This window comes from Delphinus delphis, chromosome 9 (assembly GCF_949987515.2).
Source record: "Delphinus delphis chromosome 9, mDelDel1.2, whole genome shotgun sequence".
NCBI lineage: Eukaryota > Metazoa > Chordata > Mammalia > Artiodactyla > Delphinidae > Delphinus > Delphinus delphis.
In genome coordinates, this window is record NC_082691.1 from 42,082,994 (window position 1) to 42,204,889 (window position 121,896).

Below are 121,896 nucleotides of genomic sequence, written 5' to 3' on the forward strand. Positions count from 1 at the left end.
ATCTATCTTAGAAAGATATATACTGCATATATACATATCAGGATATACATGACAGGATAGCCTAGCAGGTAGCAAATATATTATAAAAGCAATATATGATGGCACTCTACTGAACCCCCAAATTGGAAGAGTATAAAATACTTCCACAGCCACATTTGACCTGCCTAGCACTATTCATGTCCAATCGAAAATAAAAGTAAATATGACTGTATTTTTCAGTGTCTTCAGCACCCTGTTTATTAACATGAGCAAGGAGTGCCCTCTACTGTGCTGTTTGGATGTATACATCTCTGAAGGTACATATATTTTTTAATTTCTTAATTTTTGCTTTAATCAGGCAGAACACTGTTTTAATGTACTTGAAGAGGTTTACACGTAGATCATTTTCACCCTTAATGCTACTCCTATTTTTAGAGTAAACAGAAAGTAAATCTTATGCTGCTGGGGTTTAGATTATTCTTTAAAAGAGTATTCACTACCTCAAATTTGATTTGAGGCAAGAGTAGAACATGAACAGCGTTTTTAAGTCAAAGGGATGTTTTGCTGGTTATCAAATACTGTGAAGGATAAATAGTTACAGTTTTGGCTGTTCCTATAACTGAAAACAATCGAAGAAGTCTCCCTGAATAGTGAGGCCAGGCCTAGAGTCAGAGCGAGCTGTATTTGATTTGCAGAAGACTCTAGTAGGTATTTATCCTGGCTGCATATTATATTCACCTGGGAGCAGTTAAAGATTATTAACACCCAGGTGACTTTCACCAAGAGTACTCACATCTCCCTTTCCAATCTATAAACCTTTTAGTTCTTTCTCTTGCCTCATTGAAGTGGTTCTCCGTTGGGAGCAATTTTGCTTCCCTCTCCCCCCAAGGACATTTGTAATGTCTGGAGACAGTTTTGATTGGTACACTGGAAGTAGGGGTGGGAGAGATGGGGGTTACGGTTTTCTGTTAAGCAGAGGCCAGAGATGATCCTAGTCATCCTCTAATGCCCGGACAGCTCAAAGAGCAAAGAATTATCAAAATATCAGTAGTACCAAGACTGAGAAACCTTGCCTTCTGTGCCTGGCTAGGACCTCCAGTAAAACACAAAAGAGATGAAAACAAACTTCTGTATCATGTTCCAGATCTTAGTGGGAAAAATTTGGTCTTCTGCTCTTAAATATGTCAGCTGTACATTTTTTCATATATACCCGTTTTAAGATTGAGGAACTTCCATTTTATACCTCATCTGCTGAGAGTTTTCATTATCAGTGGTTGCTGAATTTTATCAAATGCTTTTCTGTACCTATTCAGACGTTCATATGTTTTTTCCCTTTTAGTCTATTAATATGGAGAATTCTTAATTTTTAAATGTTAAAATGGATTCCTGGAATAAAACCCATTGAATTTGGATTCAATTTGATAAACTTTAAAGTTTTACCTCTATGTATTGAGGAATACTGGCATAGAGTATTCCTTTCTTATAATCACTTTGTTTAGTTCGGATATCAGGGTAATACTGGCCTCATCTTCTATTATTGGGAACAGTTTGTATAGAATTGGTTGAATTGCTTTTTCAAATGTTGACAGAAGTCACCAGTGAAGCCTAATTAGGCCTAGGCTTTTCTCTGCCAGAGGGGTTTACCTATGAATTCAATTTGTTTAATGTGTGTGTATGTGTTGCTACTTAAGTTCTGTTTCTTCCTGAGTTAACTTTAGTAGTTTGTGTCTCCCAAAGAATTTGCCCATTTCATCAATGTCAGATTTATAAGCATACAATTATGTTTCTTATTTTCTCTTCAGTGTCCATAGGTTCTGTGGTGATACCCCTCTTTTATTCCTGATTTTAGTAATTTATATTTTCCCCCATTTTCTGTATTAGTCATTTTCTTCTCTCTGCTTTCTTTAGGTTTAATTTACTCTTCTTTTAGTTTCTTAAGGTGGAAGCTTACAACATTGATTTGAGGCCTTTCTATTCATCTAATGTTAGCATTTAATGCTATAAAATTTCTTTTAAGCCCTGAGTTAGCTGTATCCCACACATTTTAATAGGCTGTATTTCAATTTCATTGAAATAAAAATATTTTCTTATTTCCCTTGTGATTTTTCCACTTATCCAAATATGTACAAATTAGCAAGATATCTGCCTGTTATGAATTTCTACTTTAATTCCATTGTAGTTAGAGAACATAGTTTGTATGATTTCAATACTTCACGTTTGTTGAAATTTGTTTTATGGCCCAGAATATTTTCTCTCTTGGCAAATAATTTAAGTGCCCTTAAAAAACCACTATGCTAAAAAAAAAAAAAAAACAGCTATGCTGCCATTATTGGTGGAGTGTTCAGTACACATCGATTGGGTTAAACTGGTTGAGAATGCTGTTCGAGACCTCTGGGTCCTTACTGATTTTCTTCTTCTGTCAGTTCTTGAGAGATGATTTCCCCACTACAGTGGAATTCCATGTTTTCATCTATTATTTTCACATTCAAATTTTTGAACCACATGGAATTTATCCAGGCATATACAATAAAATGTAGATCCAATCTTTAAAATATTTCATCATTAATATTTTAGGTAGCACAATAAGGATGGTTTTAAGAGACAGAACTATTTTAGAGAATATATAAAATACATAACATACTTTTAAAATACCTAACATAGCTCTTTAAAACTAAAAGGGGAGAAATCATAATGGAGAAAAAAATCTGAAGGTACAGCAAGAAAAAACGTTTTGAAAATACATTTTTTTCAACAACAACATACCCATCCTGTATATATAATGAATACTAATATTCTTTTATTTTGACTAAAATTTAATCTCTGTGAGGAATCTGTCCAATATAAGTTATTTTGAAGTCAATTCTCCGATGGTCTCGCAAAACAAACAAACAATGCTAAGACGACAAAACAATAGTTCACTTTACCCAGGTTCCTTGTTTCCTGTTCTTTTGCTCAAAGTTAATGCCATAATCTAACCTTATTTGAAATTCCTGAAATATGCTACTTCTGACTAGAATACTGATTTCTGATTAGCACTTGGTCTTCCTAGATTCACTAATTTTTTTTCCTGTCACAAATTTCACAGAAAAACCAGTGTGCTATATTATTTGAAGCAAAGAAAGGTCTGTAAAGCACTAGTAGCTGAGGGCTAAATTTGTTATGGTTTTTCATCCCAAAAATCTTTCAGGAAAATCAGAAGCAAGAAAGCTATCTAATGTTTCATGTTAAAAATTAGCAAGCAATAGTTCTATTCAAGAAAAATAGAAAATAAATTATGAAACTTTTATACTTATTGATTAGGCTATATAAAACTGCTTTTCAAATCCAAGAGACTGACTTCTATGTGGGTTTACATATAACTGGAGGTTTTCTTTGGTTTGTTTTTTAACATCTTTATTGGAGTATAATCGCTTTACAATCGTGTGTTAGTTTCTGCTTTATAACAAAGTGAATCAGCTATACATATACATATACCCCCATATCCCCTCCCTCTTGTGTCTCCCTCCCACCCTCTCTATCCCACCCCTCTAGGTGGTCTCCCTGTGCTATGCAGCTGCTTCCCACTAGCTATCTATTTTACATTTGGTAGTAAATATATGTCAATGCCACTCTCTCACTTTGTCCCAGCTTACCCTTCCCCATCCCTGTGTCCTCAAGTCCATTCTCTGCATCTGTGTCTTTATTCCTCTCCTGCCCCTAGGTTCATCAGAACCATTTTTTTTTTTTTTAGATTCCATATGTATGTGTTAGCATATGGTATTTGTTTACCTCTTTCTGACTTACTTCACTCTGTATGACAGACTCTAGTTCCATCCACCTCACTACAAATAACTCAATTTCATTTCTTTTTATGGCTGAGTAATACTCCATTGTATATATGTGCCACATCTTCTTTATCCACTCATCTGTCAATGGACACGTAGGCAGCTTCCATATCCTAGCTATTGTAAATAGAGCTGCAATGAACATTGTGGTACATGACTCTTTTTGAATTATGGTTTTCTCAGGGTATATGCCCTGCAGTGGGATTGCTGGGTCATATGGCAGTTCTATTTTTATAACTGGAGTTTTAAGACTACATAATACCATAGAACAACGGCCCTTCTATAATCCACCAAATTTGCCTTTTTAGAAGAGATTGGTTCCCCTCCCCGAGACTGACTTCACACGTATTGTGTTTGTGTTTTTTCCAGCCACATCAGTTTTAGGTGTGAAATGAAAACAGCAACTCCCTAGCTCACCCTTTCCAGCTAATTTTTACAAATGCTCTTCATCCCCTCTCTTCACCAGCAGCCCTTCAGTTCACTAACACAGGAGTCATGAGCCTCCCTGATACAGCAGCTGTTGTTGCTGGTAATTTCTGTGAACACCCCCCATGGCTACATTCTCCCCACACTGCTTGTGCTGATGCCGCGCCTGTCTCGTCGGGCATCACCATCCCTGCCTCTGAGTACTTGGGTTTCGGATTTGGGAAAGCAACCTTTTCACAACTCAGGCTTAAACAGCAGGTCTGCTGAAGATGAATGTTTTGTAGCCCAGTGGTGACAGGAGAGAACCCCAAGGAATCTCCCTGCTTCTTGAGACTTCAGCCCCATTATATAGGGCTTGCTTCCACCTCCAGGCCTTAGTACTTGGCATTCCTTCTGCTCAGGTGTGATCACAAGGTTTGCTCCTGCCTAAGCACCCTATGAAATCTGTACCCCACCTCACTCTTATCCAAGTATTTCCTATCCTCCTTCTTTATCTTTTTCCCTCCACAGGACTTATCTGCTAATATATTTTTATAATATATCACTTACTGATTTTGTTTTTATTAGCCTCTTCCCTGGAATATAAACTCCATGACCTTTGGGATTTTGTCAGTTTCATTCACGTTGGACCCTAGAGCGCCTGACACCAAGCAGATGCCTAATAAATATTTATTAAATGAATGAACAGTCCCTGGAAGTACAGCTTCTCACTGCTTCCCTACCACCCACCTAAGCCCCAGGTCCCCACAAGACCATCCACCTTCAGGCCGTAATGGACGCGGGTCCACGTTCTCATGCCAGGACCCAGGCCAGGACCAAATCTGAAACACACAGCCCTTCATTTCCCCAGCGAGAGGGTGAGAATTCCTCAGATTCCATCTCTGTTTGATTCCCCTTCCCATTGAAGTATGGCTTCCCCTCCTCACCCTGCCACCCCGTAGCTTACCACCAAAGCCGTTTTCTGCTTTCCTGAGCGCCGTCTTCGGCCCCAAAGCCTGTTTTCTGTTTAGTTAAGCGAGGAGGCATTAGACTGAGGCGGCTCCAGCGCCGTGGCAGCCGACGTAAGCAAACCGAAACCTAAACCTGTAAATGCCTCTCGGTTACGAAATCCAAACCTACGGGCAACCAATCAGAGTCAACTAGACTTCAAGCTGTAGCCAATCAGTAGTAATTTCCTTGCTTTGTTTCCACCTTTTCTCCATTATAGTCCCCTTGGAGTGCTCGCTTTGGCACTGCCCAATCCAAATCGATTTTTGCTCACAAAAACTCTTAAAACTGTTAATATGCTTCTGTGTAGTTTTTAACAGGACCCCGCTTTCATTTGCAGTATGGTATTTAAAGTTGAAAATTATATAACCATGGAAAAGTTTAATTTTGACTATGTAATGAGAATGAATTTTTAAAAATTAAACTCATATTTATTTATGCATAAAAGTATTTGTAACCTTAAGGTTAACTGTGTAATTAACTGATACATCACACTTGAATAAAATGTCACAACAACCTTTTTAAAAAGATGTATTTTAATGAGGAAAGACAGGATTAGTGAAACCTTTTTGTACATATCTTTTGAGATATTAAACATTACTGTCAAATATATAGATATATATAAAAGTGGATACGAATACAAATTATTTTGTCATGAAGAGCTGTGCTTTCAAACGCAATTTTTTTTTTTTTTTTTTTTTGGTACGCGGGCCTCTCACTGTTGCGGCCTCTCCTGTTGCAGAGCACAGGATCCAGACGCGCAGGCTCAGTGGCTATGGCTCACGGGCCCGGCCGCTCCACGGCATGTGGGATCTTCCCGGACCGGGGCACGAACCCGTGTCCCCTGCATTGGCAGGCAGACTCTCAACCACTGCGCCACCAGGGAAGCCCCTCAAAGGCTTTTTAAAAGGCCAAAAAGGTAAAGTTTCTCCTAGAAAATTACATTTGGGACTTCCCTGGCGGTCCAGTGGTTAAGACTCTGCCTTCCAATGCAGGAGGCGTGGGTTCAATCCCTGGTTGGGGAACTAAGATCCCACATGCCGTGGGGTGTGGCCAAAAACTTTTAAAAATAAAAGAAAATGACACTTAAGAGTTAATGGTATCAAAGTCACATTGGCTAAAGAAGGAAAACAGCAAACTTTTAAACCTATTTTTAATGGAAACCTTACTGCAAGCATGTGATTCTTTTGAACATAACACACAGAAAGGAGAATAACCTCAAAGGCATTTATAACTTTCTTCTCTGATATATTAAAGTACAAGTTTGGCTAATCACTCCTGAATTGTAAAATTTCCTGACAAACTCCCCTAGACTGAGCATAGCTTTTCTCCTTTAAAAGGTCATATAAAAGATATAAGCCAGGATCCAGCAGAGCTAATACTGGTCCGTAACAAAAGTTTACTTTAAGTTATTTAAAAATACTAACATAAGAAAATTCCAGTTTAAAAGAAATTTCAAACCAGTACTAAGCATTAAAAAACAGCCACATGGCTGAGGTTAATTTTCTAAAGTCAAACAAACAAACAAGCTCCCCCTTTCTCCCCACCAAACAGCAATGGGTCAGCTGCCCCATAATGCTTACTTGTTTGTTTGCTTTTTCCTACAAAACTCAGTTTACCACCTGCTGGAATCCCAGCCCAGGAACCAGCCTGTGAATGTAGATGGCTCATGGCCCTGTTTTATGATGACAATTGGCGTCCTCTTGTCTCTTCCAGAAGGGTCTGTCTCAAGGTATATTTTGGCTAAAAAGAGTTTAAAAGACAAATAAAGTGAGTTAGTTTCAATTAAAGTAAAATAACTATAGAATGAAAAGCTTGCCAATAAAAGTAATAAATCAAATTTTCATTGCCCTAAAGTAGCCAGTGCTACTCCATATGAACAATTCCTTGTTGTCTTCTCTCATCTGCCGTGGAATGTGCATGAGAGTCTCATTATTGCCTAAAAATATTCCAAATTTTATGGAATTATTCTTACAGCATAATTATTCTTTACTTTGCAATAATACAAAAACAAACAAACAAACAAACAAAAAACTGTGCCAGAAAGAACAGCATTCCTCAAAAGGAATTTATAAAAATCTAAGTTGTCGGAGCTTCAAGATGGTGGAAGAGTAAGATGCGGAGATCAACTTCCTCTCCACAAATACACCAGAAATACATCTACGTGTGGAACAACTCCTACAGAACACCTGCTGAACGCTGGCAGAAGACCTCAGACCTCTCAGAAGGCAAGAAACCCACCACGTACCTGGGTAGGGCAAAAGAAAAAAGAAAAAACAGAGACAGAAGAATAGGGACGAGACCCACACCAGTGGGAGGGAGCTGTGAAGGAGGAAAGGTTTCCACACACTAGGAAGCCCCTTCGCGGGCGGAGACTGCGGGTGGCGGAGGGGGAAAGCTTCGCAGCCGCGGAGGAGAGCACAGCAACAGGGGCGCGGAGGGCAAAACGGAGAGATTCCCGCACAGAGGATCGGTGCCAACCGGCACTCACCAGCCCGAGAGGCTTGTCTGCTCACCCGCCGGGGCGGGCGGGGGCTGGGAGCTGAGGCTCGGACTTCGGAGGTCGGATCCCAGGGAGAGGACTGGGGCTGTCTGTGTGAACACAGCCTGAAGGGGGCTAGTGAGCCACAGCTAGCCGGGAAGGAGTCCGAGAAAAGGTCTGGAGCTGCCGAAGAGGCAAGAGACTTTTTCTTGCCTCTGCTTCCTGGTGCGCGAGGAGAGGGGATTAAGAGCGCTGCTTAAAGGAGCTCCAGAGACGGGCGCGAGCCGCGGCTATCAGCGCGGACCCCAGAGACGGGCATGAGACGCTAAGGCGGCTGCTGCTGCCGCCACCAAGAAGCCTGTGTGCGAGCACAGGTCACTCTCCACACCTCCCCTCCCGGGAGCCTGTGCAGCCCGCCACACCAGGGTCCCGTGATCCGGGGACAACTTCCCCGGGAGAACACACGGCGCGCCTCAGGCTGGTGCAACGTCATGTTGGCCTCTACCGCCGCAGGCTTGCCCCACATTCTGTACCCCTACCGGCCCCCCCCTCCCCGCCCCAAGTGAGCAGAGCCCACGAAGCAGCTGCTCCTTTAACCCTGTCCTGTCTGAGCGAAGAACAGACGCACTCAGGCGACCTACACGCAGAGGCGGGTCCAAATCCAAAGCTGAACCCCGGGAGCTGTGTGAACAAAGAAGAGAAAGGGAAATCTCTCCCAGAAGCCTGAGGAGGAGCTGATTAAATCTCCACAATCAACTTGATGGACCTGCATCTATGGAATACGTGAATAGGCAACGAGTCATCTCAGATTGAGGAGGTAGATTTTGGGAGCAAAGTTATATATATATATTTTTTTTTTTTCCCTTTTTCTCCTTTTGTGAGTGTGTATGTGTGTGCTTCTGTGTGTGATTTTGTCTGTATAGCTTTGCTTTTACCATTTGTCCTAGGGTTCTGTACGTCCATTTTTTAAATTTTTTTTTAACTTTTTAAAATTTTTTTCTTAGTAATTATATTTTATTTTAATACCTATTTTATTTTATTTTATCTTCCTTCCTTCTTTCTTCCTTTCTTCTTTCCTTCCTTTCTTTCTTTCTATCCATTTTTTCTCCCTTTTATTCTGAGCCATGTGGATGAAAGGCTCTTGGTGCTCCAGCCAGGCATCAGGGCTGTGCCTCTGAGGTGGGAGAACCAAGTGCAGGACACTGGTCCACAAGAGACGTCCCAGCTACACGTAATATCAAATTGCAAAAATCTCCCAGAGATCTCCATCTCAACGCCAAGACCCAGCTTCACTCAACAACCAGGAAGCTACACTGCTGGACACCCTATGCCAAACAATTAGCAAGACAGGAACACAGCCCCATCCATTAGCAGAGAGGCTGCCTAAAATCATAATAAGGCCACAAACACCCCAAAACACACCACCAGACGTGGACCTGCCCACCAGAAAGACAAGATCCAGCCTCACACACCAGAACACAGGCACTAGTCCCCTCCACCAGGAAGCCTACACAACCCACTGAACCAACTTAGTCACTGGGGACAGACACCAAATACAACGGGAACTACGAACCTGCAGCCTGCGAAAAGGAGACCCCAAACATAGTAAGTTAAGCAAAATGAGAAGACAGAAAGACACACAGCAGATGAAGCAGCAAGGCAAAAACCCATCACCTAACAAATGAAGAGGAAATAGGCAGTCTAACTGAAAAAGAATTCAGAATAATGATAGTAAAGATGATCCAAAATCTTGCAAATAGAAGAGAGAAAATACAAGAAACGTTTAACAAGGACCTAGAAGAACTAAAGAGCAAACAAACGATGAACAACACAATAAATGAAATTAAAAATGCTGTAGAAGGGATCAATAGCAGAGTAACAGAGGCAGAAGAATGGATAAGTAACCTGGAAGATAAAATAGTGGAAATAACTACTGCAGAACAGAAAAAAGACAAAAGAATGAAAAGAACTGAGGAAAGCCTCAGAGACCTCTGGGACAAAATTAAATGCACCAACATTCGAATGATAGGGGTCCCAGAAGAAGAAGAGAAAGAGAAAGGGACGGAGAAAATATTTGAAGAGATTATAGTTGAAAACTTACCTAATATGGGAAAGGAAACAGTTAATCAAGTCCAGGAAGCACAGAGAGTCCCATACAGGATAAATCCAAGGAGAAACACACCAAGACACATATTAATCAAAGTATCAAAAATTAAATACAAAGAAAACATATTAAAAGCAGCAAGGGAAAAACAACAAACAACACACAAGGGAATCCCCATAAGGTTAACAGCTGATCTTTCAGCAGAAACTCTGCAAGCCAGAAGGGAGTGGCAGGACATATTTAAAGTGATGAAGGAGAAATACCTACAACCAAGATTACCCAGCAAGGATCTCATTCAGATTTGATGGAGAAATTAAAACCTTTACAAACAAGCAAAAGCTAAGAGAATTCAGCACCACCAAACCAGCTTTACAACAAATGCTAAAGGAACTTCTCTAGGCAGGAAACACAAGAGAAGGAAAAGACCTACAATAACAAACCCTAAACAATTAAGAAAATGGTAATAGGAACATACATATCGATAATTACCTTAAATGTAAATGGATTAAATGCTCCAACCAAAAGACATAGACTGGCTGAATGGATACAAAAACAAGACCCGTATATACGCTGTCTACAAGAGACCCACTTCAGACCTAGGGACACATACAGACTGAAAGTGAGGGGATGGAAAAAGATATTCTATGCAAATGGAAATCAAAAGAAAGCTGGAGTAGCAATTCTCATGTAAGACAAAATAGACTTTAAAATAAAGACTATTACAAGAGACAAAGAAGGACACTACATAATAATCAAGGGATTGATCCAAGAAGAATATATAACAATTGTACATATTTATGCACCCAACATAGGAGCACCTCAACACATAAGGCAAATACTAACAGCCAGGGCTTTCCTGGTGGCGCAGTGGTTGAGAGTCCGCCTACTCATGCAGGGGACACGGGTTCATGCCCCGGTCCGGGAAGATCCTACATGCCATGGTGTGGCTCGGCCTGTGAGCCATGGCTGGTGAGCCTGCACATCTGGAGCCTGTGCTCCACAATGGGAGAGGCCACAACCGTGAGAGGCCTGCGTACCACAAAAAGAAAAGAAAAAATACTAACAGCCCTTATAGAGGAAATTGACAGTAACACAATCACAGTAGGGGACTTTAACACCCCACTTTCACCAATGGACAGATCACCCAAAATGAAAATAAATAAGGAAACACAAGCTTTAAATGATACATTAAACAAGATGGACTTAATTGATATTTATAGGACATTCCATTGAAAAACAACAGAATACACACTCTTCTCAAGTGCTCATGGAACATTCTCCAGGATAGATCATATCCTGGGTCACAAATCAAGCCTTGGTAAATTTAAGAAAATTGAAATTGTATCAAGTATCTTTTCCGACCACAACGCTATGAGACTAGATATGAATTACAGGAAACAATCTGTAAAAAATACAAACACATGGAGGCTAAACAATACACTACTTAATAACCAAGAGATCACTGAAGATATCAAAGAGGGAATCAAAAAATACCTAGAAACAAAAGACACTGAAAACACGTTGACCCAAAACCTATGGGATGCAGCAAAAGCAGTTCTAAGAGGGAAGTTTATAGCAATACAATCCTACCTTAAGAAACAAGAAACATCTCAAATAATCAACCTAACCTTACACCTAAAGCAATTAGAGAAAGAAGAACAAAATAACCCCAAAGTTAGCAGAAGGAAAGAAATCATAACGATCAGATCAGAAATAAATCAAAAAGAAATGAAGGAACTGATAATTAACTTAATTGTGATTAAAAAGATCAATAAAACTAAAAGCTGGTTCTTTGAGAAGATAAACAAAATTGATAAACCATTAGCCAGACTCATCAAGAAAAAAGGGAGAAGGCTTAAGTCAATAGAATTAGAAATGAAAAAGGAGAAGTAACAACTGACACTGCAGAAATACAAAGGATCATGAGAGATTACTACAAGCAACTCTATGCCAATAAAATGGACCACCTGGAAGAGATGGACAAATTCTTAGACATGCACAACCTTCTAAGACTGAATCAGGAAGAAATAGAAAATATGAACTGACCAATCACAAGCACTGAATTTGAAACTGTGATTAAAAATCTTCCAACAAACAAAAGCCCAGGACCAGATGGCTTCACAGGCGAATTCTATCAAACATTTAGAGAAGAGCTAACACCCATCTTTCTCAAACTCTTCCAAAATATAGCAGAGGGAGGAACACTCCCAAACTCATTCTGTGAGGCCACCATCACCCTGATACCAAAACCAGACAAAAATGTCACAAAGAAAGAAAACTACAGGCCAATATCACTGATGAACATAGAAGCAAAAATCCTCAACAAAATACTAGCAAACAGAATCCAACAGCACATTAAAAGGATCATACACCATGATCAAGTGGGGTTTATCCCAGGAATACAAGGATTCTTCAATATACCCAAATCAATCAATGTGATACACCATATTAACAAGTTGAAGGAGAAAAACCATATGATCATTTCAATAGATGCAGAGAAAGCTTTCGACAAAATTCAACAGCCATCTATGATAAAAAACCCTGCAAAAGTAGGCATAGAGGGAACTTTCCTCAGCATAATAAAGCCAAATATGACAAACCCACACCCAACATCATCCTCAATGGTGAAAAACTGAAACCATTTCCACTAAGATCAGGAACAAGACAAGGTTGCCCACTCTCACCACTCTTATTCAACATAGTTGTGGAAGTTTTAGCCACAGCAATCGGAGAAGAAAAGGAAATAAAAGGAATCCAAATCGGAAAAGAAGAAGTAAAGCTGTCACTATTTGCAGATGACATGATACTATACATAGAGAATCCTAAAGATGCTACCAGAAAACTACTAGAGCTAATCAATGAATTTGGTAAAGTAGCAGGATACAAAATTAATGCACAGAAATCTCTGGCATTCCTATACACTAATGATGAAAAATCTGAAAGTGAAATTAAGAAAACACTCCCATTTACCACTGCAACAAAAAGGATAAAATATCTAGGAATAAACCTACCTAAGGAGACAAAAGACCTGTATGCAGAAAATTATAAGACATTGATGAAAGAAATTAAAGATGGTACAAATAGATGGAGAGATATACCATGTTCTTGGATTGGAAGAATCAACATTGTGAAAACGACTCTACTACCCAAAGCAATCTACAGATTCAATGCAATCCCTATCAAACTACCACTGGCATTTTTCCCAGAACTAGAACAAAAAGTTTCACAATTTGTATGGAAACACAAAAGACCCCGAATAGCCACAGCAATCTTGAGAAAGAAAAACGGAACTGGAGGAATCAGGCTCCCTGACTTCAGACTATACTGCAAAGCTACTGTAATCAAGCCAGTATGGTCCTGGCACAAAAACAGAAATATAGATCCATGGAACAGGATAGAAAGCCCAAAGATAAACCCATGCACATATGGTCACCTTATCTTTGATAAAGAGGGCAAGAATATACAGCAGAGAAAAGACAGCCTCTTCAATAAGTGGTGCTGGGAAAACTGGACAGGTGCATGTAAAAGAATGAAATTAGAACACTCTCTAACACCATATACAAAAATAAACTCACAATGGATTAAATACCTAAATGTAAGGCCAGACACTATAAAACTCTTAGAGGAAAACATAGGCAGAACACTCTTTGACATAAATCACAGCAAATTCCTTTTTGACCCTCCTCCTAGAGAAATGGCCATAAAAACGAAAATAAACAAGTGGGACCTAATGAAACTTAAAAGCTTTTGCAAAGCAAAGGAAACCATAAACAAAATGAAAAGACAGACTTCAGAATGGGAGAAAATATTTGCAAATGAAGCAACTGACAAAGGATTAATCTCCAAAATTTATAAGCATCTCATGCAGCTCAATATCAAAAAAACAACCCAATCCAAAAATGGGCAGAAGACCTAAATAGACATTTCTCCAAAGAAGATATGCAGATTGCGAACAAACACATGAAAGAATGCTCAACATCATTAATCTTTAGAGAAATGTAATTCAAAACTACAATGCAATATCATCTCACACTGGTCAGAATGGCCATCATTAAAAAATCTACAAACAGTAAATGCTGGAGAGGGTGTGGAGAAAAGGGAACCCTCTTGCACTGTTGGTGGGAATGTAAATTGATACAGCCACTATGGAGAATAGTATGGAGGTTCCTTAAAAAACTAAAAATAGAACTACCATATAACCCAGCAATCCCACTACTGGGCATATACCCTGAGAAAACCATAATTCAAAAAGAGTCATGTACCAAAATGTTCATTGCAGCTCTATTTACAATAGCCAGGACATGAAAGCAACCTAAGTATCCATCAACAGATGAATGGATAAAGAAGATGTGGCACATATATACAATGGAATATTACTCAGCCATAAAAAGAAATGAAATTGAGTTATTTGTAGTGAGGTGGATGGACCTAGAGTCTGTCATACAGAGTGAAGTAAGTCAGAAAGAGAAAAACAAATACCGTTTGCTAACATATATATATAGAATCTAAGAAAGAAAAAGGTCATGAAGAACCTAGGGGCAAGTCGGGAATAAAGACACAGACCTACTACAGAATAGACTTGAGGATATGGGGAGGGGGAATGGTAAGCTGTGACAAAATGAGAGAGTGGCATGGACATATATACACTACCAAATGTAAAATAGATAGCTAGTGGGAAGCAGCCGCATAGCACAGGGTGATCAGCTCAGTGCTTTTTGACCACCTAGAGGGGTGGGATAGGGATGGTGGGAGGGAGGGAGACACAAGAGGGAAGAGATATGGTAACATATGTATATGTATAACTGATTCACTTTGTCATAAAGCAGAAACTAACACACCATTGTAAAGCAATTATATTCCAATAATGATGTTAAAAAAAATCTAAGTTATCACAGATATGGAGGTTTTACTATTTCCATAATAAAAAAGTGTTTAAGTGAATTAGAAATTTTCAGAATAAATTGATATAATTACATCCTAAATTAGATAACAAAATATGTTTTTCTTGTTCCTTTTCTGAAATTCTTCATTTAAAAAAAAATTCCATTACTCTTTAGTTCTAAAGATGAAAGCTAAGATTCTTCTTGGTTTTGATATGTGGTTTTGGAGGATGTGGTGAAAAGAGAAGTCAGGAACTTGGTAACACCTGTTCAGAATTACTGTCATAATTCCCCACGGGATCTAGCTTACCCGACTTCAGAGATTCTGATTTCTCAACTTCATTGGCATCTTTTCCAATCCAAATAAAAATCTGAAAAATGAAGCAATAATCATACGCATTGTTTTGGGAGTGTAGATGTGGTGCAAGCCTTATGCAAAGTGCTTCTCATACAATCCCACTTAATCTTCACAGCAACCCCAAAGTCAGGGGTGTGGAGATGGAGGTGCAGAGAGGTTCAATCACTTTCCTAATGTATACACTTACTAAGAGACCCTAAATTTATATCCAGCCAGTTTGACTCCAGATTTCACATTCTGGTATTTTAAGTTTATATAGTGTTTTCTAGTTATTAAGTGAGCTTTCCTTAAAACCACACATTGGCTGGTTTTTTGCACCCAACCCTGGGGTGTGTAAGGCAGTCAGTATCCCCATACTATTATCCTGGGGGAACCATATGTAGCTTGTTTGTGGGCACCGCAGACTCCCTTTAGGATCCCCTAACTTAGTCCTAGGGTTCTTGTCCTATTGTATTGTATTGTATTGTATTGTATTGTATTGTATTGTATTGTATTGACAGGTACTGTATCCTGTCACACTTTGGTAAAAGTGCTATAATGTTTAATATTTAAATACTGATTCTTAAAAACAGATATATGTTCTGTATGTATCCTTCTTGTCAAATGTGTAGGTTTTCTGCTTCAATGATGAAAAATTCTCCTGAATTCCCTTATATTTAAATCACTTTAAAATCACTTGTTGGCAGAGAAATTTTGGTCAAATTAGTTTTGATTACATTCTAATGCATACTGAAAGTGCTAGAATATTTGCTTGCAGGCACAGAACAAACCATGACAGCATGGCCATGTAAATGAAAAGTATGATTGAAAAACAATTGAAATGTAGTACAGGAAATATTCTGAAGTATCCATGATTATGGAAGCAACAGAGCTCACTACAAATGGAAAAGATTAAATTCTTCTGAATAAGGAAACATTCTTATAATTCTTAAATACACAAAGGTGTTTTATTGACATAAGGTTTTAAATTTCATATCTAGAAATAAGTGATCCATTCACTTAGGGAGAATCTGTGACTAGACCCCAAACTCAAATATGGTAATTCTAGACCAAGAAGCTAAGTTGTAATATAACTGAATGACTTAGCAAGTAAGAACAAACCTAAAAGTAACAAGTCTCTGTGGTTGACTCTAAGACTAGGCCTAATTCAGATAAGTGTTTTATAATTGTTCTATATGATTTAGCTCCTAATATATTTATTTTTCCCTTTCACAGGAGAAAACAACTAACAGATGTGACATATAAAATCGCCATTAATTTTCTATCAAATAAAGATATATACATAACAGTAATATATTTTACTGTGTAGATTCAAAACTATTCTGTGTCTATTCCTTCCCCAGGGAAGGGGTCTCCTAGGACTTTTTGTCAAATTTCAAGAGAAATTCTGAATACTTTGGTCTTCTTGAGGCATCGTACCCACATGCACTGCAACCAACTAATGCATTTATTACTTAAATGAGTGGATGAATGAATGTATGAATAAATTAGGAACAAGTGAACTTTACAAATAAATGAAAAGTAGGGTTTTTTTTGGCCAAAACTATAGAGCCAAAGATGGTAGCTGTGGAATTATTTCCATATTCAGAAACCAACTTGCCACACTGGTTTTATTTTTTGCCAAACTGTGGAGAGTTTCTTTTAAATACAGCCTAAATCCATGGGTCCGTTTATTATTAGACTTGCTATTTCTCAAAGCAGGTTGTGTCAGGTCCCAACTATAAGTACACTCTCTTCCTGTTCCACTCTCTTACCTGTTCCCAAGCATCTAGTAACATGACATCATCTTCTGCTAAATCATCCTGGGTGAACTCTCCTGGAACCTCTTCAACCTGAAATGTATAAAAAAGCTTTATGACCAAGCAGTTAAGCAGTGATTTTTCTAATATACGGGATATAAACCCCTTGCATTATTTGGAGCACAGCAAAAAAAAGTTTGGTAGCCATTTTTTTCTTCCTTTTGGGCAGTTAAAGATTTAAATAATTGTTTATCTGTTTAATCAGGTATCACAAACTCAGGGTGTCTTATTTGGGGAGGACAGTGCTTAACATAAACATTGCATATGGACTTAGAGAGACCATGTACAGTCAATCTGGCCACAGTTGTCTCTAATTCCACTTCCTTATGACAAGTTGCTTCACAGATTTCTGTTGCCTTCCTAGTTCCTAAAGATATTTAAGTTTATGATCTGGGTATTAAATCATCTTTCATTTTGTAGGTCAAGATTATTTTAATAAAATCAGTAAGTCTGGTCATTTTTATGAATCAATCATTTTCCATAAGATGATATTATAACAATATTCCATATGCAAAGCTTCATTATTTTTATTTTAAATGGGTTAAATTGTGTTCTCCGTAGTTAACATTAAAGGGTAATGGGGAGGGTTAGTTTAATGCACCCATTACCAGCAGGCATGCATTAATCTAAAGTTCAAATTTTTAAAAGAATTCTGGATGAAACCCCCCCTGATCATTAGGAAGGTATGGTAGATTGGATTATGGTTTGCTCCTTCCCTCTACTGTGTGACTCTGCAGGTGAAGTTGACTGTGGCCTTGCCCTTGTCATACTAGCAAATGCGACTCAGGGCCCCTCTTGTGCTCCTGGGCTCTGTCCTGGGAAGAAGAGGCATGACCCCAACCTGAAGCCCCCTGAGCATGACAATACCTGTTTGTTATAATCTGATTACATTTTGAGATTGTTACACAAAAAACAAACAAACACTAACCATTTACAGAGGGCAAATTTGTTTATATTTTATTTTTACAGAATAATTACCAATTACATAATGCTTAAAAAAAGCAAAAACCTTAAATATCACTTACTCCATGCCTGGCACTGTTGTATATATGCAACAACTAATTTAATATTCACAACAACCCTATGAAGTAGGTACTAGGATTATCCCCATTTTTCAGATGAGAAAATTATAGCACAGAGCGGGTAAGTAACCAGCCTAGGGTCACACAGCCAGTAAATAATATCGCCAAATAAGTGATATCAAATAGGCAGAATAGTTCTAAAAGCTGTACTTTTAACCAATAGACTCTGTCTTGTATGAATCTACATGTCTAAAGCCTGCTTTCTGATGATGAGATCAAACACTTGTTAGTAACACTCCTTTTCCTTAAAATGTGAAGGGATTAGCGTTCCAAATATCAAACAAGAAAATGAGTAGGTGTAAAGGAAAAGTATATTTCTCTTAAATATGTGAATGACAAAACCCCAAAACTAATAGATTTTTGTAACCTAAGAACAAAGCCTAGGTGTTATTTTTTTAACATATAGCTCCATTGGAAACAAACATGTTATTTACAGCATTATTAGTAGATAATACTAATAAGAAATTATAGGAGCATATGCTGAAAAAGCCATTGTTTGGATGCAATATAAAATCAGCAGTCAAAAGAGTAAAACAGGGCTTCCCTGGTGGCGCAGTGGTTGAGAGTCCGCCTGCCTTTGCAGGGGACACGGGTTCGTGCCCTGGTCCGGGAAGATCCCACATGCCGTGGAGCGCCTGGGCCCATGAGCCATGGCCGCTGAACCTGCGCCTCCGGAGCCTGTGCTCCACAATGGGAGAGACCACAGCAGTGAGAGGCCCGTGTACCGCAAAAAAAAAAAAAAAAAAAGAGTAAAACAACAGATTTTTCTGACAGCAAGTTTATAAAATATATGGATTTCCAAAGTGGGTGAACAACTGTGGTGCCCAACCACCTAATATTTATCACAATCCACCATTTAAATCTTTAATTTTTAGGTCAAATCACATGTAAGCTTCAAGTGTGGTTCACACATGAGCAGTTTCTTCTTCAAAGCATTTTATCTCAAGCATGCAATGTACCTGGGAAAATACTTACTAAATTGTCATGTGTGCATTGAAAAGTAAAGCTTGTATTTACTAAGACTTGGTGACCAAATCTTTAGTTCAGATTTTATAGGCAAGGAATTTGTTCTTTAAATGAAAGATTTACACAAAAACTTAGTATGTCAAACAGAGAAAGCAGAATTTTTGATTAAACTGAGATGAGGGGCCACAGCCCAGGATATTTTAGAGACCCATAGACAATCACTCTTGTACACAAATACTTTGAATTGCCTAGAATTCAAAGCTTGTGAATGGGACTATGACATAAAATATTCCTGCTGATTTCAGTTAATTTGCAGGTGTGTATATAGCTTTCTGTGATTCTTGCCCAAGGATCATATTTCCATAATATTTTTTATTCCGTCAACATGGTGAAACTTTTTATTCCCGTGGGAAACTGCAGTGTAAAATTGACATAGTTTGATCAGAGAAACCACTATTGTTGCGTACAGAAAGCATCAAACCATTAAATAAGCAAATCCAACCACACGCATATTCGTACCGAAATGACCACATGCTGACACTGGTGCAAAGTAGCTGATATATTTAAGAGCAGCTTGATTAATACAGTACATTACAATATTCCGATGCTTTCACGTCCAGTACGTCACTGGCTCTTAAACCAACCCTGCGTGGAGCAAAGATTGTCACCTGTGGTTTGCAGGTAAACTAAAACTGAGAATCAGGGCAGGAACGCGTTAGAGCAACACAAGAATGCTTCTCTCTCCCACTGCTGCTGATTCTACCCCAGGGTTTCACGGGACACTTACAATGAATCTTCCAGTTTTGTTGGAGCAGGCGTAAAGCCGAGGTGGATGGTCTTCAGCCTGGGTTTCTAGCAGGGGAGAGGTCTGGTAGTCTTTTTTCCCTCCAAGGGAATTCCAAAACTCCTCTGTGGAAAACACAAGTTAGCCAGTGCATTTTCAGAAGCATATGGTCGGTACTGCTTTACCTTAACAAATAATCGTATCTCACCTCAACTTCACTGTTAAGAAGTTACTGAAATAGAGCAGGAGAAGTTACTTAAATATAGTTGGCACCATCACTCACTTTTGCAACTAGTGAATGGGTTCTTAATGCCCTACAACCGTTACAAAGTTCCTATTTATGACAAAAATAAATAAATTACATGATTAGCAAGTATGCCAAATATAAGTTCTGGCTAGTGTCCTTGGCCTCACCTATACACACCTGGTTCCTCGCCTTCCTGAATCCTCGTGGTTTTACATTTGAGGACACTTGCCACATACGCTGCTCCCTTCTCCTCCTCCTGGCTGGCCCCTTTTCCTCTCCAGATGTAGCCATTATTTTGTCGTAGTTTCAGGACAAAAACATCATTGGAATTCAATGACTTTGCATCAACATCTACCTAGAGTATGAAGAAAAAGAACACAATGATGTAAATTCATTGCTGCTCCCTCAATAAACATGTCCAAGAAGCTGCGACAGTGCCAAACCACCTACAGACTTCTGTCCTGACCCAGGATATTAATGCAGGGGGCACCAGGACACGCCTAGGGGGTTAGAAACAGTAGGAGCACGTTGCGCTGCGTCACTTTAACGCTCACCCGCCCGACGACAGTAGCACAGGCTCTGAGAATAAAATAAGGCAAACTTAAGTGATACATAACAAGGATAATATTCAAAGAGACCGCAAGAAGGAGGATGGGCTATAATTGATGTTTGGAAAGAGGTTGAAAAGAAATATACGTTTATATTCACAAATGATAAACGTAAAGCACAGTGTTCAGTTTTTCTCTCCCTCCACTAAAGAGGTTTGTCAAATAATCCAAGGGACACAGAAAAATCATAAAACAGGGACCGGGATCTAATACAGACAAAGAGATAATAACATAGATTCACTGAAAGGTTCTCCAGGCTCAGACAAATTATAGCTCAAATTATAAGAGACTGATTATAGGGGGTTAAAAATACAGCACTGACATACCCTCTTCCTTTCAACTGAGAAGCTGTGGACACCGTCTGGGATGAGCCAGATGAGCACAGCTCCAGTCAGTGTGGCTGCAGAGTGAGTGAGAGGCGCCTGGCTGAGACCAGACTCCAGCCTGAGGGTGAGGCTGACAGTGGAGCATTGGGGCAGAGACAAGGCATGTGCGGAGCCTCAGGCTTGGGAGTGAGTCTGAGCTCCTACGATGGGCTTGTGCCTTTGACTGCGTCTATGACCTTGTCATTTTGTGTCTCTGCACTGGCCTCTTTGAGACCCTCTGTCTGACTATAGGATTGTATGATTGTGACAGTATGCATATGACTTTCTGTGGGACTCCATGTGAGGTGTGCTAACAGGGAGATGAAGAAGAACCAGGAAACAAGACTGAGATAGAGCAGCCATGAGAGAGGAAGAAATCAAGAGTGTGGTGTCCTGAGGGCAAGTGAAGAGAGCACCTCAAGAAGGAGCTGGCGATCGGCTGTCCAAATGATGCCGTTTGACCAACTGTGGCGAGCTGCCAGAGGAAGGCATCAACCATGAGGAGAGTTGGGTTTCACCAGGTTCGTCAGGACCCTGTCCCCAGAGAAAGCACTAGAGGAGCAACGAACAGCTGCTGGAAATTTTAAAGATGTGTCCCAGGTGTTGGGAACACTCAGAGAAGTGCTTATCATCCTCTTTCAGTAGGAAGGAGGCTCCATGGACCAAGCTCAAAGGAATCTATCAGATGTGATGATGGAGATTTACAGGAACTATGACTTCCAATTTCTAATCCAAATGTCTCCTTACTGGTTCAGAGGAAAGAGCTTGGACGATGGAGAGACAGGTGACAAGAGGTCCATGCCCAGACTGGTGTGGGATCCTGGCGGTAGTTCCAAAATAGAACATAAGAAAGCTTTAGCCTCCCAGGAGATGAAAACAGAAAGCCTTATAAACAATGTTTCGACTAGCGCATTTCAGAGAGGCTAGGAATGCAAAGGCTGGTTTGGGAGGCTGCAAGAAAATAAAGAATCTGCATCGCAAGCAGCTCACGATGCCCCCTGAAGAAGTACCCACTGGGAAGAGACCAGGACCATAACGATTCTCCTTGACTCTTGCATCTGAAATCAACTGAGAGGGCCTGTAGATGAAGGCGTCACCGTCCATTTGACAGATTAGAAAAAGTAGTCATAATTGAACACATGAGAATCCATGCACAGAATGTTCTGGATGAGATCACTACCTAATGGCGTTTAAATTATATGACTGAATGAGATCATTCTGAAGAGGGCCAGGACTGAGCCTCGGAGGGTTCAGGAGCTTAAAGGACGAGCAGAGGAGGAGAATGCAGCAAAGCTGGTTGGGAGTGCGAATACTCTTCAGAAGAGTGGCCCTCAAGTGTGGAAGAAATCCTGCTAAGTGAGGGGTTCCAGAAGCCTCGTAAAAAGATAGCGTTCTGGGAAGACAGAAAAGGGTGGCTCTAGCAAATGCTGGCAGGAGGCTGAGAAAAGCGCGGTCAGACATGAGGCTTTTGACGGCGAAAGGCAGGGCTTTGGCAAACTAGATAAAGCCCATCCGGCTGGAGGGGCAGGAGGGGACGACGGAGTGGAGTCCAGTACAGGACCACAAGTGTGAGATGAAGTGGAGTCAAGACACAACTGTTGGATGAGAGGAGCCAAAGTGACGGAGACGGTGAGACAACAACTGAAGCCACCAAACAATAAGAGGGGAAGGACTGGACCGGGAGCTCAGCAGAGGACAGCACAGGGGGATGGGGGAAGGAGACGGATAAGAAGAAGTCAAAACGGCAAGGGTGGAGCAAGGAGGGGACCCCACCACCGGTCCTTGGTCAGCGGGCACTGGGGGAAAATACAACTTCCACTTGAGAAGGCTGTATGGGAATCTGCGTCCTCAGAACACAGCCACGGAGCAAGAAGGCGGGGTGGCTTAGAGAACAGGTTAAGGGGGGAGGGATGCTGTGACCCACCTGGTTTTAAGGGCTCAGCTGAACAACTTGGCAAATGGTCCAGGTTTGGGGACATACAGAGAGTGCAGGGCAGTTAGGGGTGACTTGGGAGACTTGGGTTTCAATGGTGACTAAGGTGACCGGGTTATGAAATGTCATGAATCCTCCCTGAAGTCAAAGCACTCAGCCATTTAAAAACTTGGGCCCGCTGGCCTTGCCCATACCTGATGGTCTTGTGGTCTGACACTGTGATCTGGGGTTTGACTTCTTTCACAGCTGCTGTCAGAGACAGCTTGTGTGGCCTTAACAGCTGAGTTATGGTTCCGGCCCAGTGTGGCGAAGCTTGCTTTCCATGGTCCTCACACTTGTACAAATGAGGGCCCTCCCTCTTGAATTTTCCTAGTGTGGTCACCTGACCATCACCCTCAATCCATCTTCCCCCAGGCCTTTCAAGACAGAGCTTAAGCTGCCTCACGCCTTTGACCGCTTGATTTGTTACATTATTCTTAAAATTCATTTGTTTTGTTATAAGCTGGTTGAAAAATATGAGAGGCCTGGTATCTGAAGTTAACTTTTTACTTGATTCTCCTGCTTTTAATATTTTTTATGGTGAACGCTGGATTAATTATAGAAATGAAGGGGGTTTACTTGCCAATTTTTTTAAAGACTAGTATTTGTTGATGGCTCAGGTCCACTGGGAAGCCCATGAGCAGGGCAGGTTTTACTGAATGCATGATGTTACCTCCACAATTCTGGTGATCGACGCCAGGTTTCTTCGGACTTGAAAGAGGCGTGTAGGGGGGGCCGGCACCTGACCTCCTTTCTTTGATGTTCCGTTCTTGTAAATAATGAGCGGTTTGTCTTTGAACAAACTCAGCAGGTGAGCAGGTTCTTTGCCTTGGGAGACTCGGATCTGGGGGCAGCGGGGATAAAAGAAATTAATAAAGAGTGCAGTGAAAGAAGGCCGTATTTCCAAAGGTGTCCTTATTTTTCTCTTTGAAAACAAAATTAAAAATATATAAAAAGTCAAAAATATATATATAAAAAGTCAAGAGCAGGAGGAACGATGAATCAACAGAAAATATAGGTTAATGATAATCAAACAGAGCTTCCTCACTGACTTAGGAACCAGTCGTTACTCCAGACACAGCACCTTCTCGGGGGACACAGCACCACACTGCACCACTTTCTGCTTCCAGAAAGCACAAAGTTTCAAGTCTGTTCATCTACATCTCCAAAAGGGGGAAAACAACGAAGTGCTGATGTATGCCGTCTTTTATGAAAATTACTCTTTTTTTACAAGGGCACCAAGCTTTCCAGATGTTTAGGGGTATACCTGTCTCTCACGTGTTTTGGATCTCATTCAGTAGGTTAGGAGATGTGCATTCATTCAAATTCTTCCAAAAATAAGACAACACGAAAGTATACTCATTCTTTTTACATCCCTACCACTGTAAGATGAAAAAAATCATCGTAATCTGGGGATGAATAAAGATTTCAATCCAAACATCAAAAACTGACAAAAATAAACAGAATAGACTTTATACTTTTTAGCTTACCTATGGAAATGGTACTAGTAGATTTGCTTAATATAAGCTCTTTTTAAAATACAATATCAGGACTTTTCAGGATAAGGAAATGGAAGAAAATAAATGGCAAGTTATTTAATTTCACCTATTAGTTTAACAACAGATACTGGATCAGATCCAAATTTCCTATCCCTTGCATAATCTATCGATGCATGTATTTACATAAAGAGTTCAAATTTTGTGTCACTCTCCTGTTTTTTTAAATTATTTGCCCTATGCTAAAGTTGAAATATCTCTCCTACCCTGGTCTGTCTTTTTCTAGAAGCCAAGTGAATGGGAATGTTGATGCACATACCATCATAGGGAAGCCTAGGGAGCACTGAAAGTAACTAACTCCACAAATATCTTTCAACTAGTAGACATTCAAATAAGCGAGTAACAAGTTAAAACGTCTTTTGAGTCACACCCCAAAGCATGGGGTGAGGTTAGCTAAGAGCTCCTAAAACTGCCGTTGGCTTAGCATTTCCCATAACACTGAGAAAACATCAAGCGCCAACATGAAAGAAAGAGGGCTACTGATTAAGGCCCATTCTCCACTGCGAAATGAAAATAAGAGATAGAAAGGTAAACTGAAAATTTTTCAGTACTGTTAATACAGTCTACGAAGGAATGTTTAAAACAGCAATTCAGGACTTTATTTATGCATTGTTGTAAACCACCGCCATCTTGTGGTGAAACTAAGCATTACCATTTCATTGCCATTTTAGGATTCAATTGGCTGACACTGGAAATTCATTCATTGGGTATATCAAATATTTAACTGTGAAATATAGAATTTATAAGGCACAGGGCCTTATCCTCAAAGTTTTTGCATGATTTGGTAATCACTACTTGAAAGATCAACTAAATGACATCGATGATGTCAGTTCTTAGAAATATTTCATTCAAGAAATGAATATAAACTCTATGCCAATAAAATGGACAACCTGGAAGAAATGGACAAATTCTTAGAAAGGTATAACCCTCCAAGACTGAACCAGGAAGAAACAGAAAATATGAATGGACCAATCACAAGTAATGAAATTGAAACTGCGATCAAAAATCTTCCAACAAACAAAAGTCCAGGACCAGATGGCTTCACAGGTGAATTCTATCAAACATTTAGAGAAGAGCTAACACCTAACTTTCTCAAACTCTTCCAAAATATAGCAGAGGGAGGAACACTCCCAAACTCATTCTACGAGGCTTCCATCACCCTGATACCAAAACCAGACAAACATGTCACAAAGAAAGAAAACTACAGGCCAGTATCACTGATGAACATAGATGCAAAAATCCTCAACAAAATACTAGCAAACAGAATCTAACAACACATTAAAAGGATCGTACACCATGATCAAGTGGGATTTATCCCAGGAATGCAAGGATTCTTCAATACATGCAAATCAATCAATGTGAAACACCACATTAACAAATTGAAGAATAAAAACCATATGATCATCTCAATAGATGCACAGAACGCTTTTGACAAAAATGAACACCCATTTATGATAAAAACTCTCCGGAAAGTAGGCATAGAGGGAACTTACCTCAACATAATAAAGGTCATATATGACAAACCCACAGTAAATCATTCTCAATGGTGAAAAACTGAAAGCTTTTCTGCTAATATCAGGAACAAGACAAGGATGTCCACTCTCACCACTATTATTCAACATAGCTTTGGGAGTCCTAGTCACAGCAATCAGAGAAGAAAAAGAAATAAAAGGAATACAAATTAGAAAAGAAAAAGTAAAACTGTCACTGTTTGCAGATGACATGATACTATACATAGAGAATCCTAAAGATGCCACCAGAAAACTACTAGAGCTAATCAATGAATTTGGTGAAGTAGCAGGACACAAAATTAATGCACAGAAATCTCTTGCATTCCTATACACTAATGATGAAAAATCTGAAAGTGAAATTAAGAAAACACTCCCATTTACCACTGCAACAAAAAGAATAAAATACCTAGGAATAAACCTACCAAGGGAGACAAAAGACCTGTATGCAGAAAACTATAAGACACTGATGAAAGAAATTAAAGATGATACAAACAGATGGAGAGATATACCATGTTCTTGGATTGGTAGAATCAATATTGTGAAAATGACTATACTACCCAAAGCAATCTACAGATTCAATGCAATCCCTACAAATTACCAATGGCATTTTCTACAGAACTAGAACAAAACATTCTTAAAATTTGTATGGAGACACAAAAGACCCCGAATAGCCAAAGCAATCTTGAGGGAAAAAAACGGAGCTGGAGGAATCAGACTCCCTGACTTCAGACTATACTACAAAGTGACAGTAATCAAGACAATATGCTTCTGGCACAAATACAGAAATATAGATCAACGGAACAGGATAGAAAGCCCAAAGATAAACCCAAGCACCTATGGTCAACTAATCTATGACAAAGGAGGCAAGGATATACAATGGAGAAAAGACAGCCTCTTCAATAAGTGGTGCTGGGAAAACTGGACAGCTACATGTTAAAGAATGTAATTAGAACACTCCCTAACATCATACACAAAAATAAGCTCAAAATGGATTAAAGACCTAAATGTCAGACCGGACACTATAAAACTCTTAGAGGAAAACATAGGCAGAACACCCTTTGACATAAATCACAGCAAGATCTTTTTTGACCCACCTTCTATAGTAATGGAAATCAAACCAAAAATAAACAAATGGGACCTAATGAAACTTAAAAGCTTTTGCACAGCAAAGGAAACTATAAACAAGACAAAAAGACAACCCTCAGAATGGGAGAAAATATTTGCAAATGAATCAATGGACAAAGGATTAATCTCTAAAATATATAAACAGCGCATGCAATTCAATATTAAAAAAAAAACAACGCAATCAAAAAATAGGCAGAAGACCTAAATAGACATTTCTCCAAAGAAGACATACAGATGGCCAAGAGGCACATGAAAAGCTGCTCAACATCACTAAGCATTAGAGAAATGCAAATCAAAACTACAATGAGGTATCACCTCACACTGGTTAGAATGGCCATCATCAGAAAATCTACAAACAACAAATGCTGGAGAGGATGTGGAGAAAAGGGAACCCTCTTGCACTGCTGGTGGGAATGTAAATTGATATAGCCACTATGGAGAATAGTATGGAGGTTCCTTAAAAAACTAAAAATAGAATTACCATATGACCCAGCAATCCCACTACTGGGCATATACCCAGAGAAAACCATAATTCAAAAAGACACATGCACCCCACTGTTCACTGCAGCACTATTTACAATAGCCAGGTCATGGAAGCAACCTAAATGCCCATCGAGAGACGAATGGATAAAGAAGATGTGGTACATATATACAATGGAACATTACTCAGCCATAAAAAGGAATGAAATTGGGTCATTTGTAGAGACATGGATGGACCTAGAGACTATCATACAGAGTGAAATAAGTCAGAAAGAGATAAAAAAAATCATATGTTAACACATGTATGTGGAATCTAGAAAAATGGTGCAGACAAACTGGTTTGCAGGGCAGAAATAGAGACACAGATGTAGTGAACAAACGTATGGACACCAAGGGGTGAAAGCAGGGGTGGTGGTGGTGGTGGGATGAATTGGGAGATTGGGATTGACATGTATACACTAATATATATAAAATAGATAAGTAATAAGAACATGCTGTATAAAAAATAAATAAAATTCAAAAATAAGAAATGAATGTAATAGTTCATGGGGAACTTCATGGGGAGTTAGTGCATTTACAGAATTCAATCATGTTGTTAATTTGTTAATTAACAATTTAAAAAGTTAGTTTATTTTTTTTTTTTTCAGTCCGCGGGCCTCTCCCGTTGCGGAGCACAGGCTCCGGACGCGCAGGCTCAGCGGCCGTGGCTCACGGGCCTAGCCACTCTGCGGCATGTGGGATCTTCCCGGACCGGGGCATGAACCCGTGTCCCCTGCATCGGCAGGCGGACTCTCAACCACTGCGCCACCAGGGAAGCCCAGTTAGTTTATTTTTAAAAAGTTAATATGCACCTTCAAATTTAGGTCTAACTTGCTTTCATTAGGAACTAAAATCCAAGATGGAAAGAAAAACAGCTGGAAGACCAAATTCACTCTCCACATCTCAGTTTTTATGTACTAAAGTATTGGACTTACTTTTCTAATTACTTTCTACCTTTGAAGAAGCCATTACACATTTATAAAGATTTGAAAACTTGAAAGTGATCACCTGGGAGTGATAACTCAGGTAGAACAGTTTTAATACCAAGTGGCTATCATTGATCTGATATGATTCTAAAGGAATGATTCTTTGGGGCTCTTAAATCTGTTAATAGTTTATTTTTGTTTCTGTTTTTTAAATTTTGTTTGCTCCCTCTTTTCCAGAATCTGAGAGAACGAGTATGGCATGAGAATAGGAATATTTAAATTCTAAAATGAAAAAAATATAATATTTAGAAAGGGTCAAATTCCCATCCCAACTTGGGAAAAGGGTTTTAACTAGACACTGGGCTAAGAAAACTTTAACTTGTATAAGTTTTGGGGTAAAAATATCCCAACCTGCACAGCCTGTCCTCCAAGGGATCTATCCAACTGAACGGTCAGGAATGCGGAAGTCGTCAGCTCATCCCTCGTGGCATTTGCTCCCTGCCTGGTGGAACCGAAGTAAAATAAATTAGTTTGTATTTAAGTTTTAAGATCTTCTAATGTAGGCATTTCAAGCAGAAACTTAAGTTATTATGAAAGATCAAGAAGAAACCAGCTGTTTTGACATGATAAAGCCATAGAAGTTATTGTTTTTTTAAAGTACTTAACTAACATTGAGCCATGAACTATCCCATGTATTGTTTAGAACTACATATGATAAGTATCTTTAATCTCCATTTTATAGGTCCATTTTTAGTTCCATAATTACTCCGCTAAGTAGTCGATTCTGTCTGATTTCAAGTTGGAGGTGCCTATTTTGGGAAACCATCTTCACAGTGAAAATAATCCATTTGAGTAGAATACGAGCCAAATCTATTAGGCTGGATATTAGAAGTACTTTATCTTTCCATGAATATTTGGTGATCATAGTAACAAATGTGTGGACCCAGAAAAATCAAGAAAATAATCATCAGAAGTAGGCAATGGTGAAGCCCCATTTTGTCATTCTAGCAATTCTTTAAAGGAATTTTTAATAAAACCATAAAAGAAGCTAAACTACCAGTGACCCAGATAAGGATCAATGAATCGGGTCTTCCCTGGTGGTCCAGTGGTAAAGAATCCGCTTTCCAGTGCAGGGGACACAGGTGCAATCCCTGGTCGGGGAAGTGGGATCCCACATGCCACAGGGCCACTAAGCCCGTGCGCTACAACTACTGAGCTCACGCCTCAACGAGAGAGCCCGCATGCCACAATCTACAGAGCTCATGCGCCCTGGAGCTGGTGCGCCACAACTAGAGAGAGAAATCCTGCACACCGCAACTAGAGAGAAGCCCACGTACTGCAACGAAGACCCAACACAGCCAAAAAAAAAAAGAGTCAGTGAATCAATTCATCCAGTTCATTTGCAACTTCTCTTTCTAGGGTAGCTTGTGGCTATAACTCCAATCACTGGCTTAACTTATATAGCAACCTCTGGGAGATCTGCTTGTTTGATGACTTTGTGGGAGGGAAAAGCCACTGAAAGCACTGATCATTGATTGGAGCCACTCCTCCTATCTTTGTGTGACTAGAAGAACACTAATCCTGGAACTGGATTTTGAAAATTAATTATATCCTTTCTTCTGAAGGTTTGAGAGTGAGCTACCTGTTCCATACCCAGAACAGGTTAACGATAGCCTCCCAACCTGGGCAACACACACAGACACACCCCCCAAAACACAGAATTCAGGGAGTACGTCTCATTTATCTCAGAATATTTCATTGAGCCAACAGAGTCAAGTGATTGATATAAAAATGTCCTACAGTGGGGTGCAAAAAAACGGAAAGATATGCTCATGTCAGGCATACGTTTAAAAAAATAAAAAATGCTTTTCATAACAAAGGCACCCATAAAGATACAGTCTTTTAAGGCTAATAGCCTAAATTTTCCATGAGCTTATCATGCTAGCAAACACTTCCGGGAGCCACTGGGAGCACCGACTGGGGTGTAACACAGAGCTGAGGAAACACCAGGGTCTGTTATCGCCTGTCCTTCCTTCCTCACGTCTGCAACTTCTTGGATGTTTCTTCATTTCCTTTTTTTTCTGCAGGAAAAAAATTCAACTAACTAATAGACTACATCACCAAACTTTTGTCACCATTTTACTGTTTTTTTTCCTGGAGTATTTCAACCAGCAAAACTGAAAACCCTCACCAAACTTTTGCCATCTGACACTCTTAATAAATATTTCACTGTTCATCTCGAGCCCTTCTTCCTCTTCATGCCAAAGTGACTCATGCTTCCATCCACACAGATTCAAACCAATTTGCTTTATTGATCTATGACCCAGGAGGTCAAGGACTCCTCTAATTTTGAAATCCTGTGCCTAAGGGGAAAAAAAGCAATCTACTTTGATATGATTTCTTCTTTATACATCTGTGGTGCTTGTTACTCATTAAAAATAAATGCTGCATGAAAATGGAATTTACTGCTTCAAGTGACTCATCATTGTCATTGTTCAAAGTTTGTTCACTTTCAACTACTTGACATTTCAGAGAAAGATCACTGCTGAAATTATTTTTCTCCTATCATTTTAGAATATAAGTGGTTTCAGAAATAAAGAGACAAAGTGATTTAATTCTAGTTTGTCACCTTCAACTCTGCTTCTTGGATTTAACCTATTTACGTCCTGCATTGAAATTATCACATAAACTGGAAAGCTGTTTAATTTGAAAGCTAGTCTTCAAGAGGCATTTTCTAAATGCCTCTTTGCTACCTTTTCGGAAGTTTTCGAAGTTCTGCAAACCATACAATATTAACAAACTGACATATTTAACATCCATGATATTAAATGACAAAAACTCACAAGAGGACTCAAGCATCTAACTTATATTCTTGATATCTCAAAAAGTCATACATTCTCATCACAGAAACCTTGAACACATCAAACTGAAAGAAGAAAACTAAATGACCCCCTCCCCCAGCCCCAGTCCTAGCCCAAAGGTCATGACTATTAAAAATGTGACATATTTTCGTCTTGTTTTTCTCTTTGATTTCTTTACAGTGAGGACCAAACTTGTCCTCCTCCTAAGTTCCTTATCTCAGCGAATAAAACACTACCCGCCTGTGCACATACCAGAAATCTGGGGCCACCCTTGACTCAGTCATCTTCTCCGTTCTCTGTAACCAGTCATTCAGATGTCAACTCGTTAATACTTTGCACACTTGCTCATCCTTTCCCTCCCTTACACTGAACTCTGGCCATATCATCATTCAGTTGGATCATTGCAACAAATTCCAAATGGCCTCTCTGCCATCAATCTCCCACCAGTCCATTCTTCAGATGTTAACCAGAATAATTTCTCTAAGATGGAAACCAATCATGTCACTCCCCTGTGCGAACTCTTTGACTGGCTCCCAATGCCCTGAAAATAAAGTTCATCTTCCCCAGGATAGTCACAAGGCCATTCACTATTTAGCTCCTTCTAATTTCTCTGGTTTTATCTTTTGCTCCTTAACTTTGCTCTAGCCATATATCATTACTAACCGAGTAGAGCACGATTTTCCCTGCATTGCTAGGAAAAACTTCCCTATTTGCTTGCTTTCATCGCTCCCATTTTTGCTCCCACTTAGATGTCGCTTCTAAGAGCCCTTCACCAATAGCCTAGGAGTTAGCTTGAGTGTCTGTCCCTAATTCCCCAAAGATCACTCAGCTTGGTTTTATCTTTTTTTTTTTTTTTTTTTTTTTACGGTGTGCGGGCCTCCCACTGTTGTGGCCTCTCCCGTTGCGGAGCACAGGCTCCAGACGCGCAGGCCCAGCGTCCATGGCGCACGGGCCAAGCCGCTCCGTGGCACGTGGGATCCTCCCGGACCGGGGCACGAACCCATGTCCCCTGCATCGGCAGGCGGACTCCCAACCACTGCGCCACCAGGGAAGCCCTTGGTTTTATCTTAAACCCTTCATATGTCATTGAAATGCCTGATAACCATCTTTCTCTCTTTAAAGTATAAATTCTTGGGCAACGTTTTGGCTTTTTTTTCCCACCACTGTATCTTTAGTATCTAGCTCAGTGCTTGGCACATAGAAAGCGCTCTATGAATACTTTCGTATGATTGAAGGAATAGCTACTGCGTTTAAAATTTACGACCTGATTTAATCTGCTTTAGTTATATCCACATAGCTATTGATATGGATTACAAATTGCTAATTCCTCAAAACATTCTCTTGAATTACTTATTTAGTCTTTCTTCTTTGATCTGAGTGCTACAATTAATTATATTTTTTACATACCAAAAAGAATTAAGAGGAAGAACAAGAAACAGAATGTAAAAGAAAAGCTGACTCGGAACAATAAATTTATCCCTACAAATGCCACGCTTTGCACACACTTCTCTGAATTAAAATTTTAGAAAAGGAAATTGCAAAATAAGGACACAACTTCTACCAAGGTATAGCTGCACACAGGCCTTAAAGAGAGCTGCAGATCAAGGTGTGAAATGTTGCTTCACCAGTTACAAGAGTTGTGACCTTGGGTTAAATTACTTAATCTGCCTAAGTCCTCCTTCCTTTTTTTTTTTGTGGTACGCGGGCCTCTCACTGTTGTGGCCTCTCCCGTTGCGGAGCACAGGCTCCGGACGCGCAGGCTCAGCGGCCATGGCTCACGGGCCCAGCCACTCCGCGGCATGTGGGGTCTTCCCGGACCGGGGCACGAACCCGTGTCCCCTGCATTGGCAGGCGGACTCTCAACCACTGTGCCACCAGGGAAGCCCATCCTCCTCCCTTTTTTATCTTACCTTTCACTTGAAAATAATCTGGTTGTGAGGAAGAAAGATAATATATGGAAACATCTAGCACTTTGCTGGCACAAGCATGCTGCTCAAATAAATGGTTACTATGAAGATGGCATCTTAATCATAGAGCTAAATAGCTAAATACATTCATCTGTGACAGGATATGATGTGACTGTGGAGTCAGAAATGTCCCTGGACACAGTGGTTCTCATTAATGCCACAGTGTACATTAGAATCTCAGGAGTCCTACCACCACCTTTATTTGGTATAAAGTGGGGGCCAGGCGTTTGGATTTGTGAAAAACTCTCCAGGTTAGTATGTGCAGCTAGTGTTGGGAACCACTGCCTAAGGCAGTGCCTGTCAATCATTAAAGTGCATATGAATCATCCTGAGATCTTGTTCAAATGCAGGTTCTGCTTTAGTGGGTCAAAGAGAGGGCCTGACATTTTTCTAACCAGCTCCCTAGTGATGCCCATGCTTTTGGTTCACAGACCACCCTTTGGGTACCAAGAACTATGGGATAGGGAAAATCATCTCATCTCCTTTACTTGGTTAAGCTCAAGGCACTGGCCAGTATAAGTGTTAAGTGGTCACACTGTGTGGACAGATGTCTCTGTCATCTGGTGGGACGCTCACCAGAGAGAAATGTCACGGTATCAGCAGACACCTAAGTCTGCATACGTTCAATATGTTCCCTGAAGATTGCCATCACCATGTAGGCAAAGGCAGGATCCTGCTTCACCCTTGCACCTTTGGCCTACAGCCCTCAGCTTTAAGATCTTTTCTGAAAATTCTTTTATTTTTCTCAGTCTTCTCAGAAATATTCTACTTTTCCTGATTTCACTTAAAAAAAAGTTTGAGAATCCCACATTGCATGATTTGTTGCAGAATCCCTGTCCCTTTGGAAGAGTCCAGCATGCTATGTGTACTTCACTTACTTGGTTGGACACTCCGCACTGGCAATGACTCTCTCTAAGTAAACTTAACCTTCAATTAACTCAAGTCATTATGCAAAAACCATATGAGATATGGATGCAATGGCATTTTTCTTCATTACTGCTATGAATTTCATGAGGACAAAGAATAAGGATGCATCAATTTGAGGTCTCTGGAGTATGAAATAGAATCATAAATTATATACATGCCTTAGAGGATTTGCATCATTGAAATGTTGCAGCTCCAATCAAGATGGGCTCTGTGAATTTTAACAAGAAGACATGGCACCTGATGCCAGTTGGAGTGTTAGCTTGCAGAGGAGATGAGTTATTCAACTGTATATCCACTAAAGGAACACTACCCTTGGGCTATCAAAACCTTTCTCCTAGGTTAGAAAGGATGACACTTATCTAACCCCTCCCGCTTGTGGACATCAGCTACAGAATACAGTCAAAATCATCTCGAAAGAATACTACTTGCATGTTATACAAACCTCACTGGCGTATTTATAGGATAATTCTACCCCCTATTGCATGGAATTTAATGAAATTTAACTTTGGAGCAAAATGTGACCTCTACGGAACTTGAGATCTTATGAAAGAGGGAGACTTACCAGGTGTAGATAATCTGTCCTCTGGGATAAGTGTAGAGTATGATGTAGCAGTCACCACCATAGAATTCACCATACGAGTTTCGGTCAATTTCGATCCTACCATGGTTTTCTACACGCCAAATCTAAAAGTAATGAAATATGTGTACCCAAATCAAAATTTTCTTGATCTAATGATACTTCTCAGAGGTTTAAAAAACATTTTGGTTTAGATCTGTCATTAAGGAACTTTTAAATTACTTTTCTAACTAGTTTACAAATTAAGCAACAGGAAGAAATTTTTATCCATTTGGCAATTTGGTTATTGACTTTTTAAGCCCTTCTAGTTCTTTTGTACCCTTCACAGTACTTAGCTCAGTTCTGAGCCTGTTGATCGATAAATACATATTGTTTGATCGATTAGTGAAAATAACATGACACTCTAGTGGAATAACAAACTGAAATATTCCGCTCAGAAATACATCTCTTAACGTACATAAAATTTGTCATCAGTTTGGAAGTAATTTTTTAAAATTTCTTTTTCCCTGTGTTTTAAGCCATGAGACTATTGTTTTCCCAGGTAAGAGTGGCAGATTGTGACCAAATAATAAAAATACCAATTGCATGACTTCAATTTTCAAAAGCCACCATCTAGGCATGAGACTGATTAAGATAAAAGCAGGCAGAACTAGTTATTTTCTATTTCCTTATCCTCGTCACAGATTAAAGACACTTTTAATTAACGATTAAAAGTTGGAGAGATGAGAGTTGTAAATGAAACGGGAAAGTAGCACTTGAGTGAGAGACTGCAGGCACTATGTGCGCGAGCACCGTCCTGCCTGGGTCCTGGGGAGGCTCAGGATGGACCCTTTGCTTTCAAATAAGGAGATAAGCAAGTGCAGAAGAGCAGTGCAGAGTTTTCAGAGAGCAGCCTTCCCATGCCATCCCAGAGGAACAACGGCAGCATGGCCTGGCTAAACCCAAAAACCTAGAGAAAGCCCTGGATGTTAATATCCCTGGGATGGCATGGGAGGGCATCTCAGAGATGCTGTGCCCTAACGTGGAGACTGCAGCTGGGACACACTTGGTGCTGGGAGCCACGTTTGCCATGGGGTCTGCTGGCTGTGTTGAGCTCCAGAAAAGGATGTCTGAGCAGGAGACAGACCCAGCCCCAGAAGCTAATACCCCTCTGACAGCGATCATCGTCGGGGGCAGAGTGGGGGGGAACTTCTCCCTTTGCAGTTCCCACAACCCCTGCACAGCTTAGATTCACACTTCATGTCTCTGAAAAGAGAAAAAACTTTTAAATCTTTTTACTATATACTTTGGTCCAAGCATTGTGATAAGCTCTGGGAATAGAGAGATAAATTATTCAATTCCCTCCCTCAAGGAACTGACAAGAGGTCTGGGAGGAGAAACCTGTAAGTAAATGAACAATTCTGTGGTACTTATATGATAAATTCTATGAAGAATATTACTTATGGCTTGAGCACAGAGAAAGGTCATTTCAGTGTGGAGGGAAGGCTTCTCTGAAGAGGGGCAGCTTGTGACTTAACGGAGTTACAAAGGAGGAATGGGAATGTTAGCCAGATGGCACAGGGGAAGAGTGCTCAAGGCTGTGGCAGGCTGAGGTGCAGAGAGCAAGGGTCAATCATGGAGGTCCGGGAGGCCCACCTGAGGATGGACGTTCCCAGGAAGACTGTGGAAAGCCAGCAACATATTCTAGAATGGAAGTGACATTATCCACTTTCCCTTAAATTAGATGACCCAACAGCAGATTAAATGTCAAGAGATTTTAGTTAGGGAGAATTCTTAGGAGGGTTTTAACAATTTTTGTCAAAAAATAGCAATAACCGGGCTTCCCTGGTGGCGCAGTGGTTGAGAGTCCGCCTGCCGATGCAAGGGACACGGGTTCGTGCCCCGGTCCGGGAGGATCCCACGTGCCGCGGAGCGGCTGGGCCCTTGAGCCATGGCGGCTGAGCCTGCACGTCCGGAGCCTGTGCTCCGCGATGGGAGAGGCCACAACAGTGAGAGGCCCGCGTGCCAGGGGAAAAAAAAAAAAAAAAAAGCAATAACAAACAAACTCAATTTGAATGCTCTAAAAATATCTGTGATTTTGGCACGTGACACATGCCCAATTTGCCTTTGTGAATGCCTCTACGGTGCAAGGGAAGGACAAACTTATGTAGTGGGTGCTTTTGGAGCAATGCGCCCTCACTGGACAATCCCAGTTGCAAGAGCAGGAGCATTTCTGGACCAGGAAACAAGATGGAGATGGCTGGGTTCCATGGAGGCCTCTAAGGTGATAATTAGGTGATCTTGCACAAATCGCCTAACTTCTTAGAATCTCAGCACACACACTGTACATTAGGACTGAAGGCCAGACAACAGCTCTTCCAGCTTTAAACTCCCTGGTTTAATATACAGTCTTGAACCATTTTTATTAATAATAAAAATTCACAATTTACACAGTCTGTAGTTTCCTGAAGTTATATTTCCACATATCTTGCCATAAATGGGCTTGACAGGGACAAACAAATGAACAAAAACATGTAAATACCTCCACTTTGCCGGAACCATCGTCCACCATATTATGCTGGGCTGCCATTGTTGGAGAACTGTGTAATTTTGAGGCGTCAAATGGAATTTGTTTTATTTGAGCCACTTTCTCTGTGACATATACTTTCCCAAAGCCATCACTCTGATCTTTATCTCTCCAGTCCTTAAAGAACTGTTTGAAGATTGGTGTTTCACCTCCTTCTGGAAGAACTTGAATCTGAAATTTAAAAAAAAAATAATAATTATCAACAGAAAAGTAAGAGACCAAGGAAACACATTAATCTAGTAGTGGAGAAAAAAAACTGAGGAAATGCAAAGATGATCCTTCTTTTTGTGATGACAGATGTAAACTTGGAAGCTGGGATCCTTAACTGAATGCAAAAGGGAAGGTTATCAAACACGAAGCTAAAACAATGCAACCTGGCTTTTATTTTTTCTTACAGCTAAAGTAATTGCCACTGAATCTGGATGTTTGAGAGAAGAATAAAGTTATTTTGTATGTTATCATTACAGTCAAATAAGTTTGACTGTTTTCCTACACTAGGTTCATAAGATGTCTCTGACCTGAAAGAAATGATCTCGTTATGTTACATGTGCCAGGACATAAAAATGAAGAGCAAAGATGAGGCTGAGCAATTCAGAAAAGAAGAGCAACTATCCAGTGTCTATGTTGATCTCCACGAAGGCAAATATTCTCTGGGCATTAGTCCATGTCTATACAAATTGCTCTAAGGAATAACGGATAAATGCTCTCAGCTAATTCAATTGTGGTCGATCATCTTGACTTAAAGGCTATGGAGGAAGTGGATGTGTTCTTATTCTCATCACAAAGTCCCGTGGAAGGTCTGATCTCCAATTTCTGCAAAATTCCATCCTCCACACAGATGTAGTTCTAGGGACGCATGATACAGCATGGCACACACGTGAGAATGACTTGCGTGCATATGTTATTTTGAACCAAATTCTTTCATGAGTTTTGTGGCGATGTCATGAGCTCCAATGTTTAAAAACATTTTTTCTAGCCAGTTCATTTCTATACATACCTTAGTATTAGTAGAATAATGCATTTTTTCTAGGAATTCTTCAGCTGTCTTCATGGCAGCCTTTCTCTCCTGGCGATTAGCATCTCTACCTATCATGCAAGATATATGAAAGAGACAGAATTTCAGAGAAGCAAGGTATTATATGATTAAGAAATATTTGTGCACCAAAAAATAAACAGAATTATAATTGAATTTAACTACAACCCTGAAAGAATAGCAAAATTCTCCTAGTATACTAAATATATTTAACAATATTGTAATGAACACTCGGTATAAAAAAGATTCTTTTTATAGTGCCCAAAGGCTTTCTTTCTCCCCATCATTCCTGGTAAATAATGCTGGTAGGAAGAAAATATAGGTTTGATGTCTGCATTTTACAGATCACGCAGAAACGTAAGATTTTTTTAAGTTAGAAAAGATGTTTTATTGACCTTTCCGAAGAAAAATGTATAAATCTGAAGTACCTCCACAATACCAATGGCATTTTTTACCTTTCCATACAAAAATCTGTTTTGCAGCACCGTGGTCCAAAATGAAGCATTCTTCAGAAAGCAGCATCGCCATGGAGAAGGGGTTTTCTTCTGCCACCATGCTCAATTTCATGGAGCCACTGGCATCTGAAACCTAACATGAAAACCATGAGCTTGCTTGGGGATGATCAATATGTTCTAAACTCTTTGATCATGGTGATGGCTGCACAACTCTGTACATGTAATAAAAACCACTGAATTGTACACTTTAAAGGGATAAACTTTACAATCTGTAAATTATATCTCAACAAAGCTATTTCAAAGAAAACAAACAAACAAAAAACCCCATGAACCCAGTTATACCCTTAGAAAGGCTTTTTTAAAGTCCTTTGGGGTTAAAAGTATTACTAATAAAAAGTTAAGTTTCAACACAGAAAATAATAATGATAATAATAATGGATAAGGTTTGTGGTGATTTCATATAGACTAGGCACCACACAATGAACTTTAACAAGATTATTTCTTAATTTTATGAATACAACAATCTTTTAAATAGGTAATAACCTTACACTCACTGCACACAAACAGAAAGCTGAAGCTTAAACATTCGTTCTTTCAACATTTACTGAGTACTATCATATGCCAGACACTGTGCTAAGGAAGGCGTTGATACATTACAGTTTATGCTTACAGATTTTTTTCAATATGGGGCCTGTAATTTACCTCAACTTATTTAAATACTTTGTGTAAATTATCAAAGTAAATATCATCTGTCACAAATAAAATTGTGTCACAAGTAAACTTACCTAGACTCTTGAAGTTTGTAAACGACTACAGAATATATATTTTTTTAAGTTTCAGGGGATCTTACAAAATTTGCTAAGTTAGAATTCATTGTTTTTCAAAGGCCTAGTAGGCTGCAAGGTAATCCACCTGGGCACTTGTTAAATATGCAGATTTGAGGGCCCTACCTAGATCAGTGGTGGGGTTTTGCAGCACTGTGGTAGGGCTTGAATTCTGTATTTTTAGAAATCACCCTAGTTGACTCTGCTTCCCAGGTCTGTTCAGCAATCCCAAATTAAAGTATTTTCAAAAGAACTTTAGAGTTAGATGTATGCAATACATTAAAGATCCACTAGAGGGAGCATTGTTTCAGCATTAACACGTTCACATTTTAAAATATTTCCCTTGTCCCATAATGCTGTCCAAGAAGCAGAACAGCTTTATTTGATGATGTGACATAAAAGATATTTGTTAAACTGTTGCAATTGGGTTTTAGAAACAGTAATAAAAAATAAGCAGCAACAAAGTCTTTAGAATAACAATTTCTGTGTGGCTTATATTAAAATTATCAGTATTTAGGAGTGGTAACCACATTTTCCTTTGTCATGTAGGAGGAAAAGAATCTACTTCCCCTCCCATGCTACAAAAAGGAAGTTATTTTATACAAGTTAGTAACTTGATCTTCATTTAAAATCACAGCGTGTCTGAGCCAGAAGGTCCCTTTAAAGAGCAGCAAATATAATCCCTTCTTGTAAGAGATGAGAAAACTATTCAGTTCTGCAGGGAGATTAAGGTCTGCTCCAAATCACATGCTTAGAAAGTTACAAGGGGAGGGAACGCTTGAAGGATCCCATCTGAATCGTCTCCTCAACTGGTACATCTTGTGGATTTTGTTACCCTCAACAGCAATAAAATCATAAAATTGTGGAGTTGGAAGGAACCTGAGTAATCTTCTAATTTAATCTATCTCTCTCTTTTTTTTTTTTTTTCAGATAAGAAAACTAAGACCCTGAATGGCCATGTCTTGCCCAAGGTCACCCAGGCAGTCCTTCCCACAGAGCTGACATGGAACTAAGTCTGCCAACGCCCAGGACAGTTTTTACCCTGTTTCCTTCCAGCGGTTTGATTTGATAGCCTTGTGCTCATAACAAAGAAAGCCTTCATGATGGCTAAACAGGATATTTTAAATAAGGGGATGATTTTATAGCTTATAAAGATTTTATAAGAAAAAGCTTACGAAGTTTTTTTACTTCATGAAGGAAACATTTTATTGAATGTAATGTATCAAAACAGATTGCTGCAAACTAATACAGCAACAATATATAATTTTATTTAAATCACAGCAAGTTATTATTTGTTGTTTTTAATAAAAATTTTAAAAGTAATAGAAAGAGGAATTTAAATAACTATGCTAGAGCAAAGAACAGATTCTGCCCACACATTTCTCTTTGAGGGCAATGAGGATTAATGCCATCTGTAGCAAAGAGTCCCTCCCAGTACAGGCCTCCCCAGCAGCTTCCAGTCCAGTAAAAACAACAGAACTCCCTAACAGTGAACCCACCATGTAGAGTTTAGCCATTTTCCTGTTAGTTATGTCTGCTATCATGTCGTCATCCTCTTCTCCATCCCTAAGCTCCGGCTTTTCCCCTAAAACCTGGGGAAAAAAGTACACAAATAAAAGATAAAGACCTCTCATTAATGGTGCAAAGTTAAAAAAAATAAAAAAGTAAAACAGCTTACATTTCTAAAGTCATAGATTATAAAATACTGGCAATCAAAATGACCAGTCTCAGACATGTCTCACCAGTCATATTAAATTGTCCTTTTACCATGGGTCATATCAATCAATGGCATTTAGTAAACAGTGAGTTTGCTGGTGATGTGAAGAAGAAAGTGAAATCCCAAACTTGAAAGTGTAGGTCTCCGTATTATTGAAAACTAGGAGGAATTAATTAAAATTTGAGTTCTACGTTCAGTTCTACAACAGAATTTCTTCCATGACCTCTGCCTCTAGCAGCAATCTATAGGCTTTATTAATTTATTATCACAAAGACTTGGTCAAAATTACTATCTGAGGGTAGGGTACTATGATCATTATTGATTTAGACGAAAGTGTAAATTAACCACACCATGCTTTGTTTCCTGCTGTATTTTTGGCATAGAATAAATGAATGTTGAATGAATGAATGCATTTATTTATTCTTTGCATATCTGATGCAATCCAAAAGTTCAAGTAAAGCATTTGGTAGAAAATACATTTGAATCTGCTTTGAATTTCTGTACACCAAAATCACAAAAAAAGTCTATAAAGCACCTTAATTAATTTAATTGACAAATATCATAGGATGTTAAGGATGGGAATCAAATATAAATTTATTGAAAACAATGTGATTTTTATAACAATACATAGATATAAATTCAAGTTTAGAAAATACAAAGAAGCTATTCACTTAGATTCAATAAATATTTAATACACAATGAGATTCCTTGCATAATGTGCTTTATAGTCAGTATTCCTCACAATATGTTATGTGAAAATATATACTGCTGAATACCAGACAACAATAAAAATGTATATAAATTCTAATCCTTGCATGAGCATGCCACAGCCTCGAGTTTAGAAATACATTAAAGACTTATTTCCTCTCAGAATATGCCCATCTTTTTGTTTATACAGTGATCAATAAAACCCTTTAATTACTGACCACACTAAATGATTATAATATAGTTTTTCTGTTTTTACTAAAAGTAGGATCAAGACAAAAATTAAAATACAATCAAAAGTGCTTATTTTTAAAAAACAGTTTTACATTGGTAGAAATATGTGTAACTTATAAGAGCAGTGAAAGGTCTCATATACCCTTTAGAAATTCTACTTCAACCAAGACAGTAGTTTGGAATCAACAGTTTGGGTTAAGGACATATTTAATATTGGGAAGTCTCCCAGTGGACTAAGTCTGAGATTTGGGACATACTCGAACTTTTAATTTTCAGACAACAATTCCCATATTAGCTAGGGATCTTAGCCTCTCAAAGGACTGTAGCATAGTTGGGAATTGAACCCAGGGAATTTACCAGAAACAGGCTTAACTCCAGAGGTACAGGGAGGCTGTATATTGTCAGATATCATTTTAAAATTCAGTTCATCAACTAAGCATTTACCAAACACCTCACTGGGACATACAAAGGAGTTTCCAACCACCCTGCACAACCCTTACAAACTTTACATCCTTCCTAGAAAGAGGAAAATAGTTTAATACGTTCAGCTTATCAACTATGCCACACATTTTGATCTTTGAAATAAACTGTAAATACAGCCTTTCTTTTTCTCTACAGGTAGGATAATGTCTAAATTTAAAAAAACCCATTTTAGGTTTCTCAAGTGATGAGCATTTAGCTCATGTAACCCTTTGTGTATGAAATAACATATACTTTGACAATCTAAAGAAGAAGGCGAAGAGAGAATCCTTATCTCAGGATGTTCCATGAAAGTTTCATCTGTTGTTCTAGCCAAGTCCTGCCACTCCAGCTTGGAGCCTCCCTTTCCTTCAATTATTTTCTATAAATCTCTACTTAAAAGTACCAGCATCCTCTAACATGCTCCAAACTTACCTTATCTCTCCACAAAACTGACCATTCTCAATGCTCTGTTTGTGTCAGTGAATCTCTATTCCTCTATTCACCTGGACTTAAAATCATGTCGTTAGTTTTGAATACCTCCTGTCCTCTACTTTGAGTCTCCTAGCCTCTTAGTCATTAAATTCTCCTTCTTTATGATGATGTTTAGAGTCACTGTTTCCTATCTACATTCATCCCCACCCTAATGTAGTTCTTCATCACCCAAGTCACGGCATATGCCTACTCCTGTCAATTCCCTCCTGCATTCAGTCCCCCCTCATCTTTTCATCCAGAAAGTTATCCTGGACAATGGCTGGAAGGCCCATCTTATTTCACTTTACTCCAATGCTTCAAGAATATGACTCCAGATAAAGATTTATATCTTTTATCTGCAGCAGTGATTCTTAAGGTTCAAGGTGCTCAAGTAACATCTGAGTAACTTGATAAAATACAGATTCCCAACTGCCAGCTATTAAGTCAGTGGATCTGGGGTGAAGCCCAGGATTCTGCACTCCAGATGATTCTGAACTGGATGCTTACTGACAGAGCCCCAACTCTTCTCTCTGGATTCCAAGGCTCCTCAAGAGGCTGGATGTGACCTACTTGGCATTATTTCCCAGCATCTACCAAGTAGCCTTCTCTAATCAAGCTCATGTTTCCCGTGTCCACTGGGAGCCATGCACTTTCCTTCCCCAGGGCTGTACCTAAGGCTCTATGTAACTGCTACCTAGGTAGACTGGCTATGGCAGAAGCAAAACTGAACAATTATTCTTTGGTTGATTCAGTTAATTATAATTAGCACAGTAATAGTTACCACTCACTGGATGTCTACCATGAGTCACACACTGGATCAGGAGCTTTAGACACATGTAATTTAAATCTTATAAGAGCTCCCATTAACCAGATACTGTTATTATCATTTTACAGAAAAGGTCACTGATGCTCAAAGAGGCAAAGCAATTGTTTTCCCAAAGCTGCTAAGTGTTGAGACTGAGATTCTGGTATAGGTTCCTTTAATGCCATTTCTGTAACTTTTAGAATAATTGGTTGCATACTTTCCTAAATCAAGAGAAACTAGGCAAGTCTTTGAAATGGACAAAAAGATTCTTTCCATGGATGGTGTCTAAAGGACCCTTCTGGTGATCTGATGTTACAGAGGTCTGCACCTTTCCTTCTCTTTGAGTTATATTTTAATCCAGTAGAAGACTGATAGCAGCAAATGATTTTGTCCACAGAGATGCACAGGCATTTTGTCTGGTGGAGATGAAACTAATTTCTGCCATGTGAAAGAGGCCAGTTTTGCAGTTACTAGCAAATTCATTTCAACACTGATTGCCCATACCTTTGTCTGTTCTTTGGATCATCTTTGAACTCACTATAATATCTTAGTTGTTTTCTTAGTGAATGACTTACTTATATGACATCTTTGACATGGTTATTTTATATTTGTCTGAGACTCATGATTTTACTTTTTTGAAAACTATCCTTTAACACATAGTACCCCACTTGTCTAAACCACAGATATTGGAATCTATTTATATATTTATTGCCTTTTACTACGGTGCATGTATTCAGCTAACACTTTTCAAGTCCATTATGTGCCACACTAAGTACTTTAAAAATTTAATATAACCAATGCTTATATGTTACTATGTACCAGACACCATTCTAAGCACTTTACATTTATTAAGTCATTTCGTCTTCATAACAAGCCTATGAGGTGGCACCGTCATTATCCTATTTTATGCCTGAAGAAACAGACTAAGTAACTTGACCAAGGTCACGCAGCCAGTAAATGACAAAGTCGGGATTTGAACTCTGGCTCCAGAGTGTGTGTTCTCAACTAACAGGCTGTACTGCCTCTTCTAGGTACTTCAAAAGATCTTCACTTAACTGTTTAGGCCTTGTCTCTGGAGATAAAGCAGAAGTTTCTTCATAGCAGAGACTGTACAGGGGCCACATTTATCTCTCCCATTCGGATCAGAACAATGCCAGCAAATACCACAGGTGGCACGCATCCTATACACTATGGTTACGGTGCTCTACCTTCCTCTCCACGTAGCTTTCATCTTTCTCCAAATCCTCTCTGTCTACTCCCCTTTCCTCTTGGTTCTGCCTATGCTGTGGGCATTAAAGGTCAAAAGAGAGAAGTTCTCTCATCATATCAGAGTGCTGTGGGAGCAGGCAGCCCTTAAAGAGAAGATACAACAGGGTGCAACAAACATGAAAGAGCTACCGAAGAATGTAAAATAATAGAGCAACAATACTTCTTTACCCATAAAACTGTCAACGGTCAGGAGAAAACTGACTGTATCTAGTGTTGGGAAAGATTCAGTATTCTACCAGGCACCCTGCTGAGAAGGAAAATTCTTAAAAGTGATGACCAGTAGGTAACAGAAACCTTAAAAGCATACCTATCATTTAACCCAATTATTCTATTCTAGTAGTTTATTCTAAAGAAATAATTTAAATGTATGCAAAAAATTAATTTAATGAATATTCACCACAGCATTATATAATATTAAAAAATGCAAACCACCTAAATGTCCAACATGGAAGGAACTGATTAAATAAATTAGGCTACATCCGAACAATGGAGAACTATACAGTCATTATAATATCAAAAATTAGTTGATTATCAGGAAAATCTTCATAACATTTCAAATAAAAATCTAGATTTCAAAGCATTATCTACGGTATGAACTCTTTCTTGTAAAAGCACAGAGCTGCATATGTGGAAACAAAGATTGGAAAAAATTTGGTCACTCTTTTTTCAAAGGTGGGACTTGGGGTGATATTTTTCTCTACTACAACTATACTTTGTAAAATTTCAACAAGAAACATGTATTTTTCTTCAATAAATAAAACTGTAAAAACTTATATTAGGAAAAACGCTGACCTCTTGAATTTGTTTTGCTCCCAGTAGAATAAACTGCAGTATTTTATTACTTCAAATAGAGATAATATCACTTCATTTTAACTTACAGTCTACCTTAGGCTTCTGCCTCAGCCTTATCCACTCAGTTCATCAAAGATAGTAAATATTACTGGATTCCTGACTGCTCTAAGACATTTTGATCAGAGAAGCATTTGTTAATGTAAAGACCTAGAAGGAGCCAGCAGGGGCCCAGGGTTCTTAAGTTTTTAGCTAGGAAATTAAGTGGCTCCAAAGATGGCACAGTCTATTTTGTTACAGATGGGATGTGAATACAAAAATGGGAGCATCTATATCTTTTCCTCTCTGTTTTGTCAGTAACGTAACGGAAACACTTAACAACGTTAAGTCACTATTCCAAGTACGTTAAAGAGGTTGGAAATCTGCGGAAATACAATTTTGTTCTCTGCCTAAATAGACCTTCTTTCCCGCTGTATACTCTTTGCCTTCAACAGGAGATCAATTCAGAATAACTCAGAAGATATTTATATTAAATCATTAAAGCAAATACACAATCCAACTTTAGATTCACAATCCTCTAGCTTCAGAATTTCTGGGTTTTCATGACCTGTGCCAAGACCATCCTCAGCGTCTTGTATGTTTCTTCTATATGACCCACTGTGGCTTTGTTTTAAAACATAAGTTGGCCTATGTGTAAATTTGTTTTCTCAGAAAGAAGGACGAAGCAGTTAAAAACTTTGCCGTATTTTCATAATCCTTACTGAATTTTCACATTTGCAATTGTTTTTATTTTGAATCTTTTAGCCAGCCCCACATATTTTGGATACGAAATTCCAACATTTGCAACCTTGCTCACACAAGATGCATTTTCCCTCCTTCTGATGTCTGACAGAAAAGTCGAGATGCTTGGACACTCTACAGTAAGTAATTAAAGTGAACGATAAGAAAAGAGGGGATAATACGTGGCCTGGAGGAAGAAAAGTACATAACTCAAAACTCCAGGTCACCTGGGATCAAAATGATCTACCCTGGTGTCAAGTCCTACCGACATTTAACATAGAGGGTCTTATGTACTTCCCAAACCAAGTTCATCTTGACAGATGAGGAAAATGAGGCTGCAAGAGTTTGCCTTAGGCCCAAATCTTATAAACACAAAGCGAGGATGTAAACCCCAGGGCTTCCAACTCCTACTGCAGTGCTTTATATAGATAATGAGACATGGCACTGTTCTTACCTTAATTATTTTACTGTAAATGGCTCTGCTTCTTTTATCACTAAAAACAGAGTAAGCTTCCAGGTTCTAAGACATAAAATTTTAATCACTCAGTAGTTTTTGTGTCTTATTTCCTTTCCCTAACTGGTAAAAAAAATCAGTACATTTCAAGCATATGGAAAGAAATTGTTAAAGTGAAGTACAGCTTCATAGTTATGGTGTGTTTACTTCAACGCATTTTATGCCTTTGGTAAGACTACTATTTGATAATAGGGAAGAAACACATATAAAATGATAGGCAATTCTGAGACGAGCCACGAACTCCTTTAGCCAGCTCCACTTAATCTGGGTGTGGTTCCAACATTTGCTCTCCTGCTTTCTCTCAGTGATGTACTTCCCCGCCTTTAAGATACCTTTACCTCTTTATTGATATGTCAAATAAAGGGTAATTTAATACATCAAATAGTGGATAAAGTACTTTAGACTGAGAGAAAGCGTGTGAAATACATATTGGGATAAAAGGACAAAGTGAACCGAGTGTCTGCAAAAGAGGGTTCGCTTCATTATCTAGCTCAGGGCTGGCCAGTAGAGTTTTCTGTGACTGTAATATTCCATATCCGTGTATCCAATACAGTAGTAACTAGCTACCTGTAGCTACTGAGCACCTGAGATGTGGCTTATGCGACCAAGTAACTAACTTTTAAATTTTATTTAATTTTAGGAAATTTAAATCAAAACCTAAACAGCCACATGTCTCACAGATGCTGTATTTGACAGTGTAGCTCAGGAGGACGCAGAGAATGCTGTGGCCTTGGGAAACTCATCATGATGCAGGTCTGAACCTCAACATTACTGTAACATCAACGTATTAGAGATTACATTTAGAGGGTCAAACTCATGAGAAAGTTTACTCATAAATTATTATAATATGGAAAGCTAATCCACAGGTTACTATTACAGAAAGCTAACTTACAAGTTTCTTTAACATGGAAACCCAACTCACAAGTTATTAAAATATGTAAGCCAGAACGTCAACTTTTTAAACTACAGCAGCTGTTTTTCACTGGCTGCATATTAGAACCACCTAGGAGTTATGATATAGAACACTCAAGTTTGAATCCCATCCGCAGAGATTCTGAATGAAGCCCTGGCACTGTGTATTTGAAGAGCTCCTAGGGCCTGGTTTGGTGATATGATTTAAACCTTTAGTGGCTTCAGCTCTGTGAGCCTGGCTCACTCATCTTAACCAGCAGGACAGCTCCGCCAAATCTTTCTGATTTTCACGTACCTTCACATAAACAATTTCTCTCCTGGAAAAATTAGCAGGCCTGGTAGTCTGGAGGCTGCCCTGGGTCAACTCTTAGGTAAAGATTTTAGGCCCTCTGCTCTTTCTGGGGATTATTAAACCCTTCTATTGTAAGATCTCAAAGCCATTTGGACATTTGTACCCGATCAGTGCTCGAATGGACACTTTCATCATTGGCCTTTGGGGTTCCTAATCTCTATGCTTCACAATGGGCAGCCCCACCTTTGTCTTTTTGACAATCCCTTCATTTGCTAAGATCAGACAACCTGAGCTGGATGGACCCAGAACTAAGTGACTCTGTGACCTTATTCTCATATTTAAAATAGTATGATAAGTAATCCCACTCACAATGATTATGATGATTAAGTGAGGTAAATAAACCTGATTCACATATAACATTTAATGAGATTAGGTGGAGTTTTATGGCAAGAGAGTTGTGAGTTTCCTCTTTATCTACATAATTAAGAAAATTTCCAAGCACCAACATTTAATGGAGCAAACTCAAAATGGCTTTCATATACTCTGAGGTTCTTGAAAAATATTTGCATAGCTTTTACACTCACATTAAAGGAATGTATTTTCTTTCAAAGAAAATGTCTACCCCAATTACCCTGCACCTAATGCCTTCATAGTATGGATGAAAGGTTGAATGCTGACACTAAGAGATATGAAGGGTCAAGCCAGCCCACTGAGCGCAAAAATTGTGCTGCAAAAGCTATTACTTATGATATGTAATAAAATAGGTATGATTGTCAAAAGTGTGTAGAAAAGTTTTGGAAGTTATAAAATAACTTCACAGCAGATGAGATTCCCATCTCTCTGCATATTTAAGATTTGCATGCTCTGGAATGAAGATCCGCCATGATCTGTGAACCACAGGTCTCCCATTCCCATTCCTATATGGGCAAGTTGCACAGTCTCTCTATGACTTACTTTCTTCATAAAGTGAGGATGTAGAGATGCTACTGGTGCCCTGCCCATCTCACCTTGCTCTACCTCAGAGGTCATCGCCAGATAATTTCTTAAAGGCCAAAGTCTTCTGCTCTCTGTCTGATGGCATTATCTGGCCACCAGGCTGTACTGTATCTACATACAAGGCAGGCTAGAGGTTCTGGGGAGTTAAAACCCAAGGAGTGACCCTCAACAAATGAGGGATGGGAGTTACCAGCTAAATCCTGCAGCCACCTCAGCCTTCAGTGGGCCAGTTCTGAAGTGTTCTCCATACAGTTTCTCAGAGGGCCCCTCAGGGACTAAGCCCCAGTTGTCTGCGGCAGTAAATAACTTATTAACAAACTATTGCCTCATTTTACTTCTACTCCGCGCTTCCAGGATCATCTTCCAAATAACAATCTGCTCCCAAGTCCTTGTCTCCAAGTTGGCTTTTGGAGGAACACAGACCAAGACAGGGGATAATAACTGTATCCACTTCACAGGGCTGTTGTAAGAATTAAATTAGCTCATCCATGTACAGCCCACAGAAGAATGCCAGTCATATAGTAAACACTGAATGTTTGTCCTGGTGGTGCTTTTGGTGGACCTCCTCTGCAGCAAATAAAATCCATGACAAATTTGCTTCTTAGATTATGGAATTTCTGTGTCAATGATGAGAAGCACTTGCATCATATAAAGAAAAATGCAGCTAGAAAGAGTAAAAAGTGAACAGAAAATTCAGCTGACCAGTAAGCCATTTGCCCTTACCCTTGTAAGGCATGACAAGATGAAATTATGACGTCACCTAGCAGTGGAGCACCACGACAGTGAATAGCAGAGCAAATGATATTCAATTGTGGGGCATTTGCTACTTGCTTTGGAACAGTTTTTAGTCAACACATTTGTCTTGTCCACATGTCCTCTATCAGATTTCATCAAAATTTATTTTTAGTTTTGGTTGGCTTTTTTAGTTACCAGCCTTCACTGAAATAGAGCATTGATATTTAATTTCACAGTTACACATGGTATAGGACTTCATTTCCCAGTATATTTGTATGGCTTTTTTGTGTACAGATACTAACAGATTTTCTGTTTAATAGTACGTTAGTACCTGTTTTCTGATTAGTAAAATGTTATGAAATATCCAGAACTGAGGATTTCCTATTGAGAGTTTCCACTGAGAGGATACTGTATTGACAAGAACAAACCATGCTTTCCTGACAAATCCTTCTTACATATAAATATATATATATGTATATATATACATATATATATAAATATATATACATACACATACACACACACACACATATCCAAAACAAAGTAATTGTAAAATGGTGATGCACTGGATACCCTTGCAAACATAACAGCAATTCTAATAGCAATAACAACAGTTTTGCATTTGCAGAAGTACTGTCAATATAACCCAATTCCATCATAGTGCGATCCTTGGCTCTGGAGAAACATGACTTAAAATCACAACCTAAATGGCCTCCATCTTAGGGAGTTCTTTCCAATATGTGAACACTTTTCCTCATGATATTAAACAATAATTACAAAATAAATACTAAGGAGTTGTGAATCACTGACTCTTGAAAAGTCAACCTTCTAATATCTGGGCTTGGCTAATTCTTAGCACAAGATGTTAGGAGGAAACATATAAAATTAATATTACAGTTAACTATTATTATATATTTTAACTATTTATTTTACAAAATGAATGTCAAGGAGTTGTGAATCACTGAATCTTAGAGATCTTACCCTTTGATATTTGAGTTTGGCTAATTCTTAGCATAGGAATAAGAAGAAATTGACCTAAAATTGCTGAAAGAAAATATAGTCCTACTGTAAGTCTTTTTTTACTCTCTCTCTCTCTCTATATATATATAATCACTAATATTATAACAAACATGAGGAGAAATATAAATAATAGCGAGACTAGAAACCTGCCATTCTAGTTTAATATTTGTGTTAGTTTATCATTTCAAATATAGAAAAGATCCACCCTTCCATACAACCCATCTGTCTTGGAATTGCATTATCCTGTTGATGGGTTCTATCGGGGAAATGACCTCATTCAGAAATGCTTGCCAAGTAGTATTAGTTTGGACTGATTATATAAAAGTGACATCTTATCAGTGAGGTCACAAGTCTTCAATGTGGAACTTGGGTGTGACAAAGTGGAAGATTATTTGAAAAATTATTATCTTATTGTTGTATATAGTTAAGTATACTTTTACTCTATTTCTTATCTTTGTTCAGAATATTTCAACTTCCCCCACTGGATGAATTGGTGAGGAACAAAATGGATATCTGAATTAAATACTAGACATCCAAATAAAAGATTCATTCAAATAAATGACAATAAATGAATGGTGCCTTGAACAGTGCCTGGCACATAAAGTAAGCTATCAATAAATGGCAGATACAAATAGCTACAGCAACTATAGTGCTCCTGGAAGCATCATAACTTTGCAGCATGCACTACTCGTCACTATAATCTTTGGATTTGAGGTGTGTACTAAGTATCATTGCTGTAAAGCAAAACAGGGGAAATGATTTAATTACAATGCAACAGATATAAGAAAAGGAAAGATTTCTATTTTCTGGTACCTCTGATACTTCCTCTCTATACGTAATATAAGGACTAATCTAGAGAGAGTGGCAAATATTTTGGACCCCTTTACCTTAAAATTCTTTGAATGGTAAACCCATAAATGGACCTTCTCTCTCCACTTGGCTCTCATAATAATGTTATTTCAGACAACAAATTCTGGTGAACGTCTCTGATGTGCCAGACACCATGTGATATAAATAGGAAATTCCAAAATATGTCAGACATTGTTCAATTTCCCAAAAACTTACAAAAGGAGGTTGGAAAATAAAGGAGGGATAAACAAGGAAGCTAAAACTAATTGGATAGCACACAAAGAGCAGTGTACCTCTCTCACAAAATGTTTTTTGTTGTCTCTTAGTGTTAAAAGTGTTTACTGTGCCTATTGACCAAATTAGTATCTCAGGCAACTCAAATTTCCATCCTCACAAAGTACAGAGTTGTGACTAACAATGAAGTAAGAGGGCAACAGAAAATAATTTAATGAGTGGTGTGTGTGCGTTACAAACCCACAAAATAACTATCATTTACATTTAAGGAGCTCAAAACACCCATGTTTATTCCCTGATGCTAAAAAGCTGTGATTTTGATTCTTATTTATACTATTTTCCTATAAATCTTTAGACCCTTTAAAAATACTGTATACTCACTGTTCCAAAATGCTCATGAAGGGGGTTTTCAAAACAGCTCCCTGGGCTTCCCTGGTGGCACAGTGGTTAAGAGTCTGCCTGCCGATGCAGGGGACACGGGTTCATGCCCAGGTCCGGGAAGATCCCACGTGCCACGGAGAGGCTGGGCCCGTGAGCCATGGCCGCTGAGCCTGCGCGTCCGGAGCCTGTGCTCCGCAACGGGAGAGGCCACAACAGTGAGAGGCCCACGTACCGCAAAACAACAACAACAACAAAAAAAAAAACAGCTCCCCGACTTCTATTATTGGCACTTCTTTGGTTCATTTGATACTATTTTACAAAGATAAATGGGGATTGATTTATCTAATCAAAAATCATCCCCAGAAAATAAAGTTTCTCCCATTCTCTATGTTATCATTTTTAAAATGACTAAGCATGATTCAAATACACAATGTTATTTTAGTTAAAAGATTAAAATATAACTCCATGTAAATCCAGTAAACTCAAGGTTATGCTATGAAAGCAAACGTTTCCACAGAGAAGCTTCATGGAATGTTGACAATTCTAAATTTCCAAATTCCTGCTTGCTTTTTCTTCACCTTTTGCTCTACATGCTGAAACTGTATTACTATTCTAGTGCTTAGATGATTAAATGTTCAAAATCACTCCTGCTTTAACTTTCTGTAAATTTAAATTGTACAACCTTGGGAAGTGTTAGCACCACTGCCTTTGATGTTAAGCATTGATGTTAAGGATAAGACAAATATATTGGGTGATTTCAAAAACAAAGCTCTACATCTGTGTAGTTCCTTGGAGTGCACGGAGCACATTCACTTTTTTTTTTTTTTTTTTTTTTTTTTTTTGCGGTACGCGGGCCTCTCCCTGCTGTGGCCTCTCCCGTTGCGGAGCACAGGCTCCGGACGCGCAGGCTCAGCGGCCATGGCTCACGGTCCCAGCCGCTCCGCGGCACGTGGGATCTTCCCGGACCGGGGCACGAACCCGTGTCCCCTGCATCAGCAGGTGGACTCTCAATCACTGCGCCACCAGGGAAGCCCCACATTCACTTTTAACCCAGTGGTGAGGAGAGGCAGCACCGAGACTGTAGGCAGCAGTCCTAGGCCAGTGGACAGCAGTGATGTGTACTAAACAGCAAGAAGGGTGGACAAAGTGGACGCTAAGTGTGCACTTAGTGTGTTTTAGTCCACACTAAGTGGACAAAAACAGAAATAGTGTCCAATTTTGCTGAACACTAAATAGGGAGGTGACCTGACCTGGGAAGGAAGATTTTACAGATGGCAGAATCCAACTGCAGCTCCTGGGGACATGCATTTTTATTCACAGAATGAAGTTTTAGACATTTGCTGTCTATTTCTTACTGTGCTACATACTCTCACCTGGAGTGTATGCAATCTGCCTAATACGTGGGAAGGTAGATAAGCTCAAGACTCAGTTATCACTTTCCAGGAGATGAGCTGTAACTATCAATCTGTAGAAAGAAGACTAGCAGACTCTATGGATTATCCTTATCTAAACACTAACTGCTCCTACATAAATGCAGTTGGTTTTAAAACTTAATCAACCATATGGCTTTGTTCATATATTCACCAACACTATCATCTATAACACAGGGAATTTTTTAAAGCAATACTATCCTGTAGAAAACAGGAAGACAAATGTAATTGGTTTTCTAGAACCACAAAGTTCCCAGTTAATTGTATTAATTTTCTAAATATTAATGAGCAATGAGTTAGAGCTGTGAGGCTTCCACAGATATAAAGGCAATGTCTTGTCTTCAAGGAATATAGAGTAGCATTGTTAAGATATAAATTTCATTGGGCAAAGTACTTTGGGGAAGTATAACTAAAATTTTACTCTTTGCCTAAATAGATATCTAAAGGATAATTTAAGAAATATCTGCACAGTTCAACTCTAGATTTTATTTACAAGATTACCAGATGAGCACATCATAAATATCTGATCAACTTCTCAAAAGAATGATTGAATAAATTTTCTTATTTTCAAGTAGTCAATTATGACTTATAGTAACAAGATGAACACAATTCCTATACTGGGAGATCCTCTGGAGATTAATCTATTTTATATGCTATTGTCATATAGTCTAAAATACATAAATTTGGGAGGGATGAATTGGGAGTTTGGGATTAGCAGATGCAAACTATTATGTACAGAATGGATAAACTATAAGGTCCTACTGTACAGCACAGGGAACTATGTTCAATATCCTGTGATAAACCATAATGGAAAAGAATATGAAAAAGAATGTGTGTATATACATATATATGTGTATAACTGAATCACTTTGCTGTACAGCAGAAATGAACACAACATTGTAAATCAACTATACTTCAATAAAATAAATTTTAAAAAAATAATAAAATAAAATACATAAGTTTTATCATGAGAAGTCTTTCAACCACTGTTGGTATCATTCTGACTGTGTTTTCTCTGGCATTTGAGGACCCTCACAACCTGTTACCACTCTAGGACTATGTTTTAGACCGGGTGCATGCTTATCTTCTCAATCAGACAAAAAAATACAGTCTGAACTTTACTGGGAACCAACCCAGTGATCAATAAACACTTATTGGCTCCTCCTCATTAGGGAGGATGCCCACACCCTTGCTCTCCGACTGTGCATCTCTGCCTTGCTTCTGTCTTAAATAAGCAAACTGTTCCTCTGCGTGCTCTCCCACTTGTTGTTGTGCTATGTCTCTAATAATAAAGTACATGCTTTTATGAAAAGAAAAAAACACTTATTAACTAAGACATCACATGACATTCTAATTTTTCTTTCCAATTTTCTTCTTTTACCCAAATCTAAAATAATGATTGTGCATATGACTTTCCAGGGAGCCTCAGTGTTTTTATAGAAGCAAGAAATCTAACAGTTCAACAACAAAGCATCTGCTAACAATCTCCCTGTAGTATTTTTACTGCCAGGATTCCTCCACTAGCATTTACAATGATTATAGACTTAACAAGTTTATTAAATTACATTGAAAAAAACTCTTTCCAGGTTAGAAGAATTGGTTGTTTTGTTGTTGTTTCAAACAACTTGCTCCTTCTTTCTTTTTGATATCTACGCAATGCTATCTTTTTAAAAATGAAAGTCTATAAAACATACTGATAAGTTATTCACCTTAGCCATTTTTCCTCAAGGGACTTTTAGCCTCCCTCCTAATGTTTCGAGAATGAGTAGAATCAACAAAGAAAGTTTGAGACCTTCGGGCTAGTGAGATATTTAATTTTCCTTCACATTCATTGATTATTTATTTTAAATATGAAAAGAAAAAAGCTTTACATAATTTACATGCAGCTTTTCATGGTAAATATGTTTACAGTTAGGAGAAAACAAGCACAGAGTATACATGACTTTAATTACAGGTTTTAGTTAGTTCTGCTTATAGGATTACCTTCATATTTAGGCATACAAGCTTTTAAAAGTGCTTAAGATACAGATAAGAGGCTGACCACACATCCTGTTTCCCCAGACGGTTCTTGTTAATGCATGTTGTGTCCTGTCTGGTTAGTGCCCACTATTACTCTCCAGAGTGTTTTGTTTGAAGGATAAATTTATGATCATCCTAGAGATAAGCCATATTAAAATTGTGTGAAAATAATATTGTGATCAAAAGATAGTTGAACTACCTCTAAATAAAGATCAATTTTTCAAAAGACTCTCAGAAAAATTTTTTTTCAATATTTTCAGTGTTGATCACTTGAATGTGTTACAAAGACATGTTCCAAAAATTCAGCATTGAATATGGAATCATGACAATCACATCATTTAACTGGTTGAAAAGTCCTTGACTTCAAGCCATTACCAACCTTCATATATACACTTTCAAAGTTTTTGGAAATAAATAATTTTTTTTAATTCTCATTAAAAATGAGTCACTTAACAGGTCAATTTTATAAGATATTTTGAAAGATTTTTAGATTTTTGGAATCCTCTAGCAAAGTCAACAGTTGCATTAGAGTCTCAGGAAAAGAAGTGGTGTTCCATTATCTTAAACGAGGTAACCTTTTTTGTCTGTGTGCTATGGACCATTTTGGACCACTTTTGAAGCCTATGAACCCCTACTGATAAATGTATTTTTTAAACGTATAAAATAAAATACTTACAATGGAAACCAATTATATTAGAATAAAACTATCAAAAAATCAAAATATATTTAAAAAAGCAAAAGTAAAAAAGTAATAAATAAAGTAATATATAAATAATAAATAAAGTAAATAAAGTAATAAAGTAATAAAGTAAAAATAATAAAGTAAATAAAGTAATAAATAAGCTTCTTCATTTACTCATTAAATAATATTACTGAAAAGCAGGTCTAATAACTGCCCTAATTACCAAGTAGTGATGAGCATAAGTGATACTTTGAGGTTATATGCAATATCTATAGTGTGATCTGAAAAGTCACAAGTTCTGCTCATACTACTGTCGTTTATCAACTACATTCACAATTGGAGAAAATTTTCACAAAGAAATCGGTGAAAATGAAGCTGTAATTTTTTTCCCAACCAAGTTCATGAGCTCTTTGAATTCTATTGTTACAGTACAACATTAAGAAAGCCTAGAGGTCAAACTTGTTTATCTTAAGTCCATAGGTAATTCATCAAACAACTACCTACCCTTGTAATCAGGCCACAAAAGAACATTTCTGAAAACAGAACTTCCCACCGAATGCTTTTTAACAAAAAAAAAAAAAAAAAAAAAGGCTTTCACTCAAAATTCAGTTCAGATCAATTGTGAGTGACAGCTGTCCATCATAATGCAGTATAAATTGAATGTACTGAATGGAAACAAAGTCAGTGTTTTCTAGGATTTTTTAGAAACCAGAAAACAAAGAGCCCCTAAAACACAGACATAGCATTTTATATTAAACAGTATGTCCCTTATCCCTATCACTGATATTTTAAAATCGAAGTTATATTTTTACAAATTTTTTTCTTCAGGTTTGCATTGTCTCATTTTAATTTAACAGCATAATATAGTCATCGACTATTTAAGCTTTTCTTTCTCAGAACTTTGAGTGATATCCAATAAGCAAAGACATCAAAAATACATATGCACAGTTAAGGCCCTCGGCCTCAGTGGTTTCATTGCCTAGAACAGACTACAAATGACTGGTAATTAAACACAGCCATTGCCTGAGAGACAAGGTTGAATCACAGATCATTGGAATCTAAAGGGACCAGAGAAGCCACTTTGTCTAACCCTCACTTTACAAATGAGGAACCAGAGACAATGAGAGTTTAAGGGACTTTCCAAGATGACCATGGAGAAGCTAGCCTGACAGTTAATGCAACACCCCCTCTAGCTCCCTACAAGGGCAAATTGTGTCCCTGGCTCCACTTCTATCAAAGCATAGCTATTGAGACAAGAAGTTATAATTAATTAGAAATACATCTTATTTATAGATTTTTGCTCCCAAATATGAGAATTAGATGACTTAAATGGTGATCACATCTGCAGAACAGAGGTTTTTAAAAAATATTAAAAGATCAAGAATGTGCTCTAAATAGTTTCAAGGTCTAATGTATTAGTAATGTTAGTCTGACTTCTGAAAACCCAGGTTTCAATAGTCATCCCTTATTTTATTTTTTCAGATGGCCTTTTTTTTTCTAATTATAAAAGGAATACACATCCATTATAATAAATTGTGAAAACACAAAGACAAATGCAGAAGAAAATAACAAGAAGCCATATCCCCAGAGTCAAAGCCATATATTGGTGGTGTTGGTAATATTTCAGCATATTTCCTTCCAGATATAAATGTATATATGAATATATAGCTATATAATGTAAACTTACATATTAAGATAATATTGTACCTAAAATTTTATAGCCTGCCTTTTCTCTTAGCATTGTACCGTGATCATCTTCCCATTGAATTAAAATTATTTCTAAAACATCATTAATGTGAAAGTCTGTGTTTGGTGGTTATTAAAGTAATAAAGTTTAAAGACATTATAATCAATAAAATGATATCATTATATAATTTTCGATTGCTGGATTATGTAGGCTAGCATCTGATCAGGTAACTAATGCATTAAATTGCTCTAAATAAAAAATATTAAAAATATATGTTTACAGGATTGTCTTTAGAAAAATTTAAGCGCCCAATGGCTAAAATCATTGGGGGAAAATGCATAATATCCCAGGAAATTAGAGAAAGGAAAACTCAAAGAGATACCTCCTGCTACTATTACATGTGGGAAGATTCAAAAAGGTACTACAACAGGATATCCTGACAGTGCTCTGTAAAGTCATGAAGGAACACAGTGCTTTGGTCAAGGAAGCAGCAACTGGTACAAACATTTAGTGCCTGGCTCCTGTAGGAATTCAATAAATATTTGTTGAATGAATAAATGGGAATCAATTTACCAACGTGTATCTAGACACCTGAATATGATTATACCCTTTGATAATCTTCCTTAAGGGAATATATACCATATATACACTTGATCACAACTAAATGTCCGGGACTTGTATGTTGATTAAGTAAATGACAGAGGTATAAAGAGCCATACAGACAATTCATACTGATTTAACAACTATGCTAAAATTATGTCTTGCCTATACTGTAATTCTTAGTTTAAAATGATTGAAGTATTTAAAATATTGGTGTATTTAATCTCTTGGTATAAGATTTTATTTCATTCTTTTAACGAAATAATTGTTAATTTTAAAATTGAAGAAAATCACTGCGTTATAAAAAATTTGAGAAGCCCAGATGAAAAAACTATTATGTTTCTTCCAAAATATTTTCTTATAGTCAATCTCAAAGGTTTTGCCCACCTATTTGTCCTTGAATGTCTCAGAAGACAGGCACAAGACTTCTTTGATAGTCATCCCAGCGGTGGGAGAAAACAGTCATGATGTTCTATTTTCCTAATACCATGACTTATAAAACACTGATACTTCCTCTTACCTAACCTTAGCCTAAGTATTAAGAAGTTATTAAATCTAACACACACACTAACACACACAAAACTTAGAGTGGCAAGCTTTCAATACCTTTATAAGCTCTGATGATTCATGCCCGTCTTCCACCACAATTAGTTGAGCTCTTCCTTTCCTTTCATTGTCCCGAATGCCGATGGCAACCTGGCTGGCCTTCAGACGCTCATATTTGTTGCAAGAGGATCCACACCACTGGTAAATTTCCTAAAAGAAAAAGACAGATCTTTTGACCCCAGGAATACGTGGAGGACATTCAGCCCTGGTGTAATACACACTGTGATTAATTAGGAGAAAAACAAAAAGGTCTAAAAAATGAAATTAAATTGATCTATTGTTGAGGTATATATAATTTTTATATATTTAATTTATACCTCATTCTGTATCCTGTTGCTTTCAGTTAGCATTATAAAGTAAGCATTTTTAAACATGGAAAATATAAATATATACCTCAGCATTCTCTGTGTATATAATCCACTAAGTACAATTTATAAAAGTAAACTTATATAAATTATTTAAATTTAGAATAATAAATCTAACGTATTTCAGATAGTCAAGAATCTGTTATAGTAGGAATATGCTCTTGATGATCATAAAACATGACCTATCTCTTTTGTAAAGCAATTTAACAATTCTTATCAAGAATCATAAAAAGAGTTAAAACTCTGACCCAGTAATATCACTATCTGGAATTTATTTTAATAAATTATTCATAAAGAAGAGAAAACAACACATGTACAAGGGTTTTCACTGATGTGATTATATTAGTGAGGCATTGGGAAGACATTAAATGTTCAACAATAGGATTACAGTAATATAAATTATGATATATAGAAAAAATACTTAAACATCAAAATTATACTTTAACAGAAATTTAGAAAAACAGAAACAGCAGTTTGATATATTGTAAATTATATACATTAGTTGCCACTTAGATTAAAATATATATTTTAGGGCTTCCCTGGTGGCGCAGTGGTTGAGAGTACGCCTGCCGATGCAGGGGACAGGGTTCGTGCCCCGGTCTGGGAAGATCCCACATGCCGCGGAGCGGTTGGGTCCGTGAGCCGTGGCCACTGAGCCTGCGCATCCGGAGCCTGTGCTCCGCGACGGAAGAGGCCACAGCAGTGAGAGGCCCACGTACCGCAAAAAAAAAAAAAAAAAAAAAAAAAAAAAAAAAAAATATATATATATATATATATATATATTTTAGACTTAGGTACAGTGTTCAGAAAGTATACAATAACATGTAAAATAATAAAATGTCATTTTCTCCATTAAATGTGATTTAACAAAGGAAAGAAAGAAATGTAATGGTACCCAGGCCTGGCAGGATGTGGGAGTGGGTATTATCACACACTATTTGGGTGGTAGATACTGACACAGGCTTTTTTTGAGGGCACTTTGATGTCATACCAAAAAATTATATATGATTTTAAAATCAGGAAATTCCATTTCTAGGAATCTATTTTATAGAACTGTTCAAACATGGGATGCAAAAACAAAGAAACAAACAAAACAAACACAAATGCCCATCAATAGGGAGATGGCCATATAAATGTCATTACGTGGATACTATAGACTATTCTTCAGTGGTTAGAAATTGAGGACAATGTTTAAACACCGATGTTAAAAATATCCAGGTATATCATAAATAACATAAAGCCGCAGAATAATATAGCTCCATTAAAGTACAGAAACAAAAATATAAGCTCTGTTTCTGTCTTTGCAGAAAAAGATTTTTAAAGATACACAGTATCTTTAATACATGGGAAGGGGCATGTAATTGCAGAAAGAAAGCCTTCAGTTTTTGCTGTATCTACATCAGTGTTTTTTCCTTTTCTTTTTTAAATGTCACTCACATTTATTAGCTGCCTATTAGGAGCTAGATGTTGGGAATAAAGAGATGAATGAGCGAAAACTAGCAAGGAGAGACTGACATGTAGACAACTAATGCTAACAATATGTTTGCACAACACTTAGTTTTCAAAACGTTTCCACACATACTTCCTGTAGTCAATCCGGAGAGGGGGTTGCTTTGTAGTTATTGCTTTGTGGTTAAGTACAATTGTGGGACTCGAGGGACATTGTTCCAGCTAATGATTAAGAACTCTCCAGACAATAGGGGCTTCTTAGACAATGGGTGAATTTCCAGGATGTCCGGCCCCCTTCCGAGAAGGAGGGAGATAACAAAATGTAAAAAAGGTGTCTGTCAAAGACCAATCAGGCAGCTGGGGAGAAGGAGGGAGATAACAAAATGTAAAAAAGGTGTCTGTCAAAGACCAATCAGGCAGCTGGGGACAAGTTCCCTCTCTGGTCCGAGCCTAAGCCGGGACCAATCAGCAGGAGAACACAACCAAATCTATAATTTACATACGGGGAAGTGGGAACCTATAAAACTGACATATTCGCGCCCAAAAGGGTTCCTTCTTCGACCTCCTGCGTGAGGACCAAGGAACCCCGGTGCACCGGCCTTCAATAAACCTCTTGCGTTTTGCATCGACTTCCGACTCTTGTTGTTTCCTGGGCGAGTCGAAACTCCTAGGAGACCGCGCAGGTCTAACACAATATAAAGGAGACAGACCAGCAGCCACTTTCTATGTGGCTTTATGTTTGCAATTTTTAAAAGAGGAAATAAATTAATAACAGCAAATAAAAGGGCACCCCAAAATTCAGAGAGACAGGCTCTTTTCTTTAATCACAAGACATTTCCAGTCCAGAGTCATTTCTCCATTCAAAAATAGTTCACTGATTACCTGAAATTGGGCAGGATCCCTCTCCCTGGGGGCACAACCTGAAAGCACCCAGGTCGGCAACAGTCTCTCTGTCCCCTTAAACCGGCCCCCCACTCCCATGATCCTGCTTCACCTTTTCCACATTCCTCTTCAAGAATAAAATATAAGTCTTAGGAATTCAAGCCTTTATAAGAAGTAAAAGAAAAAGAGACTGTGCTTTGCAATTCCTTTCATTTTAGAATCTAATTTAGTTATTCAACATTGTTAAGGGGTGTTTCTTTTCTGTTTTTCAGAGAATTGCGTGCCGCTATTGTTTCCGCTCTAACCTCTTTTCTATACCTGGGCATCTGAACATGAGGCTCACATTTGAATACCAGGCCCAGAGGAACAGTTACAAAGAGTGAAAATAAATGGTTCCCAACGAACGATCAGCTAACGTCTAATCACTGAGCATTAAAATCAGGTGGTGGAGTAAGATGGTGATTTTTTTTTTTTTTTTAAAAATGGATACCTGAGCCTACCCTTCGGGACTCTCAGGTGTATTCTGGGCAGCCGCATTTATTGAATGCTCCCTAGATGATTCTAAGCATTAAACCGAGGCTAAGAACCTCTGCTGGTCCCCGGGAGCACCCGTTGCATCAGGCAGGTGTTACAGGGAATCTGTAATTTCTAGTTACCCAATGCAGCCAAGCAGGCTACTCTGCCAGTACACTTAGGCTCTTAGCCTAGGTTCCTTTTCTACCTTATTCCATGATATTTTGCAAATGATTCTTTTCTTAGTAGATCTGAGAAAGCAAACTTCCAATTTTTACATAACAATGAAATACAGGAAGTGGATCAGAAGTTAGCTCTCTAGATATCTCAGGCTTGTAAACAACTTTCATTACTGATTTGCTCTGTATTTTTATATTCATCTAATAGATGTTTATATTCTCCCTACCTTAGTTGTATAAACGGCCTCTCATCCACTTCAAAGAGATTATATAAAATCACATTAAATTTTTTTTAAACATCTTTATTGGGGTAAAATTGCTTTACAATGGTGTGTTAGTTTCTGCTTTATAACAAAGTGAATCAGCTATATATATACATATATCCCCATATCCCCTCCCTCTTGCGTCTGCCTCCCACCCTCTCTATCCCACCCATCTAGGTGGTCACAAAGCACTGAGCTGATCTCCCTGTGCTATGCAGCTGCTTCCCACTACCTATCTATTTTACATTTGGTAGTGTATATATGTCCTTGTCACTCTCTCACTTCGTCCCAGCTTACCCTTCTCCCTCCTCACGTCCTCAAGTCCATTCTCTATGTCTGCATCTCTATTCCTGTCCTGCCCCTAGGCTCTTCAGAACCTTTTCTTCTTTTTTTTTTTAGACGCCATATATATATGTGTTAGCATACGGTATTTGTTTTTCTCTTTCTGACTTACTTCACTCTGTATGACAGACTCTAGGTACATCCACCTCACTACAAATAACTCAATTTCGTTTCTTTTTATGGATGACTAATATTCCATTCTATATATGTGCCACATCTTCTTTCTCCATTCATCTGTTGATGGATACTTAGTTTGCTTCCATGTCCTGGCTATTGTAAATAGAGCTGCAATGAACATTGTGGTACATGACTCTTTTTGAATTATGGTTTTCTCAGGGTATATGCCCAGTAGTGGGATTGCTGGGTCGTATGGTAGTTCTATTTTTAGTTTTTTTAAGGAACCTCCATACTGTTCTCCATAGTGGCTGTATCAATCTACATTCCCACCAACAGTGCGAGAGGGTTCCTTTTTCTACACACCCTCTCCAGCATTTATTGTTTGTAGATTTTTTGATGATGGCCATTCTGACTGGTGTGAGGTGATACCTCATTGTAGTTTTGATTTGCATTTCTCTAATGATTAGTGAAAACCACACTAAATTTTATTAGTATCTGTAAAGCATTAAGGAAGTCTGGTAAAATGTGTTTAAAAAGAATTATAGCTAATGATAATTTTCTAAATATAATTATTATTTAACATAGAATTTTACAATATTCTTTGGATCCCAAAATATTTTCCATGATATTACTTTGGGTTGGGAGTTTTATGTGCAGTATCAATTCACAGATAAATTTAGTTATAGAAAATATTCCTCACCATTGCTTAGAGACCAGTTTCAACCTTTAAAATAGCAAAAACATATCTAGGAAATACTCATAAAAATAATAAAACTTTTAATAGTGAAGTTTTCCTTTTAATTCAAAGATGACTAAATCACTAAAGAAAGTGTTACCAAAAAAAATTTCTTACTGAGCATGAAAATGAATGTTTTATGTTATGTTTACTCTTTCATTACTTTCACCTTATTTTGTGCTATTTCTATAAGTGACATATTATCTTATTTACTAGACTTAATTTTCAGTGGTTAACTCAGACAAGAAATGCAATAAAATGTGGACTTTAATTTTAAATTGCTAAAAGCCAAAACTGTTTAAAAAATTAATTAAAAAACCCTTTTCATTCAATGCTAATTAATTTTTTATACAAATATAGTTTGTTCAATAATGGTAGCAGTACATTAAAACATGTTTTAAATTTTAAACACAATTTGAGCAATTCATTAAATTTGAGCAATTTATATTCCACCACGTGTAGAGGATGTGTTTAAGACATCTTATTTTAACAGAGCTGTACAGTGATGAGATGAATGTGTGTAGTACTATTAATAAACTGTGTTAGCTCAACACTTACTCTATTCAGAGGTAGTTGGTTAAGACTATTCACCACTCCGGGCACAAGGAAACTTTGTACTCAATTGGCCCCATGCTTGAAAAACTCTCCTATAATGCAACTTAACCTTTTTTTTAGAGGGCATGGGCTGAAAAAAAGAAATTCTGCATAGAGCTAAAAGATGTCTGAATTGATATGATAGGTTGATATGTATTATTACAACCAGAAAAAGTTTTCATTATAATTTAAATTGTTTTATTTGTAATACTTTAATGGGATTTAGATGAAAAACCTTTTGTAAATGTGAATTAAGTGTACTAGACACTGAAAATTGTAGAACAAACATGGTTTCAGAGGCAACTATTTTACCTTCTAAGATCCTAAGGGATTTAACAGCTCAACACTAAATGTCATGTTTGGGGAGGGAGGGAAGGATATAAAAACTCCCTGTAAATATGGAAATATCCATTCAATTTAGAATGAAGTCCACTTAAATTTTGGCTGAAATTTGCTGACGTACATGTTGCCCACGAACATCCTCTAGTAGAAGTTTGTGAAACTATAATTAACTCAATGTACCAACTATTAAAGGAAAACAAAATCACTCTGGATAGTTTGAAAAGGAAAAAATAAGGGAGTAAAGAGAAACTGTTACTGGCAATTAGTTCGGACCACCAAGTAACAAGAAATCAAAACAAATGAGTGATATTCATAGAAACAACCACACTGGGGGCAGACCTAGAGGTTTCTAAAATTTCCTTTAAACTACATGGTCAGAGTTAACAAGTCAAACATCAAAGTGCAGCCAAACCTCATTTGGGGACAGGAAATAAGAGCAGAAATAAAACAATGGTCAATGATGCCCTTGAAGGGAGGCAAGATTAAAGGAGACCCCCAAACAGCCATGTCATGGTGACTCATAACATGGGCAAAGAATTCAGATGGAATTGCTACTCTTTTGTCCTTTTCTAACTTTTTTATTCTAAATACATCTAAAAGTTTATAAAACGGGTGGGGGCAGACTCATTTCTCTCCCTTGCTTCTACTGGCTTTATTTTTCCTGTGTTTAGTTTTCCTTTAGATCTAGTTAACCAAATACAGAAGTTCATTCAGATACCCCTCTAGGCTGGAGATTCTCCAAAAACTGCTTAACAGCCACTATGGAGAACAGTATGGAAGTTTCTTAAAAAACTAAAAATAGAACTACCATATGACCCAGCAGTCCCACTACTGGGCATATACCCTAAGAAAACCATAATTCAAAAAGAGTCATGTACCACAAAGTTCATTGCAGCTCTATTTACAATAGCCAGGACATGGAAGCAACCTAAGTGTCCAAGACAGATGAATGGATAAAGAAGATGTGGCACATATATACAATGGAACAGAAAAAGAAACGAAATTGAGTTATTTGTAGTGAGTTGGATGAACCTAGAGTCTGTCATACAGAGTGAAGTAAGTCAGAAAGAGAAAAATACCGTACGCTAACACATATATACGGCATCTAAAAAAAAAAAAAAGGTTCTGAAGAACCTAGGGGCAGGACAGGAATAAAGACGCGGATGTAGAGAATGAACTTGAGGACACGGGGAGGGGGAAGGGTAAGCTGGGATGAAGTGAGAGAGTGGCATGGACATATATACATTACCAAATGTAAAATAGGTAGTGGGAAGCAGCTGCATAGCACAGGGAGATCAGCTCGGTGCTTTGTGACCACCTAGAGGGGTGGGATAGGGAGGGTGGGAGGGAGGGAGACACAAGAGGGAGGAGATATGGGGATATATGTATATGTATAGCTGATTCACTTTGTTATAAAGCAGAAACTAACACACCGTTGTAAAGCAATTATACTCCAATAATGGGGTGTGTGTATATGTATGGCTGATTCGCTTTACTGTAGGGCGGAGGCTAGCACACCATTGTGGAGCAATTGTACTCCAATAAAGATGTTTAAAAAAAAGATGTTAAAAAATAAAAGATGTTAAAAAAATGATAATGTCTTCTGCAATACTTTTAGGACCTACCTTCCTTTTTTTAACTTTAAAACATGACTTTTTTTAGTTTTTGATAAACAAATGTTTATTTACATTCTATTTTGTTGTTGTTTAAGGCCAAGCCAACTCAATATCCTTCAATGACATGTATACGTGTTCTAAAAAACATCTCTGACTGAAGGATGTAAGTTGGATGCAGAGGGTGTGTATGGTTACTGAAGGCAGGGCGACCAGAAAGGAAGGAGTTATATGTGAGGTAGGACAAAGCAGTGGTGATGGAGAAGAGGAGAAGAATACAGGGATTTATAAGGTTAAAGCCTACAGGGTCGGTCAACCATGCCTTTGGATGGGTACTAGAGGACCAGGAATGGGGGAAATGACGGACAAATCTAGCTTGGCTGTGGCAGTGATGCCACTAACTGGGAACAGGTGACAGCTTTTGGAGCATTCTTTTTGTAGCAAGAGAAGGTGAAATTGGGTTCTCTGTACTAGTCAAAGTGTTTGGCAAATCATATATATTTATTTTTCAAAAATAATTTCTTCCAGCCACAGAAGTAGGTGATTCAACTATTTTTAACTAACTTACTGGTTCTTCGAACATATGATTGTGAATTTCCCAGCACCATTAGACACTTCCCATATTGAAATGGGGACGTTCACTGTCCAATATAATAATCTGGGGGTAGAGCTTAAAAAGAACCTACACCAAGACTTCCCTGGCGGTCCAGTGGTTAAGACTCCACACTTCCAATGCAGGGGGCATGGGTTCAATCCCTGGTTGGGGAGCTAAGATCCTACATGCCTCACAGCCTGGCCAAAAAAAAAAAAAAAACACCCTACACCAAAGGCCCGTCCCAAAACCTTAAAATCAGAATCTTCAGGAGTCAAATCACAGGCATCAGTATTTTTAAAACCTCTTCTAAATGATGCCAGTGTGAAACCATGATTGAGAATTAAAATATAACTCCTAATACCTTGAGAGCCGTCTTTCCTAGGGCCCTCATCCATTCTCCAGTTACAGCCTGTGTGTAGCTCCATTCCAGCACTTCTCACATTCTACCTGGTCATACTCTGACTTGTGTATGTGTTTCTGTCTCTCACCACTTCATGGCACCTGGAGGCCAAAGGCTATCTGGTTTTCATCTTTACACTCCAAGCACCCAGCACTTTACACTAAGCACACACTAAATGCCATTCATCCATACTTTTATTACAGGGTAAATTTCAGAGATTTAAAATTAGGTTTATCTTTCCCATTATCTTTTTTTTGTGGCCTGAAGGCTCTTTCCAGTAAATCTAGTGGGATGCATTACTTTGGAGTAAGGACAAATTTATCCAGAACAAAGAAGATATTGCTCAGCTGTCAGTTTTAAAATAAGCCTTCTTAAGTCATAGTAGAGACAAAAGTCTGAAAGACAACGTAGTTTTAATTTAAAAGAACCTTGATTGTCCTAGAGTTAAGTGTTCTGCAGGGGAGGATGGAGGAGGTGGTCTAGAAAGTTGGTTTTGCATATCGAGAGCCACAGTCTTGGCCTCAGGGGCCAGAGTGTATTGAAGAAACCACAGAGAAGGCAACAGTAGGAAATGGTATAAGCCTAGTTTGTCTGATCCAAGAAAAGGAGGTGATTACAAGGGAACCAGGAAACTTGATCAGGTGCAATCAGTTTTTGAGAAGGCCTCGCTAAATGTCTACTCCTCCTTATCTGTCATACATTCATCCATGATCCCAAGCATTAGAGCAGAAACAACTCTGGTCAGTGTCCAGGCAGTTGGACCAAAGGGTACTGGTAACCTTTTGGATATACTGTCCCCACAACTCCAGTGTGGCACGGGAAAAACTAAGTAGAGTTCCTGAGGGCAGATGCAGTAGTGGCTGATAGAACCAGAAAGGGTCTTGCAGCGGATATGTGGGCATCTCAGAAGACCAAAGTGAGGCCATGAATATTTTCCAGCAAGTGTCTTAGGACAGAGGCCAAAGCCCAGAGCTCAAGATTCAATGAAATAGTGATACCTCAATGAAGCTTAGAGAGGAGGGCGGCTGAAGACTGCAAACCAGACTCATCCTTCCATTCTCAACCCTGTCCCCTATCCCAGGCAATAATATTACCTATGCATCCTCTGGGATGGGGAAGGGGGTGGGTGGGATAATCTGATTTTCTTTAATGACAAACAAAATTCACCTTAATAAGGCAAGACACTTTTAACCTTCCTGTGGAAATAGAAGGTTGACAATAAAACAAGGTTGAGTTATAGATTGAAAAAAAAATTGCATCTCTATACACATGACTGTATTTGAGACTGTGTGCTTTAAGCTGGACAGATAGACATTTGTTGAAATGTTTGCTGAGTGACTGTAAGTTCTGGGCCATAGACTAGGAACAAAGAGAGTGAGTGAGGCTAATAAATGAATGCGCAGGCAGTGTGGAAAGTGCTGAGAGGCAAGTCTCTGCATGGTGATAGGAAAGTTAAGAGCATGCCCAACTCTACAAGGTGTGACATGGGACAGGACAAGGGGGAGAGGGGAATTAGTGAACACATTATAAAGAAGGCAATCTGAGTTGAATTTGAGGGTGAGATGATATTGGATGCTTGGCAGAGAAAGGTGAGTAGAAGAGGGGAGTATTCTAAGCAAAGGAAACCTGAAAAAAAGCAAAAGCATGGCGACTTGAGGGAAAGTGTAAGGCACAGGGTCCTGAGACGGTACTGTGATGATGAAGAGGATGGGAAGCATTCAAGGGACACTTAGAAGGAAAAATAGACTGAATGTGATTGATTGCATGTGCAGCACTTGGGAGAAGTTGTCAGGATGTCTCCTGGATCTGGGGTTTGAGGGCCTGAGTGAGCAGTGGTTCTATTCACAAGAAAAGGACAAGAGGAGAAATCATTTTGGAAGGAGAGGGTGAAACTGATGAGCTCTGTTTTTCGATTTATCAAGTCTGAGGTTCTCATGATATACACAAGCTGAAATATCTCGGAGGCAATCTGAAATACTGACAGAGAGCTCACGCAAGAGGTCTGAGCTGGGGGGTGAGCAGTTGAAGCTCTGGGTAAGGATGAGTTTGCTCAGGAAGAATGTATAAAGAAAAGACAATGATCAAAAGTAGAATCCTTAAAAAAGCAACAACTTGTGGCGGTGGGCAGACCATGTGAACAATGAGAAAGAGTGGCTTGAAAGGGAGGAGAAACAGGAAGCCAGGGAAGAAGTGGGACTGAAGGAAAAGGGAATAGTCAAGTGTCAACTGAGCACAGGGGCAAGTGGAAAATGATCAGTGGCCACTGGATTTAGCAGAAGGCACTGATGCTCATCGGAAGAACAGTTTCAAAGAAATGGTGGTAGTGAAAGTCAGAAGACGTGGGTTGAAGGCCAACTGGTCAATGAGGAAGTGTAGGCTGCTTTTTCAAAGCAGCATGACTGACTATGGGAGAGGGCGGGATAGATTACAAATAGCAAAGGCAGTAGGGCAATGCTGCATAACTGACCAAACAAGTTAACAAGGAAACAGAACATGCAGGACACCACGATTAAAAACTCACCACAGGTTCCTATTCCTGTGAAACATAATTCTCCACTAGTGGCCGGCTCTGACATGTATTTCTAAAAGAGTTAACGCCATATCCCAAACTCTAAGAATATGGGCTCTTTTCATTATCATTCACTTCTGGGGTTACTGATGCTTTGTCGAAATATTGAGATGTAATTTTATTAATTTCTATATATTCCTCATATCTTTAAAAATAGTGGAAAGTAATGATGTATAAATTCACCAACATTAAAATATATATTTCAAAAGCATTTTCCAACAATTCAGTAAATTCCAAATTGCTGAAGTCTAGCCACATCCCATATTATTTTCTGAAAATACACTAAATATAAGACAACTTATCTAAATCATCCTCTAAGAAGTTGATGTTGTAATTAAATGAATAATTTTACAATCTCATGCTTTAGGTTGAAAAGGTTATGCTGTCATGTCTAGAGAATATTTACTGTGGTCTAAAATCCTGCCACAGTAAATGTTTCTAAGGTATATGGCACACCACCTTCATACCAGTGATTGTTTATCATAAAAGGCTCACTTCCCTCAAACACAATCAAGATATGGGATTTAGGTTATATCCATAACCTTAGCGTTGGCCAGCTGGCTTTAGTTTGGTGACAGCTCTAGAGGTTCAACCTATCTTTTTCATACCTGGGTAATAAAACAAGATTGAAGAGATGGCATTGGCTTCCCTTTGTGCCCACGAAAGCAGAAAGTGGTCATGAAATAATTAACTCAGTAACTGTTATAAAAATACTATGATAGAGAAAAGTTTGATTCCCTTCTTGTTTAATGTGACACACCCTAAAAATAAAGTTCCCAAGGTAACTGCAAGATCTTATCACCTTTTAGAAACTTTTGGCGACATAACAACTGGTTAAAGGTTAATTACACAAACACAGATCATGTGGGTATTTGTTCTAAAGTACTTAGGAATCCAGGGCTTGATTCTTACTAGAATATCCCTGTGAGGTGTGGGAAAGTTCCACAACATAAGAGAAAAATCAGCTTCAAGTATCTCTGCAACAAAATCATTCCAAATGTCTCTAACCAACCATGAGAGCAGGAGATAACTTGAAATTCATTAAAGAAAATTAACTACATAAAATAAAGAAAATTTACTATTAAACAGGTGAATGTCCTCGAATCTTATTATAGAGACTCTGTCCCTATTACATGAGGCTGGATTTGTGGGGACTACTTCTATGCGCAGATATTACCTATGGGAAGAGAGCGTATGTTACTAGAGCTAGAATTGATCTATCACAGCATTCAACTACCTAGCCCATTGTGGAAACTCAATACTTGTTCAACAAAATAATAAATAATTTCATTAATAACACTACTTTCAGTAGATTCTAAGCCATATTAGACATAATCAATTCTGAATTCAGCAGATTCTGAAACTATTGCAAGACACTCTGTTATAGAGGCACATCATCTTCTATACCAAGTTCACTCAGTGGAATGAAAAGGATGTGACAGAAACAAACACCCAGGTCCTATCCCAGATCACCACTCAGCCTGCATTAATGCAAGTGACTTCCTCACACCTTCTAAGGCATTTCTTCCTCTTGTGAAACGGGGATGGTGACTGCGATTTCCAGATATGACTGTGTGTCAGATGGGACTGAATTAGAGTCGGCTAACGTCAGCAGTGTCATTAGAAACCACAGTTAAGATGAAAAAAAAAAGAAGGAAAAAGAAATAAGGAAGTTAAGGCTCCAAGAGGTTAATGACTTGCTCAGGATCAAAGAGCAGAGAGTTGGAAAGCTCAGTTGGATACTATTCATGACAAAGAGATTATTGCATTTGTAGAGCAATTACATTACACATAAAATACTTTTTTTAGAAAAGAAACATTTTCAAGTAATGGCAGTGATGAATTACATTATCAGTGGGAAGTAGATAGGGGCCTCAAAGCACATCTAATCAAATACCCGACTTTTATAGATGAGAACCTGAGATTACACTAAACTCGGAAGAAAACTGAGGTCCACTTTCTCCATGAACAATACCACCTTACGTGTAAAATACTTTATAAATTATAAAGGGATTAAAGGGCTATAAAATGTAAGTAGTTGAGGGAGATAATTATTGTGCATTGGCTTTGAGAGATTCTGAGTGCTGTTTTTGGAACTGCATGGTTTAATATACCTGATCATCTATTTGTATAAGTTGTGGTTTTGGTTGCAGAGGAATGGAGAGAGAGACTAGTATCTGTTTTCAGCCTAGACCTGAAGGTTAGGACTTAAGCCTGGATAGGGGAACAGGTTAGCATCTAAGGTTGAAAAGGATATTTCCATGAAATTCACTGTGACATACAGGGCAAGAGTACTGCCATTTTGGGTGCAGACGTCTAAGTGTGACACTGGGAATTGTACTTTGGGCATTAATACCATAATTTCAACTGTGCACACAGCTGGTATAATCCAAGACAGTCGAATCATACATTAGCAGTAATAAAACTAGAGGTGTATCCTAACTTAGAGAACCCAAAGAAGTTTATAATTTGTGTCATTTTCCAAACTATTTATAACCTTAGCATATTTAATCTCTATGCTGTTGCCAGATTAATATTGCTCAAACCGAACTTTGTGTAGCTGCATTTTTAAAATCCTCAGTGTCCCCTCTATATATATATGAAATAAACTTTTTTGGCCTCTGTCTGATTCTCTTCCCCAAAATACTGCCCAAGGAGAGGCAGTAAAGCAAAAGGCTTAGGTGGGAATCAGGGTCTAATCCTGGCTTCATTATTTACTGGCTGTGCCACCTTGAGCAAGTTCTATAGGCAGTCCAAGCCTCATGCTAACTGAAGCAATAAGTCCCTGAACAATGCTTGACCTAGAAATGTTATGCATGATGATGGGAATGCTGATGTATGTGGTGTGATGAGAATTACGATCCCCAGAAGAAAAAGGACAACATAAACGTGCTCTGTGCTTCTTGCCTTCTTTGCCTTTGCACGTGGGTTTTCAGTGGCAGGGAATACTTTTTTAGGTTTTTTAAAACCTTACAAAGTTTTAAAGACACAACTCAAATCCTGCCTACTAGAGTCTAGCACAAGACCTTGCAATAATACTTCTTTGTCATGATAATAATGATAAGTATTCCTGACATTAAAGAGGCCTCTTTTCCTGGATGAAAAGTCAGATATTGCCCATCCAACTAAGATGATACTTGACATTTGTACTTGTGCCTTTTCTTCTAATAATTCTGAGAAAATTAAAAAGTGTGAAATAGGGACTTCCCTGGTGGCGCAGTGGATAAGAATCCACCTGCCAATGCAGGGGACATGGGTTCCATCCCTGGTCGGGGAACAAAGATCCCACATGCTGCAGGACAACTAAGCCCATGCGCCACAACTACTGAGCCTGTGCTCTAGAACCCGAGTGCCATAACTACTGAAGTCCATGCGCCTAGAGCCCGTGCTCCGCAACAAGAGAAGCCACCACAATGAGACGCCGACGCACTGCAACAAAGAGTAGCCCTGGCTGGCTGCAACTAGAGAAAGCCTGCGTGCAGCAACGAAGACCCAACACAGCCAAAAATAAATAAAATTAAATCTTAAAAAAAAAAAAAGTGTGAAATAGTATTATGTGTGTGGATGTAAGGGATATATTAATATTTGTTAAAGTATTTTCCCAAAACTCTTCAGGCAGGCTGTTTAGACTAATCCTATGTCAATTTTAAATTCTAGAATCTTTGCTTCCTGGGGGAATCAATTTCCCCCTCAAGCGGTGTTTTCCCACACACACTTAGGGACAAAAATAATTAGAGGAAGCTCTGTTCAAGAAGGGGAAATATATTAAAAATTTCAATTTCTGTTCTATGGTAGGCAGAACTAAATCACTACTCCATTCTAAAACTGTCAAAGAAAATAAAAACTTTGAAGTCCTGCTTTATGTGTCATTTCAATACTTGCCAATTAGTCATATGATATAATTGCATCTCACATAAACATGACCTTTTCCTAAGTGTGTAGAAAAAGTGATTATCTTCCATGACACATACATCTGATTTGATCTGAAGACAATTTACTTTCCTCTAGACATCTCCATGTGTGTATAAAACTTACAGTGCCAAGGTCAATGATGAAGCAGTCACCCTTGTTGAAACTGTCCCAGCTTAGGGGAACTTCTGTGGCCCTGACCACTCTCCGACCTTTCACATGCAGGAGCCTCTGGGTGGTCAAGTCATTTGTGAGAACATGATTGAATCCAGACGCCACACCTCCAGCCTGATCAGTGGAAGGAAGATAGAAAACAAACAAACAAAAAAGGATGAGGCTTCGAACTAGACACAACAGCTTAGAAAACCTCAGGTATTGGTGCCAAGCTGCCTGTCAAGCCAAGATAAAATACTCATTTAAGTGCATGTGAAAAATTAAATATGCGGAAGAGAATTTCCTGGCGAATCAACAGGTTTTTGTTTTGTTTTGTTTTAGGCTCTTTGTCCTTCCTATTTTAACCATTCAATTTAATACTGCAAATATTTACTGAAAACCTTCCATGTATAAAACCTGCTACATAAACAGAAAAGAGCTGTAGCTCTTGTCCTCTGGGAACTAATGGTTCTCAAACCATTGAGTGAGAAGGTAGACAAGGATTTCAGAAAAAAAGGTGACAGGAGGTTAACAGAGAGTCAGAGGCCAGAAGTACAGACGAGGAGAGCCTAGAGAATCAGGCAGCCCCAAACTCCCACGGTCACAGCCTCAGGTCAGAGAAGGGAGCTGAGTGCTGGCCAGGTATGGGCTGCTTCTAATTTTGGTCCTTGTTTTTTTTACATTAAAAAATCACCTGTTTTATTTATTTAGGTAAAAAGAGTTTACAAAATATGCCAGGCCTAAGTATTTATACTCTAAATCTGGTTGCACATCCCCAACCAAAACAAAATGAAAATCAAAGTACAACCACACTGAATTAAGAAATGCTGAAGAAAAACAGATTAACTGAATCAAGCACATCTTCTTGCACCATTTGAAATCAGCTTTTCCCTTTTTCATTCTTTTCCCGAATTAAATGTTAAGGACAATAATCTTTATTTACTTCCATAATTAACTATGAGGTAACGTGCAGAATAAAGGTGCAGTGTAAATAAAACTGTTATTTATTGATCAAAAGCCTCCCTGATAATATGGTAAGAAAATTAGCAGTATAAGAAGCCTATAAAATAATCCAACTTTCAAATTTATTACATCAACATTATACAGTAAATCCAAAGAAAGAAGTGAAGCTTCTGGGCTTCCCTAGTGGCACAGTGGTTGAGAGTCCGCCTGCCAATGCAGGGGACCCGGGTTCGTGCCCCGGTTCGGGAGGATCCCACATGTCGCGGAGCGGCTGGGCCCATGAGCCATGACCGTTGAGCCTGCGCGCCTGGAGCCTGCGCTCCGCAATGGGAGAGGCCACAACAGTGAGAGGCCCGCGTACAGAAAAAAAAAGAAGTGAAGCTTCATATGTAATCAACAGCGCATTCTTTAAATTTCCATTGACTTTAGACTTCTCCCCTTCTCCAAAAGGCCCTCATGAATAAAAAGGTTTTGTTAGTATATGCTAAATGTTGACTTCCAGACAATTACAACCACAAGCTTTTACAAATATATAATAATTTCCCACTTCATAATTTTAAAAAGATTGCCATATTTCTTGACTGCACAAAGTATTATACAATAAAAATAAATTCAAGTTTTCCACCTACATATTACTACGCTTGGCCACCTTAATTTTTTAAATAAGACATACAGTGTAATCTGATAAAAAAATAGCATAAGAACACTGTGTTCTGTAAAAACGTTATAAAATATAGAGTTGACTTAGACTGAGAATACATATATAACATTTAGGATAATTTCATATGGTGAACTATCAGAGTATATACAGTCTGTGAACATTTAATGGTGTTTTAAAAATTAATTTTGACTCTAGTATTTGATGCCAAAAATGCACAAAAGAAAAACTTTTGTTTCATACATGTCTGTATCAGACAGTAATTCTTCTGTGAATACTGTTTGAATGACCCCTGGAAACTCCCAGCCTCTTTCTACCTATTCTACAGAATGAAAGCAAGGTGGATGATCCTCTAAATCAAGGGCACCATAAATACAGTTTTACTGGCTGACAGATGTCTGATTGTTGCTATTTACAATCATGATTGGGGCTGGGTCTTGTTCAGCTTGGGAAAGGTGCTTAGCCAGACATTTAATATAAGGAAGTAGTAGTAAGTAATTATTTATTTGTTATTTTATTTTATTTTATTTTTTTATTTATTTTTGGCTGTGTTGGGTCTTCGTTGCTGCACGCAGTCTTTCTCTAGTTGCGGTGAGCGGAGGCTACTCTTCATTGCGGTGCACGGACTTCTCATCGCAGTGGCTTCTCTTGTTGTGGAGCACGGGCTCTAGGCACACGGGCTTCAGTAGTTGTGGCTCACGGGGTTGGTAGTTGTGGCTCGCGGGCTCTAGAGCTCAGGCTCAGTAGTTTTGCCGCACGGGCTTAGTTGCTCCGTGGCATGTGGGATCTTCCCGGACCAGGGCTTGAACCCCTGTCCCCTGCATTGGCAGGCGGATTCCTAACCACTGCACCACCAGGCAAGCCCAGTAGTAAGTAATTAGTCCTCTGTAACCCCTCCCCAACTCCCTATAAAACCTCACAGAGGAAAAAAAAGCTCAAGTCAATTAAATGACATGGGAAGATGATATTAATGTTTCCTAGCTGCATCTTTATCTTATATATAGCAACTAAATGTGGTTGTTGCTGACTTGGGAATGGTAGACTTGGCCAAGTTTTATGCATTTCAAATAGACACAATATCCTTTCCATAGAGTATTCTTAAATTAAAAAAATCATCTGGGCATTTGAACGATTTACTTATGTTGAGAGCATCATAGCATCATAGCTTAGGCACTGAAGTCAGACAATCACCCAGTCACACAGCAGCTGTGAGAGCTTGGCAAGTTACAGTCTCTCTAAGCTTCCATTTACTTATCTTAATAGGATGATAATGATAGAAACTGCACCACAGAGCTGTTTTTCAGATTAAACGCGATAATACATGTGAAGTGCTTATTATATTCCTAGAAGCATGAAATTAAGTATAACATAATAATCTTTGCTGTTCTGGGTAGTAAATGAGCTCTGCTTCCACGTTTCCTATCACGTATTGTTGCAACTACACACGTTGTCATCTGCTCAATGTCACTAGTGATAAGACAGTAAAATGACTTTTTTTGCTGATAAATTTGACCTCCATTTGCAAACATCCTCCTTTTAAAAAATGCTGATTTGCGGTGGTTTTAATGTTGATAATTAGAAGATAATTATCCAATAATTGTAAACTTACTTTTATCATGTCCACTTTTAAGTATGTAACCAGAAGTTTGATTTCAGAAGCCCCACTAATAGGCACAAGGATTAATAATAGCATAAAACCTGGGCTTCCCTGGTGGCGCAGTGGTTGAGAGTCCGCCTGCCGATGCAGGGGACACGGGTTTGTGCCCTGGTCTGGGAAGATCCCACATGCCGCGGAGCGGCTAGGCCCGTGAACCATGGCCGCTGAGCCTGCGGGTCCGGAGCCTGTGCTCCGCAACGGGAGAGGCCACAACAGTGAGAGGCCCACGTACCGCAAAAAAAAAAAAAAAATAATAATAATAATAGCGTAAAACCCGAATGATGGCATATGTACTATAACATACGTATTTTTATTATTTAATTTAATCCTTAATCCTTACAACACCTACACAAGAAAGCTGTTGTTACACCCATTGCACACTTGAGGAAACTGAACCCAGAAAGCTTATGTAGTTGCCCTGAGGCAAACAAGCCACTTGTGGCAGAAATGGGTTCATATCCAGGATGATGGCACAGTACATGCTTCTAGTAACTACAAGCCCCAGCTTATTCAAAATCTTGGGTTCACTGACATACGAGATGTTTCAGGATCATTTCACATAAAAGTAACTCATGAATTAAATAAAATAAGAGGTAATAGTTTCATATTTAATAGTTTCTAGCCTAGAGTAAAAAAATGATTTCAAGAGAGAGAAGAGAACTTTTGTTTTGTCCTGATCCCAATGGCATCACAAAATATTCAACTAAGGCTCTGATCAGGAAAAAGAAGAAATAAACTGGGGCAACATAGTAGGCAAATTTAGTATATATTCAGAACTCTAGTTTAGTTCTGAGGTTTTAGGTCTTCACTGGGCTAATATGGCAGATGGGTGGGGTGGTACGGTCTGCAGAACACCTGTTGGAGATGTTTGATTTTGAGAAAGATTGTTTCTGGTGTGTTTGTCTAGAGAAGGTGTTCCTCACACTTTAACCGAACATTCTTGGAAGCAGGGGGGATAGTGAAGGATGGCCAGTCTGCAAGCGTCACTGAGAGAATTCCAGGAAAAGCTATCCTTTGCTGAAGGTCGCCTTAAGGGCACAGACTATTTAATTAGTTGGGATTTTGTTTGTTTGTCTGTTTGTTTGTTTCAGAAGTAAAGCCATTTGATGATTATTGTTTCAGGCCAAAACACATAAATTCTATATGTGTGTATGGGGGGGGGTGCACATGCCAGTGTATGCGTAGGAGTTCGTGAGGCTCAACCACACATATGTTCAACTCAGTGGTTTCATTTGTATCACTTCCAAGATCATACTACACTATTTGGGAAATGTGTGTATAGTTCTTTGTATTAACTGAAGTTATAATTGTTATAAATACTGTACTAATATATTCCAGAACAACTGAAATTCCCAAGTTGTGGATTATTTGCAGCAAATTAAGTGATTCTTTCGAATAGCAAAAATGAAAACTATTAATGCCCAAGTTGCCCATATTTACTTAGCATCATTAAAAATTAACCTATCAAATGAAATTAAGTCAGAATATTTCACACATTATACCATATATTCCACAAACATTTATCAAGCACCTATTATGGGTCTCAAGAGTACTGGGGATATATCAGTGAACAAAACAGATTAAAACAAAAACAAAACAAACCAAAACCCCTGCCCTCAAATGAACTTACATTCTATGAAGATATGAGGCGTGGATGGATAGGAAAAGAAGAGGGGGTCATAAAACAGTTTGAGAGAGGTGCTCACCTTGTATTTCAGACCTCCTTTGAAGTAGCCAACAAAATCCATAGACTCATAGCCTTGAAGTTCTCTATTCTGCACGGGCTTGCCACCCAAATAGTCATCCATCTGAACGGTAAAGATGGCAGCTGCTGCGCTTTCATCCTGAGTACACTCCTTTCCTGAAACGGCCAATGACAGCACCTCATTTATCAAGCAAGAAACAGGATTAAGGCAGAACTTCTGATAAGAAAACACTCAGAAATTTTCTTTGAATTATATGCCAATACAATAAATGTATGCATAAATGGTTCATCTTCAACAGAACAATCAACAGAAATGGTATAATATAAAACGCTATTTTAATAACTAAAAGAATTGTTTTGTTCTCACTTTCCCATTCTTTTTTTTTTAATTTTAAAAGAAACGCCGCTGTCAGACTATGTTCAGGAAGATATAATAATATATTCCAGTAGGATTCACATTCATTTGGTATAGTCAATGATAAGGCTATGAAAACATTTTTCAATTGTTTTAGCCTTTCTCAGAATTAATCTCCAGGCTTCCAAAATGTCAATATGTTAATATTTGTAAGGAATACAAACATCATGGGCCAGAGCTAAACAACACTTTGAGAATGGGAAAATGGATGTAACTTGACTTTACCACTGTTTTTGAGTACACTTGTCCCCACTTCACTATCTTATTGGCATAAGATAATATTCTCGGAAGGAAAAGGGAGGGTAAAGGAACCAGAATGCTAACATCTTTTGAATGTTAACGTATGCAGTATTACCCCGGGAATTTAACACACAACACACAGTTAATTTTCATAATTCTAATGCAGATCCCATCCAGGCAACCTCACTGAGGGCCAAACACCAATTCTTAAACCCAGTGTCTTCGATGTACACAAAGATCAGAGCCAGGACTGCCCTGATGGGACCTCAAAATTTATAAAAGACATTTAAAAACTTCCACTACTTAAGCTGTGTGAAAATCATTAATGATTCTAGAAATAGTAATAATAGCTAACATTTATACCTTTATAGCACCCTTGCTATGGGCCAGGCACTACGCTAGTGTTTTACACTGATAATCTGATTTAATCTTCAAGTGACCCAATGTAGCAGACACCATTTTCTACCCTGTTACAGCAGAGGACATGGAGGCTTAGAGAGACCAAGTAATTTCCCTGAGGTCATAAAGTTGACCTTTGATAGAACATGACCCAGAGGCAGCTGTCTGTGACTCTGAAGCACAGTCTCTTAGAAATTACAATACTAGTAGATATTTTTTATACTCAGACTCTCATTACCAGTAAAATTTTGAGGTGACTGGCGAATGTTATTTTCCTCCATGGATAACTGACGCATAAATGTTCAGAAGCTGTAACAATACTATAGTTCAACTGGAACCCCAATTAAGAGTATTCATGAAAGTTGGAGAAAGGAAGTCAGTCAGGTATATTAAAGAAAGAATTGGGGGCTTCCCTGGTGGCTCAGTCGTTGGGAGTCCGCCTGTCGATGCAGGGGGCGCAGGTTCGTGCCCCGGTCCGGGAGGATCCCGCGTGCCGCGGAGCGGCTGGGACCGTGAACCATGGCCGCTGAGCCTGCGCGTCTGGAACCTGTGCTCCGCGGCGGGAGAGGCCACAGCGGTGAGAGGCCCGCGTACCACAAAAAAAAAAAAAAAAAAAGAAAGAATTGGATTTATTTACAACTCCTCTCACTCTCAAAGGGGACCTGTGTAGTAAGTATCTTCTCAGAAAAAAATTTAGTAGCTAGAAGAGTATTTGACATGATACCAATTTTGTGAACTTGTTGTGGTCAAAGAAAATTACTTACCACATAAAAAACACATGCAATTTTGCAGTCTGAAAGGGCCTAGTGTCATTCTTCTGTCCACTTTCCCATCCATAAATTAGATTACTAATAAGGGCATAGATGTAGATTTGTACAGAGAGACTTTAAGAAGGAAACTCAAATCAAGGTTAATATGAAAGGTGTTGAGGATGATGTATTTGATATAAATATTCTTACTTGAGTACAAGTTGAAACCGTAATCTCCTTAGGTAGATGAAAATGGGCAGGCATGCGACTAATGAATGAACTAGAAGTAAGTTAGTTAAATTATGCTATCATTTGTTGATGCTTATGCACTGTGCAAGGCCAGGGAATGTCAGTATGAATAAATCAGAGTCTTCTAAAGAGGTTGAAAGGTCTTAATGAAGTCAATACTAGCCTTTGAAAATGAAAACTAAAATCAAATTCAGTTATATTATGATGAAATTCTAATAAGTGTTCAAAAACTTACAAATGTTCTGAATGAGTATGCTTATGACTTCATTTATTTTCCCTATGCTAATTTTCCCAATGCCTTCCACGTTAGGTTGTTTTGTGTTATGTTATTTTATACTATGTTATATTATATTTGTAAATATGCTGTAAACTTCCTAAAATTGTTTTGGGGATGTGATTTTATATATAAAGCATAAATAAAAAGAGAGGTTTAATGACTAAGTTAACTGAAAAACCATTCATGATAAAAAAAAAAACCTCTCGCCATGTTAGGAACACAGGGGAAAATCCTCAACTTGATAAACAGCATCTTCAAAACACATACAGCTAACATAAATTCTTAATGATCAAAGACTGAATCCTTTCTCCCAAAGATGGGGAACAAGGCAAGTACTCCTACTCAACATAACACAGGAAGTTTTAACGACTGAAAAAGGTAGGAAACAGAAATAAAAAACATACAGATTGGAAAGGAAGAAAAAAAATGTGTCTATTTAGAGATGACAGGATGGCCTACATAGAAAATTCTATGGAATCTACCAAAATAAACCTCTTCAGAAAAAGTGCATTCAGCAAGACAGCATGAAGAAGATTAATCAATAATAAAAAGCAGTCTCATTTTTATATAGAAGCAATGAACATGCAAAAGTTGAAATTAAAAGCACAATACCATTTACAGTCACTTCAACGAAACTGAAATACTCAGATACATATTTAACAAAACAGGTACATGATCTACATGCTAAAAACTAAAAAATGGTAATAAAAAATCAGACCTTAATAAATATAAAGACAGTATTCATGGAATGTGAGACTTGTAATGTAATAAATATGTCAATTTTCCCCGAAATGATCTATAGGCTTAATTCTATTCCTATCAAAATCATATTGAGGTTTATTACAGATTATATGAGTCAGTTTGTTATAAAATTAATGTGGAAAGGCACAGGCCCTAGAATAGCTAAAACAACCTTGACAAAGAAAAATAAGGTAAGAATACTAATTCTATCTGATATTAAGGTTTACTATACAGCCACAGTAATTAAATAAGACAGTGTGGTATTGGTGGAAGACACCAATTGGTATAGACACACAGATCAATAGACCAAGTTTCCTTCAATGTAAAATTTTGTAAAACTTTAGTATGTACAGTTTAGTATACTACAGTATATTAAAGTATAAGTATATAAGTACAGTACAGCACAAAATGCCACAACCAGGATATTGACATTGATACAATCCACTTATCTTTTTTATATTTTCCCAATTTTACTTGAACTCATCTGTGTGTATTTGTACATTTAGTTATATACAATTTTATCACATATGTAAATTTATATATCCACCATCATAGTCAAGATACTGCATAGTTCCATCACCAAAAAATCCCTTATGTTGCCTTTTTATAACTACACCCACCTCCCACCTGAATCCTCCCTCCCCTACGTCATCTCTAACCTCTGGTGACAATAAATCTAAAATATAGTCATTTCCAAAATGTTATATAAATGGAATCATATAGCATGAGACCTTCTGGCATTTTTTTTTCACACGGCATAATTCCCTAAGGGATTCATCTGAGTTGTGTTTATCAATAGTTTGTTCCCTTTTGTTGCTGAGTAGTCTTCCTTGGTATAGATGTGCCACTTGTTTAACCAGTCACCTGTTGACAGATATCTGGGCTGATTCAAGTTTTTGTCTATTCAAATAAAGCTGTTATGACATGCATGTACATGTTGCTGCATGAATATAAAACTTCATTTCTCTGGATTAAATGCCCATGAATGCGACTGCTGGATCACATGGTAGTGGCATGTACAGTTTTTTTTGTTTTTTTTTTTTTTTTTTGCGGTACGGAGGCCTCTCACTGCTGTGGCCTCTCCCGTTGTGGAGCACAGGCTCCGGACGCACAGGCCCAGCAGCCATGGCCCACAGGCCCAGCCGCTCCGCAGCACGTGGGATCCTCCCAGACCGGGGCACGAACCCGTGTCCCCTGCATCGGCAGGCAGACTCTCAACCACTGCGCCACCAGGGAAGCCCGCATGTACAGTTTTGTAAGAAACTTCCAGACTCTTTTCCATAATGGTTGTACGTTTTATATTCTCCTCTACCTCAAGCAATGTATAAAACTCCAGTTTCTCAGCATCCTCTCCAGCCCTTGTATATTATAAGCTCCTTGTATTGTACATTGTATATTGTAACCCAACTTTTTGGATCCCCATGCCTTACAAAGAGCCCAGCACAGATAGATGTATCTAAACTGCTAGGTACAAAGCTGAAATGTTTTTTCAGGAAGGACCAATGCAACAACTTCTAAGTTACATGCAACAAATTCCTACTTTGTAAAGGAAACAAAAAAATAAATTTAAAAAATGAAATAATCTGAGATATGCAAAGGTACTATGGAAAGACACTGAGGGAGAGACCAGGAAAGATGACTCTTCCTCTGTTCTCCCGTTCTGTGTCCCACTTCTTCCTGTTTCCCCTTTCTCCCTCTTACTTGGCGGGTTTCTTCATTTCTACACCAGCCACCTTTTTTTTATCCCAGGCTGATTTTAACTCTACTCTCTTTCATCTTCCTTCCAACTGACTTCCTTTAGTCAGACTTTCTCTTTCCTTGAACCTTCAGCTCTCCCACTTGGAACTTTGTCTCAATCTGTCCCTCTGAATAATCCTCATGAATTCACCCGAATTTAGGTCTTAGAGTAGAATACATTGGATGAAATCCAGCTTGCTTCAGGGAACTGAAGTAGGGAGAGCTGCTGAACAGTTCCACCTACAGGTCCTGCTGACTATAGTGCGCTAAACTTTCCACGGTTCCCATGATTTTCTCTTGGCACAAGATCCCTCCCAATTCCCCTCATTTTCCTTTCTTTCCATTAAGGCTTCTCTGCATCCCCATAACCACAGACACGTGGTGTCTCTTTCATAGTGCTCATGACATTTTACCTGGGTTATATCACTTTTTGTTTTATTGCACCTTTGAGATTGTAAAGTTTCAGGAAAGGTTCATAAATCATTCATATGCAAAAATGCTGGGCACACAATGCTGGGCACGTTGAAAGTTGCTGAATTAACTTATTAATTAACACACTATTAAGTTCAGTTTTAGTAGACCTTTAAGATCATAAAATGTTTTTGCCCAAAGTATTTTCTATTACATTTTTTGAAACCGGTGAGCACTAAATGAACGGGTTAATTCGAATCTGTAAACCCTACGAAACACAGTGCTTGAAGAACTTCCTGGATAAGAAAGAACCTATAGAATTAAAACAATTGTGTTTAAAGCCCCCTTGGAATCCTCTGACAAAGTCAAACTTAACTGCTGTCTACACAGCATGATATGAAGTTATTTCACATTTTAATTCACCAAAATGACAGATGTGGTATTTCAGATACTTTTACTCATTCCAGATCCAAGTTCTAAACAGAAAAACCAAGGTAAGGACATTATTATTCTATGTGGCATCATTCATTCATGAACACAAGTTATACATTAAGGTTTCAGTGGGGAGTTTCTTTTAGGGGGTATAAAATATAAACAAATCACTGTCTGTGATAATAGGAACAGTGACATTACACTAGGAAACCAAAATGAGTTTAGATCTCAGCCTCAGCCTGCTCAAGCAAGCACAACATTTTAATATCAAGTGCTGTAATGAAACAGCGCTGTCTCCCTCTATGGATTTCTCATTTGGAGTGTTTGCTCCGGGTTTTTGCTAATATTGAGAACATCACTTAATGTTCTCTTTGTTTCTTAAAATCTTCAAATGTTAGGGGAAAAAATGACTTTCAGGGACTTCAAAATGTGTATGTGTGTGTGGTTTTGTGTGTTTTCCCCATAGACTCATGAATAAAACTAAAAATAAACACAGTCTAGGGGAGGCAAGCTGATTTTAAAAGAAGGCAATAAGGCTCAGACAATCGGTGCGTTGTTAGACGGAGTGTGCCCACTGGCACATGATCTCACAGGGAGAGGTTAGACATTCAGGATGTTTACGAGCAAAAGTAGAAGGTGGGAAAAGGAGAACACTCAAGACCCAGTGTCCTGAGAGCCTGGCGCCGGTGAAGCCCAAAATAATTACTACTGATGAAGGAGCTGTTTTGTTCCAAACTGTCTTCTTGTTCAGATACATAAATAATAAATTTAAAAATAATAATTATTATTATAAAGCAACTCATCTAAATACAAACTCTGCCATATAAAGCTATTTACTTATATTGATAAAGCCGCCAGCATCCTAATCAACAGGAATTTCTCTTAGCCAAACCTGCGAGCAGGCGCGGGGCAGGCTGGAATCTGATTTAAAGCGGCCCAGAACATTAATCGCCGCAAATAATAGAGAACTCTAAGCTGACGCCCAAGGGCAAAAAATAAAACTAAATAATTTTCTTAAAGGAATTCTCGCCGTCTGCGACGAATGCCCACAAACTTGTTTGACTTCATCTCCTCGCTGACAGGGGAACCAGGACTGAACCTGTCGGAAGGCGAGCCGAACTTGGCCAGTGCCAGGGTGCAGCGGGCGGCCGCCCCGGGCGGGAGGTGGGTTTGGAGACTGGAAGGTGAAAGGGGGTGAAGCGAGAGGAAGCGGCGCCAAAACCCGGGAGATGGACACGACAAAGGTCAAAGCTATGAGGTAAGACTGCTCCCGACTTCGCTGCGCCCCGCGTTTGCAGGAGCGGACGCCAGCGGGGAAAAGGTGCCCAGGCCAAAGTGGGGGGGAGGCGGGGGGACGCCCACGGGGGCTCAACCGGCGCGAAGGGTCTCCAGGCCCGTCCGGCTAGTGCTGCCCTGCCCACCAGCCCGCAAACCTCAACCCCCAGCGGCCACGCCCTTCCCCGACCTGGGCGCGCCCGGGCCCGGCCGCCCGCGTCTCTCACCGAGCCAAAAGTGCAGGCGGTACGTGAAGCCCCGGCTGGCCTGGGTCGTGTGTAGCACCAGGTACGCATCCCCGACGTAGAAGTCACCGTAAGCGCTCTCGGGCACGGCCACCAGCTCTAGTTTCTCGATCCTCCAGACCTGCAGCCCCGCCTGCTTGCCCGCCCGGGCGAACTCCTCGTGGTACAGCCCCTGGGCCATGGCTCGAGCACGCGATGCTCCGGGAAGTTGGCGGGGTACCTCGCTGACCCTGGAGTCGGACTGAACCCAGACTTGCAGGAAGAACCCTGGTCGCAGCGGTTTTATAGGGTTTGCTGTGCGGGGGTGGGGCCCCGGGACCCCCAAACGGGAGGGGCTAAGTGCTCAGGCCGGAGTTGCTTTGGAGTAGGCGATCCGTTCTCCTCCGAAGCGTAGCGCCTTGTATCAACCTCCTGTCTTTCCCCGCAACCCGAAGAAAATCGAATCTCAGAAACGATAAGATCCTAAGGAAACTTGCTGAAACTCCTGGAAATGCCTCCTCCAAGGAAGGACATTTTCCCAGGCAACGGCTGGAGGAGATCAACAATTAAAACTCAGGTTGGCGCATTGTTTTTTTAAAAAAAAAAAAAAAAAAACTGGCTATCCAGGTAACAGTTAATCATCAACTCCGTCATTTTATCAGCCAGTCTCGCCATTCCCGATGGGCAAAGTTTTTCCGTCCTGATCTTCCCAATTTGAAAATGCCATGAGAAACAGCATGTCAGGTTTCTTGGGAAGAGTGAAAACCTGGAAGGATAGCGGTGTTACCCGGGGGATAGAGCTCTGTAAGTCCCCAGGGGTTTAGGGAGCTGTGGTTAATTTGCAACCTGCCTCCTTTGGGCAAGAGAGTTTGCTTTTTAAACAACAACAACAACAGCAGTCCTCCTGAGGTGTTCTCAGGCTGGGCTGTTTCTGAGTGTGATATTATGCTTAGCCTGCCTTCTGAGTTAACTGTTACCTGGCTTCAAGGTGCTAATTTTCTCATTGTTTTCCCTACAGCTTTTGCTTTTGCAGCATGGGCAAAGCATTGGAAAATACAGATGGAAGTTTACTCCTTATTTTGCATTCATTTAACTGAAGCTGATATGGCAAGGGATTTTATTGTTACTGAGAAAGCAAATCGCTCATGGTGTAGAGTAAGAAAGCTGGTTTTTATGCACGTCCATTTTCTGTCACTGTTTTCCAAATTACAGAAGTCCCTGGAAGGTAACTAATAACATACCATTTGATTTTTTCCTTAATTAATTTATGTTTTAAAATAGGTATTACATGAGCATGGTAAAAAAAATTCGAAAGCACAGGTATGCAATAAAAATGTATCTCTATTTCACCTGCCATCCAGTTGCTTTCCCCAAAGGCAACTGAGTTACCAGTTTCTTAAGTATTTTTCCAGACATATTTGATATTCTTTCATCTACAAGAATACAGATAACAGGGTAATTTTTATTTTCTAACAGAAATGGTAACATACACACTGTTCTGAACCAACATATCAAAATATCAGTAGCCAGTACTCATAGAGCTGCTTCTTTTTACTGACCACAAGGTATCAAGGTATTCCATCTTTTAAATGTACTATAACTTATTTAATCTGTTCAATTTCATAGGCATTTAAGTTTTGCCTATATTTTGCTAACACAATGTTGCAAACACCACTTCTGAACATACTTTATTATACTCATGAATTATAACTATGAGATAAATTTCTGGAAATACAATTGCTAGAGGGGTTGGAATTCAATGGTTTTGATGACAGTGATGATGATTATGAAACCAGTCACTACCATTTATTGTTCTTCTGCAATGATGGGGCATGGCAAAGATAGCTTTCATTCACTTCCCCTGTCCATTCTTGGTTCTGTAGTCACCTAACTACAGTAAGCCTCAGGTTTCTCATCTATAAAATAGGAAAATAATAGTTTTCACCTTAAAAGATTGTTATTTGGATTAAATGCGCAAGTGTTTTTGTCTGTTACATAGAAAATGCTCAGTAATTAGGAGCTCTTATTATGCGGTGGTGAGCTTCCTTTTGCTCCTCTAAACCCCTCCTTCATCCTTCTGTTCCTGGCAGTCTTCCCTTAAGACCAGCCTGCATGGGCTAAAGCAACTGGGCTTCAATGCCCTCTAGCTTAGGGTTTGGTTGGAAATCAGAGGGAGAGAGGACAGTAAGGTCAGAGTATTTATTTCCTTGGCTTCCTCCACCAAAGGTCACTACTTTTAAAGATAAATAACTCTGACTTTTCTCTCGTTTGGATTCAGGCAACTGTCCCCTCAGATGCATTATCCCTTTAGGTTTCTCTGTCCTTCTACATATATATATATATAAAACCTCTAAAAAAAATCTGAATTTTTCTGTTTTGTATGTACCATCTGTCATAGGTTGAGATCCTAATTGATAAATACTATTAGCTACGTTCTCATTTTTTCTTTCTAACACAGACAGTGATAGGTAGGTTTGAGAAGTCTTATTTTATAAATGAGGAAACTGAGGCTTCAGAACTTGTCAAAGATCACCCAGCTAGTGAGTGGCCGAAGGAGAATTCAAGTTCATTGTGTCTAATTCAGAAGAACATATTCTTTTTTTTTTTTTTTTTTTTTTTTTTAACGGTACACGGGCCTCTCGCTGTTGTGGCCTCTCCTGTTGCGGAGCACAGGCTCCGGATGCACAGGCTCCGGACGTGCAGGCTCAGCGGCCATGGCTCAGCGGCCATGGCTCACGGACCCAGCTGCTCCGCGGCATGTGGGATCCTCCGGGACCAGGGCACGAACCCGTGTCCCCTGCATCGGCAGGCGGAGTCTCAACCACTGCGCCACCAGGGAAGCTCCAGAAGCACATATTCTTTACAAAACCTTACTCTTTCGATCCAAATTATTTGGCCTAGATTTGTTCATATAAGTATACTTTATATTTTCATTTTCTTCAAACTTGTCCCTAGAGAAGCTTCTAATATGGTGTGTCCCATTCAGCACCAGGAAGCTTAGCTTTAACTTTGTGACTGAGCTGTTACATGTCTTGGTTTTCTTATCTATAAAGTGATAATCATTTGTTCTCTTCTTTCTTCTAGGGAAAAAATATGAAAACTGGTGATCTGGACTTAAGATAATTTAAAAATCAGAGTGATCACTTAAGTTCTGTTTCAGTTTTAGTCATAATTCCATTCCTTCTGGTGAAGGAATTCCTTTTAATGATTAAATAAAAATAAAAGGAAATAATTTCTTTTTATTAAAGAAATAAAACGGAACTTTGATGTATAAGTGAAATTCCCTCTTACTTAGGCCGGCAATAGGGTGAGGCAAGTGAGGCACCTGCCTGGGATGGAAAATTTACAAGTGCACTAAAAAGTTCAATAATCAAGATCAATACTATTTTAAGGCAGTATTTTAAAAATCAAAATTAGTGCAAAAAAGTCATGATAAAAATAGCAAAGTTTAAAATAAAGACAGAATTGTTAACAGTGCCAGATGGGGCCATACTGGAAGCTGAGACAAAGGAAAAATACTGATCTTCTTTTACTTAAAATTTTGATATTTTGGTTTATCATTTTTTTTTGCATTACTGTGTCTCATTTTTCTTATCTGTGAAATGGGACTACTGACACAAATCCTTGTAAAATTGTCATGAGCATTAAATGGATAAATAAATATAAACCTGGAATAGTCCTGGTATAAACTCAAGTGAGATTGATGAATGGTTAAATCACTTCTCCCAATCCAATCTTGTAAGAATAATGTTTCTAAGTCTAATAGGGACTGCCAATTTCGTATACAGATAGGGACTGCCAATTTCGTATACAAAAAAGGTCTCTAAAACCAGATGCCATTTCCTTTCCATGCCTTTATTTTTTCTTTCTGTCTCTCATAACCTAGGTTCTTAAAATTAGATTATTTTCTCCTCTTCATGTAATTGCTGTTCTCCCATTATCTGTCTATTGAAGTTTTACCTTTTTTTTTTTTTTAGTTATTTTAATTAATTTATTTTTGGCTGTTGTGTCTTCGTTGCTGCGCGCAGGCTTTCTCCAGTTGCGGCGAGCGGGGGCCACTCTTCGTTGTGATGCACAGGCCTCTCATTGCGGTGGCCTCTCCCGTTGTGGAGCATGGACTCCAGGCGCACGGGCTTCAGCAGTTGTGGCTCGCGGGCTCTAGAGCACAGGCTCATTAGTTGCAGCGCACGGGCTTAGTTGCTCCGTGGCATGTGGGATCCTCCCGGACCAGGGCTCAAACCCGTGTCCCCTGCATTGGCAGGCGGACCCTCAACCACTGCACCACCAGGAAAGCCCAAGTTTTACCATTTCTTTAAGGTTTAACTAAAGATACTCATCTTCATTATCATTATTCTCTTGGATCCATTAAATTTCAGCATCCTCTCTGCTTCCTCTCTCAGCCCAGGTAGAAACAGCCAAGGTGAATAAGGTTTTTTGCTTTTGTTTTTAACAGGAGTCTGGAGGTTTGAGGTGTGGAGCCTCATGGTTGAATTCAAAGTAGGTGTTTTTCTAGAATGTTAATGCCCAAGGGGAAATGTTAGAGAGTTTAATCCTTGAAATAAATAACAGTGTTAATACTGTAATTAATTCATTGTGCAATTCATTGGAATGAGTTAGTAAGAAAAAAAACAAAAAGTTGGCTTCAGTGGTCTTCATTATCTAAATCATAAAATCTTAGAGTTCAGAGGCATCTCAGTTTATTTCCATTATTGCATCATGACCACAGAATTGCTGAAATTAAACGTATGTGAAAAACAGGAAGTACACCTTTTTTTCCAAGAGAGGGAAATGCTTCAAGTATTTTATTTATTTGCTTTCCTTTGATTATAAATAATGAAAGAATGTAATTAAAAATACATTTCTTGGGCTTCCCTGGTGGCGTAGTGGTTGAGAGTCTGCCTGCCGATGCAGGGGACACGGGTTCATGCCCCGGTCCGGGAAGATCCCACATGCCGCGGAGCGGCTGGGCCCGTGAGATATGGCCGCTGAGCCTGCACGTCCGGAGCCTGTGCTCCACAACGGGAGAGGCCACAACAGTGAGAGGCCATGGCCACAACAGTGAGAGGCCATGGCGTACCGCAAAAAGAAAAAAATACATTTCTTTTACTGGTCATCCTGCTAAATTGTATTAACATGTTTGATTTACCAAATGATTTAAGGGTTTAAGCATGGAACCTGCAGTCAGAAGACTTGAGTGTTGTGAGGATTAAAAAGGTAATGTATGTAGAAGCCCTGTGAACACAGTCAATAAACACAGTTACTAATCAGCAAGGGCCCTTAACCCCAGTACTTATCAAAGGCAGGTGATTATTAAAAGTGAAAATGCACTCTAAGGAAGTGTATTTCCATCCCTCCTCTCCATACCAGCCAAACAAGAACTTTTAAAAAATTCACCTTTTTAATTTTAGATCAGCCAGGATCTAGGACTTTTTCTTTCACCAATTAGTTGGTTTAAAATTGCATATAATGTTATAACTATAAAGGCATGGTCATGGCTCAATACTACGGTGAAGGTTTTATTGGTCTTGAACGTCTGCTGTCGTGATAATTTATTTCTTGTAAACCTATTTACCACAGCAGATTGATTCAGCATTTCCTTCATAATATTTTTATTACATATAAATCACCTATTATTATTATTACATAGGAAATAGCTAACCCCTGTGAGATTACTGAGAGAAGATATCATCATTACTTTAGGCATTTACATATTAGAGAATGCATATAACCAAGAGAAGGGTTGAGGATACAAGGTCTCATAGAGATTCATGATCTAAAATGATAGTTTAGCTTTAAGCTTATGTTTATGCAAATAGAGATCTGAAGATAATCATGGTTTTAAAACTATGACAGGGCTTCCCTGGTGGCGCAGTGGTTGAGAGTCCGCCTGCCGATGCAGGGGACACGGGTTCGTGCCCCGGTCCGGGAAGATTCCACATGCTGCGGAACGGCTGGGCCCGTGAGCCATGGCCGCTGAGCCTGCGCGTCCGGAGCCTGGGCTCCGCAAAGGCAGAGGCCAAAACAGTGAGAGGCCTACGTACCGCAAAAAAAAAAAAAAAAAAAAATACCCATAATCCCCACCCCATAGAGATAACCATCATTAGCATTTTGATGCATTTCCTCCCAGTGTCTACATATTTTTAAAATGAAGTATAATTGAACTGTATCATTGTGTTAGTTCCAGATGTACAACACAGTGATTCAATATTTCTACAAATGATCACCATGATATGTCTAGTTACTATCTGTCACCATACAAAGATATTACAATAGAATTGACTATATTGACTATACTCCCCATGCTGTACATTTCATCCCCATAACTCATTTTTTTGTACTCTTAATCTCCCTCACCTTTTCACTAGTCCAGCCAAACCCTATCCCCTCTGGCAACCATCTGTTTGTTCTCTGTATTTATGAATATGTTCTGTTCATTTTTTTTAATATTCTACATATAAGTGACATCATACAGTATTTGTCTTTATCTGTTTGACTTATTTCACTTAACATAATACCCTCTAGGTCCATACATACTGTTGCAAGTGACAAGATTTCATTCTTTTTTATGGCTGAGCAATATTCCATTGTGTGTATATATATATATATATATATATATATATATATACACACACACACACACACACACACACACACCACATTTCTTTATCCATTCATCTATCGACAGACACTTAGGTTGCTTCCATAGCTTGGCTATGATGCTTCAGTGAACATAAGCGTACATATATCGTTTTGAATCGGTATTTTTTATTTTCTTTGGAAAAATACCCAGAAGTGGAATTGCTGGATCTTATGGCAGTTCTATTTTTAATTTTTTGAGGAACCTCCATACTGTTTTCCCACAGTGGCTGTACAAATTTCCATTTCCACTAACAGTACACGAAGGTTCTCCTTTCTCCATCTTTACCAATGCTTGTTATTTGTTGTCTTCCTGATAATATCCATCTGACAGGTATGAGATGATGTCTCATTGTGGTTTTGATTTGCATTTTCTTGATGATTAGTGATGTTGAGCATCTTTTCATGTGTCTGTTGGCCATCTATATGTCTTCTTTGGAAACATGTCTATTAATTTTAACATTAATTTAATCTACTATTTTGGGGACACAGCATAATCTTGGCATTTGGTCATGTCTTGGTTTATAAAAGTCAATATTATTTCAGAATTAAAAAAAATTCTTATTCCTAGATTTTTTATAATTGAATATATGATACATTTGTGTCATATATATATGCACATATACATATATACATATGAAACTAAATATATATATTTAGCTTTTATTTATGTTTGTTGCTATTCCAATAATAGGCTTCTCTTCAAAGTTAAAGGAGTAAAAGTTATATAAGTACATCCATAGATGATATGAAAGGATTTGATAATATTTAAAAGTTACGAAAAGTTATATTTAGGATAATATGGAGCAATTGGAAAGTTTTTCATAAAAAGTGAATGAAAGAAAAGTAAAACAAGATACACATTGGTATGTTCAGATTTGGCTTTAAATTGTAAATAAACATATATTACTTTGAGTATTTTGTGTGTGCCATGTACCGTTTAAGTGTTTTTACAAGCATTGCCAACCTAATCGTACAACGATCATATCAGGTGGGTGCTACTATTATCATCTCCCTTTTCACAAAGGAAAAACGGAGATAGAGGTGGGATAAGAAATTTGTCCAAAGTCATATCTGTACTCAGTGCTGAGTTGGCACCTGAACCCAGGCAATCAGAGTGTTGAACTCACCATTTAAACCACAGGGATCATCTCAACATCTACAAGTGTCAATACTAACATATCTAGGTCCTAACCAGGTGAGATAGCCTAATTCATGAAGAATAGTAAATTGAATTGACATGTATTTAGATTTACCTCAGTAAGACTATGTTTTTTTTCATCTTAGAACCAGAGGTAGAGATTGAGAGTTGATAGGACCTTGGGGAATATATAGTTCTTGGTTCCAGGAAATGACATAATTTGTAAAAGTAATCTAACTACAGAATAACATGACTATTTTAAAAATCAAAAAATATTCTAAACTAATGTCAAGAAATTTGAAATTCAAAGCAAAATGGGTATATTTCTAGAAAATGTAAAATGCCAAAATTAACAAAAGAAGAAATAGAAAATCTTAATTGACCAATATATGCTAAATAAACAATGCCGCTTAAAAAGCAAAATCTTTTCTTCTGTAAAGTACCAGATCCAAGAAGTTTTATATGTGAGTTTTACCATGTATATCCTCTATTGTATACTAATATATCTGGAAAACAGGAAAAAAGAAAAGCTGCTAAAATTATTTTCATGAAGCAATTACAGCACATAAACCCCAATGAGGGCAGTTCAAGAAAATAAAATTACACTTTAGTTTCATTTATGAACATTAACATCAATATCAGATCTAAAATTTTATCCAACCAAGTAAAAAGTGAATTTTGTTTAAAGGAAAAAATAAGATAATCTCAATATATTAAAAATAAATAAAATCCCTTTATGTCAACATTTTTAGAAAACTAGATAGCTAGGAAGAAGGGAACTTTCTTAACCGAATGACATAATAATAAATTACAGCAATAACATATCAAATGGGAACATTTTAGAATGATTTCATTTAAGATTGGAAAAAACTAATAAGAAAAGACAACAGGAACCCCAGTATGTCAGTAATTTTCAAGAGGGTACAGGAAGGAAGGTGTGGACAATGAAAGACCAGAAAAAGAAATAGAAGATATTAGGAATTGCCAGAAAGAAACAAAACTCATTACCTGCAGATGATAATCTAAAAATTAAAAGTCTCAGAATCCTACTGACAATCTGATAGAACAAGAAAGTTCAACAAGATTATCAAATGATTAGAATAATGTGATATAAAATAAGATACAAATTCAAAAAATTTAAAATATATAAAATTGGATGTGTCTATGATTTCAGAGTAGAAAAAGATTTCTTAAACAATACCAAAAATAGCATGAAATATAAAGGGAAAAACTGATAGCTACATAGAACTAAAGATATGGCTTTAAAATTGGACAACGAAGACAAAATTAAATGATGGGGGTAGACTGAGTGAAAAATCTTTTCAATTTCTATAAATAACTAAGGATATCAAGAATATATACAAAAAAAAGAATGCAGAAAGAATAAAGTCAAGGAACTTTATGAAAAAGTACTGTAAAGATATGGAGTCATGTGGCCACTAGATATACAAAGAGTGTTCATTGATTTGGGCCTTGCTACTAATTGAAGGAACTACATAAACAGGCAATATTTGAGTGCTTACAAAGGTCAGCCATTATTCTATGTGCTTTTAAAGTGTAACGGTTCTGTTCTGATCCTTACAGCAACTCTATGAACTAGGCATCATTATTGTCTCATTTTACAAATTAGGAAACCAGGAACAGAAAGTCCCACAAGTATTAAGTGGGAGAGCTAGCATTTGAGGCGACACTCCTCACCTCTACAACCACTACAACTTTACTGCTCTGTTACACCATTTCATAGCCAGCAGGTTGTTAAAAATTAGAAAGATAACATGAAAGGCTGGCAAGGATGTGGGGAAATAAGAAATCTCATATAATATTTAGAGGGGCAGCTCTAATATGATGTAGCAATCTCGACAGCAGTCTGGCAGTATTTAGTGAAAACTGTAGGCATATCTTTTGTGCCCCCAAATTCCACTCTTGGATGTGTACTCCAGTGATACTGTTCACAGATGCACAAAGAGGCATGTACAGTGATGCCCACCAAAGCATATTGTGCTAGAAAGAAGTTGAAGGCAACCTAGAAGTTCAAAAACAGGAAAATATTTTTTAGGCCTAAGTAACATGTGGTATATGAATATGCAAGAGAGGAATACTAGTGCCAGAGGCAATGATCAGCATGGAAAAGATAGCAGTGTAAGCAGATTTCAAAACTATAAAGTTGAATAGAATAGTAAGAAACAGAATGTGATGCCATTTGTGCCATTAAAAGCACATCTACATTAATAAAAATGAATTTCATGAATGCACACATTGCAAATGACCATGAACCCTGTGGAATGTGGACTGGAAAAGCATACATTAACTGCATGTCAGTGGGAGCCTGGTGGGGGTAGGAAGGGGACTGATGATGCAGGAAAGAATGAGAAAAATCATGAAATAAAACATAAAAGAGAGAAGGTGCACTGGTTGACAATAAAAACTTGCCAGGAACCAAGGAGTATAATCAATTCAATTCTGTGCACCTGAGATCCAAAATCCCAAAGCAAACAAAATTAAAAAGAGCAACAAAATTTTAAAAATCTACCTATCTATTCATCCACCCATCCCTCCATTCATCCATCTATGTGACAGAGTTTTTTAAAACGTCGGCATATATATATATATATATATATATCAATATATAAAATTTAGACCTATTATAATAAAAATTATGTAGGGATTTAAAGAATTTCTGAGGCCTAAAGAATAGCACAGAGAGGATTATTGAAGTTGAATGTAGTGATTCTAATTCCATTTTTTCCTGTATGTTCTTTTAGTTTGTGTGACAGAAAGAAACATCTTTAACCCAGGAAGTGTTTCACATGAATTTTAAAACCTGGGTTACTAATTTACTATTTTATGACTGTCTGATTTAAGAATGTGCAGAAAAATACTGGTTTCTATGACATGAAATCCTGCACCCTTATAATAACCTATCATTACAAAAACGTTCAAATAATTAAGGATAATATGCTTTATATTGCATTTATGTTGGCCTTTCTTTTCTTTCTAGTTTCAAAGCTTATAATGACCCAGAAAATATATTTACTTAATGAATCAAGGAAACTGCAAGAAGGAAACAGCATGGTGAGTACTTAAAGAGAAGGCAAAAAAATGGGGAAAATATTCCCTCCCTTTCAACTACATTCTTTCCAATGGTCTTAATTACTATCCTCTTGCATTTATGGCCTTTATTAAGTATTGCAATATCTAATTATTTAAATAATGGCAAAAATGCAATGTATATATTCCTTAACAATAAGAGGTTAAAAGATAAAAGCATCTCATTCTCATTTAGAGATATAGTAAAATACTTATGAGTAAAACAACACAGAGTCTGGGATTTACCTTTAAGTACACCAGGAAGAAAGTTGGGGAGGGATAGATGAAATGAAATTGGCTAAGTGGTAACAATTGTTGTTGTTGAGTGACGGGAGTTTAGGGGTCCACTACTCTCTTAAGCCAACTTTTGTATAAGATTTAAATTCTTCATCATAAAAAATTTTCCTTAAAAAATTATAAGTTCTGGCTCTGTGTGATTTTAAAAATCATTTTGCTATAATTGCATTCTGAAATATTTACGAAGTGAATAAAGCTCCTAGAGCTGCATGGCTGGACACATTTGGGAAAGCTTATGATGCCAGTCCAAAAGGCCAGCCACATTCAGGATGAAGCACGGCCTGACACACGTCTCCCATTTCCAAAACAACTGGCAGGTGTGGGCTGCTTTTCCACGTGTGCAGTAAGCATTAGCAAGATTTCTTCTTCTCCGAGTTTATGTGGGGCAGCTCCTGTCTACAAACGTTGCTTTCCCTTTCATTGAGCAATTTCAAAATTAAACTGTCAAGTAATGAGTATTTATTATAATCAAATAACTCTGCAAAGGAAGTTTCATTTTTTGTTTGTTTGCAATTTCCAAAAGACGGTACAGAGAACAGTTGCCCAAAAAGATTGGTGAGTGAAATTGGTTAATGTTATTGACACGGTTTAGACTGATGAGTATTTTGTTTCAGGGAGAATTTTCTACATTAAAATACCTGTTGAAAATTAGTGACATTTATTTTAAAGTTCATACTTTAAACATTTTAAATTATGAGTACTAAAATCTGAAGGAGAATGTTGAGAGGCTGATGAGAACTCTGGAGGTTTCTGCCAAGCAGTTTTTCTGATATAACAATATAACTAGTTGGCTTCTTTCCCTTGTCATATCAAGTAAACTAAGCTAATTTTTTAGAGGAGATTGACATCTTTCAAAAGGTCACCAGGAGGTTAACTTTCTTTTGTCATTTGGATGACCAGGACAGATTTTCAATTTACGTAGCCTTCAACTTTCCCACGTGGGATTATGAGACTAAAAGTTTAAAGTTCTACCTCAATAAAAGAAAAATAGTTTTAAATTTGAATATTTTAACTGTTTCAACCAGTGAAATAATTGAATGTTCTCCTACATTCATTAAAAAATACGGCAGTTACATTTGCTTTTTCTTCTGTCCTAGAAAACATAGAAAAGGCTTTCTTCAAGTTAAAGAGAAGAATGAAACACCGGTTTGTGCATCAAATTTTGTAGACAAATGAATATATCAAATACTTGATAGTTTAGGAGATATAGTTTAGTGTGGTTTTTAGAGTTGGTTTTCCAGTGATAAAATTAGAGAGGAAAAAATGCTTGAAACCTGTTTCCTGCCCTTTTCATGACTGTAGCTCTTATGGGCACTGAGTATAGTAGTTAGGAATCTGTACTTTGCATTTAAAAACAAAAAACAAAAACCCAACTACCTGGGTTTGATTTCCAGATGCTCCATTTATAAGCCATATGGCCTTTGGCAAATTAGTAACCTCCTCAACCTCCCCAACTATAAAGTGGTGGTGATGAATATATACCGAACATATGCACACACACACACACACACACACACACACACAGATATATGAAAACAGGCACATTGTTGTAAAGGTTAAATTAGATTGTGCATAAAATATACATAACAAGTAACTAGAACATTTATAGCATATGCTCAATAAACATTCAGTTATTATTTGCACTAGGATAGCATTTACATTTAATTGAAAATATATAGCAATGTAGAGGGTATTATGCTAGCTAAGTGAAATAAGTCAGACAGAAAAAGACAAATACTATATGATTTCACTTATACATGGAACCTAAAAAACAAAACAAATGAACAAACATAACCAAACAGAAACAGACTCATAGACACAGAGAATAAACAGGTGGTTGCCAGCGGGGGTGGGAGGAGGGGGAACTGGATGCAGGCAGTCAAAAGGTACAAACTTCCAGTTATAAGATAAATAAGTACTCGGAATGTAATATACAGCATGATAAATATAATTAACCCTGCTGTATGTTACATATGAAAGTTAAGAGAATAAATCCTAAGAGTTCTCATCACAAGGAAAAAAATTTTTTCTATTTATTTATTTTGTATCTATATGAGATGATAGATGTTCACTGAACTTATTGTGTAATCATTTCATGATGTATGTAAGTCAAATCATTATGCTGTACACCTTAAACTTATACAGTGCTGTATGTCAACTATATCTCAATAAAACTGGAAGAAAAAAATAAAAATAAATAAACTATATATAGCAATGAATATGTATAACTGGCAAAATAATTGTTTTGAAAAGATGTTTTAGAAAAATATTTGTTGTACGAATGAGATAGAAATGCAGCACGGTTGAATGACTCTTAAAAGTTGTCCTAAAATTCCCTGAAAGAGACAAAATTTTTCTCATTGGAAAACTACTTTACTTGTTGTAAACTGCATCTGGTTTGAATTAGATTTGGAAATCACTGCTCTGTTTTTCTAAAGTAAATGCTGGATAATGTCCACATAATCCTGATGATGGCATCAGTTTTTTTTTTTTTTTTTGATAGTCACTTCATTTTTCAAAACTTTCACAAAGAAATATAAGCAGCAGTTTATACCTGGGTCTTTACCGATTGTTAATGCAATTGTTTGACCATTGACAGTAAGTATGTGACTAGGTCCATCGCTAGCTCACCATTGTTGTACAACTGTATGCAAATATTGAACATTTCTTCTCACTGCTTTCAACTCTTAATTATCAATATTCTCACCAACCTCAGAATTAAATCAGTATTATTGTGGCACCAATAAAAAGCTTCTCATCATACAAGTGACAGTATTTTCCCCAAAATCTATTTCTTACCTAATAGGACCTTAATATTTTAAATTCACTAATCCTCCATTTTATTCCATACAGATATTAATTGAGAGATCAAACAGAATTCAGCTACCTATTGTTGGAGAAGAAAAGGTGCCCAAGCCTTTAAAAAATGCACAAGAGCTCTCAAACTGCTCATGGATGACTCAGAGAAGAAAGGCTAGGACCCTTGGGATCCTAGGAGCTTGATGACATTATCCAGGCCAGGCCGTTTGGTCTACTGTCCTGTTTCAGGCCAGACCCATTCAGAGAATTTTAATTAAAGGTTTAAGAGATGCAGGTTCTGGAGAACAACTGTTGAAATCAATTCTAGCTCTGTCACTTACTGGGTGATTTGGGCTAACTGCGGTCTCTTTAAAAAAGGAGAATACTAATCTCTAGTTCCTATGGTAGTTCTGAGGATTAGTTAAATCAATCCATGTAAAGTGCTTAGGATAGTGCCTAGCACAAGGTAAGGGCCTAGTAAATATTAGCTATCAGCATCATCACCATCATTATAAATATCCAGACTAAAGCCCATATAGACAGAAATACACAACTACATATATGCACATACATACATATAAATATGCAGTATGAGCCAAAATAGTATGTCTTTTGGTTTTGTCTTACAATATTCACTTACCATGGACTAGTTTTTCAGGTGAGTACATGTAGATTTATTTCATGGAAAAATTGCTGTGTTGTAGCACATTATATTGATGTACTATTCTTACATTGGTGTACCTTTAGTTTTTCCTTCCAGGCTTTTTGCTTTACAAATAATACTTAAAACTGCAGTGTTCTTTACATAACTTTGCATATAAATAGCACTCTTTCTGAAGAATAGATTCCAAGAAGTAAAAGCGATGGATCAAATTGTATATCTATTTTTAAAAAATTGATACTCTAAAGTATTCTCCAAGTATATTATGCCTATTTTATACTTACAAAAACTGTAGAATACTATACATTTCTACAGACCCTAACCAGCATTTAATGCTATTAATTCAATTATTGCAAATCCAATGCATATGATATTGTATTGCATTTGGTTTTCATTTGCATTTCCCTGCTAATAGTGAAGATAGCGTATTTCCTTATATTTGTTGGCTGTCTATAGGTACCCTATGACTTTTAGGTTCATATTATTTATATATTTTTATATGTATGGTTTCTTTTTCTATTTCTTTCATTATTGTGTATATCAGGAATATTAACTCCTTGTCTCCTATATGTGTTACAAATATTTTCTCCAAGCTTGTTGGTGGTTGTATCTAGACATTTCTCCTTTTTAAGTGGGCCTTTCCACACTGACCTTAAAATATTCACTCCTACTGTCTTCTAATAATCTTATAGCTTTGTTTTTGCTCTTTAGATATTTTATCTGCATATAAAATAGTTTTGCATTATTTTGGTGGTAAATAAATAGCTTAAATATGTTGGTAGTGAATTTCCTCATAATTAAATAAATGTGAAATCAGAGATAGAAACTGAGAGATGGATGGGACTTCAAAGATTATTCAGCCCATAGTCCCATCTTGCTAGTCAGATGATTAAAACCCAGTATGAGAAAAAGAAGTCATTTACTGCAGCACTAAGGGTAATGTGATTTGAATGTTAAGGCTTGATCTGAAATTGCTTCTTATGACCAGAGCATCTCTTCCCATGACATTTCTTGCCACATGGGTCTGTATTAAGCAATTTAGCTGGTAGTATTCTCAGGTTTAGCTTCCCCTTCTCTGAAATCATAGTCCTTTATAGCATTATTTCAGGTAGATAGAAATCATTTTTGAACCCTTTTTCTTTCAACATAATGTTTTTTCAAAGGTCTTACTGAGAGAGCCAACTTTTGATTTGGCTCAACCCTTCTGAAAATAATAAAGTTTAATATTCCACCTATAAATATCTACCAGACATGAAAATATTCACTGTTCTAGGCCAGACCCAGGTAGGAAACATATAACTTGATTGTTAAACTATGGAAACAAAATTTTAAAGGGACAAAAATTTTAAAGGGACAACTTGTGGTACCAATTTGCTTGTTTTTGAGAGGAATGATTTTAGCTTGGTTTTAATTTTTATTAGCATTACTTATTAGCTTTTATTGTTTATTTTCTATTTGCTAAAGTAATGTATAAACTGAAGAAAATTTAGAAAATATATAAAATATTAAAAAATTGTACTCTTCGTAATCACTTTAAATATTTTCATATATACTTCCTAATCTTTTATGTATATAAATGTGATATTTTGAGCAAAATTAATATCATATTGAACATGATTTTTCTTTTTGAAATTTACATTCATTATTTAAAATAGCAGTTGAAAATTATGAGATTTAACGTTAAAATCTGGGAAGATTTGTGGCAGCTCAATTTATAATCTGCTGTTGTCCTTGGGGAGAAGGTATCCCTTTTACATGATGTTAATTTTTAAAGCTTTTCTCAATTCTTAACCTTAATATTTTGTTCCTCACTCTTTGAGAAAACTAAGTAAATATAATAGCCAAATTGTCTAAGAAGGTCGCAAATACTGAGCCCAGGCACTCTGGAGCCTGAGCACCACAACTAGAGAGAAGCCCGAGCGCGGCAACTAGAGAAGCCCACGCGCCGCAATGAAGATCCTACCTGCCACAACCAAGACCCGACGCAGCCAAATAAATAAATAAATAAATATTTTAAAAAGGGACCATAGTATTTTGCTTCAACAGGAATCTGGGATGAAATGAATAAGCTCTGTATCAAATTAAGGTTACTGAGCAAATTTTCCCTGTGAGGGGACAAGTATTTGAAAAATATAAAGGATACCAGACCAATGCAGCAAGTGGAGCTAAGAAAACAATGAACTGTTATAGAATGTGTACTTCTCATTCTAGGACACAATTCAAAGCTAATACAGCAGTGAATAGAGGTAAACGTACGGTTTTGAAAACATTATTTAGAGAGTAAAAATGAATATTAAGTATCTAAGCCTTCAAATAAAGAAGATAGAAAAGGATTAACAGAATAAACAGACAACAGCAAAAAATTAAACAAGGGAATAATAAAGATTGTGTCATTAAATGAAATGGAAGACAGAAATATGATTTACAAAACTGAAAGCTGTTTTTTTAAAAATCAGTTAGTCAGACATACATTTGAAAAAATTGATCATCAGTAAAAGACTGTGAATGCAAGCAACATACAGAATGAAGGGAAATAACTAAAGATATAAAAGACATATTGAAACGTATCAAATTATGTTGTGAATAATACTTTAACAGTACATCAGAAAACCACATTAAATGGACAATGTAAAAACGTAGTGACAAAATTAGTAAAAGGTGAAAAAACAACTTAAAAAGACTAATAGCCACTAAATATATCGTATTACTAATGGTAAGTTTTCTCTTAGAAAGCCCTAGACAATGAAAAGTTTATAGGTAATTCCTACTACATATTCAGGGAACAGTGCTAATCCCTAGTTTCTACAAATTGAACCAAAAAATAGGAAAAGGGGAAAAATGCCAAGCTATTGTTATGAGTCCACATTAATTTTCCTTGGCCACATTTTCTCAAGAAGACGTCTTTTAAAAATCATTAAGAAAAGAGGTTTTTGTGGGGGGGCAGAGAGGAATAGATTGGGAGATTAGGATTGAGATATACACACTACTATATATAAAATAGATAACTAATAAGGACCTACTGTATAACACAAGGAACTCTACTCAATACTCTGTAATGACCTATATGGGAAACGAATCTAAAAAAGAGTGGATATATGTATATGTATAACTGATTCACTTTGTTGTACACCTGAAACTAACACAACATTGTTATGTTATGCATTGCCACTGTTGGGAGTATATCCGGAGAAAACTATACTTGGAAAACTCACATGCACCCCAATGTTCATTGCAGCACTACTGACAATAGCCAAGAATGGGATTCAAACAAAAGCCCATCAAAAGAAAAATGGATAAAGACGCTGTGGTACCTATACACAAGGGCATATTAGCCATCAAAAAAGAAGGAAATAATACCATGTGCAGCAACATAGATGAACCTACGGATGACCATACTAAGACAAGTAAGTCAGAGAGAGAAAGACAAATATCATAGGGTATTACTTATAGGTGGAATCTTAAAACTGATACAAATGAACTCATTTACCAACCAGAAACAGACTCACGGAATTAGAAAACCAATTTAGGGTTGCCAAAGGGGAAACATCGGGGAGCAGGGTTAATCAGCAGTTCCGGATTCACATATACACACTAATAACACACACCATCCAAAAGGACGTACTGTATAGCACAGAGAAGTCTACTCAACAGCCTGTAATAACCTATAGGGGCAAGGAACGCGAAAAAGAGTAGACATACATCTATGTATACCAGAATCAAGTTGCTGCACACCTAAAACCAACACACCATTGTAAGTCAACTATGCTCCAATATGAAATGAACATTAATTTAAAAATAAACCAAATGCCTACAATATTCCCCGTAGGCCCCAGTGCAATGGTAAATATGAATATACTGAATGGTGAATGTAATGAAATACTACTCAGCCATAAAAAAGAAGAAAAATTTCCCATTTACAACAACATGGATGGTCTTGGTGGATATTATGCTAAGTGAAATATGTCAGATAGGGGCTTCCTTGGTGGCACAGTGGTTAAGAATCGCCTGCCAGTGCAGGGGCCATGGGTTCCATCCCTGGTCAGGGAACAAAGATCCCACATCCTGCAGGGCAACTAAGCCTTTGCGCCACAACTACTGAGCCTGCGCTCTAGAGCCCACGACTGACAACTACTGAAGCCTGCGCACCTAGAGCCTGTGCTCCGCAACATAGAAGCCACCGCAATGAGAAGCCCACGTACCACAACGAAGAGTAGCCTGCACTTACCACGACTAGAGAAAGCCTGCGCGCAGCAATGAAGACCCAATGCAGCCAAAAGTAAATAAATTAAAAAAAAAAAGAAATATGTCAGAGGAAGACAATTACTGTATGATATGACTTATATGTGGAATCTAAAAAATAAAACAAACTAGTGAATATAACAAAAAAGAAACAGACTCACAGATAAAGAGAACCAACTAGTGGTTACCAGTGGGTGAGGGATGGGGGAGGGACATCATAGGAGTAGGCGATTAAGAGGTACAAACTACTATGTACAAAAGAAATAAGCTATTGTACAAGGTTATATTGTACAACACAGGGAATATAGCCACTACTTTATAATAACTATAAATGAACTATAACCTTTAAAAATTGTGTCACTATGTTGTACACCCAAAACATATAATAGTGTACATCAACTATAACTTAATTTAGAAAAAAGAAAAAAAAAAGCTATGCTATAGGTATGCTCTGGGTGGTGTTCGTGCCTGGATGGACAAGGGTATTCAAACAAGATGGGTGAGTCGGGAAGGCCAGAAGAAGGCTGTTGGGAGGATGACTCCCAGGAAATGGTCAAAGGCATGTGAGGAGTTAGTGAGTTGGTATGCCCAGGCTTCTCAGATGACAGGACATAGCGTTACTGAGGCAAGGAACACAAGTGTTGTTAACACTTGTGTGTGGAAATAGAATGTTTCCTGTTGTCTTGAAAGGAGGCAAAAGAATGTGGAATGGTGACATGGTCACTGGTAGTTTTCCAGAATTCAGCTGAAATCTAAGAAAAATAATAATTATCTGATCAAGGGACTGGATTCTTTCAGACTCCACTTAAAATGGTTTAAGCACCACGCAAATACTTCATTCATAATTCCTAGGATAGTAGAGCTCCCATAGGATAAAGTACACAGTAGTAAAAATAGTCATTTGAGTAGTAATTCTCAAGAGTTAATCTAAGTATTCAACAACAAATCTTAAAATTTTTGCTCACTGTTCTTGCATGTCTTAGTAAACTTTTCTTCCACAACGATCCATAAATGCACTGTATGCATCTGACCACCTTCTGTGTCTCTTAAGGAAGATGGTACAAAGGAAGTTAGCAAAAGCAAACATGTATCAACTTTAATTTTCGTTTATCTTTTTAAAATCACTATTTAATAATCTTTGCTTTAAAAGTTTGCTTTGCATGCCAAATGCACATCTTGTTCTGCTTGGACATACAGGGCTGTTCAAAGCAGCCTTATTTGTCCAGGGGAGAATTTGAGCCATGAAGTATGTGTTTCAGCAACTTTTTCTGAGTGTATGACAGAGTCTTCTTGTCAGTCCTTCTTACTTGAGTGCAATTCACTCAAAATGGGCTGCTCCAAATAAAGTGGGAGTAAACCTGGGTAAGATTCCTCACAATCTTCAGCCCTCAATGCACCATGCCAACTATCTTTGTAATAATAAAAAAAAATCCAAAATTCTAGATAATCCGCTATTTGCATTTTAAGAAAAATCAGAAATCTGCATGCTTTACTTTTAAAGATAGAAGTATCTTTCACTCCAATAAATGAAAAACTCCTTCATTAAAGCAATCATTAACGACAGTGCAGGAGACAAACCACAACAGCCATAGAGAAAGAGGCAAACTCACCGCGTGTGACACAGATTTAATAGGCCACAGGGCTTTTGGTAAAATTAGCATTGAATCCCAGGTGCATTCATGAGGCTTGTAGGTGATAAATCTTTCTGTAGTGTTCTGCTGACCTTCCTTCAGCAAAGGGCATCCACTTACTAGAGACAGGAAGACAAATGAGAAACTTAGCAATTACATTAGTCTTTGTTCATGATGTCTCTCAGAATATGGTCTCATTCTTGGAGATAAGGACCCAGGTGTAGTAAATTGCTGGGCAATCTATAAATGCGAATCTAAATAAAAATTTGCTTATCCTTTCTACCCTTTCTGCTGGAATTAATTTTGTCCTTCTTCCAGCTTCAATTCAAATCCTACCTTAGTTTATTTCCTTGGAAACCTCTTTTTAAAACTTTTTCACATTAGTGCTTTTTGACTGGAATGGCATATTTTGTATTCTATCTTATATTTGACTTAGACATTTCTTAACATCAAAGGCTTGGTCTTATTGGTCTACAAAATATTCTTGGTATTTTCTCCATAGTGACTCATATATCAGGAAACTTGAGGTGTACCAATTTAATTACACACCTAGAGAAGACTTTTTAAATTTAATCCATGCCAAAATGTATACATTGTTTGCAAATACATTATCTTAATTTTCCAATTATAAAATTATTTGCTACTCATTTTGAAAAGAAGAAAACAAAATTCAACCATTATCCCACTATCCAAAATCAGCCACTGTTAACACCTTATTGTTTTGTTTATAATTGATATGCAATTATAATATGTAAACACAGTATGTATTATTCACCCCTATCCAAATAAAAAATGCTGCATTATACAAATTAAGTCTGCATAAACACTATACAAATGGCACCATAATAATAATAATGGTATGTATATTTACCATGTGTTAGACGACACATGCTTTACATACATTAACTAAGTGCTTTACATATGTATAACAGATTTAATGGTCACAGTAATTCTATGATGAAGATTCAACTATTATCATTCCCATTTACAGATGAGGAAACCAAGATATAGACAGTTTAGGTAATTTAGGGCAATGAAGCCAAGATTCAAAGCTATGCAACTTGCTTCTGAAATGTATATATTAACTCATTGGTTCTCTACACAGAACACACTGAGTTACAAACTCAATCTTTAGTAATATATTAAAAGTTGTGGATAAGAAAGCATATGGATTGTTGCCATTAATTAACTGGGCATTTAAAAAATTTACTGTATCATTAAAGGTGATAAGTAAAAAAATACTTTTTAAATTATTTGCCTTTTTATGTATTACTATCAAGATATAATGCAGAAAATTTATTTTTTGGCCATATTCATAACCTTATTATAATAACTTACCTGTACTTAAGTGTTGTGACTTAAACTTTAATCCTTTTGGTTCCTTTTCTAAGTTGTCACAAAACTTGGTAAATTATGTTGGTACTAGATATGTAAAGAAAAGATTGTGTTACTACGAATAAATATTGTTTCATATTGCTAACATTCAATTTGGAATTTGGTTTTTCCAAATATTAAATATTTCACCAGTAAAATGCAATTTTGAGGATTTTGTTATAGCATTTAAAACTTGCCTATAAACATCTGATAGAATAATCTAAGATTCAAGACAGTGTATAACCAATTAATTTATGGTGGAGAGAGGACTTCGATTATCCTTTTGTGAATAATTCAGAAATGATATTTTAAACAGGATGAAATTAAAGGAATCTATTCAGAATTTGGTAAAGTAATCTTAAATGCAAGTAGAGTTACATGCTTTATTTCTAGAGCTGAATTTATTTCAGGCAATAGGAAAAATATTGAACAAAGCTAAAATAATTTGCTGAGGCTGGAATAGAATAAATATTGACTGTTTTTAGTAAACTATAAAACAAAGGTTTTTTTAACATGGTTAAAATGAACTAATATAAACTGAAAAGTCCCAGCTTGGTATTGACATATACACACTACTATATATAAAATAGACAACTAATAAGAACCTACTGTGTAGCATAGGGGACTCTACTGAATATTCTCTAATGAGCTATATGAGAAAAGAATCTAAAAAAGAGTGGATATACGTATACGTATAACTGATTCACTTTGTTGTACACCTGAAACTAATACAACATTGTAAATCAACTATACTCCAATAAAAATTTTTCCAAAGTCCCCCATTCCTTGAACTTTTACTTACCCAAGTCATATAATTCTAACTTTAACTAGTGAAATATTTAAATAAACCAATGGCATTTGATATTTAATTGACCTCCCCTCATCTCCAAATGGTAACATATTTCATTTACTACATATAAAAATGTTTAGATGCCCTGGACAAGTAGAGAAGGTTATGGATCAAGGCATCTTGAATTTCCCAACTTTTATCCGAATAGTTCCCAAGAGTTTACTTTTACTGAATATCTCAGTATTTCAAACTCTATTGTAAGAAATTTGTATATAATTGTCTCCTTCATTACTTAAAATAACCATATAAAACATATAGTATTGTTATCCTAAAGTATAAATAAGGAAAGAGGCTTAATAACTTGTACAAAATTATTAGAAAATAAGAGAGAGAACTGGGATACACTGATCCCAAAGGCCATGCTTTTAACTGCTTCCCTATGTTTTCCCAGTGGAATAAATTTTTTCCTTTTTCTATAATTTTTTTTTGGTATTATCATTCCTATTGCTTCACTCTTTACCTAACAAGAATCGTATTTATAAGTTAAATTATACACCTAAGTATAGGATATATTCATATACTAGTGGAATTATTTTTTGACTTCATTTGCATCTCCTTAAATATATATTCACCACCACCACTTTAAATTAGAAATTCTTGCTCATATATTATTTAAATTATTAATCATTAGACTCATTTAAATAATACAATATCCCCCCTTTGTCAATTTTCATTCACTCATCCATTTGTTCCATGATTTGATTTCATTACTACTAGACTGTAAACTCCTGGAAACTGAGGTCTGTTCTCCAATTACACCTCAGTCCAAACTCTTCTTGAGCCCTAGAAAAGCCATCCCTAGTTGGTCATTCCAACTGGCAGATAAAACCCCATCAGAAACGTTAACCAGAGTCTTACCTCTCCTTTCTCATTCATTTATTGCTGAATTTGAGTTGTATTGTTCCATGAGAAATAAAGATGCAACTTTATACACATTATATTCACATATACCTTTTTTGCTCATGTAATAGTTGTTACAATTAAGAAATGAATAAAAATAATATATTTCCCCCTTATCTCTTTTAAGTTATTTAGAATCAGATGTTCTTTTTGTACCTGTGGAAAGTTATGTGGTTTTGGATTGAGGTATACACCATTTGGATATTTTCCACTTTCCACAAATATTAACTTCACTTTATGTGAATCCAGATGAGGAAATGTAGTTATAAATTTAGGAGACATGGCCCTGTTGGGATGATTCCTTATGCTGGGAAAGTGAAGCATTGTTCCTGGAAAAAATACCTTTTTTTCTCCTTTCTTCTTCCTTAATGATCCTTGATGGCTTTTCTGGAAATCTCAAAGATGTATACAGTTGGGCTTCCCTGGTGGCGCAGTGGTTGAGAGTCCGCCTGCCGATGCAGGGGACACAGGTACATGCCCCGGTCCGGGAAGATCCCACATGCCACGGAGCGGCTAGGCCCGTGAGCCATGGCCACTGAGCCTGTGCATCTGGGGCCTGTGCTCTGCAACGGGAGAGGCCACAACCATGAGAGGCCCGGGTACCGCAAAAAAAAAAAAAAAAAAAAAAGATGTATACAGTTTATAACTAAAATCAGGAGGCTTTATTTCCCATATGTTGACTTTTATTTCAGATCGTGGTGCTTTCAGGACATTTTTTTTCTATTTGGAGTTGAGATCTTGTGTGGGACCCTGCTGTAGCCCCTTTGCAAACAATATTCCTGCCTCTCCTGCCTTTCCGGGACTCAAGGGTGTGTTCACATGTTGGAATCTGCAACAGATATGGAAATTGGTGAAGTATGCTACTGTAGAACTGTGTATTGAATATTTTCTCTCTGGGCCAGGGTGATCTCTAAAGGATTTATGAAGCAGGAAAAAAAGCTCAGAAATGACAAGGAGCGTGTGTAGAGGGGATGAAAGTATCATGGCTGCTGCGAGTATTTATTCAGCATCGTTGTCACAGTAGTCACCACACTAGAGACTAGGGATTCAAAATGATTAACTTGAAATCCATGTCCTTAAGTAACTGAGAGGCTATTGGGAGAAAGGCATGAAAACAAAAACCAAACCTGTGTAACGTGACAGATACTACAATAGTGTTATGAGAAGCAAGGAGAGTGCTCAGCTAATTCTATCAGGAAAATAGAAGTGACATCAAAAGAAAAGTTATCATTTGAACTGATCTTGAAGAATAAGTAGAAATATGCCAGGGGATAAAGGAAGGAAACAACATTTCACCAAGGCACAGAAAGTATGTAAAATTTGTCATAAGCTATTTCTAGGATTTCTATGGCCACCTAAACCATAATAAGTGCATTGTAGCTTCTAAGATTGGGATCTATGGATAAGAATCATGGATTTGCTCTTTGTTGATCTGTGACAAGGATATGGTTGGCACACTTCTAGGATTTAATGAAGGTGTTAGTATGTTACTAGACAATGCCAATGAATTTAAAACCTCCATGGAAAGAGGAATAATAATCAATTAAAATATATTTGGCTAAGTGGAAATAAAACAATGCTGGTTCCTAGGAAATAAGGATCTGAGGTGGGGATGAATTTCCTTGTCTTGTGCTAGAATCTTGTGTTGTTTGACAATAACATCAAAATAGAAGCTTTTCAAGATTCTAAATGTTATTATGCAGTAATTCAAAGTTGTGTATAAAGAGAAACTACTTTGGAGAAACACTGAAAATGTCAACTGGAAAAAATTAATAATAAATATTTTGTAATATAAAATGATAAATTGTTTTTCAACTTCTAATATGAATATATTTTTTTAATGACTACGGACCATTGAGAGAAAAGCAAGAAGCATGTGTGGCAGGAGCTTAGCATATGTATATGAGGAGGCAGTGGAATATAAAGATAGAAAAATCAATTGGGGTTATATTAGCAAAGGTCTTTAATGACACACCAAGGAATTTTAATGAATCAAAGATAATACAGAATTTCTTAACCAAGATAAGAAACACAAGAGGAGGATCAGTTTATGGAAAAAGACCATAATAATAAGTAGATTTAAACAAAATATATGTCCACTATATAACTGGAAGTATAGGCCTGTGGCTAAGTCAGCTTTTGCTGCAATAATGCTATGTAACAAACTGCTCACAAACTCAGTGACAAAATAAATTTAAAAAAAATTTTTTGCCACAGGTTGTGGGGAAGAGGCAATTAGGATTGACTGCTAACAAGTACAAGATTTCTTTTGGGGTTGAAAGACATGTTCTGGAATTAGATAGTGATGATAGTTTCACAACATTGTGAATATACTAAAAACCACTAAACTGTACATTCTAAAATGGCAAGTAGTGAAATTATGTTATATAAATTTTATCTCAATTAGAAAAAACAAATTAATCATTAAATCATGTTGGATAAATTTCAGTAAACATAAAAGACAAACTTTTTTCCTGGGAAATAGAAAGAACAAGACTATAGGTGTTATCTAATTGAGTCCACTTAAATTTTGCAAAAAATAGTCAAAGGGAACATGAAAGCTTCTGCACAGCAAAAGAAGCAATCAACAGAGTGAAAAGGCAACCTATGGAATGGAAGAAAATATTTGCAAACTGTTTATCTGATAAGGGGTTAATATCCAAAATATTTAAGAACTCCTTCAACTCAATAGCAACAAAAACAAATAACTTGACTGAAAAATGAGCTAAAGACTTCAATAGACATTTCTCCAAGGAAGATATACAAATGGCCAACAGGTGTATGGAAAGATGCTCAACATCACTAACCATCACGAAAATGCAAATCAAAACCACAATGAGACATCATCTCACACCTGTCAGAATAGCTATAATCAAAAAAATTAAAGACATTAAGTGTTGGTGAGGATGTAGAAAAACTGGAACACTTGTACACTATTGGTGACAATGTAAAATGATGCAGCCAGTAAGGAAGACAGTGTGGTGGCTCCTCAAAAGTTTAAAAATAGAACTGCCATATGATCCAATAATCACACTTCTGGGTATTTGTCCAAAAAATTGAAATCAGAATCTCAAAGAGATATCTGCACTCTCATGTTAATTGCAGCATTATTCACAACAGTTAAGATACAGAAGCAATCTAAATATTTATTGCTGGATGAATGGTGTTGGAGGAGGTCATCGTGAGGAAGTGACCACCAGTTGACCTGTGAGCTGGACCTAGGCAATCAGACGTCCCTTACCCGCTACCCTGTCCTTAGAATGTGTGCATCACTTGCCTTTCCTCCTCTAGAAGCTGCCCAAGGACACAGCCTTGAAATAGTAATGTGGTGCCGAGACTATCTGGACTGTATATGTGACTTTATCCAGTGAAGTCCTCTCTATAAACTTTTTAAATTGGGGGGGTGGGGAGCACAGAGATCTACTCATCTTGGCAGCCGCCCAAGACAAGTCATGTGTGTAAGTTCCTTCGCTTCTTAAACCTGCCTACCTCCCAATCTGGAGTGGTCTGCCTCTGTCTTCCATCTCTCCTTGCCCTCCACGTACAGGGGCCAGTTTCAGATTACACCTGTGCAGCTCCTGAGGAGCTTGCAAGCTAACAAATGGATAAAGAAAATGTTGTATATATACAAAATGGAATAGTATTCAGCCTTAAAAATGAAGGCAATTCTGCCATATGCACCAATATGAATGAAGTTGGAGGACATTATGCTAAGTGAAATAAAGCCAGTCATGATTCCTGCATGATTCCACCTATATGAGGAAATCTAAAAGAGTCAAACTCACAGGAACAGAGAGTAGAATGGTGGTTGCCAGGGCCTGAGGGGGAGGAGGGATGAGGAACTGCTATTCAACAGGCATAAAGTTTCAGTTATACAAGATGAATAAATTCTAGAGGTCTGCTGTACAATGGTGTACCTATATTAACACTGTGTTGTGCACTTGAAAATCTGTTAGGAGGCTAGATCTCATGATAAGTATTCTTATACACTTTTTTAAAAAGCCGAATAGAGACAAAAAAAGAGTGTGCTTAATATCTGAGTGAGAAGATTAGAAATTCCCCAAGTGTTCAAAAATATGTTATCCTCTGTTGCTCATTAATACATTAAAAATAAGGGAGAGTTGATGAATAGGGAGCCACTTACAATCTCTACAAAGTTACTATAAAATAATCACTAAAATAACACACCAGTTAACAAAATATGTGGAAATAGGATTACTATTTCCTAAGCAATGCAAAAAATATAAATTAAATAATAAAAATATGTTAATTTCATGTTTCTACATTATACAGTAAACAATAGGAATGTCTGCATAGAAATTAAAAGGGTTTATAAATAAAAGATTTTTAAAAAGAAAGGGTGAGAGTTTGAAGGTTGGCTGTACCCTTCCAAGATTCATCCAGAGGGGAGAGCATGCTGGCCCATATTTGATATTTTTATTTTCATTATCATATCTATCTAAACTTGAAGACTGATGCATGACTTTTCATAACCTGGGCCATTTAACATATAAACCATTAATTAATTCTTACTCTCATCTAACTTTCACCAAATCACCCTCAGATGATCATTTGGCTTTGCAATGTACAGTAGTCTACTGGAAGACAATGAGCTAGAAAAAAAATATGAGTTAGTTTGGTTTATTTTTCTCATAAACTAATAAATCTGCATGTTCTATTTTTCATGTTGGACTCTTCTGAACCTGGCTAATGTGACATCAGCCCTGACCTACGTACTGACCTGGAGCTGATGAAAATCAAGCCCTTGACAGTCAGTTGTTAATTTGCTCCCAGTATATGCCTTATTTTATAACCCTCTTGCCTCATTTATGACCCTTCACATTTCTGTAGAAATATATTTTTAAACTTCTGAGAAGCACTGAAGGCTCAGCCTTGACTAAAATTGTAAATATACCTGTCTCCTGCACGGCTCTGAAATCTGGTTACATGAGCAAAGAAAGCACACGAGTAGACTGATTCATGGTCAGGGTTTTGTAATCTCCTGCCATGAAAAGACATGAAGACTGATGGTGTTGGTGAGACAATGAAGTGTCCCACCAGGACATACAGCTATGAAGAAACTGACGAGGAGGGTTATAAACTGGAAGAATAAGAATAGATCAAGACCTCAGAAGTCTAATTGATATAAAAAACAAGTATCATGGCAGTTAGAGAGCTAGACAGCCATCAGACTAAGAAGCTGTGATTGCAGAATGCAGTGCTCGTCTGGCCCTCTTTTTGACTAGGTAGCTGGGAATGAACACGCTCATCTGTCACCTTGTTGCCACTAAAGCTCCCATCTGTCTCTCTCTGTATATGCCTGGGTCTTCCTGACTACCAAAAATTGCTACTATGCGATATTTAAACTAGTGAGAAATTATCTTTAATTTTGCATGATTCTTTATTTTGTCCTTATATTATGAATTTATTGTTACATATTATTCCTTGAATAATATGTGTGTAAAATTAAGCTTCTATAGTATAATATATGAATCATGCATTAGCATATGTCATTGTAGTCCCAAGACACCCCAGCAGAAAGAAATCAACTGGAGATCTAGTTGAAAGATTGAAGCCTGTGATGGCAATATCACATTATAATCCTCACTTTACATGGAAAAAGCTAAGGCACAGAGAAATACAAAGTCATAAGATGTGTAGCTGAGAAAGTCAGAAAAAGTAAACTAGCAATATTCTCATTCAGTCAAAGATTTAGTGGTAAATGTTGATATTACAAAAGCTATATTTTGGCCAAGATGTCTCACTGGAAATAAAAGAATGGCTTAGTCTGCATTCAGTAAGCACAGTTATTCTCCATCTATGAAATTACACTGGTCTCAAGGATCAGTTTAAATACCACCTCCAATAAAAGCATTGCCAGATCTATCAAGATTCATACTTCCTTCTGAATACAGCAATGGAACTTGAAGCTACATTTTGGCTTGTACCTTGTATTAAAGTTAGTTGTTTACAACATCTGCCCCCAAATTAGAATATAAAATTGAAACAAAGATTTCTATCTTTACAAACACTATGTAGGGCTCTGCATATTTTAGGTTGAGCCATGTGAAATTCCTTTTATTCAACGATTTTTCTACCTTACAAAAATGCAAACTTTAAATGGTTCAACGGTTTGAACCATTTGGCAAGCAATTGGTTGCCAAATTCTGGAAATTACAGATGCTCCTTTTTTGAAACTGTATCTAAAAGCTCAAATATCTAATTATATTTTTTTCTAAATTTGCTTACGTATCTGAGTTTAATTTTGTAAACTTAAGTATTTGGGGAGATAGACAGACAGAGAGATAGATTGATATAGATATATACCTGATACCTAAATGATGCCAACATAAGAAAAGAGCATTGTAAAATATTCTGCTATTAAGATCACAGTGAACTCCTTAGATCATGAATTCATGCACGTTTGTAGGTTTATAAAGAAACTCAACACTTTCTTCCAGCTGCGCTTTCTCCTTCTTAACATATTTCATGATCTCCTATTTATAATATTATATATAAAGAGAATGTTTCTCTCTTAAATGAATTCATCTCATATATCTTAACATAAAACACACAGATTCCAAAGACTTAGACAAATTGATAAACTGGAATAATTCCAAATAAACACAAAAATCAGAAGCATTCATTAGAAAATCAGTAACTTCACTCACCATTTAAAACTGAGAGTTTTAATAAAAATGTTTACGGCAGTATGTCTCAGCAGATCTTTTCTGCAAAGCCAAATAAGACTAAGCAAACAGTTTATAAGGGAAACATTTAGCCTTTGCTTTACAAAAGAACTTGAAGTATATTTAAGTGTTACCCACCCGGGTTGCTAAGAAACAGAATTAATTTTCTAAAGGAGTGAAGTCAGAGTAGGAAAAAAGAGTGAAAGCAGGACCTCTAATGTTGCCTAAAACCTAGTAACAAAGCAATAACTCCCGAGCTCTTTTTTGAAAGGTTAGAAAATCAACATACTACAAAACTCAATACTCAGTAAATGTCAAGAGGAAAAAAGAGAGAAAATAATTCCACTCCAGTGCAGTTTTCCTAAATGTCTTGACAATTTACTTTTCATATTTGTTTAGTAATCTCTTTTGTAAGTCAACGTGAGTTGACATTTAATATAAACACAATTTGAAAAGCAGTTTCAACTCTTTTATTACCTTGGGTTGAAGAAGGTTTGAGTTAATTTCCTTAATGTTCACTTTATAAGGCAAATGAAGATTACAAGTTCGTCTTCCTAACTTATGGCTTAACCTACTGATTTCTGCAAAATAATTTATGGAGAAAGCTTTCTATTTTTATTGATCAAATTCTACACTCAATGATAATATATATATCTTGGTGAGATTTAAAAAAAATAAACTTGTCATAGAAAATTTCAAATATGTACCAAAGTAGACAGAATTGTATAATGAATCTTCATGTAACCATCACCCGGCTAAAAAATTGATCAACTTATAGCTCAAATTGCTTTAAATATACCTCCAACTTATCTCCCTCCATTCCTCATATTATTTTGATGCATCATATCAACTTATCAGTAATTATTTTAGGATGTTTCCACTAAAAGATAAAAACACTTTTATTTTAAAAGCGTATGCATAGCACCACTATGACATGTAAAAAAAGGAACATCAATTCATTGATATTGAATAGCCAGGCAAAATTCAAGTTTCTAATTATCTCACAAAAGTCAAATATTTTTGGTTTTGCTTTTTTCTTCACAGTTTGTTTGTGATTTGGGCTAGTTATTCACTCTCATTTGGTCCAAAAAATTCCCGTGACCTGAGCATTAACTTCTCTCTTCCTCATATTTTTCTAATGAGGTGTAAAATTTCCTGAACGAAGATCTCTAAGTCTGGAGTCTTTTGACTAGCTTAACTATTGTTTCGTCTGAAGTGAAAGTTCGCCACTGGGTGGCAGTGCATTCCTTATAATTTTATCCCAGTTTGTAAACTGAGACTCAAAGATAAATTTGCCTGTACTGTTTTCCCCAATATTCAATTTCACTGTGTTTTTTCCTTGGGGAAATGACAGTAGAGTTGGGTTTACTCAATTTCTTACAGTTTTGATATAAAATTAATCTATCTTTATGCTGATTGTATTTCTCTTTCTCTCTCTTTGCATAGAGATGCATATGATTCTTTCTCAAAAGCATATGTTCAAAGTGCCTTTTATATTTGGTTCACTACTATTGTTTGCGATGCCAAAATACATATGATGTGGCCACAGATTTCAAGAAAATTATAAATAATTGGCTAGAAAAGACACAAACATCTCAAGACAGGTACTAAATGTCAAATGATCCGTCCTGACAGTTACTCTCCTGGGAAGTTAATGAGGGGTAGGTCCTTGAAGTTTAAGAACGTCTCTGAAAATTTCTTACAGCAACCAAGGTCTATTCTAATTCTTGACAACAACAAAGTTCTTAATAAAAAGGAGAGGAAGGGAAGATGATTTAGATGGGTGGACAGCATAAAAGCTACTTTAATTCTCTTTAATGCTTTCATGAATGCTTTTCAAGAAGTTTCTGTTAAGGAAATACTATTTCATGGTTAAGTGACTCAAGTTATATATAGAACCATCCAAAAATCTCCTCTTAAGTAGATACTTTGAGTGTATAATAAATTTTTACTGCACATGAATATGTGTGGGATGTGCAAGGATCTGTTGCTCAGCTTCCACAAATTTAGGAAGGTACCCTGTTGTGGAAAATAAAAACCTCCACACTCTGACTTTTATGTCTCCTGGTATTAAGGAATATGCACATTTTTTCTTTACTTTAATATAATTTTATTATCATCTCCAATATCTAGGTTTTTTTCTTTTAAAATTAACACATTAGATATTTGCCCTCTGGTCTTTGGAATTTTGGGTATCATAAAAAGTAACAAAGCATCATCTTATCTCTGCAAATTAGTATCCCTTATTTTTCTGTGCAGAGATGAGGGGAAGAAAATTAAAGCATGAGAGTGATCACCATTTAAAAGTGAAAAAGAAAATGTCCTATAGTGTTTTCCCTTCCTTTCCAGCTAATCTCTTAAGCTGAATTCCTTGGCTCCAGTTTGGGGAAACTTTTTATTATTGTCTCCTAAGGGTCAGTCACATAAGCTATCCCACACCACCTCTCACATCTTTGTTCACCTGAATTATGAGCCACACTTAATTTAAAGTAAGATTCTGGAAATTAGAAGAGAAGAGTTTTTACTTTTTATTACCCACCACTAAGAATTTAATAGCTTCTAGTTGGAAGGCATTGAATGCGCACATTTTTGAAAAAGCCACTTGAATAACGTATGTTTATACAAATGAATTAACTTAAAGTGTACTGTAGTAATAATCTTATCATGTAAATGCAGTTTGAAATACTCCATAAATTAACAAGAAAAATAGGTTTTCAATTATGTTCAGAATAAGAAAATAAGAATGAGGGAGTTTCTTGGGCAGAAGGAATAATATTAATGAATGCCATTATGTAGCTAAACAGTTTTGCTTCTGTTTTATCTCCTCCCTTATGAAAGGGAACAATTTCTACACTGAAAATAGCAAACATGAAGAGGAACAAATTGAAGCTTGAGTTAGATGAGGAGACAAGATACTATACTTATTTACATGAATTCAGGTCCATAAAACCATAGGAGTTACACTTCAGAACAATGAGAGAACTGGCACTGGGAAATGAGGTGGTACCCTGTGAAACCTTGTTGAGAGGACAGAGTTATATGAGTGGATATTGGAGATTAGACACACTTGAGTTTACCCTTGACACAAGGTGGGCCTCTTTGTGAGTGCCACCTAACATGCCACACAGTGTGGGTTAAGGAATGGATTTTACTGGGGTAACAGTTTTACAACCAAAGATCAGAAAAAAGGGGACTTGAGTTCTCAGATCTCCTAATATCCTCTAGGTGGGGAATGAGGAGTGGGGCACACAGTTGAACACAGGGTAGATGAACATTCTGGGTGACAGGAACTCCTCCTGTTGCTCTCCTGTTTACAGTGCAAGTCTGAGAGCACCTTTATCAGTGGGGATGTGGGGAGCAGAGTACACTGACTAACAAGTTAACTGCGCACCAGCCTTACTGAGTTTGGATGCCAGCTGTTCACAGGAGTGTCTGGGAAAGCCAGCTGCTCAGCGTTTGGTGACTTTGGGGACCTGTGCAAAGTTGCATTCCTATATTTTGAGGAAAAAAGCTAACAATGCAGGGGGAAGCTGAGATTAGAAGCAACCCCTCTCATCAGAAGAGGGAAGACCTCCCTGTTCTAGCTGTCTCATTGTCCAGGCAGATCAAGGTGAGCTGCCTGGAGCATCTTAGGAGAGTCATGCTTGTTGCACTACAGAACGTCAATAAATTCTACAATAGGTTTTCTAGCAGACAATTGGTGAGTACTCTAGGGAAGAGGGGCTTTCTTTCCACTATTAGAAATGGAGATCAATTCACCGTAGATTTATCTACAAAGCAGGGCTGTGTATGAATAAAATAGGCCTAATCACATGTGATGCTTTCACACTGTACATAAATTTGGCTGCTCTGCACTGAGCCTGAGACTGCCTGGGTCATTGTTATTGATGTTCATAGCTTGTCTGTTGATTTGTGCTGTTTTCTTTCCTTCCTCCCATGAGACTGCTCAGATTTACCATGGTTAGAGAACTGCTCCTTCAGTTATCCATGTTCAAGTCACACCAATTAAAACATGGCCCCTTGACAAAAGTGTGAGTGATGTTTCAAAGAAGGACTTATCCATTCCACATTTACTCACCAGGTCAAGCACTACAGTGCACAACACTGTCCCACATCTAAAACCAGCGTTATCAGTGACCTCTCCTAAGGACCTAGGCAAAATGGCAAACATTGCCTTCTCACCTCTTTCTACCACACCCTTCAGCCTCTTGGTGCCTCCCTTCACTCCCATGTCACACACTGCTGTCATTGTGTCATCCTCTGGTGGTTGCGAATTCTTGTTTTACTACCTCATTTAGTCTGTTGCCTTCTATAGCATTCTAAAATACATGTTTACTCTCTTTTATGCCTAATAAAAATACTAACCCTGTTCATCATTTTTAAACTTAGTATACTTTACCTCTTTTCTCAAAGTACTGATAAAAAATTTTAGTTCTATTTGTCCAACTTCAAAACAGTAGAGAAATGGATTTAAGAATAATAAATAATCTACACGTCTTCCACAGAGTGGCAACTGAAAATTATTCTTGACTTAATAAAA

General features: G+C 37.6%; 2 protein-coding genes and 1 long non-coding RNA gene across 7 annotated transcripts; 1 reads left to right on the forward strand and 2 right to left on the reverse strand.

The window, feature by feature from the left end:
• Window positions 1-5,758: 5,758 nt before the first annotated feature.
• On the reverse strand, window positions 5,759-87,276 carry SCIN (scinderin). Of its 3 annotated transcripts, XM_060020443.2 has the most exons (16): window positions 87,056-87,276; window positions 79,905-80,059; window positions 74,894-75,055; window positions 59,900-60,049; window positions 41,210-41,302; window positions 38,887-39,019; window positions 38,396-38,484; window positions 37,354-37,569; window positions 34,818-34,939; window positions 28,912-29,002; window positions 23,537-23,707; window positions 20,096-20,273; window positions 19,675-19,796; window positions 16,795-16,872; window positions 14,993-15,053; window positions 5,759-6,959 (listed from the first exon to the last, which is right to left on the reverse strand). In XM_060020443.2, the coding sequence occupies exons 1-16, from the start codon at window positions 87,252-87,254 to the stop codon at window positions 6,832-6,834; spliced, it is 2,148 nt and encodes a 715-aa protein (XP_059876426.1). In that variant the 5' UTR covers window positions 87,255-87,276; the 3' UTR covers window positions 5,759-6,831. The 3 variants fall into 3 exon arrangements, with proteins under 3 accessions (XP_059876426.1, XP_059876424.1, XP_059876425.1); XM_060020441.1 differs by lacking the exon at window positions 87,056-87,276 and having other exon boundaries at window positions 19,675-19,739; window positions 79,905-80,041; XM_060020442.1 differs by lacking the exons at window positions 74,894-75,055; window positions 87,056-87,276 and having other exon boundaries at window positions 79,905-80,041.
• Window positions 86,622-101,301, forward strand: LOC138414169 (uncharacterized). Of its 3 annotated transcripts, none has more exons than XR_011246596.1 (4): window positions 86,622-86,811; window positions 87,508-87,629; window positions 97,828-97,901; window positions 101,067-101,301. It is a non-coding gene; the product is annotated as an uncharacterized lncRNA (long non-coding RNA). The 3 variants fall into 3 exon arrangements; XR_011246594.1 differs by lacking the exon at window positions 87,508-87,629 and adding an exon at window positions 88,071-88,277; XR_011246595.1 differs by lacking the exon at window positions 87,508-87,629.
• Window positions 101,302-106,860: 5,559 nt separating this feature from the next.
• C9H7orf78 (chromosome 9 C7orf78 homolog) lies at window positions 106,861-121,605 on the reverse strand. The gene is given in 10 exon segments (XM_060019776.1): window positions 106,861-106,911; window positions 106,913-106,957; window positions 107,523-107,662; window positions 108,882-108,932; window positions 108,935-108,965; window positions 110,824-111,015; window positions 111,017-111,071; window positions 111,299-111,435; window positions 111,437-111,496; window positions 121,435-121,605. Coding segments are annotated over 10 exon segments (933 nt in total).
• Window positions 121,606-121,896: the final 291 nt, after the last annotated feature.

Coding starts and splice junctions, on each gene's coding strand:
- SCIN (XM_060020443.2), bottom strand. CDS start 87,254: ATGGCCCAGGGGCTGTACCACGAGGAGTTCGCCCGGGCGGGCAAGCAG. Junction 80,060..87,055: donor CCGCCTGCACTTTTGGCTCG/GTGAGAGACGCG, acceptor TGGCCGTTTCAG/GAAAGGAGTGTACTCAGGAT. Junction 41,303..59,899: donor AATCATCAGAGCTTATAAAG/GTATTGAAAGCT, acceptor TTTTTTCCCCAG/GTTTTAGGGGAAAAGCCGGA.